Genomic DNA, 144179 nt, shown 5'->3' with positions numbered 1-144179 from the left:
GTTAGCTGGCCTTTGTGGTCCCCTTTTAACAGCATCTATCAGGATCCCCTGATAGGTCGTTAGGGTCGTCCTATCGTTGGCAACGTTGGCCTTCCAACCCGGATCCTTTCCAACGGGGAAGCGCTCTGCCCCCCAAGCAACCGCATCCCGACCCGCTGGCGGCTGATTTTGGGCCAGTAACGTAGCTTGATTGATCACTTGCCTTCTCTCCTCTGTGGTAAACAAGACCTGGAGGAGCTGTTGGCAATCTCGCCACGTTGGATTATGGGTAGCTATAATAGTTTCTAATAAAGTCGCCATTGCTTGGGGTTGCTCGGAGTAGGGAGGTGTAGAACTCTTCCAATTTAGCAAGTCACTGCTGGTAAATGGGACCACCTGATATAATTGATAAGGCTGGTCATTTTGATCCAATACACTAACTTCCCTTATTGGAAATTCCCTCGCCGTTGTGCTATCTGCCGGACCTTCCACAGGGGAGAGCTCAGCTTGCCTGCTTCTAGTAACGGCTGGGCTTGCATCACTAGGTTCTCGGGCGGGACGTCGCACCGTTTGTGTGGTGGTGTCCGCAACCCTTAATTCATCCCGGAGGTTTCGGAAGGGATTGGTTTCACTGTATGGAGGCTGTAGAACTATGGACACTGGGCTGTCATATGATGGAGGCGGTGTTATTGCCCGTTCCTGGTCAACTGGTCTCTGGGCGCCTTGAACTGCTGCTAGTGGGGGCGCATTGGGAATTACTGGCAATGGTAATGTCCGTTCCTGATCCATGGGCCCCTGGGCGCCTTGAGCCGCTGCTAGCGGGGGCCCGTTGGGAGTTGCATATCGCGGCCCCCGGTAACTACATCCCTCCGCCGGCTCTTCTTCCTGGGCAAGGACTTTAACCTTGACTTTCTTTTCTTTTTTTCTTATCATCATACACTGTACTTCTTTACACTTCCGGACCCAATCAGGATTTTGGGTCACCACGTTGTCCCAGGCATCAATATAAATATATTGGTCCGGATGATAGCTAGCACAAAATTTTTCTACCTGCCTAATCTTCTTTAGGTCCCATGACCCCTCTGCAGGCCACCCAAAAGGAAAGGTGGGCCATTCTCCTGTGCACAGATTCCTTAATCTGTAGTCCTTAAAATCTCCTGGATCTCCCTGACTCGATGCAGCTACAAACTTGTCAAAGTTGTCTAGCATACACTGAAGCGGAGTCACTGTCTTTGAGTTGCTCCCACCCATGGCCTCTAGTGGGGAGCAAACCTTGACCTAGACGCCCGGACACTCGACGGCACGTTTTAGGAACTGCAAGGTTTGCCCCGTCCTCCCACTACCCCACGGGATACTTAGTGGTCCCCCTTCCCCCAGCGCTGGTGTGTGTTACCTAGTGTCTTTACTTGACCACTTATACTTGCCGGGTCTCTGTAGACGTTGGAACAACCTTCGTCCCCCGGACTTTCCTCCTTTTGGATCCTTCTTATCACTCCTCCACTCCCAGGTGATTTCTTGAGAACCCGAAGAGTTGCGATTTACCTTGATCAAGCAGCACTGACAGAAGAGGGGAGTGTCGCAGCCGGTTATTAGTAGTCGGGGGCCCCCGTTGTCTCGGCTCACGGCAATCGCCTCTCGCGCCCCTGATGCTGATCAAAAATCGTCTTGCCAACAAGATCCGTCTCCCCCGACTCTGGCCCGTCTGAATCAAATCTCGGTGGAACCTCCAAAATGAAGCAGGCTTTTTCTTTCCCTGAGCATTTGCTCAAAGGCTCAGCCAAAATGCTCCGTTTCAGTTCAAATTGCGGACGCAGATGAGTCAGGAAAGACAGCCAACTGGGTTCAGCAAGAATATCAAAGTTTATTTATAGCAGCTGCTAGTGGCTCTCCGACACAACAATGGCGTCTCTGGGGAAAGCCCACCAGCATCAAAGGTAGTGTTCCTTTTATACATCAAAAAGGGTTCGGCTTTAAGAGCCGCCCCGAAGATTAAATCATTGGTTAAGAAAGCTGTCAATATTATAGTTATATTAAGCAATTAGCTCATATATTTTTTAAGTTTCGCTTCGCAATAAGCAAGCCCCTTCTTGGAAACATCTCAAGATGCCGACATGCAAAATACAGCTGAAAACATCTGCTGATCTTGGCAAGTTTTAACTTTAGCCTTGGCTACTTCCTTTCTGCAAAGTTGGCAGGTCTCATGACCGATTTTTCACCCTTTCACAAAAAACTCATCTTGAGCCTGTCTTTGTCTCCCATATATGGTCAAGTCCATCCGTTCTCTTTTCTACATGCAAACCCCGGCAGCTTTAGTAAAACTAAAGCTGTGCTTTTTGCCTTTTTTTATAGCTGTACCTTTCTGCATACCTACAGCTGTACCTTTCTGCCTTAGAAGCAGCCAAGTTTTGAAGCTGCAAGGTTATTCAATGCTAATTAAACCGATCAAATGCAACATTCACACATGCTTCAAATAGAGAAAAGTTCTTTCTCCCACCCTGGACATTCCACAGATATATAAACCCCACTTGCCTAGTCTCCAACGAACCTCACAACCTCTGAAGATACCTGCCAAAGATGTGGGTGAAACTTCAAGAGAGAATGGTTCTGGAACATGGCCATACAGCCTGGAAAACTCACAGCAACCCAGTAATTCCAGCCATTAAAGCCCTTGACAACAAATCAAAACTTAGCTACATAGTATATCACAATTCTGCAAGATCCAGTCTCTTTCTGCAATCTTCAAAGATCTGCTAAAATACATGCCACAATCTTAACCTACCTATGGAAGCCATGGAAGCAAGAATAGAGACAGTCCTACCTTTTTTGTGAAGGAGTTCTAAAGTCTGGGAGGAGCCATGCAGTAGTTCTTCTCCTGAGTTCCCACCAGGATCCCTGTGCAGGTGGTGGGAAACAAGAAGGCCCTCTCCAGAATATCTCAAAACCCCCTGGAAGAATAGAATTTGGAAGAGTAGAAGTCAGCTACCACCTTCTGTTCTAGTTGGCAATGAAATGTCACGGGTCAGCTTTGTATAGAAGATAAGTATTTCCTTATTGCACAAGCTTGGCCTAGATGTATATCATGTATCCCTGGAGGATTTATTTGATACTTCCCTCTGAGTGTACTGAGGTTAGAAATGGGACCAATGGGTGTCATTCTTCTTCTTTCCTCCAAATGTTGAATCAGCACTTCAACATTTATCCTGAATAAAGGATTTGTGTCTTCTTTATGTCTTAACGTCTGCTGCACTAACATTAGTGCTGCTGCTCAATTAGTGCTACTGAATTTTCCCCATCCCACCAATCTTAAATTAGCAAAAAGGTGCCTAGTTTTAGGGCCATTGAGTTACTTTGCACTCTAGTAAAAATGATGAGAAGGCATAGTAGTTATGGAGTGAATGAAAGCATAGTAATCCTATTTTTACGTGAGTTTAGTTGCCTCTTGGCAATTAGGTACAAGTCTGGGTTTTACTATTACTTTATATTATGATGTAGTGGGACAGATTATAGCTATCATGCAGGCTCCAAAGCCTGCTGATCAGCTTTTGGCTACTTTCCTTCTGCTGACCAAACAAACACGGAGCCAAATTCTCCTCTTACTTAATATTCACTAATAAATGGGTTGATTAAACTTTTATTTTAAGATATTTATTTGCATGTAAAGTATTCATGTACATATATTATTTATTATTTATTTATTTCTTGCATTTATTAACTGCCGCTCTCAGCCCTAGGGCGACTCGTGGCGGTGTACAGTACATAAAAGACAATTTACAATGAAACCAAGACAACAAAACTAACACATCACTAATACACAACATCTAATTACACTAAAAAATCCGCTTTGTCTTATCGTTGAATCATAACCAATCTCGTAGTCGTAATCCATTCCGGTTGTCATTTCCAGTAACATAGCACTCAGTTGAATGCCATCTCGAAAAGCCATGTCTTCAGGCCCTTGCGAAAGGCCATAAGGGAGGGCGCCTGTCTGATGTCAGCAGGGAGGGAGTTCCACAGCCGGGGGGCCACCACCGAGAAGGCCCTCTCTCTCGTCCCCGCCAGACGTGCCTGTGAGGCAGGCGGGATCGAGAGAAGGGCCTCCCCAGATGATCTCAAGGTCCTCGTGGGCTCATAGGCCGAGATGCGGTCCGCAAGGTACTTTGGGCCGGAACCGTTTAGGGCTTTGTAGGATAACACCAGCACCTTAAATTGGGCCCGGTAGCAAATCGGCAGCCAATGGAGCTGGAACAGCAAGGGCGTTGTATGCTCCCTGCGTCCTGCTCCTGTTAACAACATGGCTGCCGCGCACTGGACTAGCTGAAGCTTCCGGGCTGTCTTTAAGGGCAGCCCCACGTGCACTGGAAAAAAAACAAAGGACTATTTCAAACACATGGAATCTGAAAAAAGTTTGCTCTCATCTGGTTCTTCTAACTTTGTCTTGAGCAGAGGTTCGGAAATGTACACCCAACTCCTACACACACACACACACACACACACACACACTGCCCAGTATTCTTTTTGTGACCCAGGAGCCTCCATTTTTATCGGGGGGATGTTTTTGTCTTAAAATATCACCTACTTCTAGGCTTAGAGGAAGATATATTTATTTATGACAGGAAGTAAACCAAATGCCTACCTCAACAGTTGTTTGGCATAATCATATTCTCCCCTATTTTTGTGACTTTTTGTTGCTAGCTGCATTTAGTAAGGAGGGGAGTGATAATGCTTTATTGATTGGTCAAAGCTCTCTCCCCCACCTTTTGAACCTGTCTGTGCTTAGGACCCAGTACTACCCTTGGCTAAGCCATCTAACTCAATATTTCTCATCAATAAAATATGAAAATGTTTAATTCCTTGACCTTATCATTCATTTGTGTACCTTGACTTGTAGTCTTACTTTTGGCTCCCATTCTTGAGTGACCTAGAGATTATGTCACTGTGCACTTTAAAGTGACTGATATTGATTGCAGTTTGTTTGGTTCCGCAGCTATTGTTGTATTTTACTGATTTTAACCAGGCGGGTTTTGTGATATTTATGTTAGTTGTTACTGCTTTGTGTTTTTGTCTTTTCACTTTTGTATTTTGTGTGTCTGCACCTCAAGTGCTTGTGAACTGCCCAGAGTCCCCCCAGGGGAAGGTGGTGGGGTATTCATAAAGTATTATTATTATTATTATTATTATTATTATTATTACCTTCCCCTCCCAAAATTGCCACTTCCAAGACTCCATAGGATAGAACCATGACAGTGAATTAAGATACTATAATTGTGTAGTTTGAAGAAACCTGAAGTATCCTTCTAATCAACCGAACTTTATGCTTCTAGAGTTGTGACCAGAAGTAAGTCCAATAAAATCAAAAATTGCTCAACCAAGAAAATTGCTCTTGATTTTTAATATTTAAAGCATCCTAGAAATTGTGCCATATTGCTGCACTTAACAGAGCTGCTGTTATTGACATTCTCTGTTTCTGTCAGATACCAAGGGCAGAAGTGGACCCTATAATCAAGAGCTTCCAGGTGAGGAATGCTACTAAATTATAAGTCTTCTTATGTATTAGAGTAATGCCTTCAGTTGATGCATTGCCTTCCTAGCAAACTAAAATTGTTAAGATGTAAAGTTGGATGCAAAACTACTAAACACAGCAGCACAGCAATATAACTTTATATTTATATGGGCAGCACAATTCTGTTCCCAGAATTGGAAAAATTAAATGAATGCCATAAATAAAACTTACTAGACAGTCAAAGTTAATGATGTTACATTCAAACATCTTTGCAATGCTGATTGTTTAAATATAGTTATAACAAGATCTGGGAAATTTGCCAAATGTTAGTAATTCTCCAAAAGCCATAACCGAATTCAATTGCATTTTTAATAAAAGATACAGTACATTCCTTCTGCAGTATAATATATTGATTTTAGACGAGTCTCAGTCTTGCAGCTTTTATCTCATTCAACAAATCCCACTGAAATCGATCACTCACTCTTTCATAAGTAAATACAGTGCTACATGAAAGGCCTATCTTGAATCATATTAGAGAATTAGGGCACAATGAGAAGCATCTCTCTTACCCATATGTCAAGCTATTCACTCCCTCTTGTCCCCTACCTCAACTCATAAAGCCTATCTAACATCAGGAAATGCTTTGTGATCTGGCTTACATTATAGATGAAATCTGCAGAATATAGTGTTCATTGTGCCATCTTTTAAAAATGCAAACATCTCCATATAACTTTTTTATTTTTGGAAGAGAAGGTAAGGGAGGAGGAATAATTACAATTTTCAAAAGCAATGTCCTCAACCCACTTCTTTTTCCCAGCTAGAGTAGACTCATTGAAGCAATGAAATATTTATTAGTGTTGAGATACTAGTTTTCCATTGATTCTATGCTGGAACTAATAATTGGAAACTGACAATTTAAAAATTATTTTTGTGTGAGGTCAAGAGAGAGAATTGTAACTGTCACTGGAACTTAGATGAATGTTGGCCTAATCTGTGATAATGTTCATTTTCATTAGTGGGTGATAAAACATCCTCCTTCCCTAGGACTGATTCTTTCAATTCAGTTCTCTGTGTAAACCTGGTTATAAGGCCATGGTAATTTGGAGGAGTCTCAACTATTTCAAGTTGTGAAAATTCATGATATGTTCTCCCTGCCAGATACTGCTTTCTGGTTTACCATTGTTGCAAATTATTTCAAAACCTAGAATGTTCAGGAACGTTTTTTTTTACTATCTTCATGTACAAGCACCCTATTGACTCTGCTTGTACTTAGTAGTATAAAGATATGCCATTGAATACCAAAATCAGAATTAGCCATGCCATTTCATATTTCATATTTCATCCATGGCCATGAAAGTTGGGCAGTGAAGAAAATTGTTAGGAGGGAAAACGCCTTTGTTTGAAATTTGATGCTGGAACAGATCATGAACTGCCAACAGACAAATAAATGCATTCAGAAACTCTCCCTGGGAACAAAGGTAACGTAACAGTTACAGTTATACTTTGGCCACATTATGAGAAGACATGGCTCACTAGCACAGACACTAATGATTGGTAAGATAAAGGGCAGTAGGTAAAGAAAAATATTTATTATTATTATTATTTACAGTATTTATATACCGCCTTTCTCACCCCTGGGGGGACTCAAAGCAGTTTACACATAAATAATAGCAAAATTCAATGCCTTACATTGGGCACCAATATGATGCCAATACAAACAATTACAATAGTAAAACCACAATTAAATATAAATCATAATTAAAGCAATACATCAACAAGCATTAAAACAATAAAACAGTCTCGTCAGTCAAATCGCCATTCCAGTCAATGTCCCTCTAAAATGCTGCATACATCTACTGTCCAAAGGCCTGGTCCCAGAACCATGATTTTATTTTTTTTTCTAAAAGCCAGTGGGGAGGGAGTGTATCTTACCTCATTTGGGAGTGTGTTCTATAGGCGGGGGGGCCACAGCCAAGAAGGCCCTGTGTCTCGTCCCACCAGACGCATTTGTGCTGTTGATAGGAGCGAGAGCAGGGCCTCCCTGGATGATATTGCATTATAGATGGATATACTCAATCAAGATAAACATGGCCTTGAATTTTCAAGACTTGAAAAAGTGTCTGATGGCAGGTTCTTGAGAGTCTCTCATTCATACGGTTATTAATGACACAATTTACAACAAATAATAAGTTTAGTATTCCCATATGAGAACCAGGAATGTAGTTAATAGGGGAACAAAATGAAGTCCCCCCCCCCCCTGAAGATTCTGCCCCACAAGCAAATGTTCACTCCATCTCTATATTTCTACTATTGCAGCAAGTAAAATCTTGAAAATTGTTTCTATCATGAACTGTTATATTTGCTATGATCTCATTCCCTTGGTCACTTCTTCTACCCCCTTTCTTTGGATGGCTGAAGTGTATCCATAAATGCTTAGCTGCTATTTTAAGTTACTGCAGTGCTAGAAATCTGGGGAATAAATCACTGGTTGTGATGTAATGACCTTATTTGCTCTTCACAGCTCCACACCTGGACAACATGTTGCTTGGACTCAACAACATTTTCCAAGATACAAAAAAATAGAAATTATCCACTTGCAGAAACCAAGATGCTATGTGCTAATGGTTTGTGGAGTAAAATCCAAACTGAGGTGCCCTTCCAAATAGCCCTATATCCCAGAATATCAAGGCAGAAAATCCCACATTATCTGGGTGTGGACTCAGATAACCCAGTTGAAAGCAGATATTGTGGGGTTTTTTGCCTGGATATTATGGGATATAGGGCTGTGTGGAAGGGCCCATAGTTTAGGATTCAAAATTAGCATGGTGGACCTCGGTTTAACTAGAAAATAAATACTCTAAGTAAAGAATTGAAGAATGTGTTATGTGTATTACTTTTGGGAACCATTTGAAATCAAGGAAATAACATATGTTTTGAAATGTCTTTTATTTTACATCAAAATTGCTAGATTTGGCTTAGGTTTTCTGATCAAATACCTTTTACTTTTTAGTTTAGTTCCAGACAAAAAATAGGACAAAGAAAAGTTCTGTGGTGACTGAAAAGCCCATTACCAGTATTTTTAAAGACTAATTAGTCCAATAAAAGGTACTGTCTCATTTGCTTTGTGTTTCTAATTTGGCGTGATTAAAAATGCAGATGCTATTAACACAGTTGATCTGTAAAATGTACCTGGTAATTTAGCCAAAAGAACACTGCTAAAGTTAAGATGTTCCTTCCTTTTGAATTTGGAAGTTTTTCATTCTATTTACTTTTTAAAGAAGGACAAGCTTCTCAATATCTACTTTTCAAGTATCCAACATAGATTTTTGAGACTCTCATGTGGATAAGAACATACAAATGGATGTGATTCGAACAGTATTACCCTAGAAGCAAAATTCAAACCACTAAAATAATTTGAAGCTTTAATTTAACACAAAGAATCAAAGCAGATAATGATATCATGTGATAGATATCATCAATAAAGATGATGGTTCAGCTTCTATGCTTCTTTGCCACCTCCATGCATTAAAGCCCTTAGAGCTCAGGCAAGCTCATATACATGGACATGGTTCTCCAGATAGCCTGAACCTGAACTATATAGCATAGTGAGCAATAAATTCAAAATACTTTTCTACTATATAAGAATTTTCTTAATTCTCCCTACTGCATCACCCAAAAATTAAGAATGACTTCTTAAAGCCACAAAGCTGGTCTTGGGTGTGCCTGGGGAATAGGACTACCAAGTTGGAGATGTCCCTGTGCCTTGAGATTTCATGTCTAAAATCTGAGAGGCAACTTTTGGCCTTAATGTGACATCACAGAAGGCAGCCCATGTTGGTGTTACAACAGTGATGTTACAACTGGCAGCATCCTTATGCAATTGGGCATGACAGATTGTTTATCATCTACAGACATGTAATGTATGCCATTCAAATGTAAAACATCGGATCTAACAATATTCTTGGCTTTCAGTTTGCCCTCCTTTTCCTAAGTACTGGAGTCTCAGAGCTACCATGTGATATTGGGGAACACTAACAGCAAAGCAGTAAGACATAAGGGGAATACTGACTATTTTTAAAAGACTGTTAGATGTGGAAATTCTGTCTCTTATGATGAACATTAGATCTGTCATTCTGTGTTGCTATAGTCAATGTGTGTATGCCTGTGAACTATGTCCTTATATCTATAATCCTGTAGTTCTTTCTCATGCTCAGTTTTTCACTATATGTAGCAATTGCAGTCAACATTTTCTCCTCCACCTTGGGCTGTTGTATTTTTCAAGGACAAATACAAAAGATGCTTCTCCCACCCCTCTTCATTTGCATCACTATCAGTTCATAATTTTAAACCACAACCCTTTGTTTTCTAGAGTCGATTTCATGCACCTTACAAAACAGAAAAATTAGAAATGTCAAAAGGCCTTACAGAATCTGAATCTCATTTGGGCAGACACCAATTGAAGAGCTAAAAAGAAAATGTGAACACTTGCAAGATAGCATTCCTCTCAACTGTGTCTTCAAAAGCCATTGCGATTCTACCCTGCAGCTTATTCATTCAACTGTTACATTAGTAAAGCCAGACTTTCTCACTTACAGAATTCAAGCAGAGAATAATGGCATGCCAAACTTGTAAAGAACATTTGCATAATGCAGACTAAATATTTCAGAGATATGATATGGGCAAAGGGCAAAGCTTTTTATTGTAGCTGAATAATGTAAGACGTATTTGTCAATAATATGTTCTCACAATGACATGACCCAACTGCATACATAATTTGGAGAGTTCTGTTTTACAAGACATACGGAAGGATAAAAAAGATCCAGCAAATCTGGATTTTGATTTCGGAACGTTTCCTTTTTTTATTCCCTGTGCCAAACTTGTTCACTCAACCTTAATCTAGAGAAGGCCTACAATGTTTCCGACGTTCTTTCAAATGTCACCTACCCTAAGATATGCACTCAGCTGATACTTCAGAACAAGATATATTGCAACACAGGTTGACAATTAACCCTTCTGAAATCTGGAAATACATTCACAATATATTGATCATTAGCTCAATGTAGAGAGCCGAATTCATCCATATCATTCTGTTAATGAAACTGCTTTTATCAATGGCAGCAAGAAAAGGAAATATCCTTTACTCCCTCTCCCCCTACCCAGTTCTTAAAATCTATCTTTAAAAAGTTTTAGCTATTGTCAAAGGTTCATTGAATTAGTAAACAAGCACTACTGTGGCACTGGATTTTAAGCTCTGATATAGTACATGATATATCAACCAAGTTTTCTCTCCTTCTATATCTTTAGCTTGTAGTCCACTAACTTCAGTTAATAGGATAAGAAAAAGTTGCTTCTCCAATGTTATTTAATTCCAGAATGTATGTACAATGGCCTCCTTATTTATAGTTTAGTTTCTGTGCCATACTATGGTAAAATCAAAGTTTGTCTAAATGTACTATATCCTAGAGCAGGGGTCCTCAAACTAATGCCCGGGGGCCGGATACAGCCCTCCAAGGTAATTTACCCGGCCCTCACTCAGGGTCAGCTAAAGTCTGAAACGACTTGAAAGCTCACAACAACAACAACAACAACAACAACAACAATCCTATCTTATTTGCCAAAAGCAGGCCCACACTTCCCATTGAAATAATAATAAGTTTATATTTGTTAAAATGGTTCTTCATTTTAATTATTGTTTTGTTTTAAGTGTTTTTTGCACTACAAATAAGATATGTGCAACGTGCATAGAAATTCATTCTTCTTCTTTTTTTCAAATTATAATCCGGCCCTCCAACAGTTTAAAGGACTGTGACCTGGCCCTCTGTTTAAAAAGTTTGTGGACCCCTGTCCTAGAGTATTGAAGGAACTTTCTGATGTCTTCTCTGAACAACTTGCCATTGTTTTTAAGGAATCCTGAAGAACAAGTGAAGTCCCAGAGAACTAGAGAAGAAGATATAGGAAACTACCGGCCAATCTTGAACACTAGAAAAATATTATACAGATTATACAGTAAATTGTCTACAAGTGTCTTGATGACAATGCAATGGTCAGTTGAAACCAGCGTGGATATGTCAAGAAAAATTCTGCCAAATTGATCAAGTTACTAGCTTAGAACATGGTGGGAATGTTGTGCATGTCATTTACCTGGATTTCAGCAAAGCATTTGATGATAGTAATATTTCAATTACATGTGAAATAGATGAGAACACTGTCATATGGATCCATAACTAGTTGGGAAACCATGCTCAATAAGTAATAATCAAGTGTCTTTTCTTTAAAAAAGAGGAAAGTCTCAGGAGGAGTCCCACAGAGTTCTGTCTTAGGGCCATACCTCTTCAATACTTTTATAAATTACTTATATGACAGAATGAAAGGAGTATGTATAAACTTGGCAGTGGTTGCAAACTGGAAAAAAATTCAAATGCAGATCAACTAGAAAATTAAGTTGCAATTATTAAAATAAAATTCAGTTAAAAGAAATGCAAAAATCTACATTGATACCAAACTGGTACAGTATTAGTTTCTTGCCTGTAATGGTCAGAGATGTAATTTCACTGCTTTTCAGCACCGCATAATGGGATTTCTACATTTTACTCATTATGGAGTGTGTTGTGACTGAATTGTGACTGAAATGGGAAGAAGGGGAGGATGTGGGAGTTGTGTACCTTGTGAAGAACAGCAATGAAGGAAGGAGTAAGGGAAAAGACAGATGAGAAGGAAACATATTGAAACCATAAACTGCACTAGAGGGTGAAGTTACTTGGAATTTTTCAAAAGAACAATTGTACAAAGATAGTCTGGTTTTTTGGCTTTGTCTGATCTGCCCAAATGAAAAAGATGGTCACTACAGCTGATGAAAGTAAGCAAAAGACTAAATGTCTGACCAGAGTGAGTGCTCCACCAGTGTAACAAAGTTCTCACTTGACTGGTTGAATGAGTTGATGTGACTTATGAGAGACAGCTGAGCAGAAGAGGGTGTGTTGAGGAGATACTTCTTTGCATGCCTGAAACTGGCACAGGTATGAGATTTAGAGACATTCTTTAGGGAAGATGGAGACTTTGGGTGCACCTTCACTGGCACTTTAAGAATCTGGGCTTAGGAAGTCTGGAAAAAGGGTTGGCACTTACCTTGCCCACTTGATCTGTTGTTTGTGGTGCCCACCAGGCACAAAAATGGTGCTGGATACTTCTCAACACCTGAAGTGACAATATTCAGAGCGCCAAGTCAATCCGAGAAGGGAGGTGGTGATTCCTCTTCCCCTATCTCTTGTCCCTTGTGTCCCCCTCAACAATCTGGAAATCATCACTCCAGAAATCACTCCAGGCACCCAGCAGTGTACAGCTCAATTTTGTGCCTGGTGGGCACTGCCAACACAATACCAGCAGGGATAAGGTAAGTGTTGAGGATGTGTAGAATTGAACTGCTTCTGGTATCGCTTAGCCATGCCACACCATCCACCTGCAGGGGCAGTTTGGAGGCATAGGGTGTAGCCTTAATCTAGCTCCTGAGCTGTTTTGGGAGCATGGAGTGAAGCCTCTGGCATTGCTGATCCTACTCCAGATCAACATCACCTTTTCTGCCCTGTCAAGATGCACCCAAAGTGAATGCTTGCTACTGTGCACCCACCAAATATATGTACTGCACATGGGACTTCTGTGATTGGGTGAGTAAGAATCCAAGCAGTCACAGTCAAAAAGAGCTATAGAGAATTAGTACATATTTTCCAACTGCACAATAGTAATATTAATAAATTATTATTATTATTATTATTATTATTATTATTATTACCCTGCCTATCTCCCTGTGGGGATTCAAGGTAGCTAACAAACCCACACTTTAGTCAAGTTTAAAAAGCACAACACAAAAGCTTTTAAAAATAAATAGTAAAGTGTGGTAGCAAATAATCCAATGAATCACCTTCTGTGTGAGTAGCAATAGTAGAAATGTGACCAAAGTTTGTTTGGAGACTAGAGTAATGAGCAATATAAGTATTTCCTTTTTAAAATAAACATTTTATATTCTACAGATTCCCAGTCACTACGGCCACTAGCTTATTTTTTTTTCTTCCGATTCCATATCTAATGACTTCATCACATGAGTCTGTTTTCAGCTGCATATGCCAGTCAAACCCTAGTTGATCCATGAAGCTTGCCAGCTCCCATCTCATGATGCATGTGTACTTCTGTGGGTCATCTAGAGCAGAGCTGGTGTATGCCGCCTCAGTGGCAACACAGAAGGCTTCCCATGTTGTGCAAGAAGCAATGGGGAAAACTACATGTATGATGCTTCCTCCAATGGGATCAGCTTCCTGCCATACTGTGCAATGCAGGAGGTGGAGCAGCAGGTTCCCCATGTGATGTATGGTGGTTCTGGTGGCCCTTGTGACAAGATCTTAAGAAAATAATTGGGATGTCATGAATGTGCAAGATTATTCCATGGTTTCTCTCTGGTAGTTATCTTGCTTTGCCTCACTCATATGGGGATGTATGACTGCATTTCCTGGCATATACTAGGTTAAAAGTCTGTAGCCCTGTTTTTTATGCAAGGGATGATTCTTAGACTGTGTATGATATGAAAACTGTTTTCCTTGGCTTTTCTTTTGATGTATATGGAATTGCTGATCTGATATTCAGGCTGTGTGTCTGAATACCTTAGATGCATACATTTTTCTCCTTATGCCTGGTGAAATCGCTGTGCTCTGCTTTTATTTCCATAGCAGAAAATTCTATGCTGGTACCTTGTTCTATTCACAGCATGTGTGAAAAGTATAATATCAATAGAGATTTTAATGCAAACTCAGGACAAGGAATCAGATAGATATTTGATTCTGTGAATATTTCTAAAGTGCTGAGTCTCATTAAAAACATTGGGCTTATACTCAAGTCAATTTACATAGGACTGAAGTATTCAAGAATTAAAGTATGCTTGTTTTGGTTTCATGTTGGTAGAGATCAACTCTACCGCGCCAGTGAAATTAAAAGCTATTGAACACTGTGTTATTGTCCTTCCCTTGAAGTGAAGGACAATAGTAAAGTGGTCGACATACTGATTTAGACCTATTTATTTTCTGTTATCATGTTTTCATATGACTAGGATGAGAAGCAGAAAATTTCCTAAGGACTATAATCCTGAGGTATAACATTTTCTGGTCTTTTACTCTTTTAGGCTCTTATGGTTGATATAAGTATAGCCAATCATTGTTCCTATACTAAATGATGATTATACAAATTGAAGAATTGTTGTACACCTAAACATTATGAAAAACAATGTATTGTCGAAGGCTTTCATGGCTGGAATCACTGGGTTGTTGTAGGTTTTCCGGGTGATATGGCCATATTCTAGAAGCATTCTCTCCTGACATTTTGCCTGCATCTATGACAAGCATCCTCAGGTTGTGAGGTCCTTGTAACCTCAGAGGATGCTTGCTATAGATGCAGGCGAAATGTCAGGAGAGAATGCTTCTAGAACATGGCCATATAGCCCGGAAAACCTACAACAACCCATTATGAAAAACAGTTTACTTTTCAAACAACAGTTACTACTACCCATTATAATTTATTAAACTTTATTTGAGAAGTTAGATGAGACTGTCCTGATCCAAGGCCATTTATAGTAAAGGGGGATTTCTCATATCATAGTTTTTTAGAATACACACCTCTATACTCACCAGAATTTATTTCTCTTTTCAGGAAGTGAATCCTCTGAGCCATAGCAGGTAAAATGGTGTCATTAAATGGACATAAGCAAAGTTGGGAAAGAGTCCAAAAATAAAGTCACCACTGTGCATCAGTGTGCTCTACTGTAAAACACATCACATGGTGAAATCGGCTCCACAGAACACAAATTGCTGTGTGGATACTCAAAGTGCTCTGGTGATCAACACATGCACATTTTGGTAGGGTGAGAAGAATTGGGGGGGGGGACCTGTATTTGCCACAGCTGGATATTGTGGCCCCTTTCCAAACAGCTATAAAATCCAAAATCCACATTATCTGCTTTGAACTGGATTATATGGCAGAGTGGACTCAGATAATCCAATTCAAAGCAGATAATGTGGATTATCTGCCTTAATATTCTGGATTATATGGCTGTGGGGAAGGACCCCAAGAATCCTAGAACCGGGTCAAGGCCAGGCTCTGTGGTGTGCATAATAAAGCACCATCCAGGCCTCAAACTTGTTCCAGGATTTCCAATCTATTTATCATACCAAAACTTCATCCTTCTATGTTGGTTTCAAACTAACCTAAATGATCAGGGCAGATATGGCCATAGATAGCTCGAAGCAATTAATCAGGGCTCTGTGACTGTGATCATGAGGGTGGGGGAAGAAACTGGCACAAGCTTGAACACACCAGACAGAAGAAGCAGGTTTAAGAAAGAGTAAATTAAGAGATAAGACAGAAAAGAAATATTACATCTACAAAAATGCACACATTGAGAGACACATACACAAAAATCTTCAGCTACAACACATATTTTTAGAAAATCCCAAGAAGTCAGCTATCTTCTGGAAATCAGAATGGAGTGGTGGCACACACTTAGATAACTTAAGAATCCCACTTCACGTGGTCTGAAAATCTACCAGAGACAGCAATTGATTGTTGAATCTGACAGATGTGATGGAGCATTTTCAAGGGGAAAGAAACCAAACAAGAAGACATTTACAATAGTTCTACTGGGGTTTTTTCCAGGATTATGCAGAATAAAATTTAGTTTTAGCTTAATCTTCTGAAGGGCTTGGCTTAACAGAACTTCATTTGAGTTGCACAGAGGGAGGGAGAGAGCTCTGCAGCACTTAGCTAAACAAAACTCTTAATGTGAGATAGAGAGAAATTCCTAGTTTCTAAGAAACCAAGAAACCTGGTTGCTGGGGAACATCACCCGATCTTTGCAGACAGAACCATTCATTAGCTTGTGTCTTGAATGATGTCTGCTTTGAGTTGAGCTAAGTGCTTCAAATAATTATGGGGGAGGATTCTTAGCTATAATTTTGAATGTTATCCTAAATACTTGGAAGGCAGAAGCTGATGTTGGAGGCTAAACAGGGTCAAACTGATTAATAATGGTGGGGGGGGGGGTGTTGCCTGCATTCAGAGGAAGGCAATGGCAAACCACTTCTGAGTACTTCTTGCCTAAGCCCTCAGAATTTTATGAGGTTGCTCTAAGTGAATAAGTGATCTTAAGATACATAAAAGGTTTTAACTGAAAATTATGTCCATTTGCCATTTTCTCTGAAACTATTAATCCAAATATGATGTTATTACACTTTCAGGTTTTTACTGGATTATCACAGACATAAAGCTGAAACAGAGCAGTCATCGAGTACTTGATCAAAGAAGGATGTACTGCTGCTGACATCCACAGAAGAAGCAAAAATGTGTATGGTAAGTCAACAATTGGTGAGAATAATATGTGTTAATGGGTTTAAGAAAGTGTTAAGGAGGGGAAACCATGTTGAAGACAACCCACATAGAGGAAAGCCACCAACAGCAGTCATTGATGGAAACCATAACAGGACAAGTATCATGATTTGTGCAGACCAGTGAATGATTGTCTTTGAGATTGTTGAGGAATTTGGCTATGGTCACAGTGCTGTTCAGCAGATTCTCCACATGGATATAGGAAAATGTGTGTCAAGTATCTTCCTCATAATTAACAGTTGATTTGAAAAAGGAGAAACAGCATATGTGTTTGGAACCATTGGGAATATTTGAATACCATTTGAATACCATTCCACTTTTTCTGGAAATTTTATACTGATGATGAGACCTGGGCACACCTGTATGATCAAGAATCCGTCTATAGAGTGGTGGCTTCCCTCAATCTAAGAAATTTAAAAGCCAGTGTGCAGCACAAAAGATTATGCCAAATGTCTTATGGGACAACACTACACAGCAACCACTATGTCGCATTTCCCTGGAAACATCAAGAAGTTATCCATAAGAAAGGACCACAGAAAGAGCTGGATGCAATTCAGGGCCCTTCCATACCGCCATATAACCCAGAATATCAAGGCGGATAATCCACAATATCTGCTCTGAACTGGGTTATCTGAGTCCACACTGTGATATAACATAGATAGTGTGGGATTTTATACAGGTGTGTGGAAGGGCACCCAGTTACATCATGATAACCAGTGATGCTTCTTCTGCAACATCACTGGTTCTTGCAGAAATGGTCACTTGTGCCACATTTGCATTACAGCCCTGATCTGATGCACTCAGATTTTCACTTGTTCAGTCAGATGACAGAAAACCTTCAAGGATGGCATTTCAATGATGTGTGTGAAGGGGAAAATGCTCTCAGAAATAGACCAGGGAGTGCCCAAAAAGAGTTTTTCCAAACTGGATTTGAGGAGTGGCTTTAAAGGTAGCACAAATGCATTACCATTAGTGGAGACTATTTCAAATAATGGCATGTTCTAGGCAAAAATTGCTTTATGTGTGTATTTAGTTGCATATGCCATGTTGTTAATAACAGAATTATGACCTGAAAGGCATTACTTTTAGTATGACCCTTGTAGATAATATACATTTCAACATTCAGAAGTATCTTGGCCATTACTATTTAGATAATAATTAATTATTGCTGTGTGAAACAAAGTCCATCCCATTAAGGCCTACTAACTAATGGCTAATATTTGTTACTAATCTTGCTTTACCCTGTTTTATTGCAGATCGATATAACTGAGCTCATCACATTAGAGATCAAAGCCAGGCTTGAAGTATGTTTAAAATTCCAACAGCAGGTTGATTGCTAGAGAAAACCAGCCTCAGTCTGCTGGTTTTCAATCTTCATAGTTTAAAAGAATTCCAATAAACTTCCCAAACTCAGCATTAATGATAATTAACTCTACTCAGGGATCTTTCAGGGAAGATTATATTAGCTGAGTATTTTTCTCACCTTTTTTCTTGTCCCAGGAGTAATTTGCAAAGGGACATGTTTCATCCTGAACAATTGTCAGCTATATTAATTAAGAAAAACTATTGAGGTTGAAAGAAAACTACTCTGTGACATTAAACAGAAAGTGGTTCAGAGAGATTGCAGAAGCATTGTCTTAGCATCCTTTCTCTAACTCTAATATTCATTACAAAGGCTTAGAGGATGATGTTACTGGAGAGGCCCTGTTCGCCTTCCCCAGCTGTGTCCACCTGGGTTGAGGTTGCTGGTGGACACACACACAATTGCTCTGGAATGTCCCCTCTCAAATAGCAGAGCTAAACCATCTCTTTGGTTCAATAAGGAGCTGGCAGCAATGAAGCAATGAAGCATGTGGCGTACTAAGTGAAATGAGTCAGATCAAACAGGGCTATATCTCTAAGGGCATATGTCATGGCAATACACGCCGCAAAAATGGCCAATATTGTGTCCACAAAGAACCATCTAGCAGAGTTGTTTTGAGTAGTCAGAGGATTGTTAAATCCCATCCCACAATACGGGATCCCTGACCACTCGGCAACTCACTGTGAAGTGTCAGGATCCAGTTTTCAGGGCCTGGATTCTCGCGCCAGAAATCACGTAGAACACTGATAAGGCACCTGCGACAGTTGACCCTGTGAAGAAACGGCTAGCAGTTTGGGCGGGTGAATTCCGCGGGTTTTTGTCTTGGCGGGAATTACATCTTTGAATGTGGGGGAGGGTATATAAGGGAGTGCCAACTGGCGCCAGGCACTCTCGGCTTTTTGCATGTCTATGTTTCCTATAGTAAAGTTTCCAGTGATACCAGAGCGTGGTCCTGTGTCTTCATGTGGGAGCAGCTACCGTGAGCTGATAGTTAAGCATTTGCTTGGTTCTTTGCGGACAAAGTCATTGTGATCCTCTCCGACCTGGACTCCATGTTAATGGCAGTCTCTAAGGATGTAACATGAGCACCTGCTTGTATGGTTCTGATTGATTCATTTCATTCAGTGCAGCTTGAGGATGTGGATCCTGGTTGATAAAGAAAGCCAGAGGCAGTTTGGCAGAGTGGGTAAAGGTGATAGTTAATGCCTCCTTAAAGGAAGGCAAGATTCCAGCCAGCCTAAAAATGGCTGTAATAAAACTGCTGATGAAAAAACCATCACTGGATCCCACTAAATTGAACAACTTTCAGCCTGTTTCCAATCTCCCCTTTTTGGGCGAAGTCTTAGAACATGGGTTGGCCTCGCAACTTCAGATGTTCTTGGAGGAAACTGATTATCTGGATCTGGCACAGTCTGGCTTTTGGCCGGGTCATGGAACTGAAACAGCTTTGGTCGCCTTAGTGGATGATCTGTGTAGGAAACTTGACAGGAGGAGTGTGTCTCTGTTGGTTCTCCTGAACCTCTCAGTGGTCTTCGATACTGTAGACCACAGTATCCTTCTGGGACACCTCTCAGGAATAGGTCTTGGAGTGGCCGGTCCTTCCTGGAGGGCCACTCCCAGAAGGTGTTGTTGCAAGTTACTGCTCGGCCTCACAACCATTGACCTGTGGGGTCCCGCAGGGCTCAGTACCAACCCCTATGTTAACATCTACATGAAGCCATTCAGAGAGACTATCCAGAGTTTTGGAGTTTAATGTCATCTGTACACAGATGATGTTCAATTCTATCACTCTTTTCCACCTGCTACTAAGGAGGTGGTTCAAGGTCCTGAACCGGTGCATGGCAGCTGTGATGGTCTGGATGGGAGTGAACAAATTGAAATTGAATCTAGACAAGACTCCAGGTCAGTTGCAAGGCCAAACGGGAAATAGGGTTACAGCCTGTGTTGGAGGGAGTTACACTCCCCCTGAAGACTCAGGTTCACAGCCTGGACTCATCACTGAGCCTGGAATGCAAGGTTTCAGCAGTGGCCAGGGGAGCTTTTGCACAATTCAAACTTGTGCACCAGCTGTGCCTGTACCTTGGGAAGTCAGACTTGGCCATAGTAGTCCATGCTCTGGTCACATCCTGAATAGATTAATGCAATGCTATCTACATGGGATTGCCTTTGAAGACTGTTCAGAAGCTTCAACTAGTCCAACAGACTACTGCCAGGTTGATCACCGGAGTGGCGTACAGGAAGCATACAAACACCCTGTTATGTCGGCTCCACTGGCTGCCAGTCTGCTATCAAGCACAATTCAAAGTGCTGGCTTTAGCCTATAAAGCCCTAAACAGTTCCAGCTCAGCTTACCTGTCCAAATGTATCTCCTCCTATGAACCGCCTCAGCGATTAAGATCACCTGGGGAGGTCCTGTACTCGCTCCTGCCTCCTTTGCAGGCACAACTGTAGGAATGAGGGACAGGGCCTTTTCAGTGGTGGTCCCTCAGCTGTTGAATCTCCTCCCCCATGATATTAAAGCAGCTTCCTCCCACCTGGCCTTCAGAAGGAAAGTGAAAACCTGGCTCTGGAGTCAAGCCTTTAGAGATTAACTACAGTGTAATAATAATAGCTACAGAATTATGTGCATTGACTCTTGGAATGGTCCTGGATTACGATTGTGTATGGTGTGGTTTTTAATAGTGATTGTAATGTTTTATATGTTTTTAATGTGCATTTCATTTTAATTTTAAATTTTTAACAATGTATTTTAAGTGTATGTTGTTCAAAGGCATTGAATAGTTACCATATGTAAAACCACCTTGGGTCCCCTTCTGGGTAGAGAAAGGTGAGATACCAATAGAGTAAATAAATGCCAAGCTGTCATCCACGTGCCAGAACTATTTTCCCCATGGTCTCTCTTGGAGGAAGAGGCAAATTGCCTCTCACTCTCAGCAAGCGAGGGTGGGAAGCTAATTATATTGGCTTGTTTCAAACCAACCATAATCAAAGTCAAAAAGTTTGTCAGTTTGGGTGCTATGACTTACTGTGCTAAGATAAAAATTGAAATAAAGGTTTTAAATGTCCCTATATGTCTCTGCCAGAAGAGGAGAGAGGAGTATCATTTCTATGGTGAAAGATTACCTAGACTTGACTTTTTGGCAGTGGAATCCAGGCAAAGGGGAAGGAATCTTTTGAAATCAATGAGAAGAACATATTTAGAGTCTTGAGGTATCTTGAGGAGATTATAAGCCAGAAGAGGGGTCCAGGCTATATGAATATAAGATGGTGTCACTTACTCTGCATCAATGGCATGTGTGGATTCATCTGTAATATTTCAAAAGTCCTCAATGAGTTGTTACCACATTCCACTATGAGATGGAGGTCTATTATGAATACTCACTTTTTCCAACCTCACACAGATGGTTTCCTTCACTGAAGGTATGGTTGTAAATACCTTTGACCTGTTATATTTGCTTTGTGTTTTGTCTTTTCTTCCAGGTGAGTTCCAAAGATATTCATAAAGTAAGGTGGGCAGACTATTTTTCACTTTATTGGAATGTCTGAGGAGCAATAGAAATTACCATGCCTATTTACTAAATAAAAGTATGCTATGACCTATCATGTGTCTTGTGTCATTTGGCTGGGCCTTCAGAAATAAAGTGCAAACATATTAAGATGAGGAGAAAGAGAGAAGACAGAACATAACAAAACTACTTTTTTCAAGGAGAAGTGTTATAATAATTGCAATGCTAGTTTTATGCTAGTTGTCATGGGTAACAGGAGTTCATAATGTTTTTGTTGTAGCCTGGCAAGAGCCAGATGATTCTGAGAATGAGGGGTTTCACAATGAAGTGTCTGAATGTGTTCAGGGAGATTCTGAGAGAATTCAAGAAGATTTGCAGACAGGTCAGCCTGACCCAGCTGATGCTGTGCATACTGGGGAAAGTGAAACTGAAGTTTACACGAAGAAAAGGCCTTGGGAAGATGGGAAGGGTGAAGAGGTCACTAGGGAGTGTAGATTAGACCTCAGAAAGCAAGACATGTCACCTCCCCCCCCCATCTAACCTATCCCCCCCCCCCCACAACACCCCCTTTATTTAACTGTGTTTTTTGTAAAGTGTCATGGATATGGTATGTGTGATATTGTGATTGTTATACTATTGAAAACGCGAATAAAGATTATTTATAAAAAAAAAGAAAAGAAAGCAAGACATGAAAAATAGGCAGACCAGGGTTTCCCTGGGCTTCGAGATAAGGCAAAATCCAGGTGCTTCAGATATGACTTCATGGGGACCTGGATGAACTTAAATTAGGCATTTGGTTCAAAGCATTTCAGAGAAGATAATTTTGCTAAAGGGGAAACAGTCTCTTGTTCATGTTGCCAAGTCCTCAAGTCCATGGGTATTGTATTGCCAAGATCCTTGTTTCATGTTATTTATTTATGTATGCGCTTGTATACCGCTAATATCTCAGCCTAAGTCGGCGACTCATTGCGGTTTACAACACTTAAAAAACAGTATTCAGTTTAAAAGCATAAAACACATATACAATACAAATTATTGGGCCACCAATAATAATCCCATGCATCTCGTAACTGGAATCGCAATCCAAAATTCATCGTCCATGATTACCAATCCTTTAGTCATCAAAATTCGTTGCAACGGATTAACCGAATGCTTGTTTAAACATCCTGCTTTTGTCTATGTACTCTGCTTCTGTTCCTGTACTCTGTTCCTGCTTTTGTCTATGTACTCTGGAATCCAAACTTTGCCTGGAAGAGGGTCCTGTGTTCATGCTCTTGCAATGTCTATGTTTTATGGATTTCTGGTTCATGTGATGTTTCTTTGGCTTTCTTGAAAGTCTTTTATTGAAATCTGACTCATTTTGTATATTGCAGGTTATATCCTGATTGCTACTTTTGGATATAACCCTTCCCCCCTTTTGTATTTGTTATTCAATAAACTCTTTATTATTTGGACTATTGGCCTTTGGTGTGGTGCTGGTTGAAAGGCATCTCAGGGTTAGGGTTTTTTCAACCAGCACACAAGATTATGGGAAATATACTGTAAGCCCTCCATATCCATGGATCCACAGCTTTTAAGGCTTGAAAATCCAAAAGCAAACCTTGACTTTGTCTATGTACTTTGGAATCCAAACTTTGGAAGAACTTTGCTATTTTATATAAAGGACATCTTGTCACCACACCATTGTATATAATGGTGCTTGAGCATTCACAGATGTTGATATCCATAAGGAATCCTGGAACCAAACCCTAGTGGATACCAACCCAAGACCCACTGTAGTCCAAAAAATCATCATTCCAAGTTCTGAGAGCAGGTGGTTCAAAAGTTAGCTCTAAAAGATATTACATCTGACTTCGCTCTGTAGGTATGAATGAGGAGAGAGGGAGGGTGGAAGACAGCAATGATGCTATTTAAACACTATTTCTTTTACAGTGATGTCTAAAAAAGTGTTCAGAAATAGGAGGATCTGTGCAGTTCAATTCTGCAAGTAACAATACAGAGAATATAAAGCATATATGCTGGAAAAGAAACTGCATACTTTGAGAACAAGACAAAGTTAATGATAATTTAGGGCCAGTGGTTCAGCAGATTGTTCTTGACCATTCGATATCAATAGACACATTCAAGGTGCTGATTAGTTTTCATGAAAGGATGTCATTCTCTTGCCATACTTTTAACATAATTACCCTCCTTCAACAGCTATTTTCACTGCATTCTGCTTAGACATAGACAATTGAGAAGCACATTTCCCTAAATGTGCAATTTTCATTGGTATTGAATGATGATGTGGGAATGTAAAGTTCAACATCTTTTTGATAAGAACATTTTTATCATGCAGCTTTTGCCTGCATATTTTAAAACCAAATTTAATTCAAAGTCATCAGGAAATGGACAGATATCCTGAAAGAGTAGGCAGCTATATAAATGTACAGAGAGGTAAGCATATAGCAACATAGTTTCCTTTTTTAAAAAATCAGAACTCTGTAAAGATAGGACTCAGTTTTATTGCACATGTTTGATGTAAGCTTGAACAGACAAAGTGACAAATATTGAGAAAGACAGAAACACAGTCAGAAAGAAAGAATGAATCACAAATGCGTTGTTGAACACTTTCATGGCCAGAGTCACTGGGCTGCTGTGAGTTTTTCAGGCTGCATGGTCATGTTCCAGCAGCATTTTCTCCTGACATTTCACCTGCATCTGTAGTTGGCATTTTCAGAGGTTCTGTTGGCAGTGAAGCATGCAGAGTGCATATATATCTGTGAAATATCTAGGGTAAGAGAAAGAATCCCACATTCCCAGAAAAGGGATGTGGTCCAGACAGCCTGAAGATTGGACCTCATCACAGGAGAAAATTTGGTTATAAATTCAATAAATAAATGCTAAGTTGTAAACGAATATGATGTCAAGGATAAAGGTCATTTTGCAAAAATGTATGTCTATACAGACCTGATATTTTTCTCTTGCATGCATATGATTTCATCTTGATTGCATAGGCATTGGCACTCATCTCTGAGTGCCAATCCACAAGCCTCCTCGCCGCCCGGCAGCAGCTACATCTGAGCAGGGAGCCCCCATGGCCCCCACTGCCTGGCCCCTTTAAGGGCCCAAGCCTCCTCGCCGCCCAGCACCAGCTACATCTGAGCAGGGAGCCTACCAGCAACATCTGTGCAGGGAGCCCCCATGGTGCCTTGCCTCCTTGCTGCTCGGCACCTGTAACATCTGCTGATGTGTGAGGACTACTTACCTGGATTAGCTAAACTGAGGCTTTTCCATCAACTCCTTACTGATTATTTTGGGCAGCCATGGTAGCTCTGGTCCTCATCACAAACTTTCGTTATAATTGCACTGTTTACAAGATCGGTAATTGAAAACTACACAAACTGGCAAACAATCATGTCTGACAATTTTAATGATTTTAATTTACAGTTATATGTTACTGTTTTTGATATGTAATGTATTGTTTTTATTAGTATGTGAGGCATTGAAGCTTTGCCAATTATTATGCTGTACACCGCTTTGAGTCCCCCTAGGGGTGAGAAAAGTGGTATAGAAATGCAGGAAATAAATAAATAAATAAATAAATAAATAAATAAATAAAGAATAATCCTTTCATATGAATGTGTTCAGAAAACCTTGGTTAGGTGCACTGTACCAATTGTTACACTGGAATGACAACTTAGTGGATACATGAACTTGGCATCCATTCTAGAGAAAGATAGTTATGAGGATGGCTGTTATTTTTAATGTTGTTATATTTTTCAATTGAAAATTAATTTCCTGCCACATGCTCATATATGGACTATAAAATATTGCCAAATATTATATAAACATGTCTAAATTGTTGGTATGAGCCCATGTATTTTATCCCCAATATATATTTTGATTTACACCTTTTTTAGCTTCATTCTCTTTCCTGAGATTAGGCTTCATTTACATTTTCATAGCATACAGCTGCTCTGCCTCCATGATTTATCCTCATCCAGTATAATTAAAGTATTTGTTCCGGGCTTACAGGAAATTTTAGTGGCCTATATTTCTACACTGTGGCTCTCCCTTTTCCTAAATTTATTTTATTCATCAAGCTGCATCCAAACACAGAGAAACAATTACTTCTAAAGTTGACCTCATGAATAAAGAACATGGCCAATTTGAATTTCTCTTGCCTATATTTCTAATAGAGTATTAAAATTAGTATGTTTATTTCACAGAGTTAGAGAACCTAAACAAATAAAACAGCATTAAATAATTCTAAGGGTCTTGTTTATTAAAATAAAATTAAGAATTGACTTGTCAGTTTTCTTCTTAATATCTTTATTTGTGTCCCCAGGCTCCTTTATTTTCTCTAAAAAACAACAAAGAAAGAGGATAAATGTACAAAGGAAGTAAGAAGAAAAATGCTTCTTGGTCTGTAATGGAAAAGAATGAGAGTGTATCTTATATGTTCAACACTCATTTATAAATCTAGAATTTTATGTCAAAAAATAAACCCTAAAAACCTGGGTGGACTTATCCATGGATCAATTGGGGTTTGCCTTTGTCTTTCTCTGAGGCTGTGTACATCAACAAAAAAATAAAATAAAAATCCATATTCACCGTTATTCTGTACTGTTCCTGTTGTCCATATTTTAGGACAGCCTTTCCCAGAATGAAATAGGTCTTTGCAAATGAAATAGGTGTGGTCCCTCCATACCATCACTTTATTTTACAGCTTTGCAGATTCAGTGTCATTTTTCAGTTAGTTTGCAAATGTAACACACTGCCCAGAGCAGATCTGCACAACCTTCCAGGTGTTTTGGACTCCAACTCCCAGAAGCCCTATCCAGCTTGTCCAATGATCAGGAATTCTGGAGGACCACAGTGTGTGCCGGTGTGGTAACCTGGGCGTCCAAATTCAAGGACAATAGTATTGTCTTAATAGGCAGACATAGCATCAACAGTACTCATGAGTAACCTTAAGCACTGAAATTTCAAAATCTGAGAGATGACAAAAAGTGGCTTTGTAAAATAAATTATGTTATTTAGACAAACATATAACTTTAGATGTTTCATGTAATGATGCAAACCTCATATATCATATTAGAACTTCATACTCGTTTTAGAAAACAACACCAAGAGACAACCATACAGACTTGGGCTGATAAGAAATGACACATTTTATACATTATATATTGTCTAACAGGCATCCATGGAGACAACCTCTTTGTCATAACAAACATAAGAGTATAGTGTCTCGACTGAGGGAAGTTTTGGTCAGACCTCACCTGGAATGCTGTTTTTGATTCTGGGAACCACATATCAAAAAGGATATTGACAAACTGGAACATGTCCAGAGGATGGCAATCAATTTGGTAAAATGTCAGGAAATCATACACTATAAGGAGCAGCTTCTGGAGTTCAATATTTTAGCCGGGAGAAGAAAAGGTTAAAAGTTAACATGATATTCATGTTTAAATATTTGAAAATATGTCATATTGAAAATGAAGCCAACTTGTTTTCTGCAGTTCCAGAGACTAAGACACTGAGCAATTAACAATGAACTTTGTTATTGGTTGTTGGTTTTGATTTATGTTTTATAGACTGTTTAATTTTGTTATTGTTTATTTCTTTATATTGTTTTTGTTATCATTTTGTTGATATCAATTTTAATGTGTTATGTTTTAACTGTTCTGCTGGGCTTGGCCCCATGTAAGCCGCCACAAGTCCCTTCAGGGAGATGGAGGCGGGGTATAAAAATAAAGTTATTATTATTATTATTATTATTATTATTATTATTATTATTATTGATTCAAACTGCAAGAGATGAGATTCCATCTAAACTTTAGGAAGAACTTTCCGACACTAAGAGCTATTCAACAGTGAAATATATTGCCTCAACATGCTGTGCAGTCTCCTTCTTTGAGTTTTTCTTTTTCTAAAAACCTTTTGTCAGTGGGTTAGACTAGATAGCTGTTGTAGTCTCTTCCAACTTTATGTTTCTAGGATTTATGATTTAACTGGTCTTTTGTTCTCAGGCAAAGAGGCATGATTTGTAATAGTCTCTTTAAAATAACCCATCATTTGGATTGTTAAGTTCCTCACCCTGTCATCACCAACAAAGTCCAAGGTCAGCCAATTTGTTCTCTGAGATAACAAACTTCAAAGAAACAAGCAACAGAAGAGCTACATCACAGTCCTGTGTTAATCCAATTACTGAATTTTCGCATGATGAAACTGTGTCCACAAATCCAATGCCAAAGTCATGAAGCAGTCCAAAGTTTCAACAGCATCCACAGTTCTCTAGAGCAGAAGGTCCAAGGCTTGGTTACAAACATTGCAGCCAGCAGTCAGGTATTACACCACAACCTCTTGAATACTGCTTTCACAGCTGATCCCAATTGCTGGTCATCTTTTCAGCAATTCTGGCTCAATGCCTCAGTTTGGATTGTTCTCTTCTATGTTCTTCAAAGGAAGACACAGTTAATTCTTCCTCAGCCTGTTCCACAAAAGCCTCATGTGTTTGGCCAGTAGGCTGAGTAGTTGGTTCTGGATGTGATTGAGGGAGTTGCTGTTCCTTGCTGAGCTCTAATTCAACAACCAAGCCTATATTCACACAATCCATGACACGGAGATTAAGTTTAAGTGATCTTTGGACAAGCCACCAGGTATCTGTATTGGTCACCATTATTCTGGCTACTTGCCACAAGGTCATAGCATTATGTATGACTCAACATGATTAAGGATTTTTATACCAATTATGCACACTTTTTGGTTTTCTGCCCTTCCCTACAAATCAGTGATTCCCAACCTTTTTTTGACCAGGGACCACTTGACCAAAGACCACTTTTATCAGGGACCATTATCCAACATTAGTACCAAAAGGGTTAGAAATCATTTTTTGGTCAACTTTAGATTTGATTTGATTATTTGTGTGTTGATTCAGAAAACTGTATTGGATAGACCACATCAGTTCTAGTTTTTCATACAGAACATATGTAGTCACCATCTGATCGCCCACAAAAAAAACATATTTAATATTCTAGAGCTGTTGTGGTCTATCCAAGGGGTCGGGGCTGGTCAGCAACGGTTCATATGAGGAAAAACATGTTGGCTAAAAGGAAAAAGAGGACTTTTAAATATTTCAATAATGGACCCAGAGAATCAATTGAGATAATCTTTCTGCCATTCTCTGTCCTGAAAACTAAGTTATGATAAATGGTCTAATGAAACAATTTTAGTTAGTAGTGATAGTAGTAATGCATGAATTCCCAATATCTAACATTTAGCATTATCAAAATAAGCTTCAGATCTAATATTCAAAGCACTGTAAATAATTTGCTTAAATATATGGCACCTATCTCGAGATTTCAGTCCCTTTGAGCAAAGTATCTACTCACTAGCAATACGATGTTTAATGCCTTACTCAAATAAAATTAACTTCAGAAATGGTCTGCCCTTTGTAAAATAGAAGCAATTAAGAAGAGGGACAACAGGAAAACAAAATGCACCATTTGTGACATTATCATGATCTCTAAACTTCTATAAATTGTTATATTTCCTGGACCTATCAAATGGTTTATGTTCATGCATACTCCTATCATTATCCATCATTATACACTGAAGTGGCATTACTGGCTTTGTGAATAGATGAAGCATTATCATATTATGACTGAGTTCAGTGTGTTTGTTTTATATATTTCTTTTTACAGCTTTCAATTAAGTGTCCCATAATACTGACATGACATTTGCTTTCTGTTAACTTTACAACACCTTAATACTGTTTTCATTTGGAAGATAAACTATTTTACAACACAATTAAATAAGTTTACGATGATTGTAAATTATTCTCAAATTGGATTTCTTGGTGGAAAAAAACCATGATGAACTAAGGGCCTTTCCACACAGCCCTCTATCCCAGAATATCAAGGCAGAAAATCCCACAATATCTGTTTTGAACTCAGATAATGTGGGATTTCTGCCTTGATATTCTGGGATATAGAGCTGTGTGGAAAGGCCCTATGGTTCTTAATGTTGCAGAAAACAGACTTGGGTTAGAATGTTATTAAAGCACTATGCTAGAATAAAAGATGGACAACAAGCATCTGGAATGGAATGGTCCTGGATTGTGATTTGGATTGTATGATTTTAATGATGTTTTAATGTTGGATGTTTTTAACTGATTGGATTTTAATGTATTTGTTTATTTTATTGATATGTATCTGTGTGATGTCAAATTGTTGCCTTTTGTAAGACCACTCTGGATTCCCTTCAGGGTGAGAAGAGTGGGGTACAAATGTGTCAAATAAATAAATAAAAACAGAGGGCCATCCTGTCTAAGTGCTTGCCATTCAGAGGGCCTTCTCTGTGGTTTCCCCCCGACTTTGGAACACCCTCCGCAAAGACATTAGACTAGCACCCACGTTGGCAGTCTTTAGGAAGAACTTGAAGTCTTGGTTATTCCGATGTGCCTTCCCAGAATAGGATAATCTCCAGCCCTCTGTCCCAGAAGCACTTTACTAGAGTTTAATACTCTCTGCACATTGCACTTGCCCAGAACTCCAACATACCACCTCACACACCCAGCACTTTTTAACCTGTACCCATCATTGGCCCGGCCCTGATTTTATTGTGTAATAGTGTAATGTTTTGTTGTGTTATTGCTTATGTTTTTAATTTGCTGCATTGTTATTGTTTCTTGTTATTGTGTTGAGACCTTGGCCTTTGTAAGCCGCATCGAGTCCTTCGGGAGATGCTAGCGGGGTACAAATAAAGTTTAATAATAATAATAATAATAATAATAATAATAATTCACTTCTCTAAGATCACCCTGTGGATTTCCATGACTGAGTGGGAGTTGAGGGGGGAGGTCAATATAATAAAAATATATAAATTGCTATAGCTTTGAAGTAACAACTAAAATGACTTCTCATTTAGACTTAACCACAAAGAATGTATGAAAATAAAAGAATCCCACACTACTTTTGTGGACACTCAAGCTTCAGCCTTGGGCCGGAGGTTTAGCACAGCTGGTAAATCATCAGCAACTATCTGATCTATCAACTGAAAGGTTGCAAGTTCAAACCCTGGGTTGGCACGGGCAGCCAACCGTCAGCCCACCCCACTGTTTACCTAAACAGTTCGAAAACATATTTAGCTGTAAGTAGAGAAATTAGGTGCCGCTAAAAAGCAGAGGAGATGTTTTACAATGCCATAAAGAAAAAGAAGATCAGAAAATGCTGGAATGAGGAAATCCTGACGGCTCTTTATCATAGAGGATAGAGCAACAGCAACTCCTGTGGCACGACACAAAAACCTTCTGTTCTGTATCCTGTGTACTGTCTATACAAACGGCATTGAATGTTTGCTGTGTATGTGTATTTGTGATCTGCCCTGGGTCCCCTTCGAGGTGAGAAGGGCAGAATATAAATAAAGTGTTATTATTTATTATTATTAGGGCCATTCCACACAGCCATAGAACCCAGAATATCAAGGCAGAATAACCCACAATATCTGCTTTGAACTTGATTATCTGAGTCCACACTGCCATATAGCATAAGGCCCTTACACACAGTCCTATAACCAAAATATCTGCTTTGAACTGGGTTATCTGAGTCCACACTGACCGATATTCCAACTCAAAGCAGAAAATGTGGGAATTTATTCAACTGTGTGGAAGGGGCCTTAATGTCCCAAATGTATGAAGGCCCTCAACAGTCTGTAATGCTTCTGAGATTGCCTTGTTTGCATTACCAGATTTTTATCAAATCCTAAACACAGAACATATACACTAATGTGTGTTTATACACTAGTGTGTGTGTGTGTGTTTTATTGATCATTTGCAGAGTGATTTCCCTTACTACCCTGTAAATATAATTGGATCATAGTCTGAACATAACTTGATCATACAGATATTAGGATGAAAAACCTGTATAGAAAAGAAGGTGCATTTCTGTGCATCCCTAAACCTTGCACATTCTGTGCAGAAATGCTGCAATAATAAGACATACTGAAAAACATTCTGGAAAAGAAGTGACAGCCATTCAATTTTTAAAATAACTTACTGAAATCAATACTACCTGCCTCTTTCGGGAGGGTGTGTCACTGCAGATGAATAATTACCACTGGGCTTATTTCCTTAGCTTTTGCTCATCAAAATCTAGAGTGCAGTTTCAGATATGAGGAAAACAAAGATTGCAGCTCCATCTCTTGTTATTTTTCCAAAATGAAAGAGCCTTTCAATTACTATCCAGTCTGTGTGTGGGGGAGGGGCATTTTTACAGTCAGTGCAACCCCGGATGGTCTCAGAGGCAGAGAACTGGTCCTTGAACCTACCAAAAGAAGCCATCATAGGGCACAACCACATCATATGCCTCAGAGAGGCATTATCCCTATTTCATCAACATCTGGCTGAATTACCGAACCTCTTCCTAAAAATAATTATATGGTGTTCTATTATGCCCAAAACATCATTTTGTTTGCAAAATGTTATTTTAACAAAAACCATAGATATTTTAATCTGGCAATGAAGTGAGACTACTACTGGCAACAAAAATGTCTGTAAGAAAAGGTCAATTAAATAACTAGGGTGGTATGAGTCTACCCCTCTCCTCACTCACTCCTTTTCTTCCAAGGCTGTCCATTATTCATTTATTTTATATTTTATAGTTATATTCACCCCTATATCTGATTTTGTAAAACTCTGGAATTGCAAAATTGCTTGAATTTTTTTAAAAATATATATATTATAATGTGAGAAGGCAGGGTTATGTGTATTAGCCTTGTGCAATCAATGAAAAAATGTTTCAATGCTAATTACTAAATTAGGGGGTGGGGGAATAATTTCTAAAGTATTTCTTAAATTGTATGGGGTCCATATTATAACTATAATGAGGTAACTACTTTTTAGTTACTTTTTTGTTAAGTTATTGTGTCAATGGGGAAACTTCGGGGGCTCCTTTCTCCCTGATTGTTAGAGCTATCAGCATGACACTTACTACAATAATAGAACAGTGGGTTGTTGTAGGTTTTTCAGGTTGTATGGCCATGTTCTAGAAGCATTATCCCCTGAAGTTTCATTTGCATCTGTGGCAAGCATCCTCAGAGGTTGTGAGGTTTGTTGGAAACTGGAAAATTGGGTTTATATTGGGTTTATATATATTGGGTTTACATTCACACCTAGCTCCAACAGACAAGAGTTCTTTCTCCCACCTTGGATCTTCCACAGATATATAAACCCAATTTTCCAGTTTCCAACAAGCTTCGCAACCTCTGAGGATGCTTGCCAAAGATGCAGCATCCTCGGGATAAAATGCTTCTAGAAAATGGCCATACAACCCGAAAAACCTACAACAACCCAGTGATTCTGGCCATGAAAGCCTTTGACAATCATAGAACATATTTACCACTGTTAGCCCACCAAGTTTCAAAAGTTTCACCCATCCACTGATCTTTGGCGAATTTTGGACGTTTTTACAAACAACATTAAAAAAACTATAAGAGTTATCTCCTTGATTTTGTCAGAGTGCGACAGAAGCTTTGAAGATTAGAAGAATTGACACTTTGAGACTTCAGTAAAAACAAACATTTAGCTTTACTGAGTAGAGCAAATATACAGCACACATTCGCATTTACACCCAACCAAACAGACAGGAACAAGACAAAAGACACACTGAAGTAAAAAGGATGAATGAAACCTTATCTCTGGATCCTCCCTACGTGTTCCAGGCAAACTCAGGGTCACATCTTCACAGTTTATTGGAGGCTTGACTGATTAACCCTTTCAGAGTCAATATACTCTTTGCTAAAGCAATCAGGTTACATTCACAGGCATTACACAAAATTAAATTTAAACATTCACATTACACTAATCTTACGTTAACAGATTTTTCTATACAATGACAAAATATAACAGAGGATCATTCCCCCCAAGTTTCAGAGATATTCACACATCTACTGATTTTTGGGAATTTTTAAATTTTTTGACAAAAACTTCTTTAAAAGCCACAACAGCTATCTCCTTGAATGTCTCTATTTGACACACAGCACAACATAACCATAGAAGTTCAACTTAGGGATTTTCTCCTGGTCCAGTACACATTTACTTACTATCAGCTCTCTTTGAAGAATTCTAAACTGTGTGGCTGACTGGCTGCTGGTATGGAGGAACAATAGCTCCCCCATGTCCTTATTGGGGCTTTCTGATGCTGAGCAGAATTCTGGGAAATGTAGCTTAGGGCAGGGCCTTTTGAATTCTCTGCCATTCTCCTAAATTTCATTTCCCAGAATTCTATCCTCTCTCAGCCGCCCCTCAGCTTTCTTGGCTTGTCCCGCTCAGCTGCCTGCCCTTATGGCAACAGGCAGCATGGCTCTTCTTAATTTAAAGAGGAATGGAGCCTCTTTGGCTTTGCCTCACTTGCTTGAGCTGCAAATGAAACTGACTTTGGAAGACTTCTGAGGCTTACAGAATTTAAACAAAAAGTATTGGGTGAGTGTTTTGATTCTTAAGTTTTTGCATGAATGCCCCCTGTGTTTCATAATATCTGTTTGTATATACAAATCTTACAAAACAGATCATACATCCGAAACAGAAACGATTGAGTATATGTGGAAGTATGGCTGCAAGATAAGGAATTGTTAAACTGGCACAACAGCTTGAATGAAGAGAGGTATGATATCAAAGATGCTCCACCTAGTATGCATCCATTATCAATGTTAGTGCAACTAGTGGAATGGTGGATTTGTGTAATAAGGTCCCTAGTCACAGGATCATTCTAATGCAAATAAATTTCATTTTAGACATTTGATTATACACAAGGGCAACTTAATAGTGCCTGGGCATATGACATGGCCATCTAACTGCTAAGAAGATGAAGTGGAGCCATGGAAGTATATGAGAATGGTGTCCTTAAAGCACTCTTAATTCTTGGTGTATTTTGAAGAGCAAAGTGCCAGTAATACATTGCATGGAATGAGAAAATAGCAAATTGTTCTGTCATTTGTCAGCGAGATATATGGATGCTATCTTGCCCTTTCTTAAGCATTAGTTTTCTTCAGCTTCCACTGTGAACACGTTGATAGCCCAGCCCCCTTTATCTCCTAGAGCAGTACAACTCTCACCAAGCAGTCTTCTGTTTAAAATCCAGTGGCTGCTATCCACTGTACAGTTAAGTCCCATTCATTGGAACAGGATTTATGTGTGCTTAACTGTGCATTGAATTGTGTTCTGTGCCTCCAATAGAGATATCCCACAAAACCATGGGATGTAGACAAGGTTTACCTTAGAAACTACAAGGCGTTGAATTGATAACAAGTGTCATTAAAAAGTTTGTATTGCTCTATTATAAAGCTTTAAAGGTGAGGTGTATAAATAAAACTCTGGACATTTTGACTGTAATCCTGTACACAAACAGGCTACTTAACTTCCATTGACTTCAGTAGATTTAGCATATGGAGGTTCAATTTTTTTCTCACCCATTTGTAAAGGATGATTTGAATGGAAAGATGGGATTAGGTTAACTGAAGAGTCTGAAAATAATAACATCTTTTTTTAGTTGTTCAGAAAATGAGGAAAAGTAAAGGCTGTATTTTCAGCTTGCTCAAGGTGAAAAGAAGTGGTAGCAAAGAGCACCCACTGAGCTCTTTTCTCCCTTCAAATGTATGCAGTCATCCATGGTTGCCTTAAAAGGTTCACAGTATTATTTTTGGCAAAAAAAAAAACCCTAGATGCTATTGAGGGATGCAGGAGATCAAGGCAAACATGCTGTGCAGCATCAGAAAACACAAATATTTGTTTTAACTCTGATGTTAGATAGGCAGATGAGAATGGGGAATGAGCGATTCCTACAAAGGACCATCTGTTACAAAAATGAGACTTGATCTTATTACCTCTATACATCTACAAGGAGATATCTAAAATAGGGGAAATCTCACCAAAGGCAGAAGAAATTACAATGCTGAGAATACAGAAGTGGGTGAGGGAGAGGAGAGATTTGGAGGGTGCATACTGTAGCAAAATATAGCTGCAAGAGAACCTGAGTAGATTTCTATTTATTTGATTTATACCCTACCCTTCAACAGATTTCCAGGGCAACTTACCATGCGTTAAGATTACAATAAAACAAATTAGCACAAGAATATTAAAATACTATGGTATAAAAGAGCAATATAAAAGCAGTTTGTGGAATTAAAAACAAACACCAAGTGACTTTACAGAAGATTGAATTGCCTAGGGCTGAAATAACATAAGGATAGGTATATGCCTATGTGCACCTAGACTAGAATATTGTTGATGCACTGTGTTGGCATAGGCAATGAGAACAGCAGCAAAATTGGCCTAGCTATTTTTGTCATGAAGGCCTTCACTCCTCGCCACTACTTGACCTTGGGGAAAATGCAACACCATGCACCAACAGGATTCCATTCCAAGCATCCTGCGGATCACTGGTAGGATGGTACCAGTACACCCTTTTCCCTGCAGCAATTTGTTGCATGCACTGAGGCAGAGGGATCACATTAATTGATTCTTCAAAACAACGGTGTCCATTTGAGATTATTTTTTATAATAATAATAATAATAATAATAATAATAATACTTTATTTGTATTCCACCCTATCTCCCCAAGGGGACTCAGGGCGGATTCCAACATAACAATGGCAAACATTCAATACCTACATAAAACACACGATACTAACAGAAAATTCCCACAGATAAAAATAGTATTAAAATCTAACATCAAATTAAAAACCTAACATCATTAAATGAAATCTGATATCAATAAATTAAGCATCACATAGTCAGACAAAATTCTATAATAACATAAATCTAAACAAAACATCCACATGAGTGTGAAACAGCCAGCAAGGGTTTACAAAACAGTGTGGGTTGGTTATGTAGTCAAATCCATTGTTGAACTATGTCTGTGGGAAATCAAGGTTCAAATCTCTATTTAGTCGTGTGAGTTGTAGTTTCAAAAGGTCCCAAGTCTTATCTGCCAAATAGTACAGCAGCAGCATCAAATTACAACTCTCAGGATTCCACAGCATTGCACTGTGGCAGTTAAAAACTACCTTGAAGTGACTGGCTTGACTCTAAAGGAGCTGAGGGTGGTGACAGCCAACAGGAAGCTCTGGCATGGGCTGGCCCATGAGGTCGCAAAGAGTCGGAAGTGACTGAACGGATAAACAACAAAAGTTAAAAACTACTTTAATTCCACAGTGTAAATGTAACCTCAATGAACTAAACACCACGTAGAAAGAGAATTTCAATATAAGAAATAAAACAAGTAATAAACCAGTAGATATAAAAGTAAATATAAATAGAAAGGGCCTGTTGCCAGAAAGAAATCGACAATCTTGGTGATGGGTGAAAAGTCACAAAGGAGCTTTGAGGTTATCACCACAAAGGACTTTTCATGGATACAAATCCACTGCATCTGTGTATATAGGAGCACTTTGAGAAGAGAATGGAATGACATGAACAAACACAAAATGAATTAGAAGGTGATGATGTGATCCTGACATAAAATTACCATAAAAGCCATTTCCAGTTGCAGCCATGTTGTTTTAAATCTGAAATTTTTAGATAACTCTTAAAGGGTATAGCAGGCACAAGGCATTGAAGAACATTTAAAAATCAAAACTGGCATGTTGAATTGAACCTGGAAATGATTCCAGAGCAAATACAGTTGATGAAGTGCAGGGGTAATGTGATCAATAAAACCTAGTCCCATTAGCAGCTTCACAGTTGCATTTTGGACTAATTGCAGTTAACAAGCCATCTTCAAAGGCAGTTTCACAAATAGACCATTATAATCCTGAGGTCAGCAGGGCATGGATAAGAACATGAAAAATAAAGATTTATTGAATGAGTCATAAGCATTATCACAGACAGGAAGGATTGCAAAAATACTATTTTTCTCCATATGAAGTAAACAGCACAATCCAGATGCCATTTAAAACACATTGATCTTAAGAACATAAAAGGCATCTTGTAGGATCAGCTCTATTCACGTATTAGATTTGCAACAAGCTCCTGAATTTTCTTGTGTAATACAAATTCAGACATAAATATAACTTTCTCTTATGCAATTTCCCTCATAGGCACTCTGCCTCAGTACTGGCAGCTTCCATTTGACTTTGGGAACATTCCTAATCATCACTGAATATGTTCCCATTACATAACTTTAGCAGGGCTTTTTAAAAAGGAGCTGTAGGAAGGGCATAAACATTAAAGTATGTTTATTGTTACTCACAGAGTGCTAGGCACTAATGATCTGAGTGCCTCTGAGTTTATGCAGAACATTTTTCTGCTCAACTGAATAACTGCATCCTCTTGTCATCATCACTATTAAGAAGCAGGGTTTACAAAGATGAGTATTAAACCATATGTATTATATCACCATTTTATCAAGTGAGATATAGTTTTGAATAGATTTTTATAAAAGAAAATCATAGAAAGCTTTAAATTCAGTGGCTTTATCTTTTAGTCTAGACTTACCAAACCACTCCACATTGTGATTTACTAATCAAAGCAGAGAGATCCGAATCTCCAAAATGAATTACTAATCAGATTTCATGTGTTTCACAGACCTCTATTTTCCATCTCTCTCGCTTCATTGCCACCAATTCCTTGCAAAACCAGGGAGCTGGTTTAGCACAACTTCACAAAAGGGGGCTATGTCCACCACCCTTGCCATTTCTCCATTCCAGACGTCAGCCAACATTTCAACAGAATAATCTGACAGGAAAATACCCAAGAGGCATGAGGAACCCATCCAGATCCATCAGCTCCTGGAGTGGACCGTCCTTATCAGCCCCCATCCCTGCAGTGGTTTTGAGTCTCAGTGGGTCTAAACCTAACCGGGTAATGATTGGTCCACGACAGCAAAACTGTGAAAACCATCACCACCATCCCATCCTTCACAAAAGACAAGACCCAAAGTGTGCCCAGCAGCATAAGACCAGACACCATTTGGGCCAGATCCATGGTTGTCATGGAGGCCATGAAGCCCTGAGCCACTTGTCAGGATTTGGAAATTACCACTGTCATTAGGGTGTGGTGGTTAATGAAATTGGAGTAGTATATATTTACTCGAGTCTAGTGCACCATTGAATCTAATGTGCACCTATTTTTCAAAACACTGAAACCAAAAAAAGTATTTGCTGGCAAATGTAATGTGCAGCAGCAAAAGGTGTACTCTATGTAATATGACCATTATGGTTGCTGCCAGCTTAGAATTCCTTCTTCAAAAACAGAAGTGTGAGAGCACCAACACTTCCAGCAACAGGGGAAAAAACCTTGGGATGCCTTTATGCTGCAGAATGAATCCACTTTAACTGCCTTGGTTCAATGCTATGGAGTCATGGGGTTTGTAGTTTTACAAAGCCTTTAGCCATCTCTGTCAAATGATGCTGATGCCTCATCAAACTACAAATCCCAAGGTTACATAGCATTGCTCTGACAATTGAATTACAGATGACATCACTCAAATAGGAGCTCCAGGTGCTCTGAAGCAGCTTCCTCTTTTGTTTTAGCTCAACACTAAGACTGCCATATTACATGAATCTAATGTGCACCCTAATTTTGACAAGGCGATTTAGCCAAAAAAGGTGAGTGTTAGATTCAAGTAAATACAGTAGGTTGTGGGCAGTCTCAGCATGAATGCTGAAGTCTCCCACCACTAATAGCCACTGAGACTCCAACACTAACTCTGAGACCACTGCAGCTAGTTCAGGAAGAGAGCAGCATAGCGGACAGTACACCTGGCTTCAAACCTATTCCAAACACACCATTGTAATCATCCACACAGTGAAACTAGTTTCTCCCAAGCTGGTTCCAAAGTGATCTAAGTTGTCAATGTAGATGCACCATAACTCAAGCTCTCCTTTGGGTAAATGTATAAATAGGGTTAAAATATGTGTTGAACAGTAGCTATATGTGGCACATGATTGATTGCTTCTCTTTGCTCCCCCTCCTCCAATCAGAGAGTTCAATTTCCCTTATGCATCAAAAAAGAGGGAGTTCTAAAGATATGATATTCAAAGGAGCAGAAAAGACTGAAGGGAAAGGAAGATACCCTAGAGAAGTACTGCAACAAATACTTCTGGTATTGCAGACTGAATAGAAACCTTGTGCAGTAGTCTTTTTGAACACAGTAACATTGCATGTTATTCTGTGCATACCACTGTCACAACGGAGTGACAGCTGATCTTAATCCTCACACAGTTGTACAAGAAGTGTGAATTTTGGCCAGCTCCCAGGAAGGGACACAATAGGCATGCTAGATTTGGGAAGCGTGAGATTCCTATTGGTCACTGCACTGCTACAATACTTTGAATTTTCCTCCCCTATATTTGTCCAACTTCTCAGTACTAAAAATAGAAAATGATATGTGACCTGCATGATCCAAGGCAAAAAAAGCAAATGTCAGAATGGAACATCTGAACTGTCCCTCAGAACCTGTTCAACATAATAAAAATGCAATGATGATGTGCCCAGTTCTCTTTAATATGTTCAGTAGTTCAGAATGCACCACTCAAAGTGGATTTTCCCAGTTCTCCTTAATATGTTCAAAATTCAGTATGCACCAGTCAAAGTAGCCTTTTGGGATCTTGTTATGTCTTCTAAACAGATATGAAGAACTTTCTTCTTTCTGAACATCCTGCTGGTTTTTCCAAAGAGAGTTACACTAGAAGGGACTTCATTCATACATGCAGCAATACTAGAGGTCCACAAGCTTCTGTGCTATTTAAAGAAGATGAATTGTCCGATGGACATCTATTATTGTTTTGGATATAGAAGAACCCTGGGGGATTACTAACTAGAATGTCCACAGCTCACCAGTGCTAAAGGACGTCATTCTTCTCAGATTATCTTTAGTCACCTACCATGGAAACATTATTGACCATCCTCCCCACCAACACCTTTTCTTTGAATAGGAGATCTGACAGAAATATCTGAGTTTGTCATCCTGCCATTTTCAGATTCTTCTAATGCAATGCCTTTTCAGATTCTTCTAACGCAATGCCTTTTATGAGATATAGTCCCAGCAACAATTATTGGTGGCTACAATGTGACTTTATTTCCTTCGAAAATGGGACTATTTCGAGAGTTAAAGTGCTTCTTCACATTGTGTATAGTTTAACTACCAATGACAAACACCTTGGATGTCTTTACAATGGAAGGGATAGAAAAATATCCTTATGATTAAGGCATTTGGTAGCTGCTAGTCAGTCATAATGTGCCTTGGGATCAGATAAATCCCAAACTAAATCAGTTAACTTTATGAGTCGCTTTGTTATAGTAGTGACGTGGTCATTTGGAAGGCGTTTGCATTTACTCCAAGTTCCCATTGTTTGCATACTCTCATGAGGCGTTACCTAATAATTCACTCTAAGTAAGAGGATGTGAGGCTCATGAACTTTAAGTACATTAAATTCTAGTAGCTCATGCATTACAATTGGGAAGTTTCTGTTCCTGACTCCCTTCAAGACTCTTGTGTACACAGCCTTCCAGAACAAAATGGGTACTTTTAGCCAAGGCATTGGGTGCCAACAAATATGCAAAAGCTTTCTTGGATTAGCTTTTCAGTAAGAGCCTACTAAAGTCTCTTGCCTAGAGTTACAGAAGCTTGGAATCATTCAAATTACAATAGTTATCAAGCCATGTACATATATAAAGACTATTGACAATAATGTCACGTGTATTAGTACTTCTATTTTAGATTAAGCAGGTGACTCTAGCTTTGACAAGCTAGGATTATAGCACTGATGCCCATGTGCACAGTGAAGAAACAAGGCAGGGTGTGGGTACAAACAGTATTGAATGTTGCTGCCATTGGTTCCTGACTTGCTGAACCAGATTATTAAACCAGGAACTATCTCTAAAATTTCTCCTGCTTTGCATTCATTCTACAATAATCCTGTAAACTCAAGAAGAATATTTTGCTACTGCTATTGCTGTTGTTAAAAATTGTGCTAGTACGCAACTCACTTTCCAATTTTCAATTACTGAGGATATGAGTGACTTAAGGATGAATTTCCACATCAGCTTATCTGGGGAATGCTGGCACATTTCAGGCGTCTTGGACATAATTTATTGCAAGCATTCTGTTCAAGGTCTTTCAGTCTTACTGTTGGCCTTTTTGAACCAAGTGTGACACAAAGGAGGTTTGCCTGCAGTGTGAGTTCATACAGGAGGACCATCACCATGGGCAAACTTGTCTTTCTATACTAATCGCCTCATTAAGAAATCCTTATAAATGTTGAACACCCTTCGGGGAGCCCTGAAAGGCAATTTGAAAAACAACTGCAAATGAGGAAAATTTTGCCCTGGATTAAAAGAAGGCGAGAGTCACAATTCACTTGTTACCCCACACAAATGAAATCTGACCCTTTTGCTTCTTTAAAGTAAAAACAAAGTCTCCCAATCAATTACAGAAAATCCTGTGAAGTACACATTTCGAAGCATTTCAAAGGCTTTCAAAATCCTACAATTACAGCTATATAAAACAGCAAAAGGAACACAGGTCAGGGAAAAAGGGGAAAGGGAAATTAATTTAGCTTTGTTTTTAAGTCCCAAAGAAGAAATAGAGTGATTACTTTTTCATGAAGAGAGTAGTATCTGCTTTTACACATGTAAAAAAGTATCAAGGGCAGCAATATTTTTCTTGTATAATTAGCAAAAAAAAGTGCCAATCTTGAAAGGCAGCATTTTTGTTATCACTAAAACAATATTCTTTAACTTCATGGTTTCTGTCCTTCCACATGACTGCCAAATGAGCTCCTCTTGACCTTCCTGAAATATATGCATTTTTTCAGCTGGACTAATTAGACTTTGACCTGCTCAATGAGGGTAAAGAACTTTTGCCAATAAATGCTGACAGAAGAAGAAAAAAGAAAAAGAGATGATCTGAGATAGGGTTCTCTTCGTGTCACAGTCTACTTGCATGCCCTACTGGCATATTTTTTCCATTACTACAGGTTCATAGAAAAATGGTGAACAATGCCATCATAGTCAAAGAAAGCCATCCTCTAGGTGTTTTGAACTATTTCTATCTTATTAGTTTGGTTTGAGAAAAGGAGAAAGTTGAAACAAGGAAATCTTTTGAGGTTGGGGAATCTTGGGGCCATTCTGAAGAGGACCCTCCAGTGTTCTGGGACTTTTTCTTCTTCTCCTTCTTCAATGGAGGTCAGTGGCTCCTCTTGGGTTGAACTTTGGTGTCAGGGGGAAATGCACATAAAGCGGTATAGGAGGGAGGTAGCACCACTGCTGCCTGAAGTCATCCCTCTCTTTTATGCATGAACCACGAAAAGGAGTAGTCTAAACAAGGAAAGGAGAATGGAAAAAGTACTTCCAATGGGCGGTGCCCATGCACAATATGCAGGCCACTTTGACAACTATTGGAAACTTCATCCTTGGAAGTTCTTTCTTTACCACACCACTGGTACCTAAAGTCATCCTTCTCCTTTTTGTATGCAGGAAAAGACTTGCGACATCTGTCTATACCTGGGTTGCAGAGGCACCTGAAGATGCACCATCCACTTAAGTTAGTTAACCTCACAATATTTCAGCCATTTCACACACCTCTATAGCCTGGTAATAATAAGCAGTATGTACATAAAGAGCTATAGTGAAAAGAAGTAGTTAAAACTTACTTAGGGCGATCCCTTGTTGCCTGAGTAGGATAATCTTCCAGGGTGGGTCCGTAGGTGACTATGGAGCCCTATTCTTCATCTGCATTGTCTCCCGCGGTAAGGGCATTGGTTTCCAGGTGGAAGGCGGACCCGGTTGGGGTTGGCTTGGCATGCCTTCCTCTTGACACGTTTCTCTCTTTCGCCCTCCATTCATTCCTCTTCAAATTATGCAGCACTGCTGGTCACAGCTGACCTCCAGCTGGAGCGCTCACAGGCCAGGGCTTCCCAGTTCTCAGTGTCTATTTCAGAGTTTTCAAGGTTGGCTTTGAGCCCATCTTTAAATCTCTTTTCCTGCTCGTCAACATTCCATTTTCCATTCTTGAGTTCAGAGTAGAGCAACTGCTTTGGGAGACGGTGGTCAGGCATCCAGATAACGTGGCCGGTCCAGTGGAGTTGATGACGGAGGACCATCACTTCAGTGCTGGTGGTCTTTGCTTCTTCCAGCACGCTGACATTTGTCTGCTTGTCTTCCCAAGAGATTTGCAGGATTTTCCGGACGCAGAGCTGATGGAATCATTCCAGAAGTTGCATGTGACATCTATAGACAGTCCATGTTTTGCATGCATACAGCAGGTTTGGGAGGACAATAGCTTTATAAACAAGCACCTTGGTATCCTTATGGATGTCCTGGTCCTCAAACACTCTCTGCTTCATTCGGACTTTAGTGAAGAGGTGGCTTCCCATCAGCAAGATGAAGTATCATAGCGATGAAGATGGAGAATAAAGTTGGGGCAATAACACATCTCTGTATTACACCTGATTCCACCTTAAACGGGTCACTTTGGGAGCCATTGCAGTCCAAAACTGTTGCCATCATGTCATCATGGAGGAGCCACAGGATGTTTACGAATTTGTTAGGGCACCCGATTTTCTGGAGGATGGTCCAGAGAGCGCTGTGATTCATTGTATCGAATGCCTTTGCAAGCTCAATGAATGCCAATGTACAGAGGTTGATTTTGTTCCCTGCATTTTTCTTGGAGCTGTCGTGCAGTAAAGATCATGTCCACTGTTCCTCTGGAGGGGCGGAAGCCATTCTCGGATTCTGGGAGGGTGTCTTCTGAGAGGGGTTGAGGCAGTTTGCAAGGATTCTTACGAGGGTTCCTGCACTCAGAAGAACAATTCCCTTGAGTTAGACACTGTTTAACCTTTTTAGCCATTTCACACACCTTTATTGACCAAACAAAGAAAGGAGGGTCCCTATTCCCAATCTGCAGGCCATTTTCACAAATGTTTGAACCTTCATCCTCGGATGTTCTTTCTCTGCCACACCACTGCTGCCCGTATTTTTCCTTCTCCCTTACTTTTTTTAGTTGGTTTTCTGTTAACCCTGCTGCTGTTTTACTTTTACAAACCATGCTGCTTGTGGATGATGGCATCAAATGTTGACAAGCATGTAGAAAAGCACATCTCTAAAATATGTGTTGTCCTTTCTATCCTTACCTTTTAAAGTACTGTAGCAATCTCTTCTAATGTCATCTAGTGGACATTGTTGTTCTGTTATGAAAGAATAAGATTTTACATCCCTAAAAACTTCACATAATTTTAAATATTTCCAACTTAAGAAAGATAGACAAATGAAAACTCTGTGGCCATATTCCACAATGCATCTACACTGTAAAATTAATGCTGATTGACACCACCTTAACTGATATGGCTTAGTGCTATGAAATCCTGAGAATTTTAGTTTGGTGAGGCACAAGCACTATTTGGTCAAGAAAACTATAACTCCCATAATTCCATAACATTGAGCCTTGACAATTAAAGTGGTGTCAAACTGCATTGATTCCACAGAGTAGTCCCTAGAGAAATGACAAAAAGTTAGTTATTGCTCTTCTGCTCATTCTTATCTAAGACTTAAGAGTGAAGAAGAACTGCAACAGAGGGGGGTTAGTTTTGCTGGGGTAGAAAATTAGGTGACTGCTCTCAAGAGCTGAATTGTCCTGCTACTGAATTGCCCTGCTTCTCTGGACAAAATCTGTAGAGGCTTGTGGTTTTGTCCAGAGAGGCAGCTGATCTCTCTCTCTGGGTTGCTGAGAGACTGCTGTTCTTGAATGGACTACAAGTTTATAATTCATTTTGTGGACCAGCATGTAACAGCTGCTGTAACCCAGAAGTCAGCCAGCTGGTGGCTCCTGGACTGAATGCTGAAAGTGGTTGGAACATTTTGATTTCTTGGTGGCACCAGGATTCAATTTGTAACATCTGTGGAAAATCCAGTTATGCAAAAAGAGGAATACTAACAAACCATTCAGTTGGCTTTGCTCAACTGGTACATGGACTTGTTGAGTTTGGCTTTTTCAAACGCTCTGCTGAGCATAGGATTAAGTAGCTTTTTGCCTTCAGGATGTTGTTGGGTTGTAATTCTCATTATCCTGATCAGTGGTGAAGAATGATAGAAATTGCAGTAACATCTACAGAACAACATATTGTTCAACCCGAGTTGGTTCATTTTTCATCTATGTTTTCTCTAAACATATTCACTGAATCACACATATCTAAGTAACAAAGTCTTACCCCCAAAACATTAGATAGATGCATTATTTATACTTAATAAAGTCATATATTTTTTTAAGAGGGGCATGAGCCCCACATTCTATAAATGGAATGTCCAAATTCCTCCTCATCTCCAAATTCCTCTTCTATTATTTACATGAAAGAATAATAGCATCATAGAGTTGGAAGAGACCACAAGGGCCATCCAGTCCAACACCCTGCTATGCAGGAACATGCATACCTTGCAGGACCAGTGTTAACTCTGTAAAGGCCCAACAGCCAAGTATCCATTTTGGTGGAGGAGCCGGCAGGCATCCATTTTGATAAAGGTTGACTGGAGCCTGAAGTTTTAAGTGTTGAACTATTTATCAATAACCATTAAGCTCTGTATCAATCTGCAACTATTAAGATTTCAATGCCCATTCTCAGTAAACAAATAAACATCTTTCTTTGTTATTAATAAAACCAATGCCTCTATGGGGCTCGCTTACAACCTATCCCCATAAAGAAGACTGGGGAAGAGTTTTATAATATTGGTGGCAACCCTACCTTGAAGATTTTTGGGTTTGCCCTGTTAATTGAATAATCCCTTTAGCCCATCAATAACCAGGGTGAGCACTGTTTCCCAATGCAATGTGACTGTCATTGTCTACTATGGAAAGAAGTAGCCAACAACCTCTAGACTTCCAACTATTTCAGGACTGTTTCCGCAGTCCTTTCCCCTTTTTTGAAGAGGGTGATGATGGTGGCATCCTTGAAATCTGCTGGGATTTTCTAGGTCACCCACACATTTTCTATGAGCTGGTGGAGTTGGTGTGTCAGCTTAGGTCCTCCCTCTTTAAAGATTTCAGCAGAGATCCCATCCAGTCTGCTGCCTTTGTTAATTTTTTTGTTGGTTGATGGCATTGCTGACTTTTTCCAAACTTGGCAGTGCTGCAAGCTCATCCCTGGGTTTGTTGTTGCGAGATTTGTGAGAGAACCTCTTTGGCCACATTGGAGCTGCGGTTTAGGAGGCTTTGGTAGTGTCCTTTCCAACGTAGTGCAATTGACTTTTGGTCCTTCAGGAGTTTGGTTCCATCTGATGAGCGCAGAGGCTATATACCATGGTTTCTTGGTCCATAGATGACTTTTGTGGCTTTGAAAAATCCCTGAGCATCATGGGTATCTGCCAGATGTTGGATTTCTTCAGCCTTCTTTGTCCACCAGATGTTCTTGAGTTCTCTTGTCCTTCTTTGGACCTCAGCTTTTGCACTGTCGTAGATCTTTTTCTTAGCAGCACAGTTGATGTCTCTCTGCCATGTTTGGAAGGCTTTCCTTTTCTTGTCAATTAGCTGTTGGATCTCGTCATTTTCATCAAACCAATCTTGATATTGCTTGGTTTGATATCCAATAGTTTCTTCACAGGCTGTGATGATGGAGGTGGGTGCTTCGGTCAGATGTTTCACCAGATCTTTTCTGATAGCAAAGCCAACTCCGTGCATTCTTTGGTCTTCTTCGGGCAGTCACAGCATATTATTAGAGAACAGGGAAATGCTGGACCACTCTAACAATTACCATGTCAGAGTACACAGAGAAGCTATTGAAATCCACAAGCATGTGGACAGTTTCAACAGAAAGGAAGAAACTATGAAAATGAACACAATCTGGCTACCAGTATTAAAAAAAACTCTAAAATCATAACAATGAATAAAGAACAACACTCAAAAACAGGGGAACTCCAGACAAGATACAATGAGGGACAGCTAATCACCTCTCAACAAAGGATTCCTCCAGGCAGTAAGAAGCCAGACCTTGAAACTGCTAAGCCATTAAATACTAATCAAGGTGGCCAATTGAAACACTCACATCTAGCTCCAACAGACAAGAGTTCTTTCTCCCACCTTGGACATTCCATAGAAATATAAAAATCCCATTTTCCTAGTGTCCAACAGATCTCACAATCTCTGAGGATGCCTGCCATGAATGCAGGTAAAACTTTAGGAAAGAATGCTTCTGGAACATAGCCGTACAGGCCAAAAAACTTACAACAAACAAGTTTCTAACCAATGCTTGTTTCCATGACAAGCCAAATTTTTCAAAATTACATTGTCACAGGGACAGAAAGTGAGGCGAAATCTTCTGAACAGGCACAGAGACAGCAAAAGACATCTTACAGGGGTGCTACCCCTTCCCTATGCTATTCAAAACTTTTTAAAAAAATTGGCTGGATTTAAAATGTACCTGTTCAATTTACATACAAATTCAACTTAAGAACAAACCTACAGCACCTTTGTTAACCCAGGGACTACCTGTACTTTACTTTCACTATACAGCAGTGCTTTATCTTTTTTTTCTTTCTTTTTTGAAGTAGTGTCACCCAAACTTGCAACTCCAAAATGTGGTCTTTAGGTAAAAGCATTGCAGCTAACTGATTCTATTGAGTTGAAATTGTTGTCTTTATTGCTATAGCTGTAGCATTCATTGGTGTGAATCAGCAAATCTGAAAGGAATGCATTCTTTACTTCATTTCCCTTCATTGCTCTTTCCTCACCATTCTGTGTATACTGTCTACTGAGCAGAAAGTTTGAAAACAGCTTTCTCGAGCAGACAACAAATGTCATCTGGAGGATTAGACAGCAGGGGATATTATGGAAAGAGAAGGATAGTTTATCTGGTATGCCTTTTCTTGGCACTTTCAGGCCTTCAACTGGAGAATCTGTTTCTGAATGTGAATTTTCCTGGGAGAAATGCTGGAAGCTCTTGAGTAAGCTGAAACATAAAAAGACACTGTATGTCGCCTGCATTTGGTGGCACTGATTGCAGCTCCGTGCTACTCATTCCTTTTAAAAGGGAGATTCGTGAACACTACTACTGGAAATGACTTCCAGAAATGGGAAAATTAAATTATCATTGCTGTTGTCAAAATATCATAGGCTCAGTGGAAGAATACATGATGCGAGACTAGAGGTGTAAAATAGCACATTTAATGGAAAGGATATAGAAGCATTTAGCAACATATATGCAGTGCAACTTCCATAATTTGTTTTTCACAGCTGTGTGGGAACAATAGTATTCAGCTTCTTCTTATTAATTAGATTAATTAAACATCTCACCTAGTCCTACATCAATGGACCAGGTAATATTTGTTCAGAATGTATTGTCGAAGGCTTTCATGGCCGGAATCACTCAGTTCTTGTGGGTTTTTTCGGGCTGTATGGCCATGTTCTAGAGGCATTTCTCCTGACGTTTCGCCTGCATCTATTGCAAGCTTCCTCAGAGGGTGAGGTCTGCTGGAGCTGGGAAAAAAGGGGTTTATGTATCTGTGGAATGACCAGGGTGAGACAAAAGGCTTTTGTAAGTTGGGCTAGGTGTGAATCTTTTCAACTGACCACTTGATTAGCATACAATGGGCTGACTGTGCCTGGAGCAAACTCTTCTTGAAAGGTGATTAGATGTCCCTGCCTGTTTTTCTCTCTGCTGTTTTAATTTTAGAATTTTTTAATACTGGTAGCCAGACTTTGTTCATTTTCATGGTTTCTTCCTTTCTGTTGAAATTGTCCACATGTTTGTGGATTTCAATGGCTTCTCTGTGTAGTCTGACATGGTGGTTGTGAGAGTGGTCCAGCATTTTTGTGTTCTCAAATAAAATGCTGTGTCCAGGTTGGTTCATCAGATGCTCTGCTATGGCTGATTTCTCTGGTTGGAGTAGTCTGCAGTGCCTTTCATGTTCCTGGATTCTTGTTTGGGCGCTGCGTTTGGTGGTCCCTATGTAGACTTGTCCACAGCTGCATGGTATACGGTAGACTCCTGCAGAGGTGAGAGGATCCCTCTTGTCCTTTGCTGAACGTAGCATTTGTTGGATTTTCTTGGTGGGTTTGTAGATTGTTTGTATGTTGTGTTTCCTCATCAGCTTCCCTATGCGATCAGTGGTTCCCTTGATGTATGGCAGGAACACTTTTCCTCTGGGTGGATCATCATCTTTATTCTTGTGGCTTGTTCTTGGTCTTGCAGCTCTTCTGATGTCTGAGGTGGAGTATCCATTGGCCTGGAGAGCCCAGTTGAGGTGGTTCAGTTCATCTTGGAGGAGGTGGGGTTCACAGATTCATAGAATCATAGAATCAAAGAGTTGGAAGAGACCTCATGGGCCATCCAGTCCAACCCCCTGCCAAGAAGCAGGAATATTGCATTCAAATCACCCCTGACAAATGGCCATCCAGCCTCTGCTTAAAAGCTTCCAAAGAAGGAGCCTCCACCACACTCCGGGGCAGAGAGTTCCACTGCTGAACGGCTCTCACAGTCAGGAAGTTCTTCCTAATGTTCAGATGGAATCTCCTCTCTTGTAGTTTGAAGCCATTGTTCCGCGTCCTAGTCTCCAAGGAAGCAGAAAACAAGCTTGCTCCCTCCTCCCTGTGGCTTCCTCTCACATATTTATACATGGCTATCATATCTCCTCTCAGCCTTCTCTTCTTCAGGCTAAACATGCCCAGTTCCCTAAGCCGCTCCTCATAGGGCTTGTTCTCCAGACCCTTGATCATTTTAGTCGCCCTCCTCTGGACACATTCCAGCTTGTCAATATCTCTCTTGAATTGTGGTGCCCAGAATTGGACACAGTATTCCAGATGTGGTCTAACCAAAGCAGAATAGAGGGGTAGCATTACTTCCTTAGATCTAGACACTATGCTCCTATTGATGCAGGCCAAAATCCCATTGGCTTTTTTTGCTGCCACATCACATTGTTGGCTCATGTTTAACTTGTTGTCCACGAGGACTCCAAGATCTTTTTCACACGTACTGCTCTCGAGCCAGGCGTCCCCCATTCTGTATCTTTGCATTTCATTTTTTCTGCCAAAGTGGAGTATCTTGCATTTGTCACTGTTGAACTTCATTTTGTTAGTTTTGGCCCATCTCTCTAATCTGTCAAGATCGTTTTGAATTCTGCTCCTGTCCTCTGGACTATTGGCTATCCCTCCCAATTTGGTGTCATCTGCAAACTTGATGATCATGCCTTCTAGCCCTTCATCTAAGTCATTAATAAAGATGTTGAACAGGACCGGGCCCAGGACAGAACCCTGCGGCACTCCGCTCGTCACTTCTTTCCAAGATGAAGAGGAAGCATTAGTGAGCACTCTCTGTGTTCGTCCACTTAACCAATTACAGATCCACCTCACCGTAGTTTTGCCTAGCCCACATTGGACTAGTTTCCTTGCCAGAAGGTCATGGGGGACCTTGTCGAAGGCCTTACTGAAATCCAGGTACGCTACATCCACGGCATTCCCCGCATCTACCCAGCTTGTAGCTCTATCGAAGAAAGAGATCAGATTAGTCTGGCATGACTTGTTTTTGATAAATCCATGTTGACTATTAGCGATGACTGCATTTGTTTCTAAGAGTTTGCAGACCGCTTCCTTAACAATCTTTTCCAGAATCTTGCCCGGTATCGATGTGAGGCTGACCGGACGGTAGTTGTTTGGGTCATCCTTTTTTCCCTTCTTGAAGATTGGGACCACATTGGCCCTCCTCCAATCTGCTGGAACTTCTCCCGTTCTCCAAGAACTCTCAAAGATGGTTGCCAATGGTTCCGAAATGACTTCCGCTAGTTCCTTCAATACTCTTGGGTGTAGTTGATCTGGCCCTGGGGACTTGAACTCATTAAGAGCGGCCAGGTATTCCTGGACGACTTCTTTCCCAATTTGGGGTTGGATGTCCTCCAATCCCTCATCCACTCCATCTTGCTGAGGTTGAAGACTCTCTTTTTGTGAGAAGACCGAGGCAAAGAAGGCATTAAGTAGTTCTGCCTTTTCCCTATCCCCTGTCAGCATTGCCCCATCTTCTCTTCGAAGAGGTCCTATCGCCTCCTTGTTTTTCCTTTTTCTACTGACATAAGAATAGAAGCCCTTTTTATTGTTTTTAATGTCCCTGGCAAGTCTGAGCTCGTTTTTTGCTTTAGCTTTGCGGACCTTTTCCCTACAGGTGTTGGCTATTTGTTTGAATTCTTCTTTGGTGATTTCTCCCTTTTTCCACTTCTTGTGCATGTCTCTTTTGTGTCTTAGCACAGTTAGAAGTTCTTTGGACATCCATTCTGGCTTCTTTGCACTTGTCCTATTTTTTCTCTTTGTTGGCACGGTTTGCAATTGCGCCTTGAGTATTTCACTCTTGAGAAATTCCCATCCATCCGTAGCTCCCTTGTCTTTTAGTATCTGTGTCCACGGAATGCTGCTCAGCGTTTCCTTCATTTTTTGGAAATCAGCTCTCCTAAAGTCCAAAATGCGGGTTTGACTTGTCTTAGTTTCGGCCTTCCTTTGTACCTCAAATTGCAGGAGCACATGGTCACTTGCCCCTAAGGATCCTACCACTTCGACCGCATCGATCAGGTCCTCCGCATTTGTTAGGATGAGATCAAGAGTAGCCAATCCCCTTGTTGCCTCTTCTACCTTCTGGACCATGAAATTGTCTGCAAGGCAAGCGAGGAATTTGTTGGACCTTGTACTCTTGGCCGAGTTTGTTTTCCAGCAAATATCGGGATAGTTGAAATCGCCCATGACTACTACATCTCTTTTCTGTGCCTGTTTGGTCAACTGTTGGCAGAAGACTTCATCAAGATCTTCCTCCTGGCTTGGGGGTCTGTAGTAGACGCCTACAACGACATCTTTTTTAGTCCCAGTTCCCTTGATTCTTATCCAGATGATTTCAAGCTGGTTTCCCAGATTGCTGTCTTGAATTTCTTCTGCAGCATAAGAGTTTTTGACATATAAGGCTACTCCGCCTCCTCTCCCCTTTGTTCGGTTTCTGTGAAAGAGGTTATACCCCTCGATATCTACATTCCAGCCATAGGAGTTATCCCACCAGGTTTCAGTGATGGCTATGATATCATATTTGTGGTGTTGTGCTAGAAGTTGGAGTTCGTCTTGTTTATTTCCCATGCTCTGTGCATTAGTGTAAAGACATGTGAGCCCCTGGGATCTTCCCTTGAGCTGTTTAATTGGGATTATTGTGCTTTTGGTACTTGGTCCTTGTTGTGTTTGTGCAGCCCTCCGTTTAGCCTTCTGGCGATTCCCAGACATTATGGGTAAAGTAGTGTTCACACGGCTGTTGTTCCCCTCCCCCGGTGGACCTAGTTTAAAGTGCGTCTAATGAGGTTTGCGAGTCTGTGAGCAAAAAGGTGTTTTCCTACTTGTGTGAGATGCACCCCATCCCTTGCCAGTAGGCCATCCTCCTGGAATAGCAGGCCATGGTCGAGGAAGCCAAATCGTTCCTCCTGACACCATTTTCTAAGCCAGTCATTGACCTGTACTATTTTTCTGGCTCTTGTGGGTCCGTGTCTTACAAGATTCTTTTTGCACGGTCTGCCAAGGCTTTAATGGTGCTTCTTTTATGACTTGGGTGATGGTTGGAGTTTTTATGTAGATATCTATCCGTGTGTGTGGGTTTTCTGTAAACGGTGTGACCCAATTGTTGATCTGGTTTGCGGATGACTAGGACATCTAGAAAAGGCAGTCTTCCTTCCTTTTCTTTTTCCATAGTGAACTGGATGTTAGGGTGGATGCTGTTAAGATGTTCCAGGAACCTGTTGAGTTCTTCTTCTCCATGGCTCCAAATGGTGAAAGTGTCATCCACATATCTGAACCATATAGTGGGCTTTTTGGTTGCTGTTTCAAGAGCTTGTTTTTCAAATTGTTCCATGTAGAAGTTAGCTATGACTGGGCTGAGAGGGCTCCCCCTTTGTTCAGAATGTTTTTTAAAAGTGCATGTGTATGAGATTATGTATGTGTTTGTGAGCAGAAGGCATGAAAGAAAACTTAGATGAATAGATGAAAGAAAGTCTGGGAAGGAGGAACCATTGTACTTTGCTTCTCCTTCACTTTCCCCATTCAGAAGAGGAGAATGGGCAGTGACCCAACCAGAGATTGCTCTTCTGATTTGTCTGTCACATATGGCTGATGGACAGAAACTTGAGCCAGCTTGTCCTCTGCTACTCCAAAAGTAAGACCTGGAGCAATAGGTTGGAATGACAGAAAGAGGGAGCCTGACAAAACAGGAGGAAGAATGGTACAAATTGTTCAGTAGTGGAGTAGGCTGCCTTTGGAGAGAAGATTCTATTTTGCCAGAGGCATCTAAACAAAGGTGAGATAGCCATTTGCCAGAGATGCTTTAGTGACGGTTTTCTTTGTCAATAGGGTGGGATGTGATGACCTCTGGAGTTCCTTCCAAATCTACAGTTTTACGATTCAACTGTTCTTGAGCTTTTTTTCATGCAGGAAGCTTTGAAGCACATTGAACACCAACCACATAATGAGAGGAGTCATGGCTATTGGACATTGGTCATCAAAGGCAGAAATGGCTTGGTGTAGGGAAATCTAGCCAGTGCCACCCCATCTCCTCAAAGGGACAGTTTCCAACATGTAAGGTGAGCATTCAATTGCTGGAAAGAAACCATACGGACAATTACATCAAAATAAATATATTTGACAATATAACAAAACCTAACTAATTTAACAGACCAGTGGATCTCAACCTGTGGGTCCCCAGATGTTTTGGCCTTCAGCTCCCAGAAATCCTAATACCTGGTAAATTAGCTGGGATTTCTGGGAGTTTTAGGCCAAAACACCTGGGGACCCACAGGTTGAGAACCACTGTAATACACAAAATAACAACAAATACAACACTCTTTTCTCCAACATATTATTGCTATCTCCCAGTACATACATACCACCTCTGGCTGTTTTGCCTTGATTATCGTTGGGCTGGCCCTTATTTACTCAGTAATGTATTAGCTAACAAGTGGTCTAACTCTCATTTGTGCATAATATCTTTCCTTTCTCTTTAGCTGTCTGGCAAGATAAAGAAAGGTCCCTTGGTGGATTAGTGGGTGGGGTCCAGGAATTATCCCCCACCTACTTCTCTTTTTCTCTGTAGTCACTAAGCATCCGAAGAAATGAAAAGAAATGCTTACAGTTTTTCTGTGTACAATTCCCACTGTTAATATACTTAATCTGCTCTCTTAATAAGATGATGATTTTGGAACTTTGGTCTGGGTGTATTGTGCATCTTACAGATAAGGAAATACATTGTGCTGGAATATCTGCAATAAAATCTAATACAAGGGCTTCACTGCAATGCAGTTTTACATAAGGGCTTGTAGGAGCAGACAGAATGTTATTAGACCATAAAAGCACATCAGGCTGATTTATGGTTTCTGATCAAGGTTTCTGTGAAAATTACTCTGCATCCCCAGCTCAAGGTGACTGCTACCATTAATGTGTGGAAAATAAATGAGATGGGGAGGCAGATAGCAGGAGAAGTGGCAGAAAGCGGTGAGCCAGTTTATATAGTACTGACTCCCCATTTTGCTTTACAGTGCACAGAACACTGTCATCCAAATGGTTGCTTTGGGGCAGAAAAGGCAATTCTTGATAATTAGATCTTATGACAGAGAGCTGCTGCTTTTTTTTTTTTTGAACCCAGTATGTAACAGTTATCAGGTAAAAATGCCTCTCCTTGCACGTCACTATTCTTTCTATTATCCTATGAATGTATGAAATGGATGAGATAAAGATGCCACAGATCCAAATCGATCTGTTATTTCGGAAACAAAACCTCGTACAATTCCTCTGGATGATGAACACAAATGCTCTCTCTCTCTCTCTCTCTGTATATATATATATATATATATATATACACACACACACACAGTATGAACCCGGGGGGGGGGGGGTTACTAGAATTATGTATTTAAAAGCAATCTTTCCACAGCTCAGTGCCCCCTCCCATTCTGCTTTGCTGATTACTTTTTTTTTAATAATTCATTTTTATTAAAGTTTTCCTTTTAACATCGAAAGAGTGGGAACAATCTCAGTGATAGTAAAGTGGGAAGATAGTTGAAGTGGGGGTTCGAAGTGGGGGCAGGTTGGGAAGAGATTGGGTAAAGGAAAGGGGAAAAAAGGGGGGAGAAGGGGGATGAAGGGGGGAGAGGGAAGGGTTAGAGAGTAGTAGATCTCTGGTAACTTCCGTTCGGTCCACAGAGGTTGTAGTTTCCAGTTTAGATGCTTCTTTTTGGTCTTGTTTTAATTCTTTACTCTGGATGAGTCTTGTAATTTAATGTTATATACTGATTATATTTTTTGTTTTTAAGTATTCTTTAAATTGATTCCAGTTGATTGGGTTCCTCTTGTCTTGATTTTCCAGTAGGCTCGAAAGTCTGTCCATGTCCATAAAGTCTATAGCCTTCCTTATCCAGTCGTCATTTGAGGTGTTTCCATTGTCTTCCATTTTTGGGCTATTAGTATTCTTGCAGCAGCTGCCAGGTAGAAAAGAATCTTTTCCTCATTTCTCTTCAAATCCAAGTTTGTTATATTTAGTAGATAATATTCGAGTTTCATATCAAACTTCGTTTTTAGTATATTTTGTACATGTCTTTTGTACATGTCCAAAATTTTTGGATCTCTTTGCAATTCCAGAACATATGGAAGTATGTTCCTACTTCTTTTCTGCACTTCCAGCATAAATTATTCTGTTTTTTATTAAATTTGGCTAGAACTGCTGGTGTCAAATGCCATCTATAAAATACTTTGGAGCAGTTTTCTACTATTGTGGTGGCTCTTGTTAGTTTTATTTTGCTCTTCCATACTTGTTCCCACTCTTTAAATAGTATGGAGCGGCCTATATCCTTCGCCCATTTGTTCATGGTTTCCTTTATCAGTTCTCTCTCATTGCTCCACTCAAGCAACTTCTGGTATAGGATTGTGACACTTTCTTCTCTCTTTTCATCACCTTGTCCCAGCATGTATCATTTTCATTAAAGCCTTTCTTTCGATCTTCATTGTAGTGCTCTTTGGCCTGTAGGTAGTGGAACCATCCTATCTCTTCGTCTGTTTCTCTAAGTTCTTCCATGGTTTTAAGGCGCCACATGCTATTGTCTTTTATCAAAAGATGTTTATATCTTAGCCATCTCTCCTTGGGTAACTCCCTTCTATGAAAAGCTTCCATTGGAGATAACCATCTGGGTGTTCTAGTATATATGTAATCCTTATATTTGTTCCAGACCTTTAGCAAGGATGATCTTATATAGTGGTTGTTAAAATTTCTTTCTATCTTAGCCTTGCCATACCACAAATAGGCATGCCATCCTCTTCTAATGTCATGTCCTTTGAGAGTCAGAATTCTCTTTGGTTCAAGAGTGGCCCACGCTTTTGCCCATGATAGTGCACATGCCTCAAAGTACAGTTGAAGGTCCGGCATTGCCAGACCTCCCCTGCTTCTTGCATCAGTTAAGTTTTTAAACTTAATCCTTGGTTTCCTTCCGTCCCAAATAAAATTCAAAATATCTTTGTTCCATTTTCTAAAGCAGGTATTTGTTTTAATAATTGGGATTGTCTGAAACAAAAATATTAATCTCGGCAATACATTCATTTTGATAACTGATATTTTCCCCAATAAGGATAAATTAAGATATTTCCAATTTTTGAGTTTCTTCTGGATAATTCCCCATGTCTTTTCATAATTATCTTTAAATAAGTTTACATTAGATGTGGAGATAGTGATTCCCAGGTATTTAATTTTTTTAACTACCTCTATTCCCGTTTCTTTGGCAATCTTATCCTTTCTGTCTGCCTTGATATCTTTAGTTAGTATTTTGGTCTTGTTTCTATTTATCTTAAAGCCCACAAGTTTCCCAAAATTTTCGATCTTTGTCAGCCATTTCTGAGCGAGCTCAGTTGGGCTCTCCATAATGCATACAACATCGTCGGCGAACGCCAACACTTTGTACTCCTCTGATCTGATCTTAGTTCCTTTTAGGTCTTTGTCTGCTCTTAGGTCTTCTAATAGGACTTCTAATATCATTACAAATAATAACGGGGACAGGGGACATCCCTGTCTAACTCCCTTCTGTATTTTGATTGTCTCAGTACATTGCCCGTTCACTATTATTTTTGCTGACTGATTAGCGTATATGGATTTTATAACATTTAATATGTGGTAACCTGCATCCATCTCTTTTAGTGTATGGGTTAGAAAATTCCAGTTTGTATTATCGAATGCCTTCTCAGTGTCTAAAAAGAGAAGGCCTATTTCTTTTTGTCTGTTCTTTTCATAATATTCAATTATGTTTAAGATAGATCTTATATTATCTCTCAGTTGTCTTCCCGGAAGGAATCCTCTCTGATCTTCTTTTATTCTTGCATTAAGTACTCCCTTGAATCTTTCAGCGATTACGCTAGCAAATATCTTATAATCACAGTTTAATAAAGAAATAGGGTGGTAGTTCTTTACATTTGTGGGATCCGAGCTCTCCTTATGGATCAGTGTTATATACGCCTCCTTCCAGGTCACCGTCATATCTTTCCCTTTCATTATGTTGTTCATAACTCCTTTGAGATGCGGCACTAGTTCTTCTTTGAATAATTTATAATACTGCACCGTAAAGCCATCAGGCCCAGGTGCTTTATTGTTTGCCAATTTGTTTATTACATCATATATTTCGTCTTCATTAATCGGTGTATTTAGTAGTTCCCTTTATGCATCAGAAATCCTCGATATTTTTTGGTTGGAAATAAATGCTGTTATGTCCTCATTCTTTAATATGTCTTTTTATATAGTTTTTTGTAAAATTCCTTGAATAGGTTGGCGATATCTTTCTCCTTGGTATAATTTTCTCCTCCTTCTATTATTTGTGTAATCAGCCTTTGCTGCCGTTTCTTTGCCAATTTTTTGGCTAGGAATTTCCCCGGCTTATTTGCTTCAACAAAGTATTGGGCTTTTAAAAATTTTAGATTCCGAGCCATTAAATTTAACTGTGCGGAGTTAATTTCTTTTCTTATTATGTCGATTTCTAACTGTATTTTTTTATTCCCTGGTTTCTTTTTTAATAGTTCTTCTTTCTTTCAATTTTGCTTCCAACTTCCCCCGATCTTCTTTCCTTTTCTTATTTTTAATGGCTCCTAGCTGGATAAAGTGGCCCCTCATCACTGCTTTGCTGGCTTCCCATACAGTCTCTAGATTAGTGCCTTTGTCAATGTTATTCTCAAAGTAATTCATTAATGCTTTTTTGCTATTCTTTATGTCCTCTTCTTGTTTGATTAGAGTTTCATTTAGCTTCCACCTCCTATCTTTGGGGCTAATTGTAATCTCTACCATAAGTGGACAATGATCTGTGTTGGTTCTAGGAAGTATTTTGACCTTTTTGGTTTTAACTGACAAAAAACTAGACACCCAGCACATGTCTATGCGGGACCATATCCGGTGCCTGGCAGAATAGTAGGTATAATTTCTAACATCAGGGTTTTTTATTCGCCATATGTCCTGTAGTCTTAATTCCTTTTTCAATTGTAGAAGGTTTTGGGGTAGTTTCCCACTTTTGGCTTCCTTTCCTGTTTTGTCTAGCTTACTATCTATTATACCATTAAAGTCCCCTATCACCATCAACATTACCATTAAAGTCCCCTATCACCATAACACATATGTTCTGTTATTTTTTCTCTTAGAACTTTTACAAATGAGGACTTAGCTCCATTAGGGGCATATATATTACAAATGAGTATGTTCTGATCTTTTATTCTTATTTTAACTCCTATTATTCTACCATCACAATCTTTAAATGCAAATTCTGGGTTTAAATTTTCTTTTATGTATAAGGCCACGCCTCGTTTCTTCTCCAATGCGGAAGAATAGAATAGCTTCCCTAATTGCTTATTCTCAAGGTGTGAGAAATGCTTCTGTGCTGTGTGTTTCCTGTATCGCAATTATGTCACACTTTAAACTTTTGAGTTGGTTAAATATTACTTTTTTATTAGGTGCATTAAAACCATTCACATTATTCGATACGATCTTCAGTGCCGTTAGGCCTCCCTGCATGCCTCCTGGAATAGACCAATGATGCACAATAAGGGCCAGGAGTGATTTGCCCACCCCACCCCCCGCTTCATGGCATACATTCCAGGAGGCATGCAGGGAGGCCTAATGGTAGCCCAGTAAATTTTAAACAGTTTTTAGGGCTTGGGGAAAAGGCGGGTTGGGAAGAAGGTAGGTGCCATCTCACTACCTCTGAGGATGCTTGCCATAGATGCAGGCAAAATGTCAGGAGATAATGCCTCTAGAACATGGCCATATAGCCCGAAAAAACCTACAACAACCCAGAATTCAGATTCTTTCAAATGTTGCTTGTCTTCCTAACCCATCTGGAGTCTATCAGCCACCACTACTCACCTGACTTGAGTAGCTGATGCGAATATTATTCAGGGTATGTTTTCAAAGCAGTATGTGCAAAGAAAACCCATAAATCCCAGTTTTCAAAGAACATACCCTCTCCATGGTACTTTAGAAATGGAAATGGCAATGCCCTTGAAGTAGTTCTGTCAACTGACCCCCATCATAATACACGTCTCAACAATTTTGCCTCTAAATATCCCCTTCTTCCATAGCTTGCACAGCAGATGTTTTGTAACTGCTGTTAACCTAAGAGGTGGCACTGCTAAAAACTGAGGCTATATTTGGAACGTGTTTAGCCAATGCCCCACAAAAGTGCCCAGAGAAAAAGAAGGACTTTATTCTATGTACCAGAGTAATTAGCTTGTGTCGCTAATAGGGTGGATTTCCTGGTACTTAATTGAAAGCAGGTGGATAATTAAAACAAATATGTATCTAATCAAGAGTCTGGCATCAGGCGATATGATGCCCAATTCATCTCAGGATAAAAACCAAGCATTTTTTCAGCCAGTACACTTTGGAAGCTAATGCGAGAGAGGGCAGGAGAGCTGGATCCTGTTGAGAGCCTAATTAAAATGTATGTTGAGACAGCTCCGAGTTGAAACACAATGCTGAAGTTTTTATTTGCCTCACTAGTAACCTGCAATGTTCTTTCATTTCAGTTGAAAGCTGCCTTGAAATGAACTAACCCACAGGAAAATAACAACAACAGTGAAGGCAATAACATATAAACTTATAGTCAAATGTATTTTAAATGCTGACTTCTAGGCACCTCTAGCAGTTCTTCAATATGTTTGCTTAATTCTCTAGTGATATGAAAGACAAATGGGTATATAGAAACCATAGGACAAAGTTCATACTGCAAATTATAATGCTCAGCTTCCTATTAGCACACGGCATGGAGCTTTAGGAAAGAGCCCTCATAAAAAAGATGCAAAAGAGATGGCAAAACAAAGCATAGTTTCAGTTCTAAGAATTTCAATGTTAAAAGAAGAATTTCACCTACTAAAACTAGAAAGAATCTGTGCTCTCTCTCAAGGATGCCTGTCGAGCCTTGATTATTCATGCAGGCTCCATACAGCTCTCAGGGGCACAACCAGTTTATTAAAAGGGGTTATATACAATCCCCTAGCAGGGCTTCTAATTCAGCCCTGCAGTAGGATTTCTCGACATTGGAGCAGAAAGATTTCTTTAAAGGTACATTGTATACCTACCCTATATACTCATGTATACGTTTAAATTTTTTAGTAAAAAACCAACACCCCCCCCCCCCCCCCCAAAAAAAACTAGGTCAATTTATCCACTGGTCAATGTGAGTTCTATTCTATACCTCAACTCTTTATCAAGAAAGGAAAACTCTCCTTCTCTTAGTAGAGTGACAAAAGGAAAGAGTTTAACTATTCTCTCTGCTATCATGATGTGCCTTTTTCATGCTCAAACAAGTCCAGAGGTCATGCACAGAGAGTTCTTGAATCAAAGCCTAAATCCATAATCCGAGTCAGTGACCATGTTCCAAGGTCCAACAAACCAGTAAGTAACAGTATAACTAATTATAAGACAGAATCCAAAGTACTTAAATCCAGTTCCGGTTCAGGGTTCACAAAGCCAGTCACACAATGTGTTCACGATAACACCATCCAGAAAGACTTTGCCTCCAGCAACAAGACTACGAACTCAAGAGTCTTTTATGCTAAGTCCACAGATGTTGTTTGCAGATAGCCTGTTTCTCAGCTAACCTGGCAGACCTGCATAATTGGCCTCACTCTGTGCAAAATTGCACATGAGAAGGAGCAGTTAACCCTTCAGCAGCCTGCCCTGAAGTACTGGCCGCTGCTTGCTTCTCCTGCTGGTACATGGTAGCTAGCTACTGCTAAGGGTTTTGCAGCTACTACACTCTGCTGTGCAGGCTGATGAAAGCTGCTGGTTTGCAGCTAATTTTGTGGTTACGCACCTCCACCAGGAGTGGTTTGGATCTCCTCTCTCAACCCAATCTGTATTGGGCCAGCATTTTTAGCTACTCATTAAACTAATGTTATATAAGTAGTTTAGAGTGAACTCTGGAGTAGGATTTTTAATCTGGCATTTTTGAAAATCACTTCCCCATCTTGGGGCCCCTTCCCTGGTTGAAGGGTGAACTTTTGAAACCAAAATCCTCTCTTCCACATGTAGGGTTTCCCATACCCTCCAACATTTTACAGATGAAAATCAGAGCACCAGAGCATGATCAAAATGGAAAAATAAAATAAGGGAAAAAAACCAAGCTAGGAAAGGCCGCAGAAGTTTTCATTTGCCTGTGTTTTCTCTCTCTTTCTCCTTCCCTTTTTACCTATCTGATCTTCTCTAGATCCCTAACATGAGTTACTGAATCAATTATACTAAAACAAGAGGTAAGTATACTAATTTTCACTTCTCCTTCTGATGCAACTAATCTTCCAGGCAGAAATGCATCAAATTTTTTCCCACACTGCGTATAAAGAATAGTTTGAAGGAGGCTGAGAAAAAAATTCTGTGCACAATATTCTCTGCAGGATACTCTTGAATTGGTTTATCAATACACATCTCACTATAGAGATAAACACAGCTGAGAGTCAATATGTGCTTCTGCCACCTTTGATCACACTGTGCATCACCTCATGCTGTAGCTACAGTATGTAGCTACTGAGTGCTACAGTAATTAATAGGACTACTCATGAAACAATGTGCAAGAAACAAAATGGAAGCAGCAACAGGTCAGTTTTCAACTTGTCTTTAATCTGTGCTGTTTGAACATTTGTTCCAGATATTATATTTTCTGAGAAAAGACAAGCTTCGACACATTTTTGTTTGGAATGAAAATGAAACACTATATTTGGACAAATCCCATTAATCCCTTGAAATGTAGAAACTATTTTATGGGAAATTACAGCAAATTGCTGATCTAGAACTAAAAACATGTGACAAAAATTGTGCCTCAAGTATGACTGTTTTTACAAAACCTATTTCTCTGTTTTTATTCTTTAAACTATCTGATTCATTGAGGGCCGTTGTTTCTCATTCTTAGCTGGACTAATGTTCCGATTCAAGAAATGAACACAATGATTGTTATATCACAATATAGTTAATAGATTTGTACACATAAAGACAAAGGGTAAATGTGGAAGTGTCAGACATGGCCTTATTCTCTAGATCTTACATTGATTGCTCACACGGCTAGCCAATTCCCCAATACCAATAACCCCCCCCCCCCCATGCTATACAGATTTTGTATAGTCTACATGGACTGGGGGAGTATAGCAGTGGTTCTCAACCTATGGGTCTACAACTCCCAGAAATCCCAGCCAGTTTACCAACTGTTAGGATTTTTGGGAATTGAAGTTCTAAACATCTGGGGACCCACAGGTTGAGAACCACTCGAGTATAGTGATGAAGAGTGGCTACATTTCCTCTAGATCAGTATGACGGTGTGAAAAGAAAAACTCTAGAGTTGGCCAGTGGCATGGATCCAGCAAACATCTATCTCTGCCTGACTTCTGCATACCATCTCTGAATGCCTGAATATGTTCCCCTTCTGTCCACTAGATAAAAGAGTGGGTCACACCAACAAATGCCTTGAAGGATGGATTCAGTGCTATGGAATCTTGCCTGTGCCCCATTATCTTTGTAGCATCCCTCATGACCAATATTTGTTAAAAAAACTTCCTTGTTATCCATGCACTTGGATGGTACTAGAAAGTTCTGACCCACACATTCTGATGTACTTGTCTTCCAGGAGAGGCAGATTACCCATTGGCCCTCTATGGGCCCTTCTACAATACCATATAATCCAGATTATCAATGTAGATAATCCACATTATTAGAATTGAACTGGATTATATGAGTCTCCACTGCGATATAATCCAGTTCAAGCAGATAATCTGGCTTTTATATGGCAGTGTAGAAGGTGCCTATGTCTGCATTTATAGTGTAAAAAGATTTATGTTTGCTGTCTAGTAGGGAACAATTTCTGCTGTGATCAGGAATACAGTATATTTTATGGCACTTCTATGTATTCCTACATTGGGGGAAGGGAGATAGAGGAAGATGTGGAATTGTTACTTTTCGGCTCCATCCCAAATACCAGTGCAAGCTGGGAGATTCTCACAACTATATCCCAAGGATTTTATCACATGAAACAGACAAACTAGTCTTGCAACTGGATACAGTCCCCTTAGGTGATGGTCTCTATCACACAACTTATGCACATCCCACTGCTGGTCTGTCTCTTCCCTAACTATTTGAAGGTAAGACCCATCAATAGCTCCCTGTCCCATAATATTCCAGTCACCTATCTTAGTGCAATGAACCCCTTCCACTTCTGTGCTGTCATGCTGGAAGTAAAAGTGACATCAAAGGACAGGATTCTCCCCCTTTCTTCCATTGCTATTCGAAAGCTCCCTGTTTTCCATTTAATTTATATTTTATAGTTGTACTTGCCTTTTTTGTTTTTCAAAGCTGATATCGCACAATTACTCTAAAATTAAAAAAAGTATAGGATAATGGCAGGGTGGAGAAGTGGAGTTATGAGAGCATGCAAAATTATGATTGCAAGACCATGAATTGTTGAATCGAGGATATCAAAGGTGCTCTATGTGGTACGTATCAAATATCCATGATAGTGTGATTGCAGTGGAATAGCAGGTTCATGTGATAAAGTTCCAAAAATAAACTTTCCCAAGCTCTGGTAGAATTTCAGGCAAACTATTTTCTTCATATGACATGAGGTTAGCATTCTGACTTATGTTTTATTACAGGAATCTTCTTCCTTCTACATGGATGTATCAGTATAGAAGAAATTGGTTTCTGTAATACAACAACACTAGAACTATATAGTAGTAAATCAATTCAAAAGTGCATTTAAAGGACACTCTACAAATCTCATCCCATAAGATAGGAAGCATTTTTATAAAGGAAGAGAGTAAAATGTCAAAACAAACCTGGAAAGATTTTCTCTATGTTTCATTGTTGAATGGTTAACACAATTTATTGAATGAGAAATACAAGTAGTTTTCAAAATAGATGTCCAGCCTCCTGGATTGTTGTAAAACAGTCAGGTTTGGAAAATAACGATGAATCCAGTTTAAGACACAATGCACAAAGCTTTGTAAAGGCAAAGGGAGAGAAAAAAACACATTAAGGAATTTGAAGTAGAGCAGGAATGGGAGGATGGACCTTGAATTGAAATAAAACCTCAAAGTGCTCTTATCTGATTTCCAGGACTGCAATTCACTATGAAATAGAGAAATGAAGCTATGAAGCATAAAACAACAAAATTAGATGAAAAGAAATGGGTTTTGTCAGACCAGAAACACTCTTTTTTTACTCCGTGTGAAAATGGAGAAAATTGGATAGAGTATATCACTGGTATCGAAGTAATAAATAAATGAGGAAAATAATTTACACTTGGGTTGCTGGTTTGTCTGGAGTTTGGGGGGGGGGGCTCTTTTGTTTTTTTATTTTATTTTTGGCAGCTTTAGTACAGAAAATGATAAGAGACAGGAAAAAGTCTCAAATAAAATTGCTTCTAAAAAAAAGATGTACACGGGGCCTCCACTCCTATGCACAACTTTTTTCTTTCAATCAGCATAATATATAGTGCTAATGACCTTCCTGGCAAGGTGTTTTGAAGCAAAACGTTTATATTGTCCTACCTGGCATTACTGTATTATCCTGGTACAGGAAAATGTTCTGATGTAAGATTTGGGTGCATGCCAAAGACAGCTATAGATTTAATAAAGCTTTCCACCCATTTATCCAGAAGAGACATTCAGTTAACTAGCCTGTAATTTCCTGGATCCCCAGCCATATTGGAAAGCTGCCAACATAATGGCATTTTTTTAAAAAAAGTGAACCCAGGTCCAGGAGCTGCTTTAGAAAAAGGCATTACATTGGCTACTTTCCATTTCTTCAGTTCAGAAGCTGAATTTTAGAACCTCCTACAGTGGGTTTTTATTTTTAGATCAGCAATTCATTTTTGAATTATTTTAAGAACTCTCGAGTGGATACTATATGAACCTGATTATTAGTTATCCATTTGTTAACAGATTCCTGTTGTCCCAAATGTTTCAGTTCTGCTGCCTTCCTTCATAAATATTTTGGTTAGTCATAGATATGATGACCAACTTTTGGGCATGAATTTAATGAAGATTTAGTTGCAGCAAAATTTCTGCATTTTTAGCAGCACAGTATCATTCCAGCATATGCTCATGGAATGGATAATACTGTATTGAGCAAAACAATTTATTTTTTATTTTAATTGTTTATATTCCAAAAGGCCAATTACCTTTCCCAGTGATTTCCCCTATTTAATGTGCTCATACAATATTTTCTTGTTAGTTTTTATCTGTTTCCTAACTAAATCAAGACAACACTGCATCATTATGAGTTAAGCCCAGTTTTCCCCAAAAGGAGGGGGAGGGGGGGAATTGTCTTCTATCATTGATCTGGAAATTATCCTTCCAAAACTATCCCACTCATTTATAATCCTTCTATTCTAAAATTGTTATCTGCCTTAAATCCTTGAATGTGGTGTGGATGCAGAACAGGACCTCTTGACAAACACATTTTAACTAACTCATCTCTGCACCCAGTGATTGGATTTAATCAACCAAAGTGAGGAATAGTCTATGGAAATTCAATTAATTTGTTTTAACTTCATTGATAACATTATAATATTTTAATTAAGTTTAATTAATGTAATGAACTACTCCATTTCAGATCAGCATCACTGTTTGTGGTCCATGAAGGTGTGCCCTGGGAGATTAAGGAGTTTGAGTAAAGATAAACATTAAACAAAATTAGGATTTTAGTAGAATGGATGTGAAATATTGTTTTCAAAAATTTACACAGCTATTTTCTTTCTGAAAATTTGAAGGCAGAAACATAGGGTGGACCAAATTACTGGGGTCATTTTGCAGCTTTATTCTGATAAGGCTTTTTGTTGTTGTTTGTTTTGTGCAATCAAGCCAACTTTGACTTATAGTAACCATATGGATGAGAAATTTCCAAGAGTTCCAGCCATCAAGATCCTATTCAACTATTGCAAATGCAGAACGGTGACTTCCTCGATTGAATCAATCTGTTTGTAGTATATATTCCTTATTATCTTTCACTTCATCAAGCATTGTAATCTTCTCCAATAAGTCATTATCCCTACAACATCTCCAAAGATTACTCGTGTTGAATTCGAGTGAGAGTTCAGGCTTGATTTGCTCTTTGATCTTTTATTTGTCTTTTTCGTGGTCCATTGTATATACAGAACTCTGCTCCAGTATCACATTTCAAAATGAATTGGAAGCATGCCGCATCCTCTCTCAGATGAATATCTTAGTACAGGTAGAGGGTCTGGGTATCTGGGTAATACCAGAAGATTTGACTCTATTAAGAGTCATATTTCCTAGTTGAGTAGCCCAGGGCAGAATATTCAAAGATGCATCTCTCCTCTTTAAAATGAAATTTGAGACCAATGCCATATCTAACTAGCCATGCTGGCTCCAGTGGTGGTCACACACATACACTTCTGAACCTGCTGTGGCAGCAGGTTGGAGTCTACATGGTCTAACAAGGCTGAGGTTGTATTAGTCTTCATGGACCATCACCTCACCCATCTGTGCCACTGCCATTGCTCCCAGATGAGTACAGACATCTATGTGAGCTCCTGGCCATAGTGGATGCCCTTGTAGATGCCTGTCTGGCCAGGAAGAAGGAAGGATTTGATCTCTCTGTCCCCCCACCCTTTCTTCCTGCTCCACTCTTTCTTCCTGCTCTCACAGACACCTCTGCTGATGTCAGCATTGGCCAGGTTTCAGCATTGGCCAGGAGCCCAAATGGAACTTCGCAGCTGGCTGGGACTGATGACAATCCATCCCTCTTTATATTGTCGAAGGCTTTCATGGCTGGAAGCACTGGGTTGTTGTAGGTTTTTTGGGTCTATATGGTCATGTTCTAGAGGCATTTTCTCCTGACGTTTCACCTGCATTTATGGCAAGCATCCCTCTTTTCTTGCACTCATGAGTGAAAGGAAGAAGAGATTGTGCTGTGCCCCTTGTGGACAGTAGAGTTAGACCTGATGCTGCTGACCAGACACACTGGCCTGAAACCGCAGTATACTCCAGTGTTGCAAGCAAACGCCTGTGCATCTCCTGGCAAATTTGGCAAAGCCAAATTAATCTGGTTTAACTCATGATACACACCAGAAGTGGAGAAAAATAATTGAGTCAACCAGGAATCAACTCAGCCAGGAGCCAACTCAGATTTTAATGCCCATCTAGATACATCCTAAAGGAATAACAGCTGAATTAGCAGAAGTTTATTGAGAGTAGTGGAGAAGTTTCAGAAGGAAAGCTACTAGGGCAGAAGTAGTGAGGAATTATACTGGCAGAGACTATCTTGGACACAATGTCACACTTTAACCCTTGTGAGCACTGAACCAAAGACTGCAATGTTAAATCACATCTCAGTGTTTCTTACCATGAAGACTGAAAATAAACGATTTTAGTGCAAACCTGTACAAGTAAACTTGAATGGTAATAAACTGAAATATACTGTATAAGACTACTTTTTAATCCAGGAACATGTTCTCAAAAGTTGGGGGTCATCTTATATGCCGGGTGTCATCTTATTGGGCAGGTGCTGAAATTTCCAAGCCAGACTAGAGAATCTGCGGTCACCATATATGGTGGGGGGAGCTCAAAAACGGCCGTGACTGCAAGTAGTAAATTTGTAAATTTTGCATTTATTTACAAAGCAAAGCACTAGCTGCTAGTCAGATTTATTGGGCAGGTGCTGAAATTTCCAAGCCAGACTGGAGAATCTGCAGTCACCATATATGGTGGGGGGAGCTCAAAAACGGCCGTAACTCCAAGTAGTAAATTTGTAAATTTTGCATTTATTTACAAAGCAAAGCACTAGCTGCTAGTCAGATTTGCAGTGACTGTATGAAAGCAGCAAGGGTGGCGGTGTACAAGTATGGTAGAAGAAATTAATTCACCAGGATTCATGGAAAGAAGTGACTTAATGTGGTCCCAATGATGAGGTTAGGTGGCACCTTACCGGGAAGGAGAAAGTGAAGGGCAGAGCAAGCTGCATGCATCCGGGATGCCTGGGGTATAGAAAAAAGAGTGCTGTGTCCAGAAAAACACGCCTCTTTCACTCGTGTGGCCCGCCCTTGTATCCTATTACTGTACCCCCTTCTCTACCTCTCAGACCTCGTTCCTGAGGACTGCAGTGAAGCAGAGCAGATGTGCATGTACAAGATCTGAAAGGCAGAGAAAAAGGTACGGTAATAGGAAAATTACTATATTGAAATCAAATCTGATGTTTTTAAATTTTTTATTTGGTGCGTGTTGGAAGAGAGGTAGTCTTATATGGCAAGTATGTCCCAAACTCTATATTTTAACTGGAAAAGTTGGGGATCATCTTATACACACAGTTATTTTATATGCTAGAAAATACAGTAATAGTCATTTTCCCTCCATTTTATTGTAAATATAACTAAATTGGATTTTAGCTTATTAATGATTGACAAACTACATTAACTTTTTTCTATTAACTTTCCTTTCTCTTTTTATACCCCTCACCAAGCAATTTTTGTCCAGAAAAAGATTTTGTTTTGGCTAAGAAAAGTTCATTCTTCTCCCCTCTCCTCTGCTACCATCACAATGAATAGGTGCTTGCTTTCCCTTTTTTATTGTGTTTAAAATGTATAAAAAGGTAAAATTCCTCTCTGCTTGTACTTCATCAGCTTTATACTTGCTTTTTTGGTGTGTACTTCCTTTCTATCAGATTAAAAGCACCACTAAAATGTCTTCTATGCTTATGAATTATTATTTGGAGTGAATTTCTAAAGGCCCTTCTACACAGGCCCCAAAACACAGATGAAACCAGGATAAAGAGGGACGGGCAGCAAAATTACATTTAAGAAAAATGCATGCTGATTCGCATTAATAGCTAAAAAACATGTGTTAAAAAGATGTACTTAAAACCCAATTTTGGCCAAAAAAATGTTCATATTTGCATGGCTGTATGTCTCTGCATTCAAGGAAAACATGTGACTTTGTTCCTATATACTGGTGTGGACTGCTCCTAAGTCAGTTTCTGTTGGGAAAAAAAGTATTTCATAGTTCTCAACAGCTAAGACAACCCAAAACATGGTTAAATTGCTTTCTATGTGACCTGAAAACATCAGGAGAACGTAAAACATGGTGAAATTGCTTTTTATGCTACCAGGAAACATCAGGGTCATTTAACAGCAAATGAATTAGGAGAAAAATAAAAATGAGAGTCTGGGGGGCAACAAAATGTTCTTGAGGCTACATCAACCACTACTTGACTGGAATAGCTTAACTTGATAAGCTGTCTTGAGTCCCAGAGATCGTAGAAAGGAAGGAAATAAAACAAAAACACCGATTGCTACTATGATTCTTCATATAACTTGCAAGATTTGTAAACAAAATAACAAACCTAGCAAAAGAAATATTTTCATTTTGCTGTGTGAGTTATTGAGCAAGGCACTGTAAAATTAAAATTTCAGCTTTAAAATTTCAACCATCGAAATTTAATTTGAATGTCCAAGCTTTATTGCACCTCGCCCCTTACATATTAATACCCTCTATCCTTTCTTTTTCCAGTTTTAAGATATGCAGCAAGTTATATCCAGCAGAATAACATCTATGTGCTTCTTCCCTATTCTCAGTAAAGGTCAAGCAGAGGATTATCTGAATTAGATCATGAAATGTGTGGTGATTCTATTTTTCCACTGCCCTGTAGATGACATCTTATTTCAGCAATGGGTAAATGACTACATTTAGTTCAACTAAGACCCAGAAATTTGCTATCTGGTTGCCAGACAATGTGATTAAAATACTATGTAGGAGTACAATAGCTTGGGCTACGTAAGGTCATCACATTGTTGTAACAAATACAAAGAAGGCCACATAACAAGTGAGAGTCCTGTATACATTACTGACCAGAAAGAATTTTATTTGGTTCATTTTTGAGACAAGGTCTCCAGAGTTTGCACAAAAAGTGAATTTAAAAAAGAGAACACGAATTAAAGCAAAACTAATGGAATCAGCTAAGGTGGAATGATGAGCTCCTAACTCTGGTTAAGTTAGGAGCTCAATCATGTCATTGGTGCTCCTCACCTTTAAGAATCAGATGGCATGCAGATATAATATACTTGGCATTAACTATACCTGTTTAACTTGGTCAGATATATTGTTCAATTAGTTTTTTACATGAACTCTTCACAATTGACACTTTTCTTCAGAAGTTTGATGGAAAAATTCAATATTTAAAAAGATGAGAAGAGAAGAGAAGAGAAAGCAAAATGGAGATATGCCTCCATCTCTAGTTCATGGCATTTTCAAAAGACTGGGAGATCTCTATTGAATTTATTCACATGTAATTTTGTATGGGATTGGAATGTTGGGTCCCATGCAGAGCTGGTCATATACATATATATATATATAGTATTGTTGTTGATGGTGTAGTTATGTAACTTCAAGTCAACTCCTACTTATAATTACCGTATCATAGGGCGTTCATGACAAAATGCATTCAAAAGCAGTTTGCTATTGCCTTCAGCACTCCACTAATGCTGAAAGAACGAGACCTGTCAAAGTCACCCAATGAGATTCCATTGATAAGTAGTGATTTGAACCCTGGTCTCGCAAGAGTGCTAGTCCTGACACTCAAACTACTACAACATACTGGATTTAACATATATAGTTCCATTTATGGAAAACTCTTGAAGCAACATCTGTATCAGATATAAATATGCAAAAATCAAAAATGGAAGGGGTAGCCAATCATGTGCCAATTCACTTGGGTTTTCATTACATGGATTACTTTTGTGAGAATACAGTTATGTTTTTCTGCCTGTTTAGTTTGTACTATATGGATATAGACTGCTTAAAATTAATGCTGTCTGACACCACTTTAACTGTCATGGCTCAATGCTATGGAATCATGAAAGTTGTTGTTTTTACAAAGTATTAATCCTTTCCTGCCAAAGAGGGCTGGTGCCTCAATGAACTACAACACCCATGATTCCATAGCATTGAGCCATGACAGTTAAAGTGGTGTACAATATAAGTTTTCATGGGTTTTTCTTGACACAATGTCATTACCTACCTCCTAGACCAAGAGAGTATGACATAACCAGTGTCAACCAAAGGGGGCTCCATAGCTAAGTGGAAACTGGCATACTGGCTTTCCTGTGCACTAGTTCAGTACACTTATCTAAATTGAGATAAATTAATATTTATTTTTTAATTTACTGTATTTGTATATCGCCCCTCTCAGCCTTCCAGCAACTCGAGGCAGTTTACAAGGCAAAATTCAATGCCACCAAAAACACAATTATAATATAAAAATGTTAACATCAATAACATCATAACACTGTAATAAAATATAATTCAATAAATACTCATTAAAACAATGTCCAGTCCCATTATGTAGTTGTTCTGTTCTTATGTCCATTACTCAGTATTCGCAAATGCCTGCTTGAATAGCCATGTCTTAAGTTTCTTCTGAAATGCTAGAAGCGAAGAAGCCAATCTGGTCTCCCTAGGAAGGGCATTCCATAGCCGAGGGGCCACCACTGAGAAGGCCCTGTCGTCCCTGCCAGCCATGACTGTGATGATGGTGGGACCGAGAGCAGGGCCCCTCCAGCCGATCTTAAAGTCCTCAAAAGTTCATAAGGGGGGATGTGTTCGGACACAGTCGCCTTCTCCTTCATAGACACATTCTAAGCAAAAAAAAAGGTTGATCTGAACAAATGGGTAACTTAATCTGTGCCACAGTCAAAAGTTTATTTCTTGGAAGAAAAGTCAAGCACTGAACTCATCAAACTCCTCGTTAGGTTACTTTCAAACACAAAAAAGAGTGTCATGCATGAAGCTGATAAGAAAGAAAAAGAGAGAACAGTTGAAATTTCAAATGATTCAGCAGAATTTTTAAAAATGTACAGCTATAAGTTTCTTTCAAATAAAAGCATCCATCTTCACACAAAACATAAAGTAACAATGCAATTGCTGAGCACAATTTTTTAAAAATGAAGATGAATGTGTCATATATTATCTTTTTTATTTTAATTAGGTGATAGTTATCTTTATACAAATGAAGGGGGAAATGTTGCAAAAAGCCATTCACTAATTCATTTGTAGGTTAGTTGGAAGGTTGCAGAATAGTATTCATTCTCCTCAGTGAATGACCCAAAAAGACAACTAAGAGAGAAGCAACATAACTCCTAATGGAAGATGTGATGCTGCAGCCCTCAGGAAATTCAAAACAGCAAATTATGAGTGGTCCGGTTTTCCAGACTGTGAGCCATGCCCACCCCAATGTAGACTGATTTCTAATGTATTTATTTACTCCATTTGTATGCCACCTTTCTCCTGGATTGGGACCAAAAGCAGTTCACAAAAGGAGTCAATTAAAACCTGGCAATAAAATAAAAACAATTAAAATAATCACATAACATGATTTAACTGGCATACAAAAGATTTATCTAGATTTCATTAAAGAAACTTAACATGTCACTTTAGCTTACAAAGTCTGGAATTTTTACACTGGCAGCATTCAAATATTTTGTATTTGATTGGATTTGTTGGACATCAGGTCCAAAAGTGCCACATGAATAGGATGGGAAAGGATGATGGGCACTCCCTATGGAGTGCCCATCAAAGGAACAATGGGACCACCCAAACCCAATGTACATTGTTATGGTAGAAGTATCATCAAGAATTTCAGTTAGTGACATTCAAGGATAGTACAGCTGATAAAAAGAGTAATGTCTCCCTGAAAAACACAATTAATAATTCTTCCTAAGAGAAGTTGATTGCTGTATTGAAGTAGGCTGAAGTATGCAGCTCTGACAGCATTTGGCTTTGCAACACTTTCTCAGATGAACAATTATCTACCTTAGGACCTTTTCACACGTGCTCCTGGAATCACGGAGTATTGCCATGGATCCCAACGAACCCAGTGGTGCCCGCCCAGTGGGCATGAGAACATGTTGCCCCGCACCGTCACAGCTTCCCCCCTACCTCATCACACAGGGTGAAGCCTTCTTAAGGCGGCTCAACCCATTTTTCCCAATGGAAAGACAGGAAGCCTTCTGTCATACACCACCAGCAATTTTTCAGTGGCAGTAGGAGTTTTGTGCCAGTTACACCATGGAGCCACACCGGAAGTACTTTTCCAAGGTGTGATGGGCTCCATGACAAAATGTAAAAAACCCATTGCTACTGCTAAATTTCAGCCCATGTGAAGAGGTTCCTTGAAAGGTGAAGATTAGTGAGCCAATATTATCCCTAGTAATAGGTACCTTTCTTGACTACTAACAATGCACTTAAGCTCTAACTAGGAGCAAGGAAAACCTTCTCTTTGGTGACACCCTCAGGCCTGCTTTGCATATGACAAGATGTTTACTCATATCTTTACTCATAATGTGAGAAGCAGGTGCCACAGACCTTTTCTACACTGACATGTAAAATCCAGATTACCGTATATTCCGGCGTTTTAGGCAACTTTTGAACGCTGGAATTTTTTTTTAAAGTTGGGGGTCGTGTTATACGCCGGGTACAGATTGGCGAAGGTGGAAGAGAACTTCCCTCCAAGCCCGCAGGGACAGCAGCGGCCTAGCGGGCTAGCAGCAGCCCTTTCCCAACCCAGCAATAATCAAATGCCTTCTTGGAGCGAGGGAGGCAGCGGCGTCCTACCTCTCAACACCTCCACCGGGGTGTTGCTGGTTGTTAGGCCACTGCTGTTCCAGGACACCTCTCCTCCACCCTGCCAACCTGCCACTGTGTGAGCAGGCCTAGAGGAGCAGCTGCAACCCAGCAGCAGCTTGACAGAGGCTGATGGAAGTCCTCCCCTGCCTGCAAATGGCTCCTGGAAAAGTGGGAGAGGAGGCTTTTCCTCCGCTCTCGGCAGAGCAACCCAGCTAAGTCGCTCTGCCAAGAGAGGGAGAGAGGAAGATAAAGTATATGCAGAGAAAGGGGGAAGGAAAGAAAGGTGCCCACGGAGTGAGGGAGAAAAAAGGAAAAGCACGCACAAGATGAGAGAGAAGGAGAGAAAGGCAAGCAGAGGGTGAGAGAGAAGGAAAAAAGGCACACATGGGGCGAGGGAGAGACACACGCGAGGTGAGGGATAAGGGAAAAAAGGTACACGCAGGGTGAGGGAGAAGAAAGGTGAACGTGGGTCAAGGGAGGAGAAAAAGGCACGCACATGGCAAGAGAGAGGGAGAAAAAAGTGCACACGGGGCGAGGAAGAAGAAAATAAATGTGTATGGGGCAAGGGAGAAGGAGAGAAAGGTGTGCAGCCAGAAAGCGCAGAGGAAAGAAAGGTGCAATGAAAGAGGAGGAAAAGACAGCTGGGTTGCTATGCAGAGAGTTGAGGGTCCTAGCAAGAAGGGGTGCGGCTGAAAGAAGCCCTTCTTTCAGCCTCACACCTTCCTGGCATCATCCTCCGTGGAGCAGCTGCTGGGCTGCAGCCGCTCCTGTAGGCGGGCCCAGGAGCGGAGGAGAGCTATCCCCAGGCCTGCGGAGAAGAATGGAGAAGCCTCCGTGCTGCAGACGCCCCCTGAGTTGCAGCAGCGTTTGCAGGCGCCTCCCAGGAGATAGCTGTGGCAGGAATGAAAATGCAGTCTCCCAATTTCCAAGGTCTGTTTTCCCCAGACCCCCCAGTATTCTCTTTGTTCATGGGTGTTCTCTGTGCCAAGTTTAGTCCAATTCCATGGCTGTTGGTTTTTCAGAATGCTCTTTGATTGCAGAGAACTATAAATCCCAAGCAGCTCCCAATTTCCAAGGTCTGTTTTCCCCAGACATCTCAGTATTCTCTTGTTATTCATGGGTGTTCTCTGTGCCAAGTTTATTCCAATTCCATGGCTGTTGGGGTTTCAGAATGCTCTTTGATTCCAGAGAACTATAAATCCTAGGCAGCTCCCAATTTCCAAGGTCTGTTTTCCCCAGACATCTCAGTATTCTCTTTTTGTTCATGGAAGTTCTCTGTGCCAAGTTTAGTCCATAAATCCCAAGTTTAGTCTATACATCCCAAGCAGCTCCCAATTTTCAAGGTCTGTTTTCCCCAATGTTCAAATTTGGCCATATTGAGTGTTCATGCCCAGTTTGGTCCAGATCAATAGTTGTTTGGGTTCAAAGTGCTCACTGGATGTGCGAACTACATCTCCCATTAATTCTTCCCAAACCCCTCCAGTATTTTCTGTTGATCATGGGGGTTCTGTGTGCCAATTTGGTCCAGGTCTGTAATACATGAAGGTCTCATTGGTCTGTAGAAGTAATTGCTGAATCGGTTCAAGGTACTGCAAATCCAATCATCTCTTGTCTATCGTTCCCCAAACATTGTTTTTCTGATTAATCACTATGCTTTAATTATGTTCCATTTGTAACAATGAAATCCTGCATATCAAATTTTACATTACGATTCATAAGAGTAGCACAATTACAGTTATGGATTGTGTGATTTTAATAAATCGTTGTAATTGTTTTTAGATGTTTTTAATTCTTTAGTTTGGATCTCCCTCCTTCTCTCCCTCCCTTCACGAGGTGGGAGGAGGAGGCAGAAGAGGGGTGGTCTTATACGGTGAGTATATCCCAAACTCCATATTTTAACTGGAAAAGTTGGGGGTCGTCTTATACGCCCAGTCGTCTTATATGCCGGAATATACGGTACCTGCTTTGAACTGGATCATATGGCAGTGTAGAGTCATATAATCCAGTTTAAAGCAGATAATATGGATTTTCTGCTTTGATAATCTTGATTATATGGCAGTGTAGAAGCGGCCTCAGTCTTTCACACTCATTCCAATTGTGTTCTCACCTTGTCAGAGAGAATCTGCTTTCAATTCTGAGTTCTCATCCATGGGAGTTATTTACTTAGTATTTATGGGTTCTCCCAGTACCAGAAGACTTTTTATTTTGTCTTACTGGTCTACTTGGATGAGTCAATCCATACCACAACCCATATTCCTCTTTGTGTGTGTGTTCACTTCTTCCTAAAGGGAATAAGGATCCTTCTACACTGCCGTATAAAATCCAGATTATCTGCTTTGAACTGGATTATATGGAAGTGTAGACTCAGATAATCCAGTTCAAAACAGATAGTGTTGATTATCTACTTTGATAATCTGGATTATATGGCAGTGTAGAAGGGCCCAAAGAGAGACACTGACCACTTAGGTGATTGGAGATGGGGATCACATCCATGATGACGGCCAAACACCACACAGGGTATATCCATAGTAATGTGAGCAAGGCTACCATACCCCACATTAACCAAATTCTGCCATGGCTCAATGGTATTGAATCCTGGGGTTTGTAGTTTGGTGACGCTCCAGAACTCTTTCAGGTCTCACCAAAAATGCTTGAGCCATGGTAGTTAAGGTGATGTCAAACTGCATTAACTTCTACAGTGTAGATATACTCTAGCAATGTCTAAGGCCCCTTCTATACTGCCATATAATCCAGATTATCAAAGAAGATAATCAACACTAATTTTACAGTGTATATGCACTCTTGTGGCCCTTCTAGACAGGGCTTTAACACGAGACCTGGGGCAACCACAGAGAAAGCCCTCTGGTTGTCATCTATCCCATCACCTAGAATCCACTTATATCGCCACCATCATTGCTATCACCCTCATCATCATTACCACCAAGCATCCACCTGTCATATTTTTCCATGCAGATATGGATATGTGTTCCTGTATTGTCCTTATGGTATCTTTTAACTATGATTATATGATTCCATAGACATATGTATGTATGGCAAAAATGGGTGCAGCATTTAAAATACTACATAAATGCAATAATGAAAACAGCAGCGAGTGAATGGTTAATTGTTCTACACATTTTAATTGATGATTTAGTTTCATTAAGTCCACCAAGCATGGCCAATTAGTAAAGTATTGTGGGAGATGGAGAGCAAAGCATCTGGTGAGTCAAAGGGTTCCCACATTTTCCACCCTTGTTTTTTCCTCCTCCCTCTTGTCCCTCCTCCTCCTGTTTAGAGTATATTTATATTCTGCTTTTCCCAAAAATTGAGACTCAGTTTCATGCATGCAAAAGTGTACATTAAAACAGATTTAAATTGGTTATGGTATTAAAATAATTAAAAACTCAAGAGAAAAAAATGCAATTAAAGGCCTAAAGAGCTCTTTAAATATGTAAAGTTAAAACAATACAGTATCCCTACATCATTCCTTCAAAACTTTGTTTTAAAAGGGTTTTTAACCTCCAACAGAAAGTCAACAATTATGCCTTCTCTGGGAAAGAAGTTCCAGAGTCTAGAGTTTGTGATGGTGGAGGGACTGATATTTTTAATTAATATGTGTAAATAAGAGAGGAGCATAATATTATTGATATGGACCTGCAATAGGATATGCAATAGTTTATTTGATCTTTGTAAGATCCTATAACAGATCTCCACTCACATCAGTTTTCTTTTAGTTTGTACAGAATTTGGTCCAAGTTTTTCAAATTATTTTGAATACATTGTTAGCAGTTCATTCAGCAAGGCGTCACTTCTGTTGCTTACCTTATGATCCTATTGTGTAGTTAAGAAAGCTCTATCAGTACATTTTACTTTCCTGTTCACTCATTGAAAACCATGAAGTGTTCTGTCTGACCACAGGAAAAAAATCTCTGTGTGGGTTGTGTTAGAAAGTAATTATGAGGCTTTTATTTCACTAATTATTGTTCAGCCTTTGAAATGTCATTGTAGGTCAAAGTAACAGCAGTAATTCTGATCTACTCTAGAATTTAAATGGGAAGGACAAACCAAATATGAGGGCACAAAGACCTAAGTTCAGCACAAGTAATTTCATCAAAACCTCTGGTGTGAAATGGTAAACTAAACTTGAAGGCTTCAGAGCTCTTAATGCATGGCCATTGTTCATTATTTGAAAAGAAATAATCGGTGTCACATTCAGTAGACAGGAGTGATTCTAAAATGAGGGCTGAAGACAGAGCAGGTTCATTCTCAAGACATCTGGTCCATCACTTTACATCTCCAGGTAAAATGGACTCTTGAATGACATGTTTTGGAGAGAGAAGGGATTGGAACTTAATGATACAACACCTGTTTTACATATGGAAAGTCTCAGGTACAACACCCAGCATCACCAGTTAAAAGGTTAAGTAGCGGAAATGGTGAAGTGGGTGGTAGGGTTATGTTTCCACTCAGAATATTGTAGAACTCCTGTCTGTCAAATTAGGCAATAATTCGTAGATGAGTAGATTCATTGGATGAGGCCTGTATAAGGCAGCTTCCCATGTTCAACAAGCCAACTTGGGTCCTCTATTAGAAGACAAGAAAAATAGGGAAAAAAACAAAATTCAATACATTCCTTAATGAAATGTGATTGACCCACTTTCTTTTGGTTTTAAACTGTTTTAATGTATATTAATTTTAATCTTAATTTAAATATTTAATTTAATTGGATGTTGTTTTTAAGGCACTGAATAGTTGTTTATGTGTAAAGCTGCCTTGAGTCCCCTTCAAGGTTGAGAAGGGCGGGGTATAAATATGGTAAATAAATAAATAAATAAATAATATCTGTCACCTGGTAAAGATAGTTTTGTCCCAGTATACACTTCACCCTGGAACAAGAGGGTTTAAAAAATACTGTTCTTGAGCTTTTAATTTTATTTTGTACTGTTCCTGCCTCTCTTTGTTTTTCATTTTGTACTAATAATTGTTTGTTTCTGGTAATTTTTGTCTGTTGTGAGTTGCTTGGAGTGTTGTGTTACAGTAGAAGTGTGACGGTTATACATTTCATAGCATTACAAAAATAAATAAATGTACAAGTTCCTTTGCAAAGGCATTCACAAATACAGCAGCTGTGTCATTCCTTCATTGCCTTAGTAAGTAGTTATCATTTTAATTACTAATTACTCAATCACTGCAATTATTATGGAGATCGTTTGTTTACATAAATCTAAATTAAAATATATTTCTATTTCCCTGTAGCATTTTAAATGGATACATCATACTCAACCACTTGCAATAGAACATAGTTCACTCAAATGAAATTTACTTGCTTTTATTTCTTATGTTTTCATATACAATTTTTTATGTTTTTGGAGTGAAAATCTGCTTTAAATATATGGATTACTGATCAATGTTATGGAAATTTGCCTGTCTCTATTTTGTCAAGATAAAACTTTTATAAGCATTGAAATCATTAGGTGGGGTAATTCCAGAGGAATGAAGGCTAGTGGCTGGAGAGGATATGATAGCCATATATTCTCTGTGAAAGATTGGCTGAAGCTGTTGTCTCTCTCAGGACATATATTTTTTTATTCACAAATCAAGGAAAAATAGAATCATGGAATCATAGAGTTGGAAGAGACCTCATGGGCCATTCAGTCCAGCCCCTTGCCAAGAAGCAGTAAAATTGCATTCAAAGTACCACCGACAGATGTCCATCCAGCCTCTGTTTAAAAGCTTCCAAAGAAGGAGCCTCCATCACACTTTGGGGCAGAGAGTTCCACTGCTGAATGGCTCTCACAGTCAGGAAGTTCTTTCTCATGTTCAGATGGAATCTCCTCTCTTGTAGTTTGAAGCCATTGTTCCGTGTCCTAGTCTCCAGGGCAGCAGAAAACAAGCCTGCTCCCTCCTCCCTGTGACTTCCTCTCACGTATTTATACATGGCTATCATGTCTCTTCTCAGCCTTCTCTTCTTCAGGCTAAACATGCCCAGCTCTTTAAGCCATTCCTCATAGGGCTTGTTCTCCAGACCCTTGATCATTTTAGTCATCCTCCTCTGGACACATTCCAGCTTGTCAATATCTCTCTTCAATCGTGGTGCCCAGAATTGGACACAATATTCCAGGTGTGGTCTAACCTATGCAGAATAGAGGGGTAGCATGACTTCCCTGGATCTAGACACTGTACTCCTATTGATGCAGGCCAAAATCCCAAGAAAAAACACAAAAAGAAATTGTTTATAACATATAAATCTAAAACTCAAAAGAGTGAAAATACCATCACCAGGGGCTTTGCGGGAAGAGGCAGCATTTGTTTTCTTTGCTGCCTTTGGCTCAGCTCCTAAGGACTCACTCTTTGCAGAACTGAGGCCCTGGGCTCTGTAAAGCAAGGCCCAGCAAGAACATCCACTTGACTCCAGAGGCTGGAGTATAAAAGGACCATGCCTTGGAGGTGGAGTTGCACCAGAAGGGTCACCACCAAAGTGGGTTTGCCACTTTGGGGATGGTGTGAGGGCCTGTTCCTTTTCTTGGCTCTTACAATCTTGATTTTAACCTTGCTTTTAACCTGTGTGTTTTATATAAGGATTTCATCTGCTAGCAGTTAGCCCACCCATATAGGAAGGATGTATTTTTCTAAGGAGGGATGGAATCCTCGAATTCATGGTGTAGCCATTGGAGACATTCAGGACAGGAGAATATGTGGCAGGGGAAATGATTTCAGCACAAGCAAAATGGGGAGAGAAATACAGTGCTTATTGCCCCCAATCCATCTCCTATTTCTAATAGCCTAGACAACCAGGATGACAGCTCCCCTAGGTTGAAAATGCTGCTGTTGAATGACAGGTCTGTAAATGGAAAAACAACTGCCATCCAGGACTTCATTCTGGATGAGCCTGCTGACTTGATTAGTATCACAGATACCTGACTGGATGAGAACAGGATGAGGGGGGTCAATCCTTATCAGCTCTGCCCACCAGGAGTTTCTGTGCAGCATCAGGCAAGGCCTGGGGGCAGGCAGATGGAACTGCAGTGCATCCTAGAATCTGTGCGAAGACACATATGATGAAGTCATAGGTCTGAAACTTAGAGCAGGGGCCACATAAATTACTTTGGAGGATTGCATCTGGCCCACAGGTCATAGTTTGGGGGGCCCTGGTCTAAAGTAGAAACAGAAGTCACCAGAACAGGGAATGTTGGCTAGAAGATGAGTGGGCCTCTTAACATGGGCTTATTTTGTAACAAAAAGTCACATCCGTTCTACTCTTCAATTCTTGTTGTTCATCATACAGGAGTGAGTTTCCTTGTGTCATATAGTCCTATTACATTACAAAGAATACATGACCAAATAAAATGTCTTATCTATTGATACATTTGTTATACTGATGTTTGATGTTTGTTGTTTAATTAATTGTTTATTATTGCTTTAAATGTCCAATGATTTTGTACTATGTATATTGAAACTGTGTTGTTAACTACTCTGAGTCGCCTAAGGTCTGAGAAGAGCGGTATACAAATAAAGTAAATAAATAATAAATAGCTACACTTATATTTTACATATCACCATTTTCTGAGTTGAGTGTTTGTTTATAATTCTAGGTCTCCTTTTTGTTAGTTTGTATTATCACTTATAAAGAGATGACTTAAGGTAGCCTTAGAGTAGTTTAAATAACCCTGAAAGTTTTCCATTCAACAATTTTCCTCTCCCGGTGTCACTGAACAAACTTTTTTTAAACTTTTCTTTCCCTATTAATTTTCATGCCCCTAGCAATATATGTAAAATCCACTGTTTCTCCTTTACTTCTACTGCTAGAAGTGGACTAGTTGACTTAAGAAATTTATGGCAAGGTTAAATAAAGAGATGACATCCTTTCATGGGTCATTTGCTTAAGAAAAGAGATGAATCTAAGAGACTATTTTTTCACTCAGTGGAACAATGGAAGAAAAAAGAGAGGGTGGTGTGTGTGCAATGAACACTGTCACTCAGCTTGGAAATTCATAAGAATATCAAAGCTTGAATGACAGTTATCCAAGGTGTCACAGTTCAAAATAGATCAGTGTGTTTTATGGAATGAGCCAACATAGTGCAGTGTTTTGATTGCTGACCTGAGCTCTGGGAGACAGCATTCAAATCTCTATTTTGCCATGGAAACAGAAAGCCCTGGGTGAATAAGGAAAACTGTGGATAAGAGAAACCATGGATACCACTTCTATGGGCATATGGGTCATACTGTATTAATGTACCCAAAATAATATTGGATTGTATGTAACACAGCATTGAAGATGATATCATACGAGGGTCCTAAAACAGATTCTGTTATTACAAACCTGTCTTGTTTAAAGATTGGAGAACGCTAGCCTAGCCTGTCTTCTTATCACACTAAGCCTTCGTAAAAGAGTTTGGGAATGCTCAAAGTGCATTGAGATTACTGAACTGCAAGGATGTAACTCCTCCCAATCCATGCATTCTACCATACTTCGACATGCCCCCCCCCCCCCTTTTATTATTTTTGCTTTTTTAACTGTGAATTGCAGAAGTCAGAGTTCTGAGGTTTGGAACTGTACTTCTGTACTTCTGGATTTACAAAGTACTGAAGCAGCATCCATACAAACACTTAAAAAAATTTAAAATGATAATTTTGCATTTAAAAGGCTTTTCCTATTGTGCTTATTCTGCAAGTGGGATGTGTAGTTTTGACTTTGAATGCTTTTTTAATGAGGCACAACCATCCATGAGTGGGAAGTTCTGCAAAATGATTTTGCCTTGCAAAAAAAAAAAAAAGAGAGAAAGTTTAAATAAAAGGGAAAATTCATATTAGCAGCTTGGTATAGTTAACAGAGCTAGAAAGTTTCTTTCTTTCTTAAAAAAAAACAAAATCGGGGAGAAAATGTTAACTTTTGGCTTTGCAGCAGAGAGGACAACACACACACATCACTGGCTCAAAGCCATAGTAGAAGTGGGTTAAGAATACTGCTTGTTTAAAATCACTTTGGAAGACTTTTTGAACACACATTCAGAAGTCTTACATTGAGATTTGGCTATTCTCATAAAGTACTGCTTCAGTTCACCTTGAAGATTGGTTTGCAGTAAGTTTAGGATGATGTCATCCGGTGGTAGTTTTTTTTTCATTTGTGGCTTAAATCTCGCAGTGTCCTACAGGCACTCATTAGCGTCAACATCAGCCAGTATTATTCCTTCTTAATCTGTTGATTTTTCACCATCCAGACTGATATAAAGTTACTATATAGAGTTTATAAGCCTGCACATTATTTTCTTCCATATTGATTGACCTAGTAAAAATATTGGGAGCCAACAATATTTGCACTATACAATAATTAGCACTCTAGACCAGGGTTAAAATTCCAACTTAACCATGGAATTCCACTTGGTGACTTGGGGCAAGTCACAATCTTTACCTCAGGTGAAGGCAAAGGCAAACTTAGTAAGGAATATATTTTAGTGTATTGTCGAAGGCTTTCATGGCTGGAATCAGTAGGTTCTATCCCTTCCACAGATATATAAACCCATTGTCCTAATTCCAACAGACCTCACTACCTCTGAGGATGCTTGCCATAGATGCAGGCGAAACGTCAGGAGAAATGCCTCTAGAACATGGCCCTATAGCCCGAAAAAACCCACAAGAACCTAATATATTTTAGCCTTCTTAAGTGTAACATTCAGTTAGTTAGTTGTTGTTCATTCGTTCATTCATTTCCAACTCTTTGTGACCTCATGGACCAGCCCACGCCAGAGCTCCCTGTTGGCCGTCACCACCCTCAGCTCCTTCAAGGTCAAGTCAGTCACTTTAAGGATGCCATCCAACCATCTTGCCCTTGGTCGGCCCCTCTCCCTTTTTCCTTCCATTTTCCCCAGCATAATTGTCTTCTCTAAGCTTTCCTTTCTTCTCATCATGTGGCCAAAGTACTTCATCTTTGCCTCTACTATCCTTCCCTCCAATGAGCAGCCGGGCTTTATTTCCTGAAGTATGGACTGGTTGGATCTTCTCGCGGTCCAAGGCACTCTCAGAACTTTCCTCCAGCACCACAGCATCTATCTCCCTTCACTCAGTCTTCCCTATGGTCCAGCTCTCACATCCATAGGTGACTATCGGGAAAACCATTGCTTTAACAATGCAGATCTTCATTGCCAGTGTGATGTCTCTACTCTTCACTATTTTCTCGAGATTGGACATTGCTCTCCTCCCAAGAAGTAAGTGTCTCCTCATTTCCTGGCTGCGGTCTGCATCTGCAGTCATCTTTGCACCAAGAAATACAAAGTCTGTCACGGCCTCCACGTTTTCTCCCTCTATTTGCCAGTTATCAATCATTCTTGTTGCCATAATCTTTTTTTATGTTTCGCTGCAACCCAGCTTTTGCGCTTTCTTCTTTCACCTTGATTAGAAGGCTCCTCAGCTCCTCCTCGCTTTCGGCCATCAAAGTGGTATCATCCGCATATCTAAGGTTGTTAATGTTTCTTCCAGCAATTTTTACCCCAGCCTTGCTCTCATCAAGCCCCGCACATTGCATGATGTTTTCTGCATACAAGTTGAATAGGTTGGGTGAGAGTATACAACCCTGCCGTACGCCTTTCCCAGTCTTGAACTAGTCAGTTATTGCATGGTCAGGTCTTACTCTTGCTACTTGGTCCTTATACAGATTCCTCAGGAGAGAGAGAAAGGTGATTTGGTATCCCCATACCACCAAGAACTTACCACAGTTTATTATGATCCACACAGTCAAAGGCTTTATAATAGTTAATAAAACAGAAATAGATGTTTTTCTGAAGCTCCCTGCCTTTCTCCATTATCCAGCGTATATTGGCAATTTGATCTTTCGTTCCTCTGCCTTTTCTAAACCCAGCTTGTACATCTGGCAACTCTCACTCCATGTATTGCTGGAGTCTTCCTTGTAGGATCTTAAGCATTACCTTACTGGCATGAGAAATAAGGGCCACTGTACGAAAGTTTGAGCAGTCTTTAGCATTTCCCTTTTTTGGTATGGGGATATAAGTTGATTTTTTCCAGTCTGATGGCTATTCTTGTGTTTTCCATATTTGCTAGCATATGACATGCATTACCTTGAAAGCATCATCTTTCAAGATTTTAAACAGTTCAGCTGGGATCCTATGGTCTCCTGCTGCCTTGTTGTTTGCAATGCTCCTTAAGGGCCATTCAACCTCACTCCTCAGGATGTCTGGTTATAATTCACTCACCATACCATCAAAACTATCCTCGATATTTTTATCCTTCCTATACAGAACTTCTGTATAGTCTCGCCACCTTCTCTTGATCTCTTCAGCTTCTGTTAGGTCCCTGTCATCTTTGTTTCTTATCATTTTTTGCCTGAAATTTACCTCCAGTGCTTCTAATTTTCTGGAAGAGGTCTCTTGTCCTTCCTATTCTGTTGTCTTATTCCACTTCCATGCATTGCTTGTTTAAAAATGGTTCCTTATCTATTCTGCCTAATTTAATTCTGTGCATTTAATTGGGTATATCTCCTCCTATCACTGTTTCCTTTTGCTTTCCTCCTTTCTTGGGCTACTTCCAGTGTCTCAGCAGACAACCACTTTGCCTTCATGGTTTTCTTTTTCTTTGGGATGTACTTCGTTGCCGCCTCCTGAACAATGTCACAGACTTCTGTCCATAGTTCTTCTGGGACCCTATTTACTAGATCTAGTCCTTTAAATCTATTCTTCACCTCCACTGCATATTCGCTAGGGATGTTAGTAATATCATATCTAACTGGTCTGTGTGTTTTCCCTAATCTCTTTAGTTTTATTCTAAATTGAGCAATAAGAAGTTTGTAATCCCCAGGTCTTGTTTTCACTGACTGGAAGGATGTCCACCACCTTTAGCTGCAATGGATGTAGTCAGTCCCTGATTTCGGTGTTTACCATCTAGTGAAATCCATGTATAAAGCCGTCTTTTAGGCTGTTGGAAGAGAGTGTTAGTTATACACAGTGAGTTTTCCTGGCAAAATTCTATCAGCCTTCGTCCTGCTTCATTTTGTTGTCCCAGGACATGCTTGCCTGTGATCCCAGTTGTCATTTGACTTTCCACCTTGGCATCCCAGTCTCCTGTAATGAAAATAATGTCTCTTTTTGGTCAGTTAGTTTAGAAGCATTTAAAGCGTACAGTTTTCACAGCCTTGATACACATACCATTTCTCTGGAGTGTGAGTGTGTGCATGCATGCTTGTGTACATGTATTGGCTGGAATCCTGTTAATGACATAGTGAAATCCTGTTACTGGCATGTTTATTGTGTATATTTCCTGATGTAGGACGATGGCAACACTTGCAAATGATATACCTAACACTCATTCCATTTCCATATATTTTGAAGGGGCACATATCTTCCTCTTAACATTTTTTTTGGAATTGTAAAATAGCCTGTAGGTTTGGTTAGATATACTTTCCAGGTTCATGCCAAAATTATTTGGAGGAAAACCAATCCATGGCTTTGTTGAAATTCTACAATTTTCCTGAAAAATTGTGGAAAAGAAAGATATAGATTTATTACTAGGTACTATCAAACTGAGCAATGAAAGCACTATCTCAGCAAATGCCATCTCACAGAGAACTATTTATTTTTGCAAGGAAAGTCACATTTCTGCGCATTATGCCCTGACTTCCCATAAATGTGATGCTGTAAACCATTTCCCCCTCATTTGACATCTCAGATCAATGAGCACACACCTGTTAACCAGTCAACCAACTTAGTAGCTAATTTCCAGGACATTTCTGTTTCCAAAAATGCAGGGCAGTAAGCCAAAGCCAGAGCAGACAAGTAAATATCCCTTCCCCGTGGCAAATACAGCATAAGGGGAATCATAGTTAATGATCTAAATCCAAACCCAAGCCTTGTTTTATGGAATGCTCACTCATTGTTAAGCAAAGCCGTTTGGGCATAAGCGCATAGTATTGATTTTAAAATTGATTTTTTTTAAATAACTAGAGTACGGTTCACAAATCACCGTACTGGCAGTTGTACCAAAATCTCATCTGTGCTTTTGTTATAGCTTGGCTCGAACTAGATAGTCCAGATTTTGAAACAATGTCTTTCTCGTGACTCAGGCAGGTTCTGAACTATGTCCGCACTATCTAAGCAGAATTAATTGATTGATATGGAAAAAAGGAATGTGAACATGAGGAATAATTTCTCCCTCCCTTTATTTCTTTTTCAAAAAGAGAATTTTTTTGCTGCTGCTGTTGAATGTATGACAATTTATAATTCAAGGCTTTCCTTGTAATTATTGTAATTATCACTAATCATCAACTTCCACATGCAATAGAAATACAGAACATTGAAAAGGTCACAGAATGGAGAATGCAACTGTCTTTTCGAAAGGATATGAGGCATTAACATTCAGCTGCTTTGATTGTGTGTGACAATGACTGTAATGAAAACAGCAAATGGTGGAACATTTCTCCTACCATTGTAAAAAGAAATGATGGGAGGCCAAAAAAAAAAAAACAAATAAACAAAAAAGACCACAGCAAGAACAATCAATTCTCACTGCAGATAGAGGCTTGTGACTTGGGGCACACTTGCACTAACCTTTTAATGCAACTTCAAGCTGACTCCAAGCCATACCAGCTAGAAAACGCATACTGCTCAAGTGCTCTGCAGTATGAATTAAAGGATTTAAAGCACATTCAGCCAAGTCAAGGAGAAATCTGAATTAAACCCCTTATTGTTCATCAGTGAATCTCGAATGTAAATCACATTGCATGGTGAAATCAACTCTGCAGAATGTGCAGCACATTGTTGACACTTTCCTGTGTGGAGCAAGTTTCAAATTCAGAAGGCAAGGCCAAGGGCTGCCAAAAAAAAAAAAACACCCCAAGGGAATCACTGGGCAGCAGGGACAGGTAGCAGATTACTTCCATTGCTAACTTTCTCTCTTCCCCCTCCCCCCACCTCTTATACCCCTGGAGAGCTGGTATGCATTTCACCTAGAAGTGAAAAAAATACTGTGGGTCCAGTGTGAGGCCACCTCCTGTAGTTAATGTAATCACCCACCTGGCCTCACAGTGTGCCATTTGCACAGCAAGACCAGTTTGTCTCAAACCAGTTCTAAAGTGACCCACATGGTCAGTGTAGATGTGTGGTTGTTAGACCTCCATTTATAAAAGTGCCATGTCTTCTTTTCAGACAACTTGTTTTAAGCAGCTTATGTAGCCTTATCAAATTTGACTCAGCCATGAATCTGGAATGATAATAATAATAGTAGTAGTAGTCGTAGTAGTAGTAGTAACTTTATTCTTATATTCTTCCACCATCTCCCCAAAGGGACTAGGGGCAGCTTACATGAGGACTAAGCCCAGCATAAACAGTTATTTATTTATTTATTTATTTATTTATTTATTTATTTGGAACATTTATATCCTGTCCTTCTAAACCTCCAAAGAGGGACTCAGGGCGGCAACCAACAGGCACTATTCAATGCCAATACAAAATATAACATAGCATAAAATACAATTAGTACAAATTAAGACAGTTATATTGGATTAAAACAGTTTGCCAATTCAAATCGTCATCCTAAAAACAGTCCATTGTCGTCCATTAAAACATTGTCTTCCGGTAGGCGGTTATGGTGGCAGGCAGGACTTGCTGAGAGTTCTCAGCAAGCCACCCGATTGCAGTGACCTGGAGGGTTCCCTCCCCTTCTCCCAGAGTGAGTGGGGGAGAGATGCCAAGCCAGCTGCCCCCCTCCCGAGACCCCAAAACCTTCTTGCTCTCAAGGAGAGGGGGTGAGAGGGTCTGGAGTGTGTGGCCGCAGCGAGCAGGTCAAGCTTCGGGAAGTAGAGGAATGACTCCGCATTAACTGCCCCCATGCCCGTTTCAAATTTGAAGAAAAACAAGAAGAAGAAATTAGACTAGACAGCTTGTAAGGGGCACGTAAGTCTAAGGGGGGGGGGGGGAGCTCTTCTTCCTAGCCATTTTCCTTTCCCATAAACATTTAAACCTACTAAATTAATCAAATGGATCATCTCCTACCTTCTCTCTCTAACCACTGAGAACTAGTGTTTGATGCCCAACCATCATGTCAACATAATACTCCCCCAAAATGATCTATCTCTGGTTCCTCATTCATGCTCTGACAGATATTTCCCAGGCTGGATCTATCCTGCCATATAATCCAGTTTCTGAGTCCAAATTATCTGCTTTGAACTGGATTATATGAATCTATACTACCACATAATCAAGCTCAAAGCAGATACTCTGGTTTCGGAAACTGGATTATATGGCAGTGTAGATGGGGTCCTAAATGGAGGTATCTTTCTCCCAATTTTACACTACTAATTCAGCTTCTACCTCTGTGTTTTCTTTCCCTTGACATCTTTTGCTGCTGTTCCTGGAGGCCACCAAGACTCTAAACCCACCAACTATATTTCTTTATTAATTTATTACAGCATTAAATCCTATCTGATCTTAGGAGCTAAGTGGAGTTAGACGTGGTTACTGTTTGGAAGGGAGGTTGCCATGGAATACCAGTGCTGTAGGTGACATTCAAAGAACAGGAGTGGCAAGCCTTCTTAGAACAAACCTTGTTAATGAAACCCAACGACACCATTACTATAAGTCAAAAATGGCTTGAAGGTATACAGCAACAAGAAATGTCAGTTACAGGTTGGCAGTTCACAACCAGCTGCCCATGTGATGGTGCTCACCTTCATTGCTGACCACCATGCCAATCAGCACTGGTGGTCAGTGAAGTCACATAGGCATCCAACTTGCATAAAAAGATTCTTATTCATGTGTTGTAGAGAGTAAGACTACTACACTTTGCATCCACAGAGCTCATAGCAGCCTTTTCATGACTAAGGTAATAACAATCTTCATGTTCATGGTGGCAATGTCTCGTTGATATTAACTTGACAGGGCATGAATCACACAGGTAGGATTTCTTTTTCCTTTTCTTCCCCTTTTGAAGAAGACTGCTTGAGAACACACACATGTTTCCCAAATAAAACTGCCATCCCACCATTCATAATGAAGTTAGTCAGCTTCTGTTACAATGAGGAAAGATGAATCATGCTGCCTCCATGAAAATCTGTTTTGTTGTTTTAATGGGCAGGTTTATAAAACATGTACTTAGATGATTTTTACTAAATTATGCTAATTGGTGTTTTAGAAGTCCTTTTTAATCTGTTTTGATCATTCTAGTGTGAAAATGATGTCTTTGGAGTGGCAGCATCAGAGATGAATGTGAGTGAATGCCTTTGTCTTTTCGGCTTTTGAGATGAATTAAGTGGGACATTGAAAAAAAAGAAAACAAAATGGAGCTGGATCTCCATCGTTAATGAAAATTATCCCAAAACCTGAACAATCCCAAGGCAATGATTTTTCTTCCTTCAGTGTTTTTTTTTTTTTTTAAAAAAAACAACAACAGAGAAGGTAATTTAGAATTTACTGTGGCATTTCCAATCTGCCCAATTAAGGAGAAACGCAAATGTATTTCTTCACCATTACATCCCTTCATCTTTATTTATTTGTTGAAAATGTCCATTAAAATATACTTATGGTGATAGGGTGACTGATAAATGTAGCACTTGCATAGAGAGATGGAAGGGTAAAAAAAATCTCACTTGTTCTAAAAGATTAATTGGACCCAATGTGAAGACAGGATTGGTGGGCGAAAATATTCATGCTGAAAAATCCCTATTTAGCATTCCTGCATGGAATCTGTCTTTTTGGTTTTTAGTGCTGGCTAGCCGCACATTAGGAGGCGAGTGGGAGGGGGAAACCTACTTTGAAATGCTGTTTTTCTTCCCGAAGCAATTCATTTGCATGAGGAGGATTCCTTTCAACATCACATAAGTCAGTGTCCTTGGAGAGAGGAGCTGTATTCAGCATTCAGTGGAGGCATTTGAACTGCCTTAGTCTGTCTAATTATTTAGGCCATGTGCATTATGCCACGGTATCTAACAGCTGCTGCTGGTGGGATTAAGGAGAAAAATATTTAAATTGATGCAGGAGCACATGTGCTGTGATGATTTTGTTTCTTGCCATAGCTTTTACCTGCTCCCTAGGGTGTGTGAGCTAGATAGACGGCATCACAGAAATCATTTAATTGTGTCAACAAAGAGCAGTGATGTTTGTTTAAAGCAAATAAAAAAATCAGTTTTGCAGGGAAATTGATTAGTTGATGCTTACTTGACTGTCACAGTGGCTTCTGGATTCAAAGACAAAATTGGTTTGTTTCATCTTTGGTGTAGGGAGGGGGATTCCTGGGAGATCAGAAGAAAGAGATGCCATGTAAATTTGGATTAGGCATTCTGTTCTCTAAATCAATAAAACAATAGGGAGGTAAAGCGAAAATAGACTGATTCATCTACTAAAACAGGCCTGTGTGCTCATGCATGGCCCTGGTAGAAGGACTGTTTCTATCTCTGGTATTTGTGTGTGCGTGTAAATGTTTATACACACACACGTTTGTGTGCATGAACCTTGAAGACAAAGAAATAGAAATCAAAGGTAGTGCACTATAAACCAATCTACTACAGGTGGATTGCTTCAGTCAAGCCAGTCACAGCCCTTAGTTTGCAAGACCTGAACAGGTCAGTTGTTGGCCAGGGATTTATTATTATTCTACCTTTAATATCATTCATAAGTCGAAGTTGACTTGATTGCAAATAGCAACAATAATATAAATGAGCTGTCAGTGAAGAATCCAGTATAGATAAATTACTATATTTCTTCCCAAATATCAAATAAGATCATTCCAAGTTTCCAGGTGACAGCTGAAACATGTTAAAGTGGATCTATAGTCCTTAATGTAATAGATAAGATAATGATAAATATTTTATTTGCATTTTTTTAAAAAAAAATGCATAATATCATGAAACAGGAGGCACTGTTAGAAAGGGAGAGGTAAGAAAGAGAACAAAACTTATCAACTTAATATGTATACTCCTTTTCCTCTCTTCCTCCAAAAGAAGATCCAACAGAGGGCCTTGGAGGAGGAATTCCCCTTCCCCTACCTAAAACCCTTCTTCTGCTCTTCCAACAGAGGGCAGGACAGAGGGAAGGAGGCTGCAGACCTTGTTGGAGTGTCAATGCCCACCCTTGCTAATCTGGACACCCCCTCTGAAAAATCCCAGGGTTTAAGCCAGCTGTGTGGCATCTATCCCAAGAGGAACTGGTTTAAAATTCCAAGATTTCTTGCATTTTTCCTGTCTGGAAGGGCCCTAAAAAAACTAACATGCGGTTATTTTGGATGTAATTGCACTCTCTCTGGGCCCTTCCACACAGACATGTAACACAGAATACCAAGGCATATAATTCACAATATCTGCTTTAAACTGTATTATCTGAGTCCACACTGCCATATAATCCAGTTCAATGTGGATTTTATACAGCTGTGTGGAAAGGACCAGATAAACCATCCCCTCCCACAACCCTGAGCTTTCCCTCAGGGGGTAGCTAAATGTTATTCCTTTGGTTGAGCTGGAATGGCATCCAGCACCTCCCCCCATTCCCCCCCCCCCAAAAAATACTGGAATCTACGGAGGGGCCTGCTCTGCCAAAAGGCTCCTCCAGTTAAAAAAAAATGGTGGAAATGGGAGGCTGAGGGGAGGAAAGGGGGCAGGAGTGCGTTCTCCCACTCCTTCGGGCTCCAGGAGCCTAAAGAACTAGGATGGCTATAGGGATTATCCCCCAGGATTGCAGAAGCAGTACCAGGAATCAATCTACACAGGGTCCACACCTGGAGAGATCCGGACCTTAGTTTAAGCACCTTTCCAGGTGTTTAATTAATCCAGAGTACACTGGGAAAACCCAGTTTTTGCCACATAGATTAACTTTTACCCGAGACATCATTTGGATATGTCAGGTAAAAGCGAGACAGGGCCAATGTTTTGGACCTGCCTATAAGGGCCCTGAAAGGCTATTATAGTGCTTTAAAGACCTTGGATCTACCACTTTAAAGACCTTGGATCTACCTTATATAATCCTGGGGTCTGTAGTTTGATAAGGCACTAGGACACTCTAGCTGAGAATTCCAAATGAAAAACTCTAAGCTACAAATCCCAACATTCCATTGGACAGAACCATAGGTTTAAGATGGGATGATAGGAAGGTGATTTTGTATTGTGAATGGTCACCAGGTTTGCAGCTTTGTGTTTCCCCTGCACTTATTATTGCTTCTGGAAGACTAGATATAAGGGTCTTTTTGAGGGGGGAAATACACACTAAGCAAAGTATAGGCTAAGAAAAGCGAAATAGCTCCTCAAAAAGCTGCTACTTAATTTGAAATTAAGGACTAAGTTTGTGTAACTAAGGTCACATTTTAAGATAAGGATGCTGGGTCATTTTGACTATGCACATTATTGCTTTGTCACCTTGAATCTATCTGTTAAAGTTTACCTGTTTCATTGAAACTTCTTAGACCCCTTTATACTGCCATATAATTTAGATTATCAAAGCAAATAATCCACATTTTCTACTTTTAACAGGATTATATGAGTGTACATTGCCAGATAATCCAGTTCAAAGTAGGTAATCTGAAATTTATACGGCAGTATAGATTCAGCCTGAAATATACGTACACCCTCCCTTTTGAGTGTGCTTTGTTGGTGTCTTTGGTTTATTGTTAACATTCAATTTTATTTTTTTTTATTCATTTTTGTTTTATTTTTCAAATTAATTCGTTTTTACCGGAGGTGTTGTTTGGATGCCTCTTATCAAACTTAAACAGGTCCCGGTTTTTGGGTCTGTCCAAATGGGCCTCCAGATGGATACTTACTAAAAGTCAGGAAATCGTTATTTATTTATTTATTTCCAGTATTTCTATCCTGCCCTTCTCAACCCCCAAGGGGGGACTTAGGGCAGCTTACAAACTGGCCACAATTTGAAGCCTCAATATAATACAGATATAAACACAAATAGCAACAGGGTTGTTGTAGGTTTTTTCGGGCTATATATGGCCATGTTCTAAAGGCATTTTCTCCTGACGTTTCGCCTGCATCTATGGCAAGCATCCTCAGGGGTAGTGGGGTCTATTGGAACTAGGAAAGTGGGTTTATATATCTGTTGAATGACCAGGATGGGGCTAAGAACTCTTGTCTGTTGAAGCTAGGTGTGAATGTTTTAACTGACCCACCTTGATTAGTGTTTGATGGCCTGGCAGTGCCTGGGACAATCTTTCATTGAGAGGTCATTAGATGTTCCTGATTGTTTCCCCTCTGTTGTTTTGCTGTTGTAATTTTAGAGGTTTTTTAAATACTGGTAGCCAGATTTTGTTCATTTTCATGGTTTCCTTCTTTCTGTTGAAATTGTCCACATGTTCGTGGATTTCAATGGCTTCTCTGTGTAGTCTGGCATGGTGGTTGTTAGAGTGGTCCAGCATTTCTATGTTCTCAAATAATATGCTGTGTCCAGGTTGGTTCATCAGGTGCTCTGCTACAGCTGACGTCTTTGGTTGAAGTAGTCTGCAAATAGCAACATCTTAAAACAGTAAATAAAACATTAAGTTAAAAACATGTTAAAACATTGTCATCAACCAAAATAGCTTGGAAAGCTATTTTCTGAAATAAAAAACCATTTTGAGCAATGATGTAATGTTGTTTTGGGAAAAGAATAACATCCCATTACTGCTCAATTATGGATGGCTCAGTTATGGATGGCTTCATTATAGGCATTCCTCTTTGAAATTATCCAGGTTTAATTATAAATATCGGTTGAGCCTCCTGTACCTGAAATGACTGGGACCAGAAGCTTTTATTATTTATTTATTTATTATTTATTTATTTTTTTGCTAATTTTGGAATTCCTGTACTCGCATACCACAGTGAATGGGGAATGTGGAAAAGGTGACTATTCAGAAGGCTAGCACAAGTGACTTTTTCCTCAAGCAGCTCTTATGGAAGAAAGGAAAGAAAGAGAGTCTACTTATTCAAGTTCTTTGTAAAAAGTAGATGTCCAATTCCCCATCTGTCACCTCCCTTCCCAGCTTTTAGGACTGTAACCTGGGCTGGATACAGGTGGTGGCCATGGATTTACTCCATGCTTGCCCTCACAGTCATTTCCAGGATGCCAGTCATACCATGTGCAGCATTGAACAGATGGAAGGTGAGTGCAGAAACTTCTGGGACATTTGCTTTTTTACTAGGGCCTTGAACATATGGAGTTCTCCCTCCATCCCTCTTTTATTTCCTCCTTTGAGGCTCATTGAGAAAACCTAAGGCCCCTTCTAGTACACTGTCCTATATCCCAGGATCTGATCTCAGATTTTCTGCTTTAAACTGGATTATATGAGTCTACACTGCCAGATAACCTGGGGTAAGTAGATAATCTACTTCTATACTACCATGTAAAATCCAGATTATCTGCTTTGAATTTTGTCATATGGCAGTGTAGACTCATATAATTTAGTTCAAAGCAAATATTGTGGGTTATCTGCTTTGATAATATGGATTATATGGCAGCATAGAAGGGGCCTCAGTGGGCGCTAGATGTGTGACTAGTAGGCCTGGGTAACAACGGAAAAATTTGTTTCTAAAATCGATTTGTATTTGGGTTTTTTTTTGTTTCGATATTTAAAATAATTACAAAATTTTCCTTTTAAAAAGTTCGATATTTACGAAATTTCGTAAATGGTAAAAAATTAACGAATCGATTTCCGAAACAATAACGAATCGATTCGTTAATGGCGGACGCGACCGCGAAATACGCTAAAAAACCTCCAAAACCTTCTGAAGCTTCCCTCTCCTTCTGTTGTTGACTGTTGGTGTGATATTATAATTTTTTTTTCACTAATTAAACCATAAAACTGGCCCAGACATGCGGAAATAATAACAAAACGACCTCAAAACAATAACGAAACGAATACAATATCGAAATACGAAGCATTTACAAAACGTTTTTGAAAATTCGTTTTTTTTAATAATTGCTCCAGAATGGTTCGTTATCGTTTTGTAATTGAAAAAATTAATGAATTATTAACGAATTACGAATTAACGAAACGAAACCGCTCAGCCCTAGTGACTAGCTGCCTTTCACACAGACAGAAGTTGGTTGATAGCAAAAGGTTTTGGGGTTCTGGAGTATTTCAGATTTCTTGATAAGGAAAATTCAGCCTAAATTCTATTGGTTAGTTCCAGCCAGAGTAGACTCAAATTGTGAATCTACACAAAGGGAACTTCCATTGATTTAATAAATTTATTCTAGTTGGAACTGACATCAGGATTGATACCATATTTATTTTTAATGAATAAACGCATCTGCTTTTATATAGCAGATTGCAAAAAAGTAAAGTAAAACCTCTTCCTTGTTGCTTATCCTATCTTTTTTTCCAGCCCCCTTGTCTTCAAGCCCAAGGGAGCTAAGTCACAATTTCCCCTTTTTCTGTTATACCTGGTATCCATTTGTTGCATAGGAGTACACAATTGTTTTGAAGGAGATAATTTTTTTCACCCTCAATAAAAGCAATTTCATCTTGAGCCTTGTTGTCACACTCAAGATAAAGGCCTTCAGAGCCAATTGATTAGTTTTCTCCACTAACTCTGAAATGATGAATTTTAAATCCAAGCTCTCTCGTAAAGCCTTTGTATTCAGATATGACCAATGCAAGCACTAATAAAGGCATACTGTTAAAATAGCCTTCAGTGGTGATTTTATTTACCATTTGATCATTTCCCTGATTAATTCTTTCTAACCATTGTAACAGTTGTTGCTTACATTCAAAGTGGTTCCCCAAGGAAAAAAGGAGAGCGTGCCAGAAAATCCAAACGCAATAGCGTGAAATGAAATATATGTTTGCCCTTTTATGTTCTTTACTCAGATATCCAAAATGTATGCTTTAAGCTGTCAATTCAATCAACGGTTAAAGGGTTTTTTTTCTTTTCTTTTCTTTCCCAGCAAGTAAATAAACTTCTTATATTGGTCACTGATGGTGAAGACCAGCAAAATAGGTCACAGTAGTACAATAAGGATGACGAACTGATTGTAGCCTTTTTGATGACTGAGAAAGCAACATATACAGTACTTCTTAAGTAAATGAAACACCTGCAGAGCCAGTGCAGAAGTTTCAAGTAAGAAGAAATTATATGCAACATTTATGTGGCTACTTGCTTCATATTCCCTCTTTTCCCATTTCCCAAATTGCTTGCACGTGTGGTAAGATTAATTGACTACCGGCAGCTTCTAGGAGTTATTTGGTGTGGATAATACTTGTGTTACTGATACTAGCTAGCACAAAAAAGGATTCTGCTGTGTGTTTATCTTGGGCCAGAGATTTCTAATGAACTGCCTGCAAATTGAATGCAATGTACCACTATTGCCCTTAAGCATTTCTTTTCTGGCTCATTCTTGACCCAATCAAGAATATGTTCAGATTTTAAGAAACAGACTTCTCATATGAATTGACAATTTCCCTTTAAGATATATAGCATGTAAATTTTTGTATGTAAATATACAGGTTTATATAAATATATTTAGAGTTAATGGCACACCTTTGAAGACATCTACACCGTTATGAAAACATGCATCACTGCTGCTCTATCATGTGTTAATTGCATGAATGAAGTATCTGTGGGGAAACAATGTAACCACAAGTGTTTCCTCTTATCCACCTGTCATGGTCATTGTATTCAACATGATATCTGCAATCAAAGGTCTCCTGTATTTATGGAGATGCCACATAGTCTAGGACTTTACATAATTGAGCAACAATAGCCAAGAAAGATCTTGTAAAAGGTACTTTGGTTGGCCACTCTGCCCCACAAAGAGCCAGTCAGTCTCCCAAAGAAGGAATGGGTTTGAGATAGGGAAGCCACCAAAAGGCCCCACATATTCCCACAAATCATACCTATAAATTTGGTCACTCTGAAAGAAGGGCAAGGAGAGTTTGATGGAAACCATCCAGTATTTTAAAAGGAGTCTGCTGTTCTTACAGCTTAATCTTGATCTGACATTGACTCTAAAAGGGGCTCAGAATAAATTGTAAGGCTCACATAATTATTTCAACAATTTGGAGTGTTACACCATAAGACACAGAATAGCCTTGGCACAGCAACACTGATGGCTGACCCAATCACCAAAAAAGTATTTTAGATACCAATAAGCATGTGTCTTTCTGTTCCCAAAGCTCTCCATTCTTTCTCAAATTGTATTATGAGAAAAATGAGGTAGGCATAGATTTGATGGCTTTGTTTATCTTCCTGTTTCACTTCCATAAGCATTATTTCCATGCAACATCACTTGCATGAGGAACACTGCCAAAGCATACCATCAAATGTATCACCTGCTGTCTTCTGCTTTGAGAACATATTGGAATCTAAATTTTTAAGCAGAGTGTTATGATATTTTAAATGTCTCAGCATGAAGGGGAATTTATCCCCTTCAACTTAGGCTTTGATCCATGTCTGTGGAAAAATAAAAATAATAAATTATATATCATAACTTTAGGCAGATCTAATAGTATTCTTCATCACACTATTGGGTGGGAGGGGGGGTGAGAATGGCAGGGTACAAATATAGGAAATAAATAATAAATAATAAGCATCACCATGCCGAAGCAGCACACAGGGTAGCAGTCACCCCTTGTGTCTGCTGTTCAACCCAATTTCCTGGCAAAATGGTACGGGGCCTCCCCATGTAATATGGTGGATAACTTATCCTTCAGAAGGAATCCCGTTCAATCCCATATACGTTGTATACCTCCATGTAGAATTACAAGATTTTTTATCATTCTTAGGACTTCATCACACTAGCCTGTTGTCTCATAGCAGTTCGGTTATTGAAGCAAATAGGAATATTCTGGTGAGATACCAGTTTGAAACAAATGCCAAGCAGCCAAAGCAAAATATTCTAGCATGGCTTTCTGACACAAATTCTCTAGAATGGCAAAACAATAACCATACTTTTATAAGGTAAAGGTAAAGGTTTCCCCTTGACATTAAGTCTTTTCATGTCTGCCTCTGGGGAGTTCTAAGCATCTCCGTTTCTAAGCAGAAGAACCAGCATTGTCCGTAGACACCTCCAAGGTCATGTGGCTAGCATGACTGCATGGAGTGCCATTACCTTCCCACCAAGGTGGGACTTATTGATCTACTCACATTTGCATGTTTTCAAACTGCTAGGTTGGCAAAGCTGGGCCTAACAGAGGAAGCTTAACACTCCTTCTTGAATTAGAACCACCAACCTTTTGGTCAGCAAATTCAGCAGCGCAGTGGTTTAACCCGCTATGCCTGTAGAGGGCCTTTAATATTTCTTGGTCCTCGGTTAGCTAGTTAGAAGGGCACCCAACATAGTAAAAGTTTTTTTTTTACATTCACAAAAGTAAGAGATAAAAAAAACACTGCAAGGATGGTACAGAAGAGAAAATTTATGTGCGTTCATGGCTAGAATGTTGGACAGGGGACAGGTTCAAATACCTACTTAGATCAATAAAACTCTCTATTTCCCTTTAAGATAGGTTAATGGACCACATATAAGAGACTACTGCCTGGGTTTTACTGGTTTTGGACCCTGTTGCCACTGATTGATCACTATGGTCCCATCTACACTGCCATAAAATGCAATTTCATAATACAGACAGTGTAGACTCGTATAATGCAGTTCAGCACAGTTAAACTGCATTATGAAACTGCATTATATGGCAGCGTAGATGGGGCCAAATCAGCAATAAACCTGCATTTTACATTAAAATGACTGTGTGGAGAGCACATAACTGATTTTAATTGAGCATTACACTCCCAGATGACTTCTGGAAGCAAAAGTCTTCCATTTTATACTTCCATTGGCATGAAATGGCGAGAAAGGAGAAACCCTTCATGTGTTTCAAGGGGTATATGTGAAATTTTCCCCAGAGCTGGTGAAATTTCCAAGTCCTTATCCTATACCACAGGGTTGTAATTGTCACAGAACGGGTTCATGAAATAATTTATAGTTTCCAAATTATCTCCTTGAACTTCTGCACTCTGGATAGCAAGTGTCCCAGATGCAAGTAAAATACAGCAGAGTCCTTTCACAGCAAAAACATGCTTCAGCCTGTCTATCAGCAGAGCCCAACTGCAAACATTATCTACACACTGTTCAGTAAACTCACGGATTAAGGTTTACATCCAAAAATATGTGGAGGCTTTAATCTTCATCATTGCAATATATACAAATATAAAATCGGGATACTCAGATCCACTTTCAGGCTTTTCCTTACAAATGGTCAGATTCTCAGATAGTCGTATATAGAATAGACAGATACTCACAATGAGTCATGCAAGAGAGAAAAAGATGGAACCTTTCAACCCCTTTTATAGCCACCTGCTGACAGGACATAAGTAGGGGACACTGGCAAATGTAACACCTTTGCAATACACCTGACATGGTTATGACTCAGCTATTGCCAAATCCCCTTGGGTATTTCATCATGACATTCACAATCATTACCCATGTGCTATCAATATTCCTCATGTTCATCAAACAGTATTTTTCTATGATTAGAAATGCTGTGCTATTTCTAACAGTTATGCTGGATAACCTGACCATATGAACTGGCTGGTTTTAAATGGTGTGTGTGTGTTTTAGAGGTCTACATAGTCTTTTAAACTGTTATTTATTTATGTTTATACCGTGTTATTTTATTTTTATGAACTGATTTGTGATTATTGTCTGTGTTATATTATTTACTGTATTCATTGCTTTGCTGTAAGATGCCCCGAGTCCCTTCGGGGAGAGGGGGCATGATATAAATAAAGTTTAATAATTATTATTATGGGGATTAAACTGGAAAATTATGTACGTTGTTAAATCTTCTTAGAGAAAATGTAAGCTTAAAATGTGTTTAATTTATAAGACTATTCTCCCACACCCTAACAAAAGAACAGTGGCACCTCTCTTACATAGCAGACCCAGACTAAGCAGATATATGTATTTATTTATTTATTTACCATATTTATATACCTCCTTTCTCAGCCTGAGGACAACTCAGGGCAGTTTATAAATGGCACAATTCGATGCCCGCAACAACATAAAAACAATTAAAACATTTAGCATTAATAACATTATATAAAATAATAAAACTGATAAAATATAAATCCTCATTTAATTCATTTGCATTAAAAACAAATACATTGATCTATTTATACTAGGAGCGGGAACAGTGTGGCATTGCAGATGTTAAACTACAACTCCAAGTGTTCGTCATGATTACCTGTGCTGGCTAAAGCTACTGAAAATTGTAGGTCAGTAACATTTGGAATTCAGTATCTTCACTCCTGCATTATCCAGATGCAATTGACCTAATATGTATATGGTGGTAAAAAGACTCTTGCTCATATCCCTAGTTGAAGGAAGCTAATTAAGTTAATTAATAAGGAAATCATCTCAATAGGGAAGTAGATATTGTTCCTGTTGGGTTATAGAAAAAATGAATGATGATCTGATCAGGCATTAAACACATTTTGAAATATGTGAGGAAGAATGTGTACTGATCCAAAGGCCATCATATAAAACACCAAAAGTTGCCCACTTTTAAAAAAATCCAGTTTATTCAAAAGTTGAATGCCTTGTGTATTCATCAGCCATTTGGGTTTTCTATGAGTTTTCAAAAAGAAAATTACACTTTTAAAATGCTAGCCTTTTATTAACATGCTGCACTGCATCATTAAAGCACTGAAAAATGGAAAACTAAAGTAAGGGAGACATGTCCATAGAGCATCCAGTAAAACTACAAGGCATTTTTATGAAGAGATTAATTTCAACCGCAGCTGTAAGGGTTCTGTCAGCATTATATGATATGGCAGTAATTATGAGGCTGTTTGTGAATAGTTTTGGTTGGTGCTTTTTAACACTTATATCCAGAGTTCAGCTAAGCACTTTCACACATTGATAGAGACATCAACAAACCGCAAATGGTAAAAAATGAACATTCAGCTCTCTTTCTCCTGTGACTTGAATGGGGACAATATTTATTTGTTTAAGTGTTTTGCCACACAAAGGCTAAAAAGCATCACATTGAGGAGATGGAGCATAACTTTATGCTCAAAAAGGCATGTGATGGTTGGGCAACACTGTCCTTGTACTGTATTGCTCCCCCACCATTGAAATAAGAAGACCAGACAACATATAGAAATAACTATTTGCAAGCTTATTAAGGTTACCTATTTAATTTCCTTTGTGAGCTGCAAAGTTGCTGTGGGATAAGCTGAGACAGTGGCCATCCCAGACCTTCAGCTAATTTGGGTGAGGTACCTAAGTCCCCTGAGTGCAACCCAGCATGAGTTGCTACCAGGGCCTAGAGAAGTTGCATAGAGTATTCCAACCCCAATTCACAAGGCTTCAGTGGGGCTAGAATTCCTCCACACAACCAAGGCCATCCATATTGGCCCCCACCTTAGTTTCCTGAACTTATAAGTGAGGGTTCTTGTTGCTGGCCTTCACCAAAACTGGATGCATTAGGTGCACACTAGATGACCTGTGTGGTCTCTTTCAGTTCTATGATTCTATGTTAACTCCATTCAAGTTTTCCATATGGCATCCTATTTATGACTCTACTAACACTTTTTATGACCAGTGTAGGATAGGCGGGGGGGGGGACCCTTTACAGCAGGGGGGGGAACCCTAACCAGCCCTGAAGTGACCCCTAGGTACACTGTTTATAGGGCAAAGGGATGAGTAAGTGCTCATGACAGACTGAAGGGGCTCGTGCAGTTGCCTCCAGGTAGTTTCTAGCCTTGCCCACTAAAAGTAGTCCAGGCCGGGACTAATTGATACCTGGCCTCCTTCACTGGGGGCCAGTAAACAGCTCTCCCCTCCCAGCTGGCAGGGAGGGGAAAGCTAGTTGTGATCTTGTGCAATTGAATGTGAAACAAAATGCACATGAACAATGCTGATTCCACAACCTTGAACTGCATGTAGTTATTCTACATTAGACAGAAAAGCTTGGATCCTTTCCATCAGGAAATTTTCACATGTGCAAGACTCTAATAGAAATCAGTTCCCCATTTGTCAGTCAAATGTGTTAACCACAGCTAGTGTTGGTTAATGGTCACTATGGAAGTGGCTTGTATTTTTTTATATACCAGTTTCCACTATCCCCAGCAGTTATGACCATGCATCAAACCATCTATAGACTCAAGCCATAAAGGTTCCTATTTCTTATTACATACAAAAAGGCATGTTGACTGGTGAATTCTGGGAGCTATAGTCAAAATAGGAAAATTTTCCAAGTTCTGCTCAAAAACATATGTAATAATCTGTCAGATGGGTTAGTCACATCACACTAAGTCACCTAATACAGATGTCAGCAGGGGATTCGCCACACAGGGTGGCGAATCCAACAAAGAAATCTGGAACTTTGCATTGCACACTGAGACGTCTTCCCCATCACACAGGGGAAAGCGTTGCTGCCCTGTTTCTCTCGCACTTGGCCCCTTGTTGGCAATGAGAACACAAGAACTCACCCGCCAGAAGTAGCTCTACATAATTTGATGGAGTCTGGTGAGCTCCATCCACAAACTGTGCTGGATGCATCCTAGGACAGGTAAAAACCTTAATGTGATGAGGTCATTAATGTCTCCCATCCGGAGGAGCGTTCCTCAGATGACAAAGACAAAGAGGTGCACCCAGAACACAGTAATCAGTAAAAACCAGAAGAGGTTGTGAATGATCTTGGGGTAGCTTTGTTTCTTTATTATTCTTGTAAACTATTATTCTTGCAGTTTGCTAGCATGAAATATGAGAGACCCTTTCACATGAAGATACTTATAGCACTTTGATTCCTCTTTAATTGCCATGGCTTAATTCAACGGAATTCTGGGGTTTGTAGTTTGGTGGGGAAATTCTGGCTGAGAATTCAGAATATTATTCTGTAAAGTACACATTCCAGTATGCCCTAGAATGAAACCATAGCAGTTAAAGTAAGAACATAGTGCTACAGTTATATTCAGTGAAATGACCACAGGTCACACTTCATGCATATGATGAACTAGACTGCTGCCCAAAGCACATGGTACAAAATAAAAATTGGAAACCTTTAATGTGCTTTAGCTGCAAACATGGCTCTCTCTGTATATAAAAAAATTGATGTCTGTGTTTAGCTGCCTTGAATCTCATATAATCCACCTGACACCCAAGGGGTATAAATAAACCAAGGCAATACCATTCCATACAATACCATGAAATACACAAATAGGAACTTTATAGGGGTGTTGTGTGGCTTCTGGGCTGTATGGCCGTGTTCTAGTAGCATTTTCTCCTGATGCTTCGCCCGCGTCTGTGGCTGGCAACTTCAGAGGATCTGTATAACTTGTGCTGCTCTCACACTGGTCAAAACTGCTATATAAGCTGCAAAAGGCCCAAGGTAACCTAAGTTAAAATTCAGTGCTAAAAGCAGAGAGAACGAAGTATTTCAACCGATGTCCTAGTTGAAGGACATCTCAGAGTGTCTCAGTTTTATTTCAAACATGAAGAAGGATGATTTTGTAGCACCAGAGTTTAGTCACAACATCATCTCCTTTCACAATAGAATACATACTAAAATAATCAAACATCTGAACTTTAAAAACTCAACTGGATAAATCAAAACTCTTTGTAACACAGAACAGCATTAGATAACCTGTAATAATACCATAGGATGTAATCACTTGATATTACACCTTCTTATTCCAAGCTTTCTTCAGAGAGCATCAATGACCATAACCAGAAGAGCGTTGTGAACTATTATCAGGAGTCTGCAGCCCAAAACTGCCGATCTGCGGAATAAATGCTGGGTAGGCTTTTTAGAAAAGTTGAGTTGCAGGGGGGTGGTTTGATTTACAGCAGTTTAGACTCCTGGACTGTTTGCAGAGCTTCTAAAGAGTGATTTATAGAGAAGAGGAGATAGGAGATAGAAGAGAAATTGCACACATTATAGCAAAGATTGCAACATGCCCTACAGACATAACAAAGTGAAAATGATCCAACCTAGAAACAAGAGATAATGCACCCCTGTCATGTTGTTGACTTTTTGGCATGATCTCTTATCCAAATGTCTCAGGGTTCTTTTCAGATTTTATTTCTATACTTTAGTCGCAATACTTAATCCAACTATAGCTGTATCAAAACTGAAAATATCAGTATTTCAAATGGTAACAGATGAGCAGGCAGGATATTACAAGATAAATTAAATTCACATATACAATCTAAACCTGTTTTCACTCATGCTATTCTGAAGGCTAACTTAGATGAAAACATAGTAAATATATTAATCAATATGAAAATGACATAATGCCTCTTAACCTAGGAACTGAATTACCTCTTATTTCAAGCCATGTTTCCTTAAGTTTTCCCATCATGAACCCCCCCCCCCCTGCACATGCTCACCAAAGCCAACAAGCAGAATCTAAAATAAGGTTCTCCTGCAAGAGCTATTTGGGGGGATTTGGGGTCAAAGCAAGAGATACATTTCCAGTGGTTTTAGCACCTTGATGCCACTTTAACTGCTAAGGATCCTTGCTTTGGAATCCTAGGATTTGTTTTGCCCTGCTCCCCAGTGCTTCTGCATTCACAGTCTCTAGGACAGTGTTTCTCAACCTTCCTAATACAGTGAGCCCTCAATACAGTTCCTCATATTGTGGTGACCCCCAACCATAAAATTATTTTCATTGCAATTTCATAACTGTAATTTTGCTACTGCCATGAATCATAATATAAATATCTGATATGCAGGATGTATTTTCATTCACAGGCCCAGGACAGAACCCTGGTTATGGCACTTCACATGTCACTTCTTTCCAGGATGAAGAGGAAGCATCGGTGAGTATCCTCTAGGTTTGTTCACTTAGACAATTAAGTCAAATATAAAAGCGTAATACAAATATGTCAGTATGTTTCACCTCTGAGGTCTTTCTGCCAGTAATTAAGTAAAGCATTTTGATCTTTCAGTACAGATAGAAAGTATGAAATCAGGTGATGGTGTAAGACAAAAGGGACACAGTCATCTGAGAACCAATAAGAGCACAGTTAGGACCCCAGAAGTTCTATATTTGACCCCAAGAATCAAAGTCCCAAATCTCTGTTCTAGAAACTCATGAAATGTAATTTCTGAATTTAGCCAAAGAACACAGCAAAGAAGGAGCAAAAGTCTGTATTTCTACAACACAAAAGTGTACCTATAAGGACCATTGGTAAGAAATTGGATTTATGTTCGTTCACACATAATTTTGATGTTGCCATTTTGATGCCTTCTCAAGCTCAAGGAATAAGTCTCTGGCATGAAAAAGTTCCACTGTGGGCATGAAGACAGAAAAAGAGAGGGTTAAAATAGTGGCTCTAAATAATATGATAGTTCTGCGCATCAGTGGCTCTAATAAAATTTCCCTCTGACTCTCCACCTGCCAAAACTGCATATTACTTGCAGGTTCAAAGCTTCTGCTAATGCCCAGGAAGAGGAAGCTGTTGACTAATGCGCAACAATCAAAATAAATGCCTAATGAACCTTGAAATGAGCCTTCCTACTGGAAACTGTCCCCATACCTGAAAATATACCCTTATAGTTCACACACCAGTGCCTGCTGTATATGAAATAGAAATGACTATTATATCACTAATATAAATAACGGATGCTGGAGGAAATCTTCAGTGAATGAATCTGAAAATTAGGCTGTAAAATTAGATTGGTCTTAATATCTCAATGAAGTTGAAATTATTATTGTATGGCAGGTCTGGTGGAAATTGAGCCTATCTGTTAGGTATTGCTCTGAGCAGATGAAACATCCCTATAATGTCCTGAATGGAAATCATAGAATTATCATATTGGAAAGGAAAGGGCTAAAGGTCATCTGGCCCCAACCTTCACAATATGTGGCTACCAAACATTCTTTTTTTATTCCATGACCAACTGAAATTGTTCAGACCACAGATTGGCATGAACAGAATACCTGCAGTGCTATCAAAAGATGAAATAGTGGTAGATCATATTAGCCTCTTGGATCTGAAGTGCCTGTTCCAAGAATCGTGCTTATGGAATAAAAATTTTGGTTTCTAAGCTGTGACCCTTAAAAAACCATAGAAATGAAAAGATTGGAAAAATTGCCAGCTCTGTATTTCCTTGGCTTAAAAGACATGCTGTAGTGGTTCACAATGCTCACCTTAAAAATGAAATGCCAATGTAGCGCTTTTAAGTAATACAGAACTCACAAGTTACTTTAGTAATTAGATACTTTTTGCCATAACAAGCTAAAACCTTGGCTTTTTACTTGTAATTTACTTTTTTCAGTTTAACATAATGAGTTTTTGACCTTTTACTCATTATTTGGTGTCCTGATTCACTTTCTGCAATGCACAAGAGACAAGAAAAGGCTATGTCGGGCATGGGCAAACTTCAACCCTCCAGGTGTTTTGGACTTCAGTTGCCACAATTCTTAACAACCTTCAAATTTAAATATAACAGAGCATTCTAAATGAATTTGTCCAAGTCTTCCACAATTACAATGACTAAAAAGGGGGAAAACAAATCTCATCACTGTATTATTTCGATGTTTAGTTAACACTAACACTAATATGAAATGGCTGAGATCCTAAATAAGGAGATCCATTGTAAAGTATAATAAAGGCAGAACTATAAATCATCTCCCATTTCAGTCACTCAAAACACTTATTTTAGCTGCTGCATTACTACCATCACCCTGCCTGCAGTGGTCTAATTTACTGACCATTAGAGAGCAAGGAAAAAACACAGAGGCACCCAGTCACCCAGTTATGTTCCCAGAACTGGATGTACAATGATGATATATCACATAGGACTTCCCAGGGATTCTCTAGAAGTCCTGGAGAATGATGTCATGATACTGTTCTCATTTCTTTTCCAATCACCTTTGGAGGTATTCACATTCAGACATCTTCAGCCTGACAAAGTGAATATGAAAAGCAAAGACTTGTACCACCTGGGAAATGTATCTCAAACCCATCTTGTTTATTTTGGATATCTAGATCAAAATAAACAAGATGGGTACAAAGAATGGCATGGATAAAGGTGTAATGCTGCATTTCACAATGAAATATCAAATTCAAAAACAGAAGATAGGTAATATGGAGTTGACACTAGTACGTAAAGGTAAAGGTTTCCCCTGACACTAAGTCTCATCATATCCGACTCTGGGAGGTGGTGCTCATCTCCATTTCTAAGCCAAAGAGCAGACATTGTCCATAGACACCTCCAATGTCACGTGTCCAGCATGACTGCATGGAGTGCCATTACCTTCCCACAGAAGTAGTACCTCTTGATCTATTCACATTTGCATGTTTTTGAACTGTATTGTTGAAGGCTTTCATGGCCGGAATCACTGGGTTGTTGTAGGTTTTTCCAGGCTATATGGCCATGTTCTGGAGGCAATTATTTTGCCTCAATGTTTTTGAACTGCTAGGTTGGCAGAAGCTGGGCCTAACAGTGGGAGCTCACCCTGTTTCCTGGATTCAAACCACCAACCTTTCGGTCAGTAAGTTCAGCCGCTCAGTGGTTTAACCCGCTGCATCACCAGGAGGCCCTGATACTAGTACGTGTATGAAAAAAAATAGCAGTAGCATGATCCAAGCAAAAGAAGCAAAAGAAAATTAATGAAGATCTAGTGGCTCCACTGAGAATTCTTGGAAATCTTGGGGCCATTCCATCCTATCAACAAGGCATTGTTTGGGTTTTAGTTGGGGAATCCCCAAGGAAATAATGATAACCCCACATCCACATCACACTCACTATGCACCAGATTTTGCAACAAAACAAAATGTAACATCTTCACCGAAGGTGGTTACTAAACCATTCTGGCATAAAGTACCCGTAACCATTTATTTCAGGTAAGAAAAAAAATCAGTCTGAGAGGTGGCATGATAACCATTTCCAAATATTTGAGACCTGTATATTAGAGTGAGGTGATTTTCGGTTGTTCCAGAAGATAGGCCCTAAACTAATTGATTCAAGGAGAGTCTGATTAAACATTAGGAAGAACATTCCAACAAAATGAGCTGTTCAACATGGAACAGAGGTTGATGGTAACCTATCTGAAATGATTTGCCTTCAGATTCCCTCACTGGCAGCGTTTGTAGTGTATAAATTGGGGTTTTAATTCTATGATTCAATAACTTTTAAAACCCTCCCAATTTAATGCCAAAATTAAGGTTCTCTCAGGTTGGTTCAAGCTGAAAATCTGAAAATCAGTTGGTATAGTGGTTTGTATGTTGGACTAGGACACTGGGGGACTAGAGGTCATATCTTACTGATAGCCATGAGCATGTCACAATCTTTCAGTCTCAGAAGAAGGTAATGCCAACTCCCCCTCTGAACAAATCTTGGCAAGAAAACCCTGTGATAGACTTGCCATAGGGTCGCCATGCTTCAGAAATGACTCAAAAGCATACAACAACATCAACTAAAACAACCTATTGGTTCAAGCTTAGAAATACCAGGCAGATGGGAAGCTATGGCTGATCTGTAACAGATGTACCTTGTGTTTAGGAATTGTGATATATATATTATCACAAGCTTACCTTCCATCTTCCCATATGTCATGATCCTCCTTGCACTTACCTTTCACGTCTAAATCCAAACAAGGAAAAAGGTATACCCAGGACTATCAAAAATGCTCCAGGTTGTTCTGGCCATATATTACTTAGGACAGTGATTCTCAACATATGGGTCCCCAAGAGCTTTAGCCTACAGCTCCCAGAAATCCCAGCAAGTTTACCAGCTGTTAGGTTTTCTGGGAGTTGAAGGCCAAAACATCTGGGGACCCACAGGTTGAGAGCCACTGCCTTAGGACAATTATTTTGAAGGAATCTTGTGTTTCATCATGACTAGCAAGCATATCCATAAGTGAGCCGGAGTATAAGCCAGGGACCTCCTCCCTTATACTTTTATTTCCAATCCTTACAGTAAACAAACTGAGATGTATTATTCAGGATTCATTTTCAAGCTCATTTGTTTTGGGGAAGGAAAAGGTGTATTTATTTGTACTGCTTTGTACTCTGTCTTGTTACCTCAAGTGACTTTTAGTAACAGCAAAGGTTTGCTGTTTTCATGTACATTTTTTTGAAAATGTTTGTTACATTTTGTAAGCTTCTTCCCCCCCCCCCCCCCCCCCCACATTACAAGTCTTTGGGGGCTTATTCAGGATTGCAAGAAAGGCAGAAAGCTTTCATTTCAATAGTATAAATCTTGTGAGCCTTGGAAGAGTCTGTTTGCCAGGATACAGGGGATTTTGGTGAATGTTTTCCTCGTGGGGAAGATGATACAGACTATGCTGAGTTTTGCTTCTTCTTTTCTCTCCTCCTCCCATCCAACACTGGGTTTAACATCTCCCTGGTGTTTCAAGATGCCATTTCTTTACTCATCCACCTTTTGGTTGAGAAAAAATACTGTTTTTCTAGATCAAAGTTCCTGTATAAGATTCTCCAGAGATCGTATCAGTAAACAAAAAGACTCTTTCTTCTTTTCTTTGTGGGCATTATTCTACCAGACAAGATACTAACTTTTTTTATGAAAGCAGAACTTTATAGGAAGGTCTCTTGTCTGCATACTTTATACAAAAAGTTTGTAACCTTTTCTTTCTCTATAGTGCTATAAGACCTCTACCGGGAAGACAATTAATGTGAAAAATGAATGTTTTATACACTAAGAAATGAGAGACCCTTTGAATATCAGCCTCATTAAATCCTCATTATTTACAGATGAATCCATTCGAATTGCCCCTGTAATTCCCCCCCCCCCTTTTCTAGTTCTTCCATTATTCTTATCAGCAACATGTTTGTCATTTTAAGTGTCGAAATTTATACAAAGTATTTAATTATTTTGACAGTTCATAGCAAAATATATGTCCTGAATGGTAAGCAAGTTGCTCATATATACAGTTAACTACATAGCAAAGAGAAACTAATAGAAAGCTAAACAAATGACATGAGGAAGAAAGCCATAGTTTCACATGAAAGGGTATGAGAAATTTATCAAATAACAGGGAATTACCAACCAAAAAAACTTTTATTTGTATTATGCTTAATTATTATTCTGTGCAAATCTCTGCAGCAAATGTATACTACTTGAATAAAATTCTTGTTCCCTTCTTTATAGTCTGGAATGGGCCCAGAAGACTTTTAGTGAAGGAAAAGCTTATAGCCGATTATGTTTAGGTTTACCTGCCTGAACATATCTCCTCCTATGAACCATCTTGGAGTCTAAGATCGTCTGGGGAGGCCCTGGCTTCGGTCCTGCCTTCCTCGCAGGTGTGATTGGTGGGGACGAGAGAGAGGGCCTTCTCAGTGGTGGCCCCTGGCTGTGGAATTCCCTCACCAGGGACATCAGATCAGCCCACTCCCTCCTGACCTTCCATAAGAAAGTAAAAACCTGACTTTGTAACCAAGTGCTTGGAGAACTTGAGAAATATTGAACTGATGTGCACTGACTAAATGGAATGACCGGACTACGTTTAATGGATTATGTGATTAACTCTTAATGTATTGTTTTATATGTTTTTACACTGTTTTAATGTATTTTATAACCCTATTTATATATTTGTAATTGTACATATCCCATATTTGTATAGTTGCTTACTTGTAAGCCGCCTTGAGTCCCCTCCGGGCTAGAGAAAGGCAGGGTAGAAATGCCACAAATAAATAAATAAATAATTTTTCTTATGGTTGAATGATTATAAGAGAAAATGTGCACATCCACTATTCATTACATTTTATAGAATGAATTTTGTATCATACATATCTCTGTTTCAACCATTTCTGTCTATAGTGACTTGGTTATTAGATTATTGCACCTGGTCCATTCTTTTCAAAATCCCCATCTATAAACTTGTTGAATAGGAATTAAACATTCAGAATCCAGTATTCAGTAGATGGTGTCCTAATAGCATAGGCACTTGACATCTGATAACTGACATTATTTGGAATATATTACCTGTCATTAGTTATCTCTAATAGTTTTTGAGAAGTGCCATGCTATGGCACTGCATATTAGTATTTGACAGTTGTTACTTGGTGTCTTCATTGAGCCATCTAGACAAGAAGCATGACTCCTAGCTAGCTCACTATCCTCCAGCTCAATCTAACCTAAATCTGAAGGGTAACCAGACACATCTTCATTATGCCTGGGTCCCAGTGGTTTCAGAGATACCTTCCTTTCAGCTTGCAATCTACCATTGCTCTCATCACAGAGTGGAAAAGAACAGGCAACCACACCTTAGCTGCTTAATATTGTCATCTCCCTATCCCTCTTCTTTCTGTGTCATGTCTTATCAAGATTGTAAGCCTGAGCATAAGGGCTGTCAAATTAAGTATTCATAAGTCATATTTTGGCTAAGAGTGAAATAGAAATGTTTCCAAAAAGAAAAGAAAAGAAGCAGCAGTGGGGACTCTATGGCTTTCCAGTTGTTGATGATTCTTTACTTTTGACATTGATAGCAGGTTATAATAGGAACTGGAGACTAACCGCATTTGGAAGGCCACAGGCCTTCAATTTCAGTCAGGAAATTTTTTTGTAGAGACCATCACTGATAGAGCTAGGAAAGATCATTATCATCATAGGCTATCACTCATGGTCAAGTATGCCTTCCAAGTGTAGGGTCTTGGTGGTGGTGGGTCCGTAGGTGACTGTATAGATCTCTTCTTGATCTACATGTTTTTTCTCAGTGAGGACGTCAGTTTCCAGATAAAAGGTGGTCTTGACAAGGGTTGACTTGGTATGCCTTCCTCTTGACACATTTCTGCCTTTCACCCTCCATTTGTGACTCTTTGAATTCCACAGCACTGTTAGAAACCGCTGACCTCCAGTTAGAATGCTCGAGGGCCGGGGCATTAGGAAAGGTACAACAACAGCAAGGGGCATCAAGGGTCATTCTGTCTCTTCATGTAAAACTGGGGCTTTCATCTAAGGTGATCCAGATATGAGGACTATGCACTATCCATGGTTAGATTACAGCTATCCCTATCCCAAATAGGAAAGGCTGAGGGATGGTGGGTCCATAACACTCTGTGTTTCCTTTAAATAGTTCCTTTGTCAGGTACTATGGAATATCTCCCCACACAATAGTTCCTCAAACTAGTTATTTCCCAGGCTTCATCACTATCCAGATTTCCTAACATTACCAAGGAAATTGAAATTGTATCCTCCTGCTCACTATGATATATAGATCTACAATAACAATATTAAAATACCATTTTATTCTCTAATTACTAATAATCTATATTAAGCTTCACTTTCTCCATACAGTTGTGTGCTCCTGAAATGAATGTTTATATACATTTTAAGCACCAAAAATACGAAATACAATAATAATGAACCTATTGAGATGCCACAGTGAAACAAGATTATATTCCCTAAATGGAAAATATGTAATAGACATTTGAAATATAGGAAAATAAATATAATTAGGAAAAGTAGTTTGGTGAACAATTAATGCTATCCATAATTACAATGTGCAAACAGAGAAACCAGAGGGGAACAATTTCGAAATAATGAGATTTTAGGTACTGATTGCAGATTCTTCTCTGAAGTAGAAAGAAAATAGCTCCATAAATACAATGGAGAAAGGAATATTCAATAAATTTAGAGATGTTGACATCATTAAACATTATAGCCAGTACGTAAACATCAAAGTACCAATAAAGGTCAGTTTGGATCCATTACTATTTCCTCCTCCTAACTTTACAGATTGAGGGCAAGATCCAGGTAAAGTTAAACCTCAACCGAGCAAACTGATCAACCTTAAAGAGCATAATTTTGCATGGATCAAGAATCCCCATCTTTCAGGTTATCTCAGTTGACTGAGTAGACATGAGTTCGGCAAAAATCTAGGATAGAATTGAGCACATAGAAACTCTATTTATATCCACGGGCCTAGCACACAACATTTACAGTTTAATGAAAATGACCAAAAAAAAGGAACATTCAAGTGATTTGTGCTTTTTGCTCTAATTGCTCAATTGCACGAGCTGTTTTTTCATTGAGATTGCATTGAGTAAAGTACAAAAAAGCCTCAGGTACAGAATTGCAGCCAAGCAGCAGAATGAGTTCTACTGATTTCCATAGAAAGTATCCTTAGAATCAGATGCCAGTCATTGGCTCACAACATGGTTATTTAAAATTGAGGTTCTGATTATCTCCTTGACAGGCTAATGAAAAAGAAGGAAGGTTCTTCTCCAGCATTTTTGTACAGTTAAAGTATTATGGAAACCGAAATGACATTTCTACTTTTCACACTTCTCAGTAAAACATAAATAATCTCTTAGCATCTTAGTCCCTGCATAAGTAATGTGGACATCTGTTGCAAAAACTTGCTGGAGGGACACACATATGTCTAGAGCAGGGGAAATGGTTTTTTTAGTCTTCAGTATGCACAACCAACATGGCTAATGGTAAGGGATTATGGAAGTTTTACTCCAAAATAACTGACGGACAAAAGATCCTCAACTCTACTATAGATGGAGGTCCTAGATGTGGGGTGGAGAGTGCAGCACATGGGCTGCATGATATTTAGGGCTGATTTTGTGGGTTTCTGGACCCCTTTTTTAAAAATAATAATAATAATTCTTTCCTCCTCAAAGCCCTCAAACCCTAAGTGGCATGGGAGCTATACACCCATGACTTCAGACCATTACAGGCCATTTTTGGCTCAAGAGAGGGCTTTTTTCAACAAGAAATTGATTTCTGGTTCATATGCTGTTGGGAAAAATAAACTCTACATGAGCTAACTGAGTTCAAAAGCATATATTTGTTGCCTCCAATCTCCCTTAATGGTGTTTTTAAGCTTTAGAGTGCAAAGGACTGGCCTAGAAAGATCTGAAAAACATGTTGAAATTGGGAAGTATTAGATGAATTCAGGGGCAAAAAGTCAACATTACTTTGGGGGGGGGGGAGGGGGAGGTGGCAGCAGGTGCACCGCTCCAATGTTTCCAACAATTGCCTATCCCTAATCTAGATGTACATGGTGAGGAAAAAGTTTGTTGAAAATTATTCCCATCTCTTAAACACTAACGCTATACACCAGGGGTCCTCAACCTAAGGCCCAGGGGCCGGATACAGCCCTCCAAGGTCATTTACCCGGCCCTCATTAAAGGCCAACCTTAGACTGAAATGACTTGAAAGCACACAACAACAACAATCCTATCTCAAAAGCAGGTCCCCACTGAAATGCTAATGTTTATATTGGTTAAAATTGTCCTTTATTTTAATTATTGTATTCTTTTAAAGTGTTTCTTGCACTACAAATAAGATATGTGTAGTGTGCATAGGAATTTATTCATTTTTTTTTCAAATTATCATCTGGCCCTCCAACAGTTTGAGGGACCGTGACCTGGTCCTCTGTTTAAAAAGTTTGAGGACCCCTGCTATACACACTCCAAAAACTCTTTGAATACATGCTTATGCAAAAGAATGATAATTGTAGTGTAAGACTTGCCACAAAACTTGTCTGAATATTAAGTACAATGGCTTCAAATTACAAGAAAGGAGATTCCATCTGAACCTGAGGAAGAACTTCCTGACTATGAGAGCCGTTCAGCAGTACAACTCTCTACCCCAGAGTGTGGTGGAGGCTCCTTCTTTGGAAGCTTTTAAACAGAGGCTGGATGGCCATCTGTCAGGGGTGATTTGAATGCAATATTCCTGCTTCTTGGCAGGGGGTTGGACTGGATGGCCTATGAGGTCTCTTCCAACTCTTTGATTCTATGATTCTTTTGTTTTCTGTTCAGCCATCATAACATAGCAGCTTGCGGCTTCTATGTTAATGGGGCAATGACCACACACCAGACTTTAACTCAAACTTTAAAGGAGCTACCCAAGATGATGAATCACTGAATATATCTGATATCTTGAATTGCCCTTTGAAGATGTGGACTGAAAGCTAGGGCTGATACAATGGAGTGCTGCTTCTTCATCACTTCCCTTCCGATAGTAGGTTTCCAACTGAACACTGGATAAGTGAGTTTGACCTTGGAGCATTCTCACTTAATGGATAAGATTGTGTATATGTAACAGCTAGTAAACGCCTTAAAAGTTTGAGGTGGGGGGAGGGGAGGCAGCAAGTTTATACAAGTTTCTCATTAAGACATACTTTACCGAACGTTCAGTGAAAATGAAAAACCTTAATGAAAAACGAAGAAAAAATAGAAGTAATAAAAAGTTTAATGAAAAACTAGAAAACGTGGAAGCAATAAGCAAAGAGAAAAAGATAAATGCTATAATGATATATTAATATGCTTAAAGATACAATGTGTACGTGTGCGTGCATATGTATATCTGTGTATTATAGATATAATATTTTGTATTGAGCAATAAATATTAATAAATAGTTAGCTAGTCGAAAACACATAGAAATTGCATTTAATTTGTTTCTAGCAAATATGGACTGGCGCAGGACTACAAACATGCAATCCTAACTCTCTCCAGCAATCAATATCAAAAACTAGACTGCAGTTCAGAATGAATTCTGTATTTCCATATATAAGAGCTAGAAGACTGGGTGTCTACTTCCTATTCTGTCTTCCCCCCAGTTCTTGATAAAAGATTAAGAGGTATTTTTAGACCTAATATGTTTGCTATGACACTACTCACCATAATTCCAGGCACATTTAAATATCTATAAGTATAGTAAAATCAGTTTGTGTAATTCTTTTTTTTTATCATGTCAGAAGCAAATTGAAACTAATCACTTCTGGTCTGAGAGAATTGGCCACCTGCAAGGACATTACCCAGAGGACACCTGGATGTGTTACCATCCTGTGAGAGTCTTTTCTCATGTCCCCACTTGGGAAGCTGCGGCTGACAGATGGGAGCTTACCCCGTCTCGCTGATTTGAACTGCCAATCTTCAAGTCTTCAGATCAGCAGTTCAGCTGGCACTAGAGTTTAACCCTTTGTGCCACCATGGTTCCCTGTCATTCTTATTAAGTTGTAGGAACAGAATTAATTAACACAATTAAGAAAAACAACTCAGATTCCCACTTTGAATCTGAGATCATTATCTAAAATTATCATTTTAGAAATTAATTCTATTATTCCTCAGATTATTGTCAACATGTGTTTAGGTAAAAAATGTGTGCCATTTGAAGATAAACCAGAATATATCAATATGTCATGCTTATTTCACTAACCAACAATATATGAGATTGTTTTTTGTTGTAAATATAATTTTTTGGAATGACCCATTTATGATTTGGGTGGGAAAGTGGTTAAGTAGACAGTTCTCAACTCTTTTCCTTGGCAGTAAGTTTCATTAAATGCCCTAAAATTTATTTTAATAGACATATGTACAGTTGTATTATACATATTCTATTTTTCTTCTGTAAGCAAACTACTGCCCTTTAAAAAAAACTCTGTAAAATGGCTTTAATGTTGCCTAGAGGATAAGATATAATCAAGCACAGGTTTGGTATTAAAACTTGAAAAGAAAAATGTATTGATGAAACTATGCAAAGTTACTACACATCAATTATAAAATGAAATAATTGTCTAACTGTGGATGAGACATTATGTGGTTCTGAATCTACACTTTTCATTTATCTTCTGTCATTGATTTCACAGATTCATGTTGCTGGTGGACATCCCAACTTGCAGGCTAAAGGATTCACCATGTGTTGGACTTGATGGGGTTTTTTTAGCCAAAGAATCCTGTTTAATGTGCTATGTCATCTCCTGAGACTTCAAGGCAGTATGCCAGAAACAAACCAGCTATTGATGTTCAAGAGAGGCAAGAGTTTAGAGCATGCAAAGGATCATCTGGTGAGCAGATTTCAGCATCATTTGAAAAATGCTGGAACTTTATCTGCCATTTAATCCTCTTTTGTTAGGTACTGGATGGAAGCAGAAGCTGGAAAGATATCGGGCAATGGTGACATTTGACTAATTGTCTCCTGTCTTTCTGGTGCTCAAGGCAGACTTGCCGAGAGCATCTGTCATGGATCTCACATCTCTTTGAACTCATTGTTGGATGGCAAGATTGTCAATATGTTGTTAAATAACCTGAACTGAGCTTCAGATGTACCATCCAAATTCAGCATTGAGGGAAGCAACATTGCCAGTGCAGAAGGTGACTGAACGATACAACATTCTTCCCTTGGAGCCAAGAAATCAAAATGCATATGGCAACATAGTAACTTTCCTCTTTCTCGGCTGATGAAGGGGTCTGATGTGTTCCTGAATTTCCCCCACATTTTCAAGGGGTTGGGATTTTTGCAGAGAGAGGAACAACATGGAGAGAGTGGCAAAATGACCACATGCCCTTAAGTAATAGAGCCAAAGGAAAACTGGAGCCAATTTTCTGAATGATTATGGTGCTAGGAAAGGGAAGAATTGGCAGGCATTTTTTTCCTGTATTTCAATGATCCATTGTCTCCAACTCACTGGAGGTATATCATGCTAGTGGGCTGAAATAATTAAGAAAGATAGAAAGAAAAAAATAGACCAGTTCAGAAAAGAGATGTGTAGCCAATCATCTCTAAAATTAATAGGCACAATCTGGTATTTTATGGGAATATATTCAAAGGAAGCAAAACATCTATCTGGATATAAATGTGATTTATGCCATAGTGGAACTACATCATGAAAAGCCCTGTTGGTCTTCTTTTTCATGCACCATTTTAATATGAGGATTACATGTCAGTGAGACAATGAATCCACTCCCAGATTTAATCTAAAATTTAAAGAGGATATCCATAGTTCTGAAACCTATCTGTTTCAAATAAATTAATTATCTTGGATAGTTCTTTTTTATTTTATTTTATTTTCAAAGCAAGCTTCATTGCAAAGTTGTTGTAATGCCAGCCTGGCTCTGAAAAAGTCCAACGAAATTTAGGGCACTTCCACACAGCCTTACAGTATAACCCAGAATATCAAGGCAGATAATCCACAATATCTGCTTTGAGCGGGATTATCTGAGTCCACACTGCCATATAATACAGTTTAACGTGGATTTTATATGGCCTAATACAACTAAATCCCAAAAGCACAAAGAACTGTTCAGAGACTTCAGTTTGTTTTGGAATGTTTTAATAGCAATAATTTGAATAAAGACACCATTTTCTTTGCCATCACTGTCAGCACCACTACCCTTCATAGTAATGCCAACATTGGATGTGGAATTCGGGACACGGTAGTCCAAGAATCTAAATTTTCCAGACTACCTCTGCCCTTAATAGAGTGTATCTTGTAAAGCCCATAGGGAGTGGCAATGCTTTAAAAGCATTTTCTAGGATGGTTGGGATTACTTTAGAGTCAATAATGTGCTATGATGCATTTCAGGTCTTATCTAAACTGGGAGTGGGAAGCCTTTGACCCCTTGTCTGTTTTATTGTATATGCAAGCAGATGGACACAGAGAGGCTGGACTGAATAAAAAGATGCAGAGACCAAAGTGGGAGCTGTGTAAATAATTCAAACTGGTGCACCTAAATCTAAACACCATGTAGGCAATCTCAGCATCAAGTCATAACTTACACTAAGATTCCTGCCAAGATAATAAACTCTGGCAGTAGAATCTGAGTTGTTTATGAGTGACTGATCGGCTTCAGGAGTGAATTATTTATAATGTTTGATTCACTTGGTGACCAAACATCATCCATGATTCTGACAAAATGAGTAAACTTTGTCAGTGTTTGCTCAGGAGGAAGAAAATCGGTCTAAGCAAAGCACTATTTTTTTAAAAAAAATTGAGATTGTACTTCATTGCTCAGAGAAGAATAAACAGTTACAGCACAACCCTCTGAATCTTTGTTTAGGTGTAGATGTTGATAGACTTGCAAGCTATGTTAACTTTGTTGTTGTTGTGTACCTTCAAGTTGTTTCTGCTTATGGCTACTCTAAGTTGAACCTATCATAGATTTTCTAAGGCTGAGTGTGTGACTTGTCCAAGGTCACCTAGTATCATGGGAGAAAGTCACGTTGAACATTCTAGGGTGTGCTTCTAAGTACACACGAGTAGGATTGTAACTCTGGATGCATCTACACTGACCAGGTCAGTGTGTACCTGGATCAGCCCTACACTGGGCTGATCCAGCTTAATATGGGGCAAGTCTGCCTTAACACAGCTTTGACACAGATTAAGCTAACTCATTTCTTCCAAACTCTGGGTCCATCACATTCATTAACTGCTTTTGAACATTTAGAAATATCATTTATGCTCATTTTTTCCCTCATCTATTTTTCTGCTGTTTTTTCACCTTTCCCGACCCTAGCTTTCAACTAAGTTCTATGGTTGGTTTTAGTATTGTATTTTTATTGAAAACATTCATTTTTAAAAACATAGTTAAAGAGCTTTCACACTTCTGAAACTACCCATTAACCTTCTTCATCCATAGTAATAACCTCAAGAACTGGGACTGATGCTACAACATGTAATTTTGACAGAAACAGATACACATGAATGATGGTGAAAAAGAGAGGAGAAAAGAAAGTGAGATTAAAAAAACAAAGAATGGTGATATCTAGATCAGGGGTCCTCAAACTTTTTAAACAGAGGGCCAGGTCACAGTCCCTCAAACTGTTGGAGGGCCGGATTATAATTTGCAAAAAGCATGAATTAATTCCTGTGCACACTTATTTGTAGTGCAAAAAAAAACCCCACTTAAAAACAATACAATAATTAAAATGAAGAACGTTTTTAACAAATATAAACTTATTAGTATTTCAATGGGAAGTGTGGGCTGATGAGATAGGATTGTTGTCGTTGTTGTTGTTGTTGTGTGCTTCCAAGCTATTTCAGACTTAGGTTGACCCTGAGCGAGGGCCAGGTAAATGACCTTGGAGGGCCGCATCCGGCCCTCGGGCCATAGTTTGGGGACCCCTGATCTAGATAATAGCTTTCAATATTCCCTCATAGATCTAGGTTAATTATCAAGCAGTTAGAAAATATGGGTCCAATATTCCAGTATCTTTGGCTCAATCTTTACTGATTAAATGCTACTTTTGCTTTCACAACCAGGTTAAAAGAATCATCCTGTCTATCATTCCATGTGTGATGTACTGGAGATTTCTAGGTTTTCTAGTGTGGCTAGCTACCATGGCTATCTACGGAATGGACCTATATCCTTATTAACATCAAAAACAAATAATATTTGTCATCATTCAGTTTTGTGGCTGCAGTGCAGTAAGGTGCAATGGCTGCTCAGTATCTGATGGGATTTGGTTTCAGCCTCACCTCAGGTATCCACCTCTGTGGATACCAAAATCTGTGGATGTTCAAATCCCATTAATACAATGGCATAGTAAAATAGTGTCACTTATATAAAATTGCAACATCAAGATTTGCTTTTGGGATTTTAAAAAATATTTTCAAACTGTGAACAGTTGAATCCATGGATACAGAATCCATGGAAACTGAGGGCTGACTGTATTGCCTTTGAAGTTCGACCAAATGTTATTGCCACTTCTGTTACGTATTTTAACATACTTATCATAATATTCTTTATATAGAATTGTTGTAGCAATCATTACTTAAGCTTGTCCACTGCCTTTGGTGCACTGCCTTTGGTGCACTGCGCTAGAAGAACGATGGTAACAATATTTATAATTAATTCATTCTCAGATTGAAAACATGTTACCTGATAGCCAGAAAACTACATTGGGAAGAATAACAGACCAAGGACCAATTTTCCCCATATGAAAGCATTCACTTGGGTGGGCAGTATTGTGTTTGTGGATGACGTTGGCAGGTGCTGTTGGCTCTTATACATATTCACAGCACTCTGTATAACCTGCATTGTCATTGGAGGAAGGGCCTTTGGTGGCTCCTTAGCACTAGGGGTCATAGTTGTATGTGGAAGTGAGAGTCTGTCTGCGGAAATAGGAGCCCCAGCCACATACATACTGTACATGCAAACATACATACAAACTTTCATCATGGATGGATAGGGATGAGGATATGGATACATAAGATAGAATATGGATAGATAGATAGATAGATAGATAGATAGATAGATAGATAGATAGATAGAGATGTTGCTAGAATGTAATGAGAGCTGAAGCAGTGAAGTGGCTTGTGTATAGGAGTAGGACTCTGGACATCAGGACTCAAATCCCCATTTGTCCATGCAACCCACTGGATGACCCTAGGCAAGCCACACATTCTCTGTCTCAAAAAAAGGCAATTACAAACCCCTCTGAACAAATCTTGCTAAGAAAACCTAATGATAGGCTTTGTAGGGTTTGCAAAAATCATAAATGACCTGAAGGCATAAACAACAATGTGGTGAAGTGTGAGCACTCAAGATTTGGCTGTTTGGTTGTGCATTTAAGTAATCAGATCTAATTTGCCAAATAGTCACTGTTGAATGTTTTTATGTTGAATGTTTTTATATTGTGTAAATGCTATTTTAGATTGTAAGTCGCTCGGAGCACCTTGGCGGAGAGCAACTAATTAAGAAATTAAGTGAAGTGAAGTGAATTTTAACCTACAGTTATGTATAATTATAGAGAGGTGTCTTAAAAGTGTAAGTATTTAAAATAGCATAACTGGGGGATGGTAGCCAGCTCAGCTCACTCTGAGCTGGGTTGCCATGGAAAAAGAGGCAGAGCCAACTGCCACTTGGCAGGGCAGGCATTTTAAAACAGTAAGTCTGTAGTCTAGAAACTGCAGGGAAGGCTGGTTCTACAGTGTTGAGAACCAGTAAAGCAGTCTGTAGTCTAGGAACTGCAGGGAAGGCTGGTTCTACAGTGGTGAGAATCAGTAAGGCAGTCTGTAGTCAGAGAACTACAGGGAAAGGCTGGTTCTACAGTGTTGAGAATCAGGAAGGTTTAGGCTTTTAGCCTGTGAGGTTTATATAGGTCAAGTTGACTTATTTAGATTAGTAGTTAGTGTATGAGGAAAAGGGGGAGAGAAACCCAGTAAACATCGTTGCTGCAACAGAAATAACATAGGGAAAGAATAAGCTAGTACCTGAAGTGATCTGTTAAGAAACACATTTGAAAGGAAAATAAGTTTAAAACCTGTCTAGTGGAAGGAACAGTCGTCTCAAGAGTTGTCTTATGAAATGCTATAAATGTAACCACTGAATAAATGTGCCTCTAAGACATAAGAAACATTGAAACCATCAAGCTTCTTCTATACTTCAATAAACTTGTTACAGTTTCTTTTAAAGCCAAGTCTCTGTTACGAATATTTTCAGGTCAAGCCGCGCTACACATTGAAGAAAGACCAACAAAATAGTACAAGCTGTTAGCTGTGTTATCAATTTAATAAATCCATTACAAATAGTAGGAGACCCTGATAAATCAGTGATGTCCCTACTACTTCTGGTGTCATCTTTACGAAGTGGTGGCTTCTTTACAAACAACCAGAGTCCTTAATAATGTGATAAATAGCTGATTTTTATACAGAACTCATGCATAAAACTGAAAATTATTGGAGGGATCTATTTTTTCCTTGACACTAATTCCTACAATGACATTTTATAATTAAAATTCAAACAACTTAAATAACTTAACTTTTTACTATCTTTATTACTCTTATAGTTATGTGAAGGCTTCTACAAGAGCTCATCTACAGTGTAGAATCAATGTGATTTGTCACCATTTTAACTTAAAGCTATGGAATCATGGTAGCAGTAGTTTGATAGAAACTGGCATTCTTTCACAGAGAAAGCTAAAGACCCTGTAAAGCTACAGCTCCCATGATTCATAGCATTAAGCTATGGCAGTTAACATGTTTACAAACTAAATTCATTTTACAGTATGAATACATCTCATGCAGTAAAGCAGATAGCAAAGAATAAGCCCCTGCCTTCTTCTATGTGACATTCATTCAAGTATCTGAAGAATTATAATGCATCTTTATAACCAACTAAGAATTTTCAGTTGCAAACCTGGGAGGAATGCGATGCCGAAGGAGACCGTATCTTATGAGAAAGGAAATGACAGGTCCACCCTTTGGTGAAGGTGGTGATTGATCCATGCCAGTAAGGCATTGAAACCATTCCAGGTTTGAGCTATCCAAGGTGCTGGATGACTTTACAAATAGAATTCAATATATTGGAGGAGACAAGGAGGGGAAATTGCATTTTGCCTAAAACTGGGACTCATGAAAGCTTATAATTTTTAAAAGAACTTAATATTAAAATTTAATTAAATTAGTCATAGTATTAAAACATTAAAAACCTACACTTGATAGAATAAAGTACAATTAAAAAGATAAAGAGCTATTGAAAGAACTCATTTTAAAACAATACATCAGCCTTAGTTCATTCTTTAAAAATGTGCTTAAAACCCTATCAGGATAAAAAGGGGTTTGCCTGCAAATGGAAGGAAAATAAGGATCAGGGTGTTCTGTTTTCCTGGAAAGTTAGTTTCAAAGTGTAGGAGCAGCCACTAAGAAGGCCCTATCTAGCATTCTTATGTTTGTAAGTGATTGGATTGATCTCTCCTTAAAGCAGTAGAATAAAATCTAGAGCAAAATTCACCACCCTTCTCACCTGATAGCAACTGATGATGATGATGATGATGGTGATTATTATTATTATTATTATTATTATTATTATTATTATATTGTTGACTGTAATCCTGTTTGGAAGTTATGAAAAACAAACCTGAATTATATGATTTAGGGGAAATGTTTTGTTGTTGTACATTCATTCAGTCGTTTCCAACTCTTCGTGACCTCATAGACCAGCCCAAGCCAGAGCTCCCTGTCGACCGTCACCACCCCCAGCCCCTTCAAGCTCAATCCAGTCACTTTAAAGAAATGTAGGGACCATGAAAACTCCCCAATCTACACTTATCTGGTAGCAGGCACTGTGGTGAGCAGAGCTCTGTTCTCCTGCTACTCAAGTAATGGCTGGCTGCCATTCCCACATCTCCCCACTTAAGCAATCTCCAGAACAAAGGGAAATTATGACAGGGATCCTTCTGCCTATCATACCAGATATCATTCACATGAGGGAGTGGAAATAGTCGTTAGTTATTTCTCAAGAAATCAGGAAATAGATTGCCATTCATTGCAATGCCTGCTTCCTGGCATGTAGGAATGGGAGGTTCAAGATGGAATCCACTGCAAAGCATCATAACCACAGTACTGCAGAGATAAAGCAGGGTATAAAATAAATAAATAATAGTGATTAAATACTGGTGATATTGTTTGATTGTACTATTGTCATATGAAAGCAAACAGGATTTACATAAGTGTTAATTCATTGTTTAACTATGTTTAATCAATTGGTGTAATTTCATTTTGACTACCAACAGGATTGCAACCTAGTGTAAAGTTTGAAGAGACAGGGGCATAGATTTTTTTTTCCTGTTTACCAAGGAAACAGAAATGATTCCAGTGTGATCCCAGCTTGGGAAAATAACTTTGATTCCTTTCATCCAGCATGGGAGATTCTGAGAATTGTGATCTAAAAAAGTAATTTCCTCAAGTTCTGGAAAAGCCATTCCACTGATGAGTTGCCATGTGTCTGTAATATGTAGCTACTTGGTATGCTAGGAAGCAGGGTGTCCTTGGCTGTCTATTCATAGCCTATAGGCTCATGGTTTTCTACATTAGCTGTGTTCAAGTATTCTGCAAAGAACTTCCTTGTCATTACAAATTATACTTCATGTTAAAGAAGTGCTTTAAAACCTCCTGTCTGAGACATTCAATATTATCATCAAATGCCATCTGGACTTGTATTGTTACTGTTTAGTTTATTACTTTGCTTTACAACTTTGTTGTCTGTTGACATATCCGTTTAGGGGAAAGAACAGCTTTTCTGAATTATCACCTTGGAGGAAAGGAAAACAACATCAACAACTGAGGAATGACTAAGACTTTTACTTCCACATTTTTCTGCAGTGTGGATTGATCTTTTATAGATCTGTTGTTTGAATTAGAGAACTGTGAAGTTAACAGCAGCACATATTTGAGGGTATATCACTAGCTCAGAATTTCATTAACAGTGGGATAGTCTGGCACCCTGGCAGTTTAAACAGAAAGACAAGATCTTTCTCACCATGCAGAATTAAGGCATGTAAGAGACTAAGATGGAAGGTTTTGCTCTCGAAAATGGTGTTTATTTGTAGTAGTAGTTGTTGTTGTTGTTGGGGGGGGGGGGGCAACAAAAAAGTCAAATTCAGAACTAATTCAGGCCAGGAAGACAGAACATCTACATTTTTTCACATGTTGACACAAGTGGCAGTTGGCAGTTACCAGGATCTCCAAAGTTCATATGAATCAAATTTAAAGACTGTTACACTGCCTATTTGTTAAGTATCTTACAATAAAGTTGGGCCTAGTTGAAACAAGTTCTTCACCCCTGAGCAGTTTCCATTACCCTTATTGCTCCCCATTTCATGTAAGGCTGCTTCCAGAACTTCTTATCACAGCTCATTCTACTCACATATGCCTTTTTTTTCTCTTCAAGTTCTTCCTTCACTTTCACTTAAAAAGAAGAAAATGCAGGAGATTGTCAAGCAACTTGACAAAAGGATACACATTTTTAAAAGATTCTCCGCCTCTGTAATTCATATACTGTTTAGATTTGAATGCTAGTGAGTGAGACATTTGTTAATTTGGCCTAGGAAACTACTTGAGAAAGCAAATGCAAACACTTCTGCTGTTTCTATTACATGTCTTCAGTAGTTATGACAACACTATCAAAGAGGTCTCTTAATATGATTTATTCAGAGGACCTTCGGGAACGGGGGGAGCTTTTTGGTAGACATAGGAATCAGGATGTTCCTGAATGGCAGGAGACAATTACAGACATTTTGAGGACAACTGTCAACTTAACATCAGACTCTATGGTTGATTCCACCACAGCTTGTGGCCAAGATCAACAGCTTCTGAGAATGGACAATTTAGTGGTGGAAATCACTGACTTGATGATAAATAGAGGTAGATGGACTTCAAAGAGGGCGGTCTGTAACTCTCTGGCAGAACTTTTATTAAAGAAACCATCAGAAGTCAGAGTGAAGGCCGTAACATTGTTACATAGAGACTATCAGACGTATAATCGCTCTACCTGTCTTTTAATTACACCTGAAGACAATTTGTGGCTTGGTGAGCTACTAGCAATTCGATCACGCTTAAAAAAAGTGGGGCATTACCATCAGGAAGGTGTTTGTGGATCCCTATGTTCGCCCCCTGGTTGATACACTGGAACCACCTAACCACATACCATCTGGTTCCAATGATAGATCCACAATAGGCTCCCCAGTTAGGACCCCTCCATCTGGACTGTATCAGTTTGAAACCCCATCCATTTCAGTTGTCCCCATCCAATTGGCCACACTCTCCCGCCCAAGGACACTTTCTCTTTTCATCCCCCTTAGTTCCCTTGAGGAGTCCCTCTCCATGACATCGGAAACATCTATACATGACTCTCAGAGTAACCCAGAGTATCTGGACCCACCCATCAGGCTGGACATACACTCGACCTAGTTTTTGTGGAGGACAGTGAAACAGTCAGAGTGGAAGAGCAAAACATCCTTCCATTGTCATGGTCTGACCATCATCTGATCAGTTTTAGACTTGCTGTAACCTCTAACCTCCGCAGGGGTGGAGGGACAATTAAGATGGTCCACCCCAGGGGACTGATGGATTCGGATGGATTCCTGAGGAATCTTGGGGCTCTTCCTGTCATGGAGTGGTGGTTCTGTCAACACCCTGGTTCATCGCTATAATAGTGAGATGACCAGGGCGATAGACACGATCGCTCCTGAACGCCCCATCTCGTTGCGTCGAGACACACCATCTCCTTGGTTCACCGAGGAGCTGGCTGTGATGAAATGTAAGAGAAGGGGGCTAGAGTGCATATGGAGGAAATCTCAGAACGTGTCTGACCAAACACGGGCTAAAGCCTCACTTAGGGCTTATACCATGGCTATACGGGCAGCCAGGGAGTCCTTCGCGACTGTCCGTATAGCATCTGCATCTAATAGGTATTTGGAGTTGTTTCGGGTTGTCGGGGAACTCCTTCACCCTCCAGAGGTGGAGGAGACCTTCAAGAACCTGACAACTCAGTGTTGCGAGTTCGCATACCATTTTGCAGATAAAGTTGCTCAGATACGCCTTGAGCTGGACTCCAATTTTATCACAGTGCCAGGAGAGGTGACTGAGGCATCTGCTTGTCTGATTTTGTGGGATTCTTTCTGGCTTGTTCACCCTGAGGACGTGGAGGAAGTCCTTGGTACTGTGAGGGTGACCACATTGGCTCTGGACCCTTGACCGTCTTGGCTAATTAAATCGGCCAGGAGTGGGTTGGCTGATTGGTTTGTGTTGATCATTAATGCATCGTTGGAGCAGGGAATTTTTCCATCTTGGCTAAAACAGGCTGTGGTTCAACCACTCCTGAAAAAGGCATCCCTTGACTCCACAGTGCTGAACAATTACAGACCAATCTCCAACCTCCCTTTTCTGGGCAAGGTATTGGAGCGGGTGGTCTCCTCTCAGCTCCAGGGCTTTCTGGATGACATCAATTACCTGGACCAGTCACAGTCTGACTTCAGACTTCAGCGGCTTTCGATACCATCAATCATGGTATCCTTCTGGGACGACTCTCTGGGATGGGCCTTTGGGGCATGGTTCTATCGTGTCTCCTATCCTTCCTGGAGGGTTGTTCCCAGATGGTGAAGCTGGGAGACACCTGCTCGGACCCCTGGCCTTTGACCTGTGCGGTCCCGCAAGGTTCCATTTTGTCTCCTATCCTTTTTAACATCTACATGAAACCTCTGGATAAGGTCATCCAGAGTTTTGGAGTTGGGTGCCATCTCTACGCAGATGGCACACAACTCTACTACTCTTTTCCGCCTAACTCCAAGGAAGCCCCTCGGGTGCTGGACGAGTGTCTGGCCACTGTGGCTGTCTGGATGAGGAGGAACAAGCTGAAGATTAATCCCGACAAGACAGAGGTCCTCCTGGTCGATCGTAAACTGGATTGGGGTATAGGGTGGCAACCTGTGCTGGACGGGGTTACACTCCCGCTGAAGTCACAGGTCCGCAGTTTGGGTGTCCTCCTGGACTCATCACTTATGCTTGAAGCTCAGGTGTCGGTGGTGGCCGGGAGGGCCTTTGCACAATTAAGACTCATGCACCAACTGCGACCATACCTCGTGAAGGCAGATCTGGCCAGGATGGTCCATGCTTTAGTCACCTCCAGGTTGGATTACTGTAACGCACTCTACGTGGGTTGAAAACGGCTCAGAAATTTCAATTGATCCATGGGCAGCGGCTAGGTTGTTAACTGGTGCTCCTTACAGGGAGAGGTCAACCCTCCTGTTTAAGGAGCTCCACTGGCTGCCGTTCATTTTCCGGTCCCAATTCAAGGTGCAGGTACTTACCTACAAATCCCTAAGCGGTTTGGGACCTGCCTACCTGCGTGACCGCATCTCTGTTTATGAACCCTCATGATCTCTTCGATCATCTGGAGAGGCCTTGTTCACGATCCCACCTGCATCACAAGCACGATTGGTGGGGACAAGGGACAGGGCCTTCTCGGTGGTGACCCCTCAACTCTGGAACTCTCTCCCTAAGGACATCAGGCATGCCCCAACACTGGCAAATTTTAGGAGGAGCTTGAAAATGTGGTTGTTCCAGTGTGCCTTCCCAGAATAAGGAAACTCCAAGCAATATGTCCCCAACTGCACCTTACTAGAGATCCAGGTTATCTGCATGTTATTTTCCATTTTTAAAGCCTCCGGAAGCTGCATTTTTGCATTAAAATAACCTCCACATCTTGTTTATTCTCCAGCATCTGCCCCTCTCTTAAAAAAAAAAGTTATTGAAAAGTAGACACTTGGCCACTTCTGATTCTAATCTCGCCTCTCCAATGTGGCCCATATTGGTTTCTGGGATCAAATATTGGCCCTCCAGAACTTAGTCTACGTTAACAGTATGCATAAAGGGGTTTAATAGGCCTGCCAGTCACTGTTGTTGTATCCATTTGGATATTCCCCTACAATGTACTTTTTATATTTATTGAAAAGGATGTCAAACCCATACATGTATATGAATAAAAATATGTTTCTGTTAAGTATCAACTGAATTTTCTTCAACTGTGTGGGCAGCTATGCATGCCAATGATACTGGGTTTGACTGGCCTTCGTGCCCTATAAATCTCATCCATGCATTCACGCTCCATAGAGTGATGCACATGTATTCTGGAAATTTCTGCATTCACTTTCTCCAGTAGGTTTCTAGGCCAAAAATAACAAACATCTCACTAGCATTCTAATCTTAGCAATATATGAATCGCAGAGGTAGGTTCTTTTTCTTTTTTGCCTTTTTAATTCTTTTTGGTATTTTGAGACTATTTTCGGCAAGTTTTCATGAATTTAAAAAGCAATGGTTTTTATTATTATTATTATTATTATTATTATTATTATTATTATAACTTTATTTGTACCCCGCGGCTTACATAGGCCGAAGCCTCAAAACACAGTACAACAATACAATACCTAAAGCAAATTAAAAACAGTAAAGCAGAATAAACAATAACAGTAACAATACAACGAGACACTATTAAAACTGGGCCGGCCAGAGTAGTGGGTACAAGATTAAAAGTGCTGATGTGGCAGGAGGAATGTAGGATTATAAAATAAGTGCAGTGTGCGGTGTGCAGTGATCTTAGTTCTACTAAAGTGCTTCTAGGACTTGGTATTGGAGGTTCCTAATCTGAAAAGGCACATCGGAACAGCCAGGTTTTCAAATTCTTTCTGAAGACTGCCAGTGTAGGGGCCTGTCTAAGATCTTTTGGGAGGGTGTTCCAAAGTCGGGGGGCCACCACAGAAAAGGCCCTGTCTTGCGTCCCCACCAAGCGCGCTTGCAACGCGGGAGGGGTCATGAGCAGGGCCTCTCCAGATGACCGAAGTGAGCGTGTGGATTTGTAGACGGAGATGCGGTCACGCAGGTAGGGTGGTCCCAAACCGTTCAGGGCTTTGTAGGTAAGCACCTGCACCTTAAATTGGGCTCAGAAAATAAACGGCAGCCAGTGGAGCTCCTTAAACAGGAGGGTTGACCTCTCTCTGTAATGAGAGAGACATTTTTACTGTTTTTCACAAGCAAAATTGTAATTTTAATTCAATTTGTTTAAATGAAAAACTACGAACATTGAACTATTTTGCAATGGTTTGCCAGTTTTTTCACGGTGGTGTCCCAATAAGTTCAGTTTCCTTTTTTACATTGGAAATATGAAAATGTTGGAAACATTATTAGCATCTGTTGTATCCTCCATATAAGTCCAGTTGCCTTGATCTTCCCATCATCTGCTTGCCTGCATTGGGGCTCTACATACTGTCATGGAAAGTAGTCAGGGGATACATATTATTGGTCCTTTTATAATTTTGAGGAGGCACAAATAGAAGGTGAAAGAGAGAAACCTCCCAAGAGGAAGGCCCCTTCTTGGGACCACCTTCCATCTGAAAATGTATGTTCTCACAGCAAAAGACCATGCAGATCCAGAATAGGTTTCTACAGTCATTTACAGACCCACTGACAAGACTCTACTTCTGGAAGACAAGCCACAAGGGATCATCTATGATGATGACATTTCCATGACAACATAGAACCTAGCTCTATGCATCTTTTTACCTAAACATGCTGAAACTTCACTATCCTTGGACACTCTTCTGCTCCATTTTGAGGAAATGACTCTGCTGTCCAAATAATTAGAAGTTACCCTTTAGCTTTCAAAAAATGCACACAACAAAGCCACATAATTGTACAGTTCAAACTGTAACTAAAACTAGCACTTGTTTTAACATTCTTCCCCCTCCCCACACCCCAATCTATTTTACTTTTCCATTGTGTTTCTTACATGGTTAACATGGGGGCTGTTATATGTGTCTGTTCATTCAGGTTGCCTATTTTCTCATGGTGATGACCTGAATTTTGTAGGGTTTTCTTAGGCAACATATATCCAGATGTGATTTGCTATTTTTTTCTCTCTGAACAATGTCTTATAGCAACTGATTTTCTCACATCCGAGTACTAACCAGGGCTGCTTCTGCTGAGCTTTCAAGATCAGACACAATCTTGTGTCTTTAGGGTACATAGTGCTTTTATTATACCATTATTAATCTGTGTAAGTCCTTGGAAGTCTTTATGCCTGGAAAGTAGAGTAAAAATGCTTTAAATAAATAAATATACTGGCATTTATCTCCATGGAAACTACACACCATGTACAAAGGTAACAACAGCAGGCAGAGACATTACACAGGGAATAAAGGTAGTTTTTATCATGTATAGTGAATTTTGGAAAATGGTGATTGCCTTTATTAATTATATCTATGATAAAACAGATAATTTTAAATGCTCAGATCTGCCATGTTAAGAATGTGTTAAACTTGTTAAGATGTGTGAGGATACCCTTTGTAAAACATTGAAAAACAATGAATAGCTCATGTGAATGTTAGTTTGGTTGAACTAAGACATTTAATACCTACAAACGTTCCTGGATAGTACCAACTAAACTAAATTGACATAATAAATAAATTGATAAATAAATAAATAAATACATTAAAATCTGTTAATGCTATGCTCTGCTTCAACCATACATTATAACTTTTTAGTGCACTTTTTTTACTGTAAAGTTCTGGATGGTCTCAGGTAATCTAGAAATGTTCACCATATCCTAGAGAAGCAACTTCAAGACAGAAGATTTGTAAATTGAAAAGACTGACCAATCAACTGAGTGTATATAGATTTAAAAACCATATTTTTTGGACTGAGTCAGATCATATCAAAACTGATTCACAGCAAATCGCTATTTGACCTGAAACACTGGATTGGGCTCCAAATCTAACAATGAGACTCTTCCACAGCCCTGTTATTTGAATATTATGTCTGCCTTCAAAATATTACGAGGCAGAGTGCTATGTCGTAAGTGGTTCAACAAAAGAACTAAAGGGAGAAGCACCTGGGAATATGTAAGGAAGTGTTAGGTAAAGAAAACTGAAGAAGAAACTCTCCTCTTATTATAGCAGGCTAAAGAACTTAGAAAAGCTATGGTTGATTTACAGACTACCAGAATTCCTAGTGCTGACTTGAGTGGAGTCAACCTTGCCTTCCAAAAAAGAAACACAGTAGGAATGTTTCAATACATTTTTCTTTGTTTGCTGGGGATTGAAAGGTAGATTTTGTAAACAAGGTAGGCAAGATTAAAAGGTAGATTTTGTAAACAAAATCTCAGCTCAAGAATAGTCCCACTGAAAACAAGAGTTTGCGACTGGATCCTGCATGAAAAAGAACAACAGACATCTTACATGTGTTCATTTCCTTACTAGGTAAAATAGTAGATACTAGTCTAGCAATCAAGCCTGCCTCAACACAGTCAGTACTGATGGCAACCTCATGGCACTCAAAGTGCAATGAGACAGACATTCTTTAGGAGTGATCACCATGAAGAAGGATTAAATGGTTTGTGGCTGTTAATAGCAGAATGCAGCATAGGATTCCTAGGTGGCCTCCTATCCAAATAAAGCCAATTAGCCATCACTTATGCATTGCATAGGCCCTGCCATAATAGTATCTGAAGCCAAGCAAAAAAAAAAAAAAGAGTGCTTCTCCTAGTATGAGAAATTATCAAATAATGCAAAAAAGAAAACACTTCCATGTAATTCAGTAATAACAATGCACATAGAAACACAAAATAGCTACTGGCAATTTGATGTGACATTTTTTCTCTTTTGGTTGCCTATTCTGTGCTAAGGCAGAAAATGCAACCAAAATCTATGTTTTGGGGTTGACATCTGCTGAAAAACATATACAAGTCACGCAGACATACCTGGTACCAAATACCTGGTGCCACATGCCTTCTCTTTTGCTGATCATGATAGAAATCAGTTTAGACTTTTGTTGATAAATGCGAAGACTGTTAAGATGTTACAGATATATCCCTTTGAATTATATCTATTAAAAGCCAGTCTGGAGAGCTTTCCTTGCATTTTATGTGTTACGGTCATTGTATAGTGAAATAATGAGGGAGAGAGAAAATGACCATTCATGAAAAGAACCAGTCCAATCAATAGTACTGAATTCTTCTCCTTAATGAACTTTGCCATCTTTTCTTCCCTTTTCCCCAGCAAATAATTTGATAAAGTTCCTTCCTCATTACTGCTAATCTCTGCTTGCAGCCACAAAGTGATCAGAATCAACGGAGACACAGAATCAACAGAGACCCAATGGAGATCCAGGTGAAGGAGGAAATGACAAGGAAGATGACAGTGGCCAACTCTAAGCTGACATAATGTGGGTTTTTCAGGGATGGGTGGGTTGGTGGGAGTAATAGCATTAGCAGTGCTGCAAGGCAGAGATTGTCTTTTCATCTCCTTTAAAAAGAAAAACTGTAATTGCTGCTACATGATATATAACACATTCTCCATCTGCGACACATCTTCCTCTAGCTGCCTGGTTACTAACTGTCTCTTAAAACCTATATCTCAGAAATGTGCTATTTTCAACATGACATTTCTGATCTATTTGTCAAATGCATCACATGCTAGTTTCAGTGGTGGCTGGATGAAGATCCATTAAGAAGAGAGTCCATGGTCCAGATGGAAAAAGGCTTTTTTAAAGGCTCTCTGGTGTCCTTTTATCTTCTCTTGTGCTTCTGTGAGTACTTTTTCTTCTCCCCTCCATTCTCTCTTGCCTTTGTGCTAGGGTACTGCAGCTGAATGCTGATGAGCCAGCTCTCTGTGGCAACCTTAGGCAAAGCATAACTTCTCATATCAGTTGAACACTCTCCTCTCAGTTAGATGGTGTAATGGGGGATTTTAAAAAAAGCAATGGCAAGCATCAATACATGAGATATAGCTAAAGTAAATAGGTGATAGGACATAATTAGGATAATGTGAGGCCAACCAGAATGACATTATGGGATACTAAAAGCCCTGCTGCCATAGAAGGAGCCTTAAAAGCCTGAAAGCTTTGGTAAAGTGTACAGCTCTTCCATCTCTTCTATCATCAATTTTGAAGCTGTCACAAAGACTGTCTAAGACATGGATGCAGTTACCTCCCATACAACAGGAGTTGTCAGACATCAAGCTTGCTAGATCATCTTATCCTGCTTTGGCATCTTCATTTTTGCCTTCAACTCCAAACTTCATCAGACGGAGCGGGGGAAAGTGGGGGAAAGCAGAGGAAACCCTCCTAACCCATTCCTTCTCATCTTTCCTCATCTTGAGGGATGGCCAGCCATCCCACATCCTAACTTGTCTTTCTCCCATCTTTTCCCCATTTTATCCTATCTTGAATATGAAAATAGGCTTCTGGTCGCATGAATTCCCACCAGAATTTATTTATTTATTTCAGACATTTATACCCCGTCCTATCTCAACCTCTGACTCAGGGCAGCTGACAACAAAAGCATAATAATAATAATAAACTTTATTTGTACCCTGCCACCATCTCCCCAAAGGGGACTCGGAGCGGCTTACAATATAACAATACAAATTGCAATCAAATAAACAATATAATAGTAAAATATAAAACATCAAAGCATATAAAACAATATACACAAAACATAAGAACTAAGCATAATGACAGACAGACAAAGGGCAGGCCACATGTACATAAAATGATTTAGAAACTCCGGGTGAGATAAGGGGGAGAGAACAAATTGTAAGTGCAAACTCATAGAGAGATAGCAAATTAAGCTGGAGGAAAAAGTATGTACTGACGAAAGGCATTGTGGCTCCCACACAGATGTATACATCAAGAAATACCTATATATCTGGTATGCAGAAATAAACACTTGTCAGTGAAACTGTAACAAAGGACCATTATGCCCACAATGCAGAATTTGTTAAAGTTCTGAATGATGATATTTTAAGAACAGCTAAAGTAGTCATTTTACACAGATATTTTTCACTGGGGTGTACATCTCCTATCCTGCCTCAATATTATTTCCCCACTTCCATGCTCATTCAGCTGGTACCAGTTTATGGTAGAAGTTAGAAACTCTTTAGTTTTCCTCCTCCATGTCTATTCTATTCTATTTTGCTGTGTTTTCTCTCTGTGTTCTCTCTCACCCAAATGCAATTTCCTTCTTGCTAGTCTTTTCCTTTGTCCCTTCATCCATTAAGCCATTTCAGTCTTTCCATCTCCTATTTCTTCCCAACTCTTATCAAGAATAAATAGTATTCTTCATTCCATCATCTATTTATGGTAACACTTAGGGTCGCCATATTCCAATTCCCCAAGTGTAGACAACCACATTTCCAGATTATTTGCCTATGAAAGTATAGACAAGATATACATGTGCACTGCATATTTCCCCTTTAATGTTATAGATGGAAAAGAGAAAGTTGGATTTTCTTTGTAAGTAATTGAAGAATGAACAACATACAGTCCAGGGGATTTTGTATACCCCCAACCCATTTTCTTTTTTGCCTTTTCCTTTCAAAGAGCTCCTATTCCTTTAAAAGGAAATACAGATACACATCATATTGCAGAAATTGGGTTTTCTCAAACTTTGGAATCCTGCTTGAGGTATCTAAAATTAACTAATGGTGCGTATACCCGGCCTTATATTCCAACCAATCTGCAAAATGAGAACAATATTAGCGGCCTAAGAGTTATTGGACTGATTCTAGAAATGATGTTTAATATACTAAAAATAAAATAACAAAGCTTGGATCTGTTTTGGGTAACAACCTGAAAAATTCCTCAGCCATCATAATCACTATACAACAGATTTCAAAGGGTCAATCCACATTTTTAAGGTCAAAGACCTATAAATGGAATGTGAAAATGAGTTGTGTTTTTACTTATTAGCTAAACTCACACAGAGAGAGAGTAGCATATCCATTTCTTGCAGCACAAATAGTATTTTAGGTTTAAGCATCAATTCAGCAAAGGCTAGCAAATCTAAATTATAGTTAGCAGTTTGATAGCACTCTGCCATTACTCTATGCTAAAGAATTCCCCGATATGTAGTTTGTTGAAGTACATGGAATCCTCTATGAGAGCATGTTTGTTTATTCCCTTGAACTACGATTACTTTAGATACCTTGAGTGCTCTCTTTTACAGCACTAAACTGAGTTACATTTAAGTCTTTGTCTTTCAGTGTACCTTGGTATCACTTGGTAAATCAGAGAAGCGCACTAAATTAGTAACTTCATGAATTCCTATGATGGTACTATGATAATTAAAGTGTAGATTGAACAGTGTAATTCAGATAACATCTTTACTAACCTTTTGTACTCTCCATTCCTCCTAATGTTGAAAAAAAGCACAAGGAAGCATGGCCAGAATAAAAGCAACATGTAGTCAGCTGAATTATATATCTTCCATTCTTTTCTCTCACAGAACAATTTTTGTCTCAATTCACTCAACCATTAATTCAGCTTTTCCTCCATTCAAAATCCCCAACTTTGGGGAGCTGGAACTGACAGAGAGAACTCGTCTCACCGGAATCTCCCCGGATTCGAACCTCCAACCTGTCAGTCTTCAGTCCTGCCGGCACAAGGGTTTAATCATTGGGCCAACAGAGGCTCCAACTCTCATATGGAACAGAAAAAAAATCATTCTCTCCTTCACTATGGAACACACATGGAAAGACAGACAGAATCAGTTAACCAGGCATCTGAGTTATACAGCATAGGACTTTGGTTCAACCAAGCACTTAGGTGTCGTTTAATGACTCAAGGTAGTATTTTAGATGTTTTAAGTAAATAATTAAAATGAATTAATTAACAAATATTAAGAGAATTCCAAAGACTCATAATCTTGAGATCTCCTTTGTATTTATCTCAACTTTCAGGTGTCCATATTTCATGGTCTTGAAACTGGTAGAAGCAGCTTCACAGACCACACATTGCATGTTTTCTGATGCTATAGCAATGACACAAAGCAATCAATTCCAACTGCCAAAAAAGGGATCCTTCTTGTTCAACAATGGAATATCTTGCCTCAAAATGTGGTGGAGTCTCCTTCTCTGGGAGTTTTAAACAGAGGGTGGATGATCATTGTAAAGATCCCTTACCTTTCCAGCCTGGGTGGCAGGGCCTAGGAGAGACAGGCCAGTTAGTTACAGCTTTGGAGGGCCTGGCAGAGGGCAGAAGGAGCCATTTTAGTTTAGGGAAAGCTCCATTTCAGAGAGGGGGAGTGGCCTAGACCTGAGCCAGCCTTAGAACAGCCAGGATTGGTTTATTAAAGGGGGGCGGAGTTAGACTGTTTGGAGGGAAAGAAAGAGGCTTTTTCAGGCAGTCTGTTGATGTTAGAGTTTAGAGCAGGATTACAGAAGTTTTTAGGAGTTCGTGTTAAGAGTAGGCAGTTTGCCTGAAGTTTGCCAGCGAAGTAAGCTGTGGCAAACTGGGTACAGCTATTTAGGGAAAAAATAGCTGGGTTTTGTAGTTAGCTAGGCCACAGTTGGGGGTAGCTAGGCTACAGTTGTATCTTGGCAGAGATTTCGGATCCTGTCAAGAGTACTTGTGTTTAAAGAGAAGAAAATCTTTATATTGGTAACAAAGAAAGAACCATTCTCATGCAACCGTTACGCTTTCAAGAACCAGAACATTTTATCTGTAACAGCCAAGCTTATTAAACAGCATTTACACTTTCTTTCTGTACTATATTAAATAAACTTTCCTTGATTATTTTGAAACTTAAAAGCCTGAGTCAAGTGTACATTTGTGGATTTAGTCCCTTTTCCTTTTCAACCTCACCGGCTTCCCTTTAAAGAAGAAAATAAGAAGACACAGTGCTTGGTGATCTTAAAAGCCTTTTAATAGTTTAACCAGCTAGAGTGTTCCTGTATAATTGTTTATGGTGGCAGCGGAAGTTAATTAGTGAGACTAATCCCCTAAAACGTTATATGGGTGCCAAAGTGGTGTGAATTCTTTATATTGGAGGGACAGTTGGTGGGATCTGTTTGGCCCCCTGCCCAGACAGCCATAAAGGAGCCTTTATAATCATCCTTAACGGTTGCTGTGATTGTGTGTTCTTGCATGGCAAGAGGTTGGACTGGATAGCCCTTACGGTCTCTTCTAACTGTGAGTCAATGATTCTATGACCTGCACATAAAGTCATTTTCTTATAATTGATTGTTGGTGTAGTGATGTGTTTAATTCTTCTTTTATTGCATGGAGATATTTGTCTAAATTGGAAATGTTAAAAAGAAATAACTCTCATCGTTATGACTTGTTTGCAATTTGAAATGGTATTTCTAAAATTCTGTTTCTTTATGCTACCACTTCTTCATACGATACAGTATCTAGAGTGGCATTAGAGGCCCATTTAGACTATGTAGTTATACTAATATGACTCATTAACTGACATGGCTACATCCTATGGGATCCTGGAGTTTGTATATTGGTGAAGCACTAGAACTCTCTGACTGAGAATTTGAGATACCCTTGCAAAACTGCAAACCCCCAATGAAGGATAATATAGTGCTATAACTGTATAGTGAGAAGGAGCCCTAACAGCTAAATCGGACAGTTGCAAACATCTGACTTACAAATGCCTCATAGTTAAGAATGGGGATGAGACAACAGGAAGTGAAAGAAAACTACCCCTAGGAAGGGAAACTCATTTCTAAAAGTGGGTTGCTGTAAGTTTTTCAGGTTGTATGGCCATGTTCCAGGAGCATTATTTCCTGACGTTTTGCCTGCATTAATAGTAGGCATCCTTAGAGGTTTTGAGGTCTAAAAGAGTTATTCATGAGGAAAAGGTGTCTCCACTGAAGCTTTATCATCAACCTTTGTTTCCACAAGAAGCCAAATTTTTCAAAATCCAATTAGCACAGGAACAGGAAATGAGTTGAAATCTTCTGAACAGGAGAAAAGACAGCAAAACAAACACCACAGGGGTAATAACCCTTCCCTATGCTATCCAAAGACACACACACACACACACACACACACACATTTGGCTGGAGTTACACTTTAAAATGTACCTATTCCGACTTACAAACAAATTCAACTTAAGAAAAAACCTACAGAACCTCTCTTGTCCATAACTTGGGGACTGCCTATACATGAAATCCATTACTAGATGTCCCATTACTTACACTGCTGTTAAAAACTGTGTGGCACCTAGACTAGACTTTGAGGACTGAGTACAGGGATGCATGGAACCAATATACATAACACCTCTTCCAAATTGGAATTTGCTCCATTAAGAAATATATGTATAGATTGGGATGGGATAATAATTCCTAGAATTCCATCTACTTTATACCTAATTTTCACAATAGGAAAAATAGTCCTAATCTATTTTACTAGAGCAGATGATATCACAGTTTCATCTGGGTAATATATCCAATTTATTACAGTCCATGAATGCATAAAAGTAATCTCAAGTTACTCTTTTCTCTCCATAGCCCTAAACTAAATGATGAGATTTTGAAATGTTAAGGTTTTAAACAAAATATAACTTTCCTTGAATTTTGTAAGAATCTGTTGAACTAGGTTATCTTGAAAAACAATCAGCAACTCCAGGGCAGAAGCTTCATCAGAATGAGGCAGGGAAATTGATCCTCTTGCTTTAAAAAATCTACTACCTAGACTTTCTTTAATGATGTTCCATCATTAGCCTTTTGCTGATGAGACGCAGAAAGTCTGATCCTATCACCACACAACCCCATGACTTTTGGCTTTGCAAAAGTGAGTTGTCAGGCTTCAAGTAGAGGTCTGTAAAACTGAAAGACAGTCTCACAGCTATAAAAAAAAATTGTTGAAGTTTTCCTTTGAAAAGACCTTCATAATTCTCACAGTGGCCTGAATCCCACAATTAGTATCTAAGAGAATGAACCCATTGAATGGGTGGAACTTATATATGTGTTGATTGTCCAAGTTATAATTTGCTTCAGTTGGCCTGTTCTAGTTGTGACTAATGAATGACCTCATCACATTTACCACTAGAATCACTACAGATCACAACAACTCTGTCAGTGCTTGGCGGGGAGAACCTGTTGCCCCACTCCCTGCATCACACAACTTACCCCTAACACAATCCCACGGGAGGAAGCATCTGCCACCCGGCTTCCCCCATTTGCTAATTCAACATGGGAAGCGTCACATGTTGCCACCACAGCAGTATACACCAGTTCCTCACCTTTTGTGTCATGGAAACCTGCTGGATGCAAAAGGATGTGAACCAGCAAGCTCCATGGAGCAAATGGATAAGAACCGGAATATGCTATTGAATTTGGTCAATGTGATGAGGTTGTTAGAGTAACATTTAGGACTAAGTGTTTTTGGTTTTCTTGTTATTAAGCCTAACTGAACCTGACTACCCTTTAATGGTTATTAGAATGTCCATCAAGCCATCTCTGCTCCAGGTCAATTTAACATAGGCTCCATCTATACCAGTGATTCCCAAAGTGGGCATTATCGCCCCCTGGTGGTCGCTGCAGCGATCCGGGGCGGGGGGCGATAATGGCCACAGGTGCATTTGTGGGGGGGGGGGGGGATGAATAACTGTAAGGGGGCAGTGAAAGCATAAAAGAAAGAAGAGAAGATTTAGAAAAGTTGATTTCCAGGGGGTAGGCCAAATAAGTTTGGGAACCACTGATCTATACTGTGGCAACCAGACAACAAACTCCAACAGAAGAAAGCATTGAATGTACATCAGTGCTTTGTGATTTGTGTAATCACCATCCAGGCCTTACACTGGTTCCAGATTACTATGCAATTATCTGCACAGCAGAACCATTTTCTTCAGTACTTGTTTGAAATTGCAATAAATGGTCAGTATAGATGGGACTATAATCAGGAAATAAATCATCCATAGGTATAGTGTCAATCTTGACCCCTAGACTGTATATGAAAGTGCAAAGAAAATCATAGGTTCAGCTTATACTGGCTATCACGTAATAAGCCAACAACTAAAGACAGAAGGGGGAAGAAGACCTCTACTTTTTGGCAGACCTACTTCTCTCCCCTTTATTTGGTACACTAGCAAAGTAGGACTGGTTAACATAAATTTGCTTGGTTCACATCTTAATGTAAAATTAATGAAAGGTGAGAGAGAAATGACATGAGTTACGATTGAAGGCCAGGTTAAGTAATATGAGAAAATTCAATGCATATTAGTATATAGAGGTATATCTGAGGATGCATATATCTGAAGATGCACATCCACACTAGAATAAATGCAGTTTGACACCACTAACTGCCATAGCTCAATGCTGGAGCTATGATTGGCTGAGGCATCAGCACTCTTTGTCAGAGAAGACTAAAGACCTTGTAAAACAACAACCGTCCTGTAATTCTATAGTTTTGAGCCGCATCAGTTATATTGGTGTCAAGGTGAATTAATTCTATAGAGTTGATGGGCCCAGAAAACTGACATCTATACTAATATGCATTTTATTTCCTTATTATATCACTCAACCTGATCTTCAACTGTTACTAGTGTCCTTTGTTAGAGGTAAATTATTATTATGCCATTTCTCTCTAGCACTAAGAATTTATCTTATAACTAGCGGTCCCCTGCCACACTTTGCTGTGGCCCAGTCTGGTGATCTGGAAAATAAAGTAATGAGAAAATGTTGGTTTCTAATAAATGTAATGTCTTTCTGCTTGTGGGTAAACAGTATTTCTTGCTGTTTCTTTGCCAGTCTTGATGTGGAGATTGTCTGGTTTGCCTACTCTGGAACATGCAACATATCATTGTCCTTCTTTAGGGGTCCCTTTCAAATCTATGATACTGCATCTGTCATATACATATGTGTGTGTGTGCGAATAGCTGGATGGCCCTTTGTCAGGAGGGCTTTGATTATGCTTTCTTGCCCTGGTGAAGGGAGTTGGACTGGGTAGCCTTAAGGCAGCATTTCACAACCTGGAAAGTCAAGACCTCAGGGGAGGGTCACCAAGGGGGATGTCAGAAAGGTCACCAAAGACCAGAAAACACAGAATTTTCTGTTGGTCTTGGGGGTTCTGTGTGGGATGTTTGGCCCAATTCCATTGTTGGTGGGGTTCATAATGCTCCTTGATTGTAGGTGAACTATAAATCCCAGTAACTACAACTCCCAAATGTCAAGGTCTATTTCCCCCAAACTCCATCTGTGTTTATATTTGGGCATATTGAGTATCCATGCCAAGTTTGGTCAAGCTCCATCATTGTTTGAGTCCACAGTGCTCTCTAGATGTAGGTGAACTACAACTCCAAAACCCAAGGTCAATGCCCACCAAACCCTTCTAGTGTTTTCTATTGGTCGTGGTAGTTCTGTGTGCCCAGTTTGGTTCAACTCCATTGTTAGTGGAGTTCATAATGCTCTTTGATTATAGGTGAACTATAAATCCCAGCAACTACAATTCCCAAATGACAAAATCATAATTTTTTGAGTGATGGTCACTCCTTGTGTAGTGAGACGTTTTGTTGCCAAATTTGGTGTGATTTCCTTCATTGATTCTTTTGTTTTTAAGGTATTCATCATGCACAGAGCATATATATATATATATATATATATATATATATATATATATATATGCATGGTGATGGGGTA

The sequence above is a fragment of the Anolis sagrei genome, chromosome 1 (genome assembly GCF_037176765.1).
Source record: "Anolis sagrei isolate rAnoSag1 chromosome 1, rAnoSag1.mat, whole genome shotgun sequence".
NCBI classification, from domain to species: domain Eukaryota; kingdom Metazoa; phylum Chordata; class Lepidosauria; order Squamata; family Dactyloidae; genus Anolis; species Anolis sagrei.
The sequence above is the reverse complement of the archived record's forward strand: the minus strand, read 5'-3'. Positions refer to the sequence as shown.